This window comes from Bufo gargarizans, chromosome 6 (genome assembly GCF_014858855.1).
Source record: "Bufo gargarizans isolate SCDJY-AF-19 chromosome 6, ASM1485885v1, whole genome shotgun sequence".
NCBI lineage: Eukaryota > Metazoa > Chordata > Amphibia > Anura > Bufonidae > Bufo > Bufo gargarizans.
In genome coordinates, this window is record NC_058085.1 from 62,764,005 (window position 1) to 62,908,183 (window position 144,179).

Sequence of the window (144,179 nt, forward strand, 5' to 3'; positions counted from 1 at the left end):
ACCTTTATTTCCCCTTAATTCTAACTTTATTTTTAGTCCCCCTCCAAATGACCGCTCAGATGTCATAGGCACAATTGATCATGGCATCTCATGGGGTTAAATGTCCGTGATTGTAGTTGTCTCTGATCACAGACACTCCTGGTGGATGCCTGCTGTCTAAAACAACAAGCACCCGCCAGCTATGGCACCCGCTCAACTCCTAAATGGACGCAACCTTTAAAGCCCCAACATCCGCCGTTAATGTGTGGCGGACGTTACCAAGGACTTAAAGGGAACCTGTCGTGTGGATATTTGATTATAATCTAACTAATTATATACAATTATTAACTACTAAAAAGTGCCTTAGATGTATTCACTTACTGGTGTGACAGATGGTTACCTCATAATATACACACAAAGATGCCGCATGCCGCAGGCTAATGAGCTGATTTGTGTCCAGCGTGATGTCATTGAGTCCAGCGTATATTTAATTAACAGCTACAGACACTCCCCTGCCCATCTGCTGCTAATTTATATGGAAAATAACTGTCAATCAGCGGCGGGTAGGTGGGGAGAGTCAGGAGCTCATGAATATTCAGGACTCATCATTATGAGCTGGAGCTTTTCAATACAAGATGTTGGCAGATTGACTGGGTCAATTAAAGAAAGTGACCCAGCATTTTGCTAAGAGAATCAGTCACTTATTTATGTTGCCCTTAGTTAGGACACCATAAAACGGGTGACAGGTTCCCTTTAAGCCACTGACACTACATTTCTAAAAATGCCCACTGATCTTTCCTGGGTAGAATTTTCTATTAATATGGTTGCATACTGCTTGAGTGGCATTTATTGTCCCAGGCTGGTGTAGAAATGCAGTTTGACAATTTTGTGAATTAATGTGAAAATTCAAAAATGACTTCTCAGATACAAACCTGCAGTGATTATGTTCTCATTCTTATAAGACATAGTCACTAGAGAGAGGTTTTCTCAAGAAAATACGTACCACAGAGGCAGTCTATGTAGCTACTAGGAGGCTACCCTCAGGTTGGCATTTTACTTGTTCCTATAGGTTTGTGAACCTGCTCTGAACCTTCTCTGCAATCATGGGAATCAAACATGTGAAGGAGAAATGTCCAGAGGTTCCTGCTGCCCTTTTCTACTGGAGGATAACAGGGGGCAGGGAAATGTGACAAATGAAAGTCCCTTCTGTGTCAGATTGGTGGTGTGATGATATGAGCCAGCAGGGGGCACATCTACCCTGTGTACTCCCCTGGCTGTAGAAAGATTTACCATAAGAACATATGGAATATTAGCATGCATTGCTCATATCCCAACAAGACTGTATTATCTCACTTGTCAGTTCAAAATGTGCAGCACAATGTAGGTTGGAAAAACAAAAGCAGCCAAAATGATGTACTCAAATTCAGTCTTTTGTCATTTGTGCTACTGACAGATGCAGCAGGACCAGACTGAGGGTACAGCCACAAGTGGCGAGTCCCAGCCAAAAAATACACAAATATCTGCCAAAATACCATACACCAAATTGTGCATTTTGTTGCGTAATTCATTGCAGGATTTCTGCAAGTTTGTCACAGATTATACCCTCTGTATTTGCAGTGACCCGCTCATTCACTGCTAAAGGGTTAAAAGGGTTTTATGAGATTTTACTACTGATGACCTATCCTCTGGATAGGTCATCAGTATCTGATTGGTAGGGATCCGACACCCGGGACCGCCACCGATTAGCTGTTTGAGAAGACCTGGCACTCCTGTGAGAGCCACGGACTTCTCTCAGCTCACCAAGCACAGCGCCGTACATTGTATAGCGGCTATGCATGGTATCGCACTCAGCCCCATTCACTTTAATAGGTATGAGCTGCGCCTAGACCACGTGACCGATTAAAGTTTCGTCACTGGCCTGGGAAAAGTTTTGAGAAGGCTGCGGCGCTACTACAAGTGCCGGTTCCTTCTCGAACAGCTGATTAGTGGAGGTCCCGGGTGTTGGACCCCCACCGATCAGATACTGATGACCTATCCTGAGAATAGGTCGTCAGTAGTAAAATCTTAGAAACCCCTTTTATGTTGTGGTTAATTTCTAAAGGGTTAATATTCGGGCAAGCTAAAGTGCAGACCTGTTTGGTGTTTGCTCTTGCCAGGGGTGGGATTGGGAGAATCCTACTACTAGTAGGGAGTAGGGGGATGCTGCTTCTACTGAGAGGGAGTTTCATAGGTTCCTCTGTGGTGCCTTTCTAGCCTCCAGACTCCCGCCGTAGGAGAACACTGGGTGCAGAACCTGTACACTTGTGGATGTGACCAAAATGTCAGCGTAAGTCATTCACCTCTTCTAGCTGATAATGCAGGTAGGCAAGCATGATTAACTCTTGAGTGTCTGGAGGCACATAAGGTTTAAAAGTCAAGTAATGTAAAGTAGCAATTGAAAGTGTTGCATTTTCAGAGATGTTGCAATTTTAAGAGGTTCTGTGTGATTCTTTGTGTGTGTTTTCCGGGGATTAGGGTTGTTGGGATGGTGGACATTGGGTTCTGAGGTCCTGTGGTGGTGGACCACTTCTAGTTACATGCCTCGCAAGTCTCCGCCCCTTCCTGCCTTTTCTTTTTAGCAGTACTTTATTAACAACATAACACTGTGTCTGGAAACAGACAATCACTTAAAGGGGTTCTCTGGGAATTAAGAAAATAAAAATACTTAAATATTACGTTATTATAAATATATTTCCAAACACTTTTCATTAGTTATATTGGCTTGTTTTGTCTAGGGAGCAATCATTAGGAGAAATAAAATGGCTGCCATCCTATTAGTACACACAAAACCTGTCCTAATCACACAGCAGGACAAGTTACTTCAGAACAATGAGCTATAGAGCTGCCTCATCCTCCTCTCTGCTTGTCAGGGATTATGATCCTGAATACAGTTGATAAGATCTTCAGCTGAAACTTTGTAGAAATGGAGTTCATGAAGAGACATGAAGTACAGAGAACATGGACAGTACAGACTGTGGCGATGTGTTGCTGTGGTAATGGAGACTGCATACAAGTGCTGCTGCTCATCATCCTCACCTTTTTTCTGTACTTCATGTCTCCTCATGAACTCCATTCCTACAGAAATTCAGCTGAAAATCTTATCATCTCTATTCAGGATCATAATCCCTGACAAGCAGAGCAGAGAGGAAGATGAGGCAGCTATATATATAGCTCACTGTTCTAAAGTAACTTGTCCTGCTGTGTGATTAGGACAGGTTTTGTGTGTACTAATAGGATGGCATCCATTTTATTTCTCCTAATGACTGCTCCCCTCACAAAACAAGCCATTATAACTAATGAAAGGTATTTGGGAATATATTTATGAAAAAGTAATATTTAAGTATTTTGATTTTCTTAATTCCCAGAGAACCCCTTTAATGTAGTTGTTGCAATGCACAGAATAATAAGCATTATTCCAACAATTTTCCACAGCCGCCACTAGGAGGAGCTCTGTGCATTGAGATTTTTACAGTTTTCACTAAGTTCACGGTAACTACAAATTCCTATGTGCAACCTGCGTCGCCCCCCAGGGCCCTCTTTTGCGTCCTAGGTTTAGTAGAAAATGCTGAGTGGTGTAGTGTGGCCTAAATCTCTCTTTATGTGTGTCACGGTGCTTCTACCTGGATACTGCTGGGCCCCAGGCTTTGGTTCCGAAGCAATAAAAAGGGGGGGGGGGGGATAATTGAGCGATAAAAGAAAGATTGAATCCAGACCTTGTATGTAGTCGAACAGCAGCTTTACTTGAATAAACGTTAATCAAAAACAATCTTCAAGCTTTGTCTTGCTCCCAGCAGGCTTTGGCATAAACTGGCAGACTTTCTCAATAACTCTGCTTGTTTTTCTTTCTCTGCTGTACTGACAGGCTTGCTTAATACTTTGCTTTGTTTCTTTATGCTGCGCTAAACTCTGCTTTAGTATGGTTTCTGTACTTTAGGACTATCCTGGTTTCTTTGGGTGGGGTGCCGTCGACTTTTATTCCCCTCCTGACACTCAGTAAAACGTATCTTTAGCCAATGAACTATTCCTCTGGCCCCTATGGCTTCCAGACATATTTCTTCATGGCCAGCATTGGTTAGCGTGCCCCTGCTCACCCTCCTCTCTTGACTAGAACTAGACTCCAACTCCAACTCCTGGACACTTCTGTCCCACCCTTACGGCAGGAAGCAGGACTGGCCCACTTCTGCCCAAAGGGGGGGGGGGGGGGGGAATGGAATGGTAAGTTCCATTCTCTCTAACTATAGCTCTGCCATATACGCTGCCACCTGCTGGTGAACCAGGCAAATTACATGTAATAAACAGTTACATAGAAAGATTATGAATGCACAATGTAGGGGACCTGGACAGAAATACATAGATGGCATTCAGGTTAGCCCATTAGAGATAGTAGCAGGGTGTAGGAGTGGTAACACCACTCTGGGGTGTTACATATGCACTGAGTTCGGTCTAGTGGTGGCTGCAGGCATCCAGTTTTATTGTATAATTAATGTATGAAGGGAATCGGTGCATTTAGAGCGATAGGAAAGGAGATTTATCAGTGCATTTATGACAGTTACAAACAAGAAAAAGAAAGTGTATAATCAGCTCACCGCTCCAGGAGGTATACAAGCTCAGAATATAAAACTGCCACACACGTCACTTCCAGGTGCAGGCATGCAATCAAAGCAATTAACCCTGATAGAGCCAGAAGGGATCTACCACATCTAGGGAGGAATTTACATGTCTAAGGCCGCATGCACACGGCTGTATTTTGTTTCTGCAGCTGTAACACCCCAGAGTTGTGTTACTACACTCCTCTACCCCGCTACTATCTTCTAGGAGCCGTTACATTTGTCATCTGATATGATTTTGCTCATGTCTTCACAACTGTGCATCTAAACACTGTATTAAATACAAATATTGTTACAGTTTTCCATGTTCACTAGCAGGTGGCAGCAATGCATTGGTAAGGTATTAGTTTCAGTTGAGTGTATCTAGGATGGAATGGATTATTCCAGCTTAGCTCCCCCTCTGTGGAGGTGTGGACTGTTCCCATATCCTTCAGCTTGGGTGGAGCAGGAAGTTAGGTGAGTGTGCCAGCCATCCCTGTTGGGGAAGGCTGTGTGATAGAGTTCAGGAGTCCCCCTGTATAGGGAAGAAATCCAGGATCTTGTCTCGGCTGAGACATTGATCATATTCCCAGACTGAGCCCTGCAGCCTCAGCTGGATGACCAGAAAGCAGACAACCTCCAGAGTTCCAGGACGAAAGCATTCCCTGAGAGCCTATCTGAGAGTCAAGTCCAGAGACCTAGGAGAAGCCATTCCTCCTCAGCTAGTCTGTCCCCACAAAGCAGAAGATATAGAGAAGTGCAGAAGATAAATTCCTGCCACAGTTACAGAGCTACTAAGCAGACGTCTTATCCGGCAAGCTTCAGATTTATAGTGCAGAAGATTTATTCCTGCTAACCATTGCCAAAACCTGTCGGGACCAAAGACCAAAGCTGTATTCTGTTTGGATTCAAGTTACCTTCAGTAAAGAAAAGTTTGAACTTCATCTAAAGGTCTGGACATCATTTCTGCTGCAAAATTCCTCTATTACTCCTGTTATCACTACACTCAAATTTATTGCAAGTGAGCCAGGAGCCGTACCCAGGTAGCAGACACCGTTGACACAATTATCACCACCTATAGAGACATTATAGGCCATTACACCACTCTGGCATTCCTAACCTGGGACGTGCGTTCTAACACCTTGGAAGGGCCCTGTGATAGTACCCTGCGCACGCTGCAATTGGCGTCGCAAACAAACTTTAGACTATCATCTACACCTGACCCAGTCATTGCATAATTTGGCGTCAGGGACGGTATACCCGTATCCTGCTCATTGCACATCCGATCCATATTTTTTGCAGATTGGATTGTGGACCCATTCATTTCAATGGGGCTGCAAAATATGTGGACATCACATCCATATGTCTGTTCCGCTGGACAAGTAGCCAGGACGGCGTACAATACAGGTCCTTCTCAAAAAATTAGCATATTGTGATAAAGTTCATTATTTTTCTGTAATGTACTGATAAACATTAGACTTTCATATATTTTAGATTCATTACACACCAACTGAAGTAGTTCAAGCCTTTTATTGTTTTAATATTGATGATTTTGGCAAACAGCTCATGAAAACCCAAATTTCCTATCTCAAAAAATTAGCATATTTCATCCGACCAATAAAAGAAAAGTGTTTTTAATACAAAAAAAGTCAACCTTCAAATAATTATGTTCAGTTATGCACTCAATACTTGGTCGGGAATCCTTTTGCAGAAATAACTGCTTCAATGCGGCGTGGCATGGAGGCAATCAGCCTGTGGCACTGCTGAGGTGTTATGGAGGCCCAGGATGCTTCGATAGCAGCCTTAAGCTCATCCAGAGTGTTGGGTCTTGCGTCTCTCAACTTTCTCTTCCCAATATCCCACAGATTCTCTATGGGGTTCAGGTCAGGAGAGTTGGCAGGCCAATTGAGCCCAGTAATACCATGGTCAGTAAACCATTTACCAGTGGTGTTGGCGCTGTGAGCAGGTGCCAGGTCGTGCTGAAAAATGACATCTTCATCTCCATAAAGCTTTTCAGCAGATGGAAGCATGAAGTGCTCCAAAATCTCCTGGTGGCTAGCTGCATTGACCCTGCCCTTGATAAAACACAGTGGACCAACACCAGCAGCTGACATGGCACCCCAGACCATCACTGACTGTGGGTACTTGACACTGGACTTCAGGCATTTTGGCATTTCCCTCTCCCCAGTCTTCCTCCAGACTCTGGCACCTTGATTTCCGAATGACATGCAACAGTCCAGTGCTGTTTCTCTGTAGCCCAGGTCAGGCACTTCTGCCGCTGTTTCTGGTTCAAAAGTGGCTTGACCTGGGGAATGCGGCACCTGTAGCCAATTTCCTGCACAATGCCTGTACACGGTGGCTCTGGATGTTTCTACTCCAGACTCAGTCCACTGCTTCCGCAGGTCCCCCAAGGTCTGGAATCGGTCCTTCTCCACAATCTTCCTCAGGGTCCGGTCACCTCTTCTCGTTGTGCAGCGTTTTCTGCCACACTTTTTCCTTCCCACAGACTTCCCACTGAGGTGCCTTGATACAGCACTCTGGGAACAGCCTATTAGTTCAGAAATTTCTTTCTTTGTCTTACCCTCTTGCTTGAGGGTGTCAATGATGGCCTTCTGGACAGCATTCAGGTCGGCAGTCTTACCCATGATTGCGGTTTTGAGTAATTAACTAGGCTGGGAGTTTTTAAAAGCCTCAGGAATCTTTTGCAGGTATTTAGAGTTAATTAGTTGATTCAGATGATTAGGTTAATAGCTCGTTTAGAGAACCTTTTCATGATATGCTAATTTTTTGAGATAGGAAATTTGGGTTTTCATGAGCTGTATGCCAAAATCATCAATATTAAAACAATAAAAGGCTTGAACTACTTCAGTTGGTGTGTAATGAATCTAAAATATATGAAAGTCTAATGTTTATCAGTACATTACAGAAAATAATGAACTTTATCACAATATGCTAATTTTTTGAGAAGGACCTGTATATTGTTGTACAGATGTTTAAAAATTCCTGAAAAAACGGTCTTGCAACTATTGTTACATCAAGAACTAGCATAAAAATGTTTGTAAATGATCTCCAATAGTATTCAGAAAGAACGCCATATTTATGATGCACCTGTTCGACTTTCTCCAACATAGGAGTCGGGTGCGAGGCAGAGAATAACAAAAAAATTGTAGGTTGTCATACAAACTATTTGGGGAGAGTATTCTGTTTTGCCATGGGGCCCTATGAGATCTGCCCGCCACAAGCCCATCTATTCTAAACACAGCCCAGGAAGCTTCAGATATGCTGCCCCCTGCAGTCAGGGAAGACTCACTGTACCAGTATGGCTGCTGAGGGTGAGCAGATAGGAAGCCTGGGCTGATTTTGGAGGTGGAGAACTTGAGTCCCGCCTTTCAGGTGCCTTCCTTATATTCCGGCCTTGTTTAGCAGAAAATATGGGGTCAAGAAGCTGAGTCTAGGGGTTAGCTCAAGTTTAACCCCTAGAACTTTTATATGTTTTTTTTTTTTTTTGCATAAGATGTGATATGGCTGCATTACGGTCAGTCAACAAGGTGGTTGGGGTCCATTTTTGACTGTACTATGGAGTCCATTTGAATTGTTGTTACACTCCAGCCTGAAAGCCTGAAACCCCAGCATAAAGTTCCTTATGAGTAGAACGTATCTAAATCAGCTCTTAACAAGCTCTGCCTCTGATACCACCAGACGTAAAGCAGCTATCTTATAAGTACATTTTTTACATTTTTAAACAGGCCTTGAGACATGACTTGGATAATATTTAAGTCAGCATCTCATCTGCAGACGGCTGTTTCGGGGGTGATTGCTCCTCATCAGTGCAGAGTATAGAGAGAACCGACTTAACTGGAGGAGAGTCCTAGGTCAGGATTCAGGGGATACTATATTTTCTTATTAATGCCCCTTAAACTTATGAGAAGAACGTAATGTTCTTTAAGGGGTATTCCAGTTGTTAGAAGTTATCCACTATCCACAAGATAGGGGATTACTTTCAGATCGGTGGGGATTCCTACTGCTGGGACCCCCACAGATCTAATAGTAAAACTCCCAGTAGGACCCCCACCGATCTGAGTTAAGTACCCCTTTAATTTTCCCTTAAAGGGATATTCCGGTAGGTAGGGACAACTATCAGATTGGTGGGGATCCTACCTCTGGGATCCCCACCGATTATAAGAACAGGGGCCCCATACCCCCTGCAGGTCCCTTGTTGCTCCACTAAAATGACTGAAACAGCCAGTTGCGCATGCGGGCGGCCACTCCATTAATTTATATGGGAGTTTCGGAAATAGCCGAGTACTGTACTTACCGGAATACCCCTTTAAATATCAAAATACCCCAATGACAACATAAGGATCAAGAGTAGGGCTTAGATACATGAACACATTAGGGTTTTCCTCCCTTTATGGGGATATGTTCCCAATTTTAAATATAAAAGAGGGAGGCAGACACTTAAAGGGGGTCATCTTTATACCAGCTTTTAGCATAAAAATAGTCGCAAGACAATTTTTTAGAATACCTTTGTGAAATATTTTGTTGCACAGGCGTTTCTCGCCGTCCTCACCACTTTGGAGAGGCAAGGGGGCAGCATGGGCCAGGTCGGGGCCAGGACTTTGGCCCTGACATGTTTACTATCTTTTACGCCTGGAAAGAGGAGTAAAATCTACTCCAGTCAGGGGTTGGAATAGTGTTTACTCCAGGCACATGGACAGCTGGTCTGAGCCTCATCCTAAGGGTCCATTCACACGACTGTATTTCTCGGTCTACATCCGTTCCGCTATTTTGTACAACGGATGTGGACCAATTCATTTTAATAGGTCTGCAAAAGATGCGGACAGCACACCGCGTGCTGTCCGTATCCGTAGTTCCCTTCCGCGGCCCCGCAAAAAAGATAGAGCATGTCCTATTCTTGTCTGCAGTCGGGGACAAGAATAGGCATTGCTATCATAGGGCTGGCCATGTGCGGTCCGCAAAACACCTACGGTCGCGTGAATGCATCCTAAGTTAGAAGCTTTCTTCGCCAGTACAGCAGGGAAACAAATATTTGTAAATGGCCCCCAATATGCTTTCCCATCACAAGAATAGCGGGAACACAAGATTGAACTGAATTCTACACTGACACCTGAGCATTAGCCCGTGGACAGAAAGAGGTCTACATTGCATCGAGTTGAGCAGCCGAGCGAGGAGGGGAGGGGGAGATGTGCAGACTGTCAGGGAAAGAGAGGAACATTTAATGTGTCTTTTGTGCCCCGGGCAGAAGATGTCCACATGAGGGATAAAAAGAAGAGGCAGAAATGGTAGAGACAGAACACGCTCTGTGTATACACATCACACACTTCATTATACGGCCATTTACCGAAGGCTGGGACACCCGCGCTCTGGAACGAGCCTCCCGTCACACCGATTTCGAAGGAAAGGCTTTATAGATTAGGAGGCTAGCCTTCTTCTCAGCTATTATACAACACCATTTCTCACAATACTAGAAAGGAGTTAGTGTTTCTCACATTCTGTCCTCAATGAACCCCAAAGAGGTTGTTTCTGAGTTTCTCGTTATGTATTTGACTTCATTACATCACTAATTACAACATAGAAATCATCTAAACCTGACCTGGAGTTGGGGTTCCTTGAGATAAGGATTGTGGAACATTGGTCTAGTACCTGGGTTCTCAATCAGTGGCATGCACTCCACATGAGTTTCACACCATGGGTGGAATTTATCATTAATTTATCATTATTAGGGCAGTTTATGGTGTCCCCTGCACTGACGGAGGAGGCACCTTATTTATGGTGAGGCACAGGCCATAAGTTCAAAAAAAGCATAAAACTCTAAAACTTAACCTTTAATATATCAATGCATAAAAATACCCCTAAATATGGAAAGTACCATTAGACAAAAAAAAGAAAAACAAAAAATGTAATACACTCAATAAATAATCTGTTTATGCAGGTGTAGCAGAGGTAGAGTTAGCGGTCAGGGGGGAACTAGCCCTAATATACCCTGACTACCCCAAGGCACAAAAGAAACATCCTTATGGTGGATTACCCTCGCTGGAACCTACCCCTGATGCACCCTAGTACACCCTTTACCATCCCAAGGGGTCATCCACCATCAGGATGTTCCCCTGTGTCTAGGGGTAGTCAGGGTATATTAGGGCTAGTTCCCCCTGACCGCTACACCTGTGTAAACAGTTTATTTATTGGGTGTATTAAATTTTGGGGTATTTTTTTATTTTGCTCTTATGGTTCTTTTCATATTTATGGATATTTTTATGGATTAATATATTAAAGGTTAAGTTTAGAAGTTTCATGCTTTTTTTTTAGCTTAGGTTTTTTTTTTTGTTAAGAAAGATCCTGGCTATTATACTGGTTTTGGCTTTGTGTATTTTGTTTTCTTGAGTGAGGCACAGGCCTCGTCATAACTTGGGCACATCCTCTGGCAGTCCGTGCTCTAGACTAAAAGCTAGATGTAAGTCTTCTTTTACAGCAGAAAACTGGCATAAAAGACGATAAATGTGCCGAGCCCACTGGAATTTACTTCAATAAATGCTACAGCTTTCTCCCTATTACAGCTCAGTGGGTGTGTCCTTTCTTAGTGGAGCATGTCCTTGCTCCTGCAGCTCTCTCCCTGTAACTGTCATAGCTTCTAACAGATAGGGCTGATGGCAGTTGAAGGATGGAACTGAGCATGTGCGACCACCTCAGTAGGTAGCTGTGCATATGACTATACAGATAAAACACCAGGGGGCACCATTATAATGAAGTAAAGAGAATATCTCACAAAGATATGTTATAGAAATATTTGTAATCAGCTCGCATCAAAGTTTGTGTAAGGAAAATGGCAAATCCCTTTTCCCTCAGCTGCAGTCAGAGACAGACCCAGGTGCTACCATCTTGATTGAATTCTGAGCAACTCCTCCCCGCCCTGCTGAACCTGTTCCTTTTATTTACTCACAAAAGGTGTAAAAGGGGCTGGCCCAAGACAAGGATACAGGAAGTGATAACATACAGGAAGTGATGACATGTCAAAGGACAGGGAGGGGCAATCAATGTGGCTGGGCAGACAATGCACACACCCCATCCCTGTATAAGGAAGGATGAGTCATGTCCATTGTCCGATAAGCCAGGTGGCCGCCCACACCCCATTACTATCAGCATGGACCTCATTCAATACTGCTCAAAACTGATCAGTATCTAATAAAGATCATTCTACTGGTTCTTATAGGTTTGAGATTATCTGCGAGACATTGCTACGGCTATTGTCAGTATACGGTACGAGTATACCGACAAGGCAGATATGCATGTCTTAAAAGCAGATATGTATCCAGAAAGGGATAGCGAAGCCGCAGCAGAGGTATAATATGTATCTCTCGTTATGCAGACTTCACTTCTCTAATGTGTATAGACATTTGAAGGGGAGAAGCCCAGTGCTTGCACTTAGTGCTCACAAACCAGCAAACGCCCCCCTACACACTGAGAACACGTCTCCAAGCCCATGAGAAGGTTTTCATACTGACGGTTTTACCACTGGTCCAGATTCAGCCAAAGTACCCTCTGCTAGAGTGCTCTTTGGCTAAATCCGAAACAGGGAGACAGATGACAATCTATAAAAACACACACACATCCTAAAATAAAATGTCCGCATAATAAAATTTCCACAACAGAGAGCATTTTTGTAACAGAAAGTAAATGACAAACGTAACTAGCTTTTCATGCTGAATTATATTAAAATTAAAGGGGTTATCCAGGAATTTGATATTGGAGGCCTATCCTCAGGATAGGTTATCAATCTCAGATTGAAAGGGGTGCAGATCAGCTGTTTGAAGAGGTGGCTGTGGTCTGTTGACAGCTCACCAAGCACAGCACCGTACATTGTATAATGGTTCTGCTTGGTATTGCAACTTGGCCTCATTCGCTTGAATGGCACTTAGTTGCACCTAGGCTTTGTGACCAATGTACAGTGATTTCACTGGCCTTGGAAGAAGCCTTGACGCTTACAGAGAGCCTGGCCTCTTCTAACAGCTAATCACAGGGGAGGGGAGTCCTTGGTGTTGGACCCCTACTGATCTGATATTAATGACCTATCCAGAGTATAGACCATCAGTATCAAATTCCTGTATAACCCTTTAATGTTAATATACTGTATATACTGTATTTTTCGCCCTATAAGACGCACCCATAAGGTGCACCTGGGTTTTAGAGAAGGACAATAAGAAAAAATATTTTTCATTACATCTCAGGTCAGACCACCAATCAGACCCCCAATGTTAATCAGACCTTAGCTGACAGCCCCAATCAGACCCCCAATGTTAATAAGACCCCAATAAGACCTCAGATCAGACCCCCAATCAGACCTCAGCTCAGACCCCAATGTAAATGACCCCCAATAAGACCTCAGATAAGAGCCCCATGCCCCTCATCAGCCTCCATGCCTCTTCTCAGCACGCATATCATCCCTTATGCCTCTTATCAGCCCCCATTATCAGCCCTTATCCCTCTCATCAGCCCCATTATCAACCATTATGCCTCTCTTCACCCCCATTGCCTCAGATCAGCCACCAGCAGCCGCTCTTCACCGCCCATGATCTTCTTTCTCCTGCTTATAAAAAATAAAATGGCTACACACCATTATACATACAAACAATAGAGATAAGAAATGGGGGTCATTCTAAATAAAAGTGGTACAATACCGACTATAAATGAGTTAATGGACGCATCTTAGCGCACATATTTGATCAAACGTGTGTCGGGCTCATCTACCAGGCATCAAGGTGACTTCCGCTTTCTCCTGCTATCGGCTGTGCTGTGAACTGGCGCGCACAGCGTGAGGTCGTAGAGCGCCCTTCACAGCCAACAGCCGAGGACCAGGAAGAGGTGAGTACAGAGCCTTCACCACTTCCTGTTCCTCCGGTACTAATGAGCGCTTCCATAATGGAAGCGCTCATTAGTATTCGCCCAATAAGACACAGGGGGTATTTTTTCCCCACTAATGGGAGAGGAAAAAAAGCGTCTTATGGGCAAAAAATATGGTAATTCATCTTAAAGAAAACTAGATACTTTTGTAGTTTACCTGGTTACAAAAATGCTCCAGTTTTGAGATATTCTCTTTACTTAATTATAATGGTGCCCCCTGGTGTTTAATATTTATCATAATGTGCACATCCACCTACTGAGGTGGTCGCACATGCTCAGTTACTATATGCTGTGGAAAAGCTTACTGATGTGACAATGTGCTCAAGCTGCTATTTTTCATACTTGCCCTGCTACACTGGTTTGTATGTTCTTTTTTTTAAAAAGAGAGGAATATTTATGACCTGATTGGTGGGGGTTCGACTCCTGGCACCCTCGGTGATCAGCTGTTTAAAGAGGCCACAGCTCCATTGAGCAGTGCGGCACCTTCCTAGTCCAGTGACATCACGTTCATCGGTCACATGGCCTAGGAGCAGCTCAGTCCCATTGGGTTGCAATACCAAGCACCGCCACAATACAATATACGGTGCTGTGCTTGGTATGCTGTGAGGAGGCAGTAGTGCGGTGGTGGTGCTAGGAGTCAGATCCACACGATTAGATATTGATGATCATCAATATTTTACTCCTGGAAAATCCCTTTAAATAACAAGTCTTCAATAAAAAATAAAAATATATATTACATATTATGTAGAGCATCGAGTTCAGCCATCTTATATCTCACCTTTGTAGCGGTACATTAGACGTTGCACTGCACAGATATAATGCATTCAATATTTGCAATGAACGATCAGTAATGGACACTAAAAATAGAAGTCGCAATTGTCTGGGAATGAATGCATGTCACTATGGTTAATATATCATATGTACAAGACTTCTAATGAGAACGGAGTGGGCTGCAGATCTCAGGTTACCCATCATACCGCATCGCCAACCAATATGTCTTTAGAGGTATACTATGGCGTTATTAATAGGTCGGTGATAATGACAGATAATAGGAGGTGCATGTGCTGTTCAATAAATGTTACAGGATGAAATAGAAAATCAATATCTCCGGCACAGTGGTTGAGCTGGAGCTACTCAATGGTTACTTATTGGAAGCGGATTAAATTGAACTGGCCCAGAAGACAAGAAATAATTTTATTTTAAGACACGGAGGCTCCTTTTGCTATATCTTCCTTTACTGTCCACCACATAGCAGCAAAGAAAAAAGAACAAAGACATTAGAATAAACCATGACAACCGGCCCCTCCCATGCCTAGGTCGTCTATATATAGTCCTTATCCCCCAAAATCCTCCTCTTTCTTTGCTGCTGCCACCAGATAAGTATCGTGTCCATATTAGGATTTGTCTCTTATTGTTCATTCGGATATATATATTCCTTCATTCAGATTGTTTTAGATTAGATTTTCTGGTTCTGGTTCTATTTTTTCTTCCCTTTATCCCTTTTGAAGGGTTTATTTTCCCCTCTTCTTTTTACCCTGTGTCCTTGACTCTTGCCACATATATTTTTCATCCTAGCCCTCCTCCCCACGCTAGTCCCTTGCTTGGGCTGGCGTGGATCATTCCAAGCCCCCCCCCCCCTTTTTCTTCTTACCGTTCGCTCCCTCCTTCATCTTCTTGCCCGGCTCCCCGCACTTACCGCGTCTCGGTCACTTTTCTTCTTGTTGGTGCGTGGCCGAAGTATCGCGAGACTTCGGCCGCCATCTTGCTTTCCCCTCTCTCACTGTTTCTTCTGCGCCCGAAGTATCGCGTTACTTCGGACGCCATTTTACATTTCTCCGTTTTCCTTCTGTTCGACCTCTTCTCTTTCCCTGTAGTCACGCCCCTTCTATGACGCGGGCGTTCTCGCTCTTTAGTTCGCCGCCATTTTCTACACACCGTGTCTTCTAGCGTGGCGACTCATAACACCTCAGGATACTAGTGTAGGTACTTTTGTCTGCCCCATCCCTCCCTTTAGCTAGTGGGATGTGATTTACTCCCTCTAGTATACAGAAGCATATAGGTCAGTCAGGATCCTCAGGGGCATGAGGATTAAGGGGGGACCCTTGCTGAGACATAGTGGAAGATAGAGTATAAAACACCAAGGATTAAGGGGGAACCCTTGCTGAGACATAGTGGAAGATAGGGTATAAAACAGCAAGGGTCCCCCCTTAATCCTTGGTGTTTTATACCCTATCTCCCACTATGTCTCAGCAAGGGTCCCCCCTTAATCCTCATGCCCCTGAGGATCCTAATATTAAAAACCTAGCTCATCCTCTAGGTAGGACCTCCCTTTGTTAGATGAGTCCCAGGCAGCGGCCATTTAGCGTTCGGTTTCGAACGCTATTATAGCGGCCAAGGGATCCATGTTTTATACTCTCACTAGGTCCATCTCAGAGGCCTTTCGATCCCAGCCAACCTTCTTCCAAGAAGGGTCAGAACCACCCCAGTGCTTGCGTATCTCAACCGCAACCACCGGACCTTCCTGCCTCCAGAAACACTGTGAATGGTGTTACTTTTACCACCCAAGATAACGCGCCCATGGTGCACAAAAGAGCCTATCCACGCCAGGCAGAAAAAGTGCAGAATTGGAAATGTGCCAGAGCACAGCCTGATATTTATTCTGACTCGGAGGTGGGATCCGATGAGGAGGCTAGCGCAGATGCCTTGTACGACTTTGAAGATGAGTTTTCAGGTATGACGGGGGACCGAGCTATCCCAGCCCCTTCCTTTATAGCCGGTAGCACCGCCTTATCTGAGGCCACTACTGACGCCTCTGTCTCCTTGGTGGAGCTATTGGGAGAACCACTTTTCGATCCGGACGTCCTCCATCATCCGAGATCGGCAGAGTGGCTCCCGGTGGACCATGTGGCCAAATATTTTGAGACCCGGGTGCGTTGCCCTCTCAGTAAGGAGGCACGCAATAAGCTTAGGGCGGAATGCCCTAGACCGCTAGTGCCCAACAAAGTCTGCAATACCCTGGTTGTAGACCCTAAGATGGCGCAGTTCCTGGAGTCGGCTCTTAAAGCCTGTCAAGATAAACTTCTGGATATTTTTAGCCCCCTAGCCATAATTTTCGAATTGGCTGAATCCGCTAGAGCGGATGATAGAAAGGTGGACCTGGAAGAACTTCGGGGTTGGATCCAAAGGGCTATTCGCATTACCGGCCAAGTCAACAAGTCACTCTCTATTGAGAGACGCAAGGTCATCCTATTCAAGATTGAGCCTAAATTGGCCAATCTTGCCCTCACTGAGGCAGGCATGGATGCTCAGGGCTTACTTTTTGGAGATTCCTTCATTAAAGATTTGAACTGATTTGTGGACGCTTTTACAGCTCTCGACAAAGCCCAGTCCTCTATGAAGAGGGTCGTTCATGGTCGGGTTTCCACAAGGGCCGGCAGTTTCAGGGGCCGTCTGCCCGGATGTTCTTCATATCAGACCCGAGGTTCGGGTCGAGGCTCTTACATAGATCAGCCTTTCCACAAAGATCCTCTTACCAGGATGCCAGACAACTGTCGGGATTCTTCCCTACCAGAGGCGGTCCAGGACGCAATAGAGGTTACAGAGGATCCACGAGCACAAGACGACCTTACGGTAAGCATTCTACCTCTATGTTTTTTGAATGTTTGCGTAGGGGGCAGGCTCCGTCATTTTTCTCACGCCTGGTCACGCATCACCTCGGACCAGTAGGTCCTTTCCACAGTCCGAGGTTTCCAGATAGAGCTGGTGGAGTCCCCGCATCATAATCCTCAGAGACTTACTTCTTCAAGGGGATTGGATGGTGAAACTCGATCTCAAGGACGCATACCTAACTGTCCCGATCATAGACTCCTCCAGAGATCTCCTTCGCTTTCTATTGAAAGGGGAGGTCTGGCGTTTTACCTGTCTTCCGTTCGGTCTCTCATCCGCCCCTTGGTGTTTCACCAAGCTAATGCGTCCAGCTATGGCGTGGCTGCGCAGTCGAGGTGTAAGCCTAATGATTTACCTGGACGATATTCCCATCTTAGCGCAGGATCATTCCGTTCTTCTCAAACATCTCAATTGGACTATGAACCTCCTCTCTCGTTAAGCTTCCTTCTCAATCCAGAGAAATCGGTTCTAACCCCATCTCAGACCATGGAATTCCTAGGCTTTACAGTGAATTCACTTATGGAAACTTTAAGCCTCCCTCCGGCAAAGGTCAGAGCTATCCGCAGGGAATTGAGCAGGGCGTTGACTATGTGGCAAATCTCTCTTCGTCGCTTGGCCCGAATTATCAGCCTCCTTTCCTCTTCTATCCAAGCGGTCTTCCCGGCCCCACTCCATTACCGGGCCCTTCGACGTCTGAAGACTGCTCATCTCCATGCCGGAGCTTCGTATGCAGACCTAATATCTTTGGAGTCGGAGACCAGGGACGAACTGACCTGGTGGATACACAATCTTTCTGCCTGGAATAGCAAGGCGATTTGCGGTCCGCAGACAGACTTTACGGTTGATTCGGACGCCAGTCTTCTAGGTTGGGGCGCGTATTGCGATGGGGTAACCACAGGGGGACCCTGGTCGGCAGACAAATCCAGACTTCACATCAATGCTCTGGAGCTTATGGCGGGCTCCTTTGCTATTCAGAGTTTCTCGAACGGCATGGCCAGGGCTTGCATCAGGCTGCGCATGGACAACATCTCAGCGGTCCGTTATGTCAACTCCATGGGAGGCACACACTCGGCAATGCTTACTAATCTTTCTGGATTTCTGGTCTTATTGTCTTTCCAGGGACATTATGGTGTTAACTGAATACCTTCCAGGCCTGCACAACACCCAGGTGGATTGGAGTTCTCGTGATCTCTTCGACGGCAGCGATTGGATGGACGAGGAGGTGTTCTTTGCTATCTTGTCTCTTTGGGGTCCTTTCTCTATAGACCTCTTCGCCTCCCGTCTGAATACGCAGCTTCCCCATTTCTTCAGTTGGTGATTTCAGGAGCCGCAGGACGTGGTGCAGGGGCAGATGCGGACTGGGCCGGGGCCTCAGGGAGCGCGGCAGCTCCTACCTGTTGTCGCGGCCGGGCGGCCGGTTCCGGTGCCTCCTGGTAGTCGTCACGGGGTCCCATCTCAGTCCGCGGTGCAGGCTGGTCAGATGCTTGCGCAGCAACGTCAGCGGCGTCCTTCGCGGGAGCAGGTTCAGCGTCGGCGCCCATCTCGGTGCCCATCTTGTCTGACGACTCGCCTTCCGCACTTGCAGTTGACGAAGCGGAGGGATCTACAGCCTCCGGGGACTTGACCAGGGTCTTGTCTTCTTCCGCGGGGACCGGGATAGTAACAACGGCCTTCTCTGGTACGTCAGGAACGCTGGTCAGGGTAAGTGGTGCGGAGTCCTTGGCCGCGGAAGGATCCACTGCCTCCGGGCTTGTAAGAAAGACGGAGGGTCCACTCTTGTTCACAAGTTGCGAGACTTGGATCTCCGGCGGGTACTCTTCGTACACTGGCTCTCCACCAATAGCCAACTGATTCCACTTGTGGGAGCGCCATCTTCACTGCCTCCTTGATCATGAGGGAGGAGTCTGTACTCCCTTGGATCGCAATACAAAGTTCACGGTGGGCAGTCTTTAGTTTTCCCACTTCTAGGGGGGCGTATTCGACATCTTCGCGCTCTTGAGGGGGCGTTACTAAGTTTTCCCGCCTCTGGGGGGCATATTCGATAATTTTGCCCTATTGAGAGGGCATTCTGGTCTCTTCCCATCTCTGGGGGGCGGTTACGATAACTTTGCGCTCTTGCAGGGGTGTTTTAACACAGAATTGGATCCTTGGTAGCCACACAATTCAATCAGTATCCTGTTCCAGTGACGCCATTTTATGCAGTTACACTGGCGCACTAAGATGCACTGACTGGGTCAGGTGTAGGTAATAGTTAATAGTTTTTGTTCATGACGCCAATTGCAGCGTGCGCAGGGTACTAATACAGGGCCCTTTAAGGTGTTGCAACTCACGTACCAGGTTAGGAATGCCAGAGAGGTATAATGTCTCTGTGTAGTAGTAGGCATAGTGTCAACAGTGTCTCCTACCTTGGTACTGCTGGACTCCTGGGTCCTGTCTCACTTGCAACAAAATGAGTGTTTCTAGTAGGAGTAATTGAGGAACTTGGTAGTAATGAATGAGATCCAGACTTGAAATATAATTCAACTTGTCTTTACTGGAGGCAGCATTAATCCACATGAGATACAGCAATAGTCTTGGGTCCCAGCAGGTATTGGCAATATGTGGCAGGGATCTGTCTTCTGCTTCTTATAGTCCAGTCGCCAGCACCACTCTGGTGCGGTGGGTTAAATGGATCATGACCTTGGCAGGGGTGGATACTTCCATTTTTACAGCCGACTCCGCTAGAGGAGCTTCGGCTACCTCTATGATGATCTCGGGGGCCGCCTGAAAGATATCACGAAACTAGCGGATTCCACATTTAAGGAGTTCTATTTTCACCGTCCTCAACATGCCTTTTCTTCGGTCATGGAGCAGCTTTAAACCAGCAATAGGAGCCTCCGTGTCTTAAAATAAAATTACATGATTTTCCTATTTTATGACGTAAAGTCATGATTTTATGAAAGACACGGAGGCGAGCATTGCCCTCCCTTCTACCCATCCTCTTATGTCTTGAGTCCACAAGATTTTGGTTTTGCCAATGGTATTATTGGTAGTGACTATTTATTGTATGATTTTTTATTACCACGTCTCCCATGAGGAGAGTAATGTCCTTTTATGTGTCTTCTGTCTTTGCAGGATAAAGGCTTGATGACGTGCGCAACTCGAAGAAAAAATCTGCAGTTTCCGGATTTAATGTACCTCTGTTACGGTTCTCCAGTTCCTGTTTTGGAAGTTATCCGAAATTTATACAGTTCGGCTGGGTGGCATCCCGCCAAGAAAGAGGAGGATTTTGGGGGATAAGGACTATATATAGACGACCTAGGCATGGGAGGGGCCGGTTGTCATGGTTTATTCTAATGTCTTTGTTCTTTTTTCTTTGCTGCTATGTGGTGGACAGTAAAGGAAGATATAGCAATAGGAGCCTCCGTGTCTTTCATAAAATCATGACTTTACGTCATAAAATATGAAAATCATGTAATTCACAGACTTGTGTAATGAAGTGTTAGTAGGAAGCAAATCGACTATTTTAAAAGGCCTATCTAATCTATCTACCTGATGAAGGAGGGATGCTGCTTATTGGAAATTGGGGGTTTTATATCTATCTCTATATTCCGTCCCTTCTATTCTATTCCTAGACTGTTGCCCTTGTTTCCTATATAACCCGATTACTTTGTGTATTATTACACCTCTTCCAGTCTTTCATATACCCCAGGAGTAACATACAACCCTCGCAGATACTTATATAGAAAAATAGTTTACTGATAACAGAGATGACAAAGTAATGGACATTATACATAGAGATACAGATAACACAATACATAGAGGACACCACCACACACAGCCGCCTCCGTTCCTGCCCTCCCTGGATGCTAAGCAAATGTGTCTAATAATGTGTATATATATATATATATATATATATATATATACACAGTATATACAGATTCCTCCAATGTACCGTCTACTGGATCCACACTTCTAACCAACTCATATCCAGTACCTGACCATTAGTACCAGTTCATATAGAGACTGCTGCATAAACAGCATATATAATCTACTGGTAATACAATTGCAGACTACAAATATATCTATATGCACACATATAAAGTCTACTGGGGGAGGGGAGAGACAGCGACACACTATGTGGCCTACTCAAAGAAGGCACCGCTCTTCACTCTAGTCTTTCATTTTGGTACTCGTTTCTTATGTCAGTAGACAAAGAATACAAAAAAACTTTTATTACTAAGTGGGAGGCTGAGATGGGAAAATAATTTACCCTAGACTCCTGGTCAGACGCTATGTACTGGTCCATGAAATGCTCAAAATGTATAAATCGAGCAGAACAGGAAGATTCAACTAAGGTGGTACCTAACACCAAACAGATTATCCCATACTATCCCGAACTATTCTCCACTATGTTGGAGGGGATGTGGTCAAATGGGCACCCCTTTCCATATGTGGTGGTTGTGCCCTTCACTCACACATTTCTGGAATTCAGTATCCAGAGTCCTAAAAGAGGTGACAGGGATAAAGGGAATATTAAGCCCAGAACTAGCCGTTCTAAGCATTGGGCTGGCGGAAATTCCTCACAGCGTCAGGGGCATTGTAGCCCACATCCTTTCCGCCAGTGAATCAATCAATGTAGTACTCAGTGAAGTACTCAAGTTGGTAACCTACTATATGCAGTGTGAGTTCATTTTTGCCTACTCGTTGAAACTTAGGATAGCAATGCATAACTCATGGCTATTATGGCTGTCCAGCTCGTATGCTGAACCACTTCCTTATTATCTCCTATAACTGGAAAATCTGGGGGAATATACCTGTCTGTAACTGGATATCGCACAGGATTACTGTATACTGCACATGACTACTGTATATTGCACATGATCACTGCAAAAACCTTCAATATATCACAGTAACGTGTATTTTGCATGGAACCTTTCTTTATTTGTTTATAATTGCATAATTATTCAACTTGCAAAACCATCTTTCAATAAAAACTTTATTGATGAAAAAAAATACTGGGATATTATACCTATATACATACACACATAAGCTTACATATAACTTAGCTTTCTCCTGAAATGATGTTGGTCCAGGGGGGTCCAGGAAGAGAGAGAGAGACTCCCAGGTTTCATGTCACCTATATGTTTCTGTGTCCCAGCCCCCACCATGGACTCCACCTTGTGACCACCCAAATATCTGTTGGCCTAGAGAATGTTGTCCAACTGCTTTTACAATGTCCCCTTCCTGCCTTTGATATGCTAACAAGGGACACAATGACCAAATGGCTACTGGCCATACTGATATCACTGAATGGGTGAATACCACTGGATATCAATATACACTATATCCAATTATTAGGCATATTTGTATGATCATCAGGCTGAGGTTCTGTCTGAGAGCCATATTTTCCTGTAACACTATCTATCTCCTATCTATCCCAAATCTATCCATCTATCTATCTATCATCTCCTATCTATTGCAATAGCCGTGTATGGGGTGGCCCCAACCCTATGCTGGGTTCCCAGGACACCGTTGAGATGTCACCACATGTTGCTGCTCTCTGGAAGGGATGGTAAGGCGTGGTGCACCCAATGGGAAATAAGTCCAGAGAGGGTCTGCAGTGAACCAGTGTGCTTCTTTACTGTAAGAAATCAGGAGCAAAATAGTACAGGTGAGGCATAGGGCTGGCTTCTCCTGGCAGAAGAAGGGTTTGATGCTGAGGAAAGGCCTGAGCTAGCTGTCCCTCTCTCCCTCAGAAGACTGGTACCCTGGACAAAGGTTGGAGGCCCGGGGTATGTGGCTCAGTCATCCAGTTGGCTTCTCGACCACATGGCTGGTGACCCAGAGTCTGTGGCAGAGTATGCCTGTCTCATTGTCTTCTTCTGGTCACTCATGCACACTGGCAGTCTCTTCTATTAAGCAGTGATCCCTATCTGCAGACATCTAGGTGCTTTGACTGTTTTCCTTTTTGAGAGGCACAGCCTAAACAGAAACAATGTTTTTCCCGACAAAAACAATACAGCTAAGACTTCGTTCACATCACCATTCAGCCATTCCGTTCCGAAAATGGAAAGGACAGATGCGGCACATAACTGAGCCGAACTGACCCTAAGTACCGTATAGACTATAATGGGATCCATTACCTTTCCGCTCAGAAGAAGATTTTGGAGTGGAGACAAAAGTAGTGCATGCAGGACTTTTGTCTCCGCTTACAAAATCTTCTTGTGAGCGGAAACCTAACAGACCCCATTATAGTCTATGGGGTTCTTAGGTTCTGTTCGGCTCAGTTATGTGCCGCATCCGTCCTTTCCATTTTCCTGCTCCTAAACGGAGCAGGAGAACGGAATGGCTGAAAGGTGATGTGAACTCAGCCTAAACCAGATAGTCAGAAGGTCAGTGTGTCTGTTTTATTTTCCCTCCAAAACTTTGCACAGTCCCTTATAGTAACTGTGGAAGATAAATGTTTCTCCAAACAGTTTCAGGTTTTGTCTTGGTTCCAGCAGGCTTTAGCATTAAACTGGCAGGCAAACTCAATTCTATATTTCTCAATGCTATATCTTTCACTCACTCTGCAGTACTGAAGAGCTAACTTGGTGTATTTGTTTCCTCTTTATGCTGCACTTCACTCTTGTAGTCGGACTTATTTTTAGCCAAAAAGTAGGTTAGAATCCTGGCAGCTCCAACATGGAGTCTCAACCAAAACTAACCAGAACTGCACCTCCGTCTAGTAGCAAGCAGGACTGGCCCACTTCTGACCAAAGGGGGGGGGGATGAAATGGTGAGTTCCATTCTGTCTAACTATAGCTAGCTCTGCCGTGTTTGCTGCCACCTGCTGGTGAACCAGCCACATTACATGGCCAGTTACATAATATTATTATAAATGCACAGTTTTGAGGGGCCTGGAAATAAATATATAGGTAACATACAGGTTGGACCATAAAAGATAGTAGCAAGGTGCAGAAGGGGTAACACCACTCTGGGGTATTACATATCTATCTCTCTATCTATTTATTATCTATCCATCTATCTACCCTCTAGATATCACTCATATCTAGCTCTCTCATATCTGTCTATCTAAAACTATCTAGAAATGTATCTATCTATTTATCTATCAATCGATTGACCGATCAATCTATCTTATATCTATCATCTATCCATCTATCTACCCATCTACATCTTTCATATCTAGCTCTCTCATATCTATCTGTCTGTCTATCTAAATCTATCTAATACTATCCATCTATCTATCTCATATCTATCTATCTATCTATCTATCTATCTATCTAGTTTCAGTATATACAGTGGAGGAAATAATTATTTGACCCCTCACTGATTTTGTAAGTTTGTCCAATGACAAAGAAATGAAAAGTCTCAGAACAGTATCATTTCAATGGTAGGTTTATTGTAACAGTGGCAGATAGCACATCAAAAGGAAAATCGAAAAAATAACTTTAAATAAAAGATAGCAACTGATTTGCATTTCATTGAGTGAAATAAGTATTTGAACCCCTACCAACCATTAAGAGTTCTGGCTCCCACAGAGTGGTTAGACACTTCTACTCAATTAGTCACCCTCATTAAGGACACCTGTCTTAACTAGTCACCTGTATAAAAGACACCTGTCCACAGAATCAATCAATCAAGCAGACTCCAAACTCTCCAACATGGGAAAGACCAAAGAGCTGTCCAAGGATGTCAGAGACAAAATTGTAGACCTGCACAAGGCTGGAATGGGCTACAAAACCATTAGCAAGAAGCTGGGAGAGAAGGTGACAACTGTTGGTGCGATTGTTCGAAAATGGAAGGAGCACAAAATGACCATCAATCGACCTCGCTCTGGGGCTCCACGCAAGATCTCACCTCGTGGGGTGTCAATGGTTCTGAGAAAGGTGAAAAAGCATCCTAGAACTACACGGGAGGAGTTAGTTAATGACCTCAAATTAGCAGGGACCACAGTCACCAAGAAAACCATTGGAAACACATTACACCGCAATGGATTAAAATCCTGCAGGGCTCGCAAGGTCCCCCTGCTCAGGAAGGCACATGTGCAGGCCCGTCTGAAGTTTGCCAATGAACACCTGAATGATTCAGAGAGTGACTGGGAGAAGGTGCTGTGGTCTGATGAGACCAAAATAGAGCTCTTTGGCATTAACTCAACTCGCTGTGTTTGGAGGAAGAAAAATGCTGCCTATGACCCCCAAAACACCGTCCCCACCGTCAAGCATGGGGGTGGAAACATTTTGCTTTGGGGGTGTTTTTCTGCTAAGGGCACAGGACAACTTATTTGCATAAACGGGAAAATGGACGGAGCCATGTATCGTGAAATCCTGAGCGACAACCTCCTTCCCTCTGCCAGGAAACTGAAAATGGGTCGTGGATGGGTGTTCCAGCACGACAATGACCCAAAACATACAGCAAAGGCAACAAAGGAGTGGCTCAAGAAGAAGCACATTAAGGTCATGGAGTGGCCTAGTCAGTCTCCGGACCTTAATCCAATCGAAAACCTATGGAGGGAGCTCAAGCTCAGAGTTGCACAGAGACAGCCTCGAAACCTTAGGGATTTAGAGATGATCTGCAAAGAGGAGTGGACCAACATTCCTCCTAAAATGTGCGCAAACTTGGTCATCAATTACAAGAAACGTTTGACCTCTGTGCTTGCAAACAAGGGTTTTTCCACCAAGTATTAAGTCTTTTTTGTTAGAGGGTTCAAATACTTATTTCACTCAATGAAATGCAAATCAGTTGCTATCTTTTATTTAAAGTTATTTTTTCGATTTTCCTTTTGATGTGCTATCTGCCACTGTTACAATAAACCTACCATTGAAATGATACTGTTCTGAGACTTTTCATTTCTTTGTCATTGGACAAACTTACAAAATCAGTGAGGGGTCAAATAATTATTTCCTCCACTGTATATGGTCTCAGTGCATAAGGCATCCTTCATATAATAGGAAGAGATCCAGGTAAGACATGAGAGCAGCATCCCAGTGCCTAAACAGTCAGGACATGGAGCATGAAGACTATTGTTAATCCTCCGCTGATTGCTCCGTCCTTTGATAATATTAACACAAGGAGAAGTGATTAAAAAATAAATGAAACATTCATGATATTAATACTCCAATAGCCCAAGGCTACACATTTCCCAGGGTGATGCCCTTCAATGTGGCTCACAGACAGATAATATTCAATGTGTAAGTATAGCAACTGGCAAATAAATGACCGTGATGATATCAGTTACGTGTCCAGAAGGTCACAATACACACTTATTATGCACAAAAATATGAAAAAATTATGGAGATTTCAGTTTTCCAGTTGCGATCAAGATAAATGTGTACTTGTAAATGATGTGCTACAAGCAGCAGTGTGAATATAATGAGTCAACCAAACGCAGCTGTTTTAGGTGAAAATACTTAAGGGCAATGAGTTAGTCTTGGAAGAACAAAGCCTTAAGCCTCATGCACACGACAGTATTTTTTCACTGTCCGCAAAAACGGGGTCCGTAGGTCCGTGATCGTGACCTTTTTTTTTATCCGTGGGTCTTCCTTGATTTTTGGAGGATCCACGGACATGAAAAAAAAGTCGTTTAGGTGTCCGCCTGGCCGTGCGGAGCCAAACGGATCTGTCCTGAATTACAATGCAAGTCAATGGGGACGGATCCGTTTGACGTTGACACAATATGGTGCCATTTCAAACGGATCCGTCCCCATTGACTTTCAATGTAAAGCCTGGAGTTCTTTTATACCATCGGATTGGAGTTTTCTCCAATCCGATGGTATATTTTAACTTGAAGCGTCCCCATCACCATGGGAACGCCTCTATGTTAGAATATACTGTCGGATATGAGCTACATCTTGAAACTCAGATCCGACAGTATATTTTAACACAGAGGCGTTCCCATGGTGATGGGGATGCTTCAGGTTAGAATATACAGAAAAACTGTGTACATGACTGCCCCCTGCTGCCTGGCAGGTGCTGCCAGGCAGCAGGGGGCAGACCCCCCCCCCTGTTTTTAACTCATTGGTGGCCAGTGGGCCCCCCTCCCTCCCCTGTAGTTAACTCATTGGTGGCCAGTGCGGCCGCCCCCCCTCCCTCCCCTGTAGTTAACTCATTGGTGGCCAGTGCGGCCGCCCCCCCCCCCTTTCTCCCCTGTAGTTAACTCATTGGTGTCCAGTGGGCCCCCCCTCCCTCCCCTGTAGTTAACTCATTGGTGTCCAGTGGGCCCCCCTCCCTCCCCTGTAGTTAACTCATTGGTGTCCAGTGGGCCCCCCCTCCCTTCCCTGTAGTTAACTCATTGGTGTCCAGTGGGCCCCCCCTCCCTCCCCTGTAGTTAACTCGTTGGTGGCCAGTGGGCCCTCTCCCCTCCCTCCCCCTCCTAATTAAAATCTCCCCCCCTATCATTGGTGGCAGTGGAGAGTACCGATCGGAGTCCCAGTGTAATCGCTGGGGCTCCGATCGGTAACCATGGCAACCGGGACGCTACTGCAGTCCCGGTTGCCATGGTTGCTTAGCAATTTGTAGAAGCTTCATACTTACCTTAGAGCTGCGATGTCTGTGACCGGCCGGGAGCTCCTCCTACTGGTAAGTGACAGGTCTGTGCGGCGCATTGCCTAATGATCTGTCACTTACCAGTAGGAGGAGCTCCCGGCCGGTCACAGACATCGCAGCTCTTCAGGTAAGTATGAAGCTTCTACAAATTGCTAAGCTACCATGGCAACCGATACTGCAGTAGCGTCCCGGTTGCCATGGTTACCGATCGGAGCCCCAGCGATTACACTGGGACTCCGATCGGTACTCACCACTGCCACCAATGATAGGGGGGGGCGATTTTAATTAGGAGGGGGAGGGAGGGGAGAGGGCCCACTGGCCACCAACGAGTTATCTACAGCGGAGGGAGGGGGGGCCCACTGGACACCAATGAGTTAACTACAGGGGGCAGTCATGTACACAGTTTTTCAGTATATTCTAACCTGAAGCGTCCCCATCACCATGGGAACACCTCTGTGTTATAATATACTGTCGGATCTGAGTTTTAACGAAGTGAAAACTCACCTCTGAAAAAGCTTTTATGCAGACTGATCTTCGGATCCGTCTGTATGAAAGCAACCTACGGCCGCGGATCACGGACACGGATGCCAATCTTGTGTGCATCCGTGTTCTTTAACGGACCCATTGACTTGAATGGGTCCGTGAACCGTTGTCCGTCAAAAAAATAGGACAGGTCATATTTTTTTGACGGACAGGAAACACGGATCACGGTCTCGGCTGCAAAACGGTGCATTTTCCGATTTTTCCACTGACCCATTAAAAGTCAATGGGTCCGCGAAAAAAAAACGAAAACGGCACAACGGCCACGGATGCACACAACGGTCGTGTGCATGAGGCCTAACCGTGATGTAAGAGTATCAACTAGTAGTAGTAGCTTCAGATCCATCTCATATTTCTTAAAGGGAATATATCACCTATATTTTATTAACTAATTAAAAGTGCAGTACCCCAGAAGGCTTACTGAAAAGGGTTAATTACTGTAATATCAAATTCTGCACTTGAATATTGTGATTTTTTTTATGTTTGTGTACTTAATCTTAACCTTAGTTCACCATGTCAGGTTTCCGGGGTGATGGACCTGGATCTTCCCCTTGATTAGTGAGTCGTCTTAGTCTACCTGAAGAACAGTAAAGACTTACATGTGCAAGCTCCTCAGAGCTAGGACCTAGTTCAGATAATCTCCGTCTCTGGGGCTTCAACAGCAAAGAAAGCAACTTTCCTACCAGAGTACCAGAGGGAGAAGGAGATTTGCAGGTCTAGAACTCACAAGACTATGCATAGGAGTCAGACAGCAGGGTATTGTGAACGTTTATGGCAGAAAGACCTTACTGCAGTGGAAGGGAATATTGCTAAAGCATCCTCCACACTTTGAGATGGATTGGTCACCCATATCTAAAGTTTCTGCACCCATAAGGCCAGGAACCGTAGAAGGACTCTTTGCATGCCTGTGGCTCTACTGAGAGACTTTAAAGAACCAGAGAAGGAGTAGGGAGTACTACTAAATATTGTGCTGTGATATACTTTGTTACTGTGCCTTGCTGCTACTTTTACTACAATCCCAATCATCAGCTTCAGTGAATAGACTTTATTTATTGCAAGCAATAGGCCTGGTTATTGGCTCCACCATGCCTTGCACCCTGCCAAACACATACCACCAAGGGCAACCCAACTACCATCAGGCAGAAGTCCCAACTCCAGGGAGTGTCCTAGGGAAGAAAGGGTGCACCCCCCACTGTGAACTATGAGTACTATGACCACCCTTGGAGCCATAACTACCACTCTATCCCTTTCTCTTCCACACACCCCCATGGGTCACTGCAAAAGTGACACATATTCATTTTTTTTAATGTTATTATGTTATAATGTACTATTTCTTTCTTATATTTTGTGTACAAGATTACGGAGGCGGCCATCTTTCTAGGTTCAGAAATATGCTTTATAGCATATGGACTATAGGAACCTGTAGACTAGAGATTTTCATTGACTTCTGTGGTGGGGTGTTGTGGGCATGCTTTGTGACCCTTGCAGAGGTCACTGTGCTGGGAGGGGAAGGATGTGACCTGCGTACATTACCTATAGTGAATGGTGGATCTTGTGTTAGCTAAACAAAGGTGTTAGTTTTCCTTGTCATCCTGCCTGTGATGATAATGTGATGATTGCTGAGAAGGAATCTCCACGGAACAGAAGTGTCAGACTATTATGAGGCTCAGAGGTCAGTGAAAATTGCAGGATTTCAGGATTTAAAAAATATATAAATAGCATCACTAAACAGAAAAACTTCTTTAAAAATATCTTTAACATAAAAACATTGGTTTCAACAGCTTTTTGCAAAAAAAAATTAAAAATGTAATGTATTGTGACGAGTTTTAAGGTGTTTTTGTGTGTATTATTTTAGCTCACAAATTCTGCAGCCAGCTGTAGTGAAATAGATAATGCATTACAAGCAAATGAATACAATTTTTTACGTACTGTATCTGTCGCAGATTCGGTCACAAAGGGGATTTTCGGCTGAATCTGCGACTTCTTCCCCATCCAGCTACGTAAGCCAGTTCTAAAAAAGCGGCAATGGCTTGGGTGGGGCAGGGGGTGGGCCGGCCGGTCCTCATTTATCATTTTCTATACGTGTTTTAGGCATAGAAAATGATTTAAATAGACTCTAGCTCCCTTTGTAGGCTGGCGATGGATGCGCCTAAGTTATGTAGAGGACGGCGTCTCTACATAACTAAGGCGCATCAAGCGCAAGGGTATTAAGACCGGCGTCTAAAACTGTAATCTTAATAAATGACCCCCACAAGTGTTTAGGCCTGTGTTTTTTGTTTTTTTTTGGGGGGGGGGTTAGATTTTTTTCAAAATGCAGCATGATCTGGGTATGAGATTTTCTTCAGGATTTTTTACATGTAGGCTTTTCTATAAGAATTGAAATGTGCCAGCAAAAATAACCATAGAACATCACATAAAATGAAAAACAACCCCCAAAAATATTAGTAAAAATACCATAAAAACACGTTACATTTTTAAAATCTTTTTTTTTTTATGCATTTTAAAATGGTGGAAAACAACACTGTATGAAAGAACCCTAAAAGGATTTCCCCATCCCACATCACTTACATATTTTTCATCACTTTACGGGAACCTTTTATGGCTAGGTTCACATCATTTTGACATGTTTTTGGGGGTTTTTTTCACATGATTTTTTAAACTTGTGTGTATACACAGCATTTTGATTTTCCCTGTATGTGAAGCATTTTGGAGGTCAGTGGCATTTTATTTTTTATAGACTAAAGACTTCTCAAAACTTGTGCAAACCATTCATAGCATAGCAACCAATCAGATTCCACCTCTCATTTTCCAAAGGAGTGTGGAAAAATGAAAGGTGGAATCTGATTGGTTGCTATGGGCAACTATGCCAGTTTTCCTTTGTACCAGTTTTGATAAATCTCCCCCATTATGTTTTCACAAGTTTTGAAACGCTGAAAAAGTGTGCGCTTCTGTCCCTTACTTATTCTTAACATACTCTTATTGCAAGATCAGATAACAAAGACTTTGTTTGTAATCTGTTACCATGGAGACACACAGCTCTGCATAGAAGCTGTAAGACATTTTTAATCAACATTATTTGTGAAGTACCCCAGACCTGGGGGTACAACTATTGTAACTGCAATGGTTTGTAATGTGAATGCAGTGTTAGGCTAGTTTCACACTTGCGGCAGGACGGCTCCGACAGGCTGTTCACCATGTCGGATCCGTCCTGCGGCTATTTCGCTGTGCCCGCGGACCGCCGCTCCGTCCCCATTGACTATAATGGGGACAGGGGCGGAGCTCCGGCGCAGCACGGCGGTACACGGAGAAAGCCGCCGGACTAAAAAGCCTGACATGCAGTAATTTTAGTCCGGCGGCCTTTCTCCGTGCACCGTCATGCTATACACCTTGTTCTCCAGCAGATGGGGTACACTTGGCAGTGTTTGGCAACAGAAATCATCCCATTCCTCCTCTATTGGTAGGAGTCGGCTGGTCCAACTTCTTGCTAAGGGAATGGCTGAGCGAGTTAGGTTCAGTTTAGAGAGGAAAGTTTTGGAGCATGCAATCCATCTCCTGCATACGCTAGCGATATGCCCCCATGGTCTGAGATGGGAATACCCCTTTAAGGCGGTCAAGTGAGGCGCAAAAATGATAATAAAACACATAATAAATGTGGTGCAAATCATGTACAGCCGTTATTTGGTAAAGAACACAGTTAGGCTACATTCACACGACCGTATGTAATCCGTTCCGTTTTGCGGATCCGCAAATAACGGATCCGCATGTCGGCAAAAAACGGAAGAGTGGCTTACGTATGTCATCCACAAAAAACGGTCCGCAAAAAACGGATGAGTATAAAAAAAGTATAAAAAAAAACCCTGAGGGCAGAGCCTTCATTAAAATATTGAAATAAAAAAACGGAAACGGATCCGCAAAAATCGGATGACATACGGAAACCATTCCGTATGTTATCCGATATTTGCGGATCCATTAACTTCTATGGGGGAGCGGAGCGATTTCTACGGACAATAATAGGACATGCTTCATATTTTTGCGGTGGATAAAATCGGAAACACGGTGGCGGACAACATACTGAATGTTGTCTGCTAATTTAATTCACCCATAGGAATGAATGGGGCCGATTTTATTCTGCAAAATACGGAACGGATGCGGAATCGGACACGGAAACAAATAATACGGTCGTGTGAATGGACCCTTATCCACATTTAGATTAGTCAATCTTCCCCTCTATATACACTATACATTCTCCACTCCATATACTGCGTCAATCCTTGTAGGAATTGCGAAATTGAAATGCAGACTAGAAAAAATTGATGTAATAGTCATTTCATTTATTGATATCCCCTTGTAAAGCTCAGGGCGCATACTAATAAGTCTAAGGACCTGCGCTGGATAATATCACCTGTAAATATCTGTCCTTGTGTTGTCCTCTCCTCCAGTCGATATTACGTCTACATTGCAGTGCATTTGTTCTGCTTCTTTTCCTCTCGGTGTTTCGCACATAATAACTAATATGGCCACCGTCACAGCTGCTGTCAGCGCTGACATCCAGCTTTCTCAGACTACCAAAGGGTCCGATCGGCCTGGTTTTGCAGCGATATGACTCCTGTTCTTAAAACGAAAAGGACAGATTTCGCCATGATTTAAAGGGATTCTGCCGACAGCTTCACTGAGGTCTCCTTGAGTATTTTAGAAATATACCTGTGTCTGACATGAATGCTGTGGTTCTGCCTTAAAAAACTATCTTTATATTCACTCTAATTACCTGTGAAAATAGCCCAAGGGGCTGTCCTAATGGTTAGTGCAGCCCCACCACATCCATTCTGAATGATCCCCACATCTCCCTTCATCCTGAAGTCCCCTCCCAGCGCCTCCAACATCAAGCAGACCCTCCACTGTAATCTCGTTCAAGCGCCACAAGATGGAATCCCTCTGGCGGCTTCATCTTTTTTTAACCTACTGCGCATGCGCTAGCTGTATGCGCAGTTCTCCTGAACCAGAAGTGACTGTACTAATACTTACTCGGTATCATGCGCAGTCTGTCCCCCGATGCCCTCTTCTCTGGCATGCCACTCCCAGGTTTTAACGCCAAGTCGCTCTTCACTTCTAGTTCAGGAGAACTGTGCATACAGATGGCGCCTGTGCAGTAATTTAAACGAAGCCGACAGAGGGATTCTCTGTATTCTCCATAAGTAATGCAACAGAAAAAACCTCCATATTAAATTGGAAGTACCGTAAAGGGCATATACTTCTATGGGTGCTCTATCACGGCTCCGTATAAGGCCTCATGCACACAACCGTTTAAGTCAAGTTTGACGTTTAAGTCAAGTTTGCCATTGAAATGATATGAAAAAACAGATCACGGACGCGGATGACAATCTTGTGTGCATCCGTGTTTTTTCACGGACCCATTGACTTGAATGGGTCCGTGAACCGTTGGCAGTGAAAAAAATAGGACAGGTCTTATTTTTTTCACGGCCAGGAAAAACGGATCACGGATGCGGCTGCCAAACGGTGCATTTTCCGATTTTTCCACGGACCCATCGAAAGTCAATGGGTCCGCGAAAAAAAACGGAAAACGGCACAACGACCACAGATGCACACAACGGTCGTGTGCATGAGGCCTTAAACAAAGCTGTTAGGCCTCATGCACACGACCGTTGTTCTGGTCCGCATCCGAGCCGCAGTTTTTGCGGCTCGGGTGCGGACCAATTCACTCCAATGGGGCCGCAAAAGATGCGGACAGCACTCTGTGTGCTGTCCGTATCCGTTGCTCCGTTACGCAGCCCCGCAAAAAAAATATTACATGTCCGTTTTGTGGACGAGAATAGGCATTTCTACAATGGGCCGCCTGTTCCGTCCGCAAATTGCGGAAGGCACGCGGGCGGCTTCTATGTTTTGATGATCCGCAATTTGCGGACCGCAAAAAAAGGAACGGTCGTGTGCATAAGGCCTAATTCAGCAGTGTGCACTGATACCTTAGGCCAGATTCACACGTCCGTGGTCCAGCCATGTTATCTGTATGCGTTTCTTGTGCATGTCAGGGCCCGACCATGGATTTAACTGACCCGGTCGGGCCATGACACATGCAAGAAATACGGACAGATAATATGAGCAGAACATGGACACATGAATCTGCAGTAACCAGGGCCGTCTTTAATATTGATTGGACCCTGGGCAAGAATTTACTTGGGCCCCATTGGACAGTGGCGCCACGGCCCCCCCTACATCATGCTCGCCCCCCCCATGTGCCCCCCCAACTAAAATGCGCCCCCCCCCCCCCCAAAGTGAGCCGCCGCCGCCGGGCACAGGGAGATGAGCGCTTCCATTGCGCTCATCTCCTTACTACTGCCTGTGCCGGCGGCGGTGCAGGGGAGGGAGAGGCGTGTCCCTTCCCCTTGCTCTGATAGGCTGCCGGCACTAGGCCGGCAGCCTATCAGAGGCCGGCGCAGGCGGCGCGATGACGTCATCGCGCTGCCTGAGCCATACAGCGTGGGACACAGACCAGAAGAGGCCTGCATCGCATCGGTGCCACTGAGGTAAGTATAAGTGTTCTTTTTTTTTTTTTTTTCTTACAATAGTGATACTGAAGGGGTGGGGGACTTAATAATGCCACATGATGGGGGGGGACTTAATAATGCCACATGATGGGGGGGGGCTTAATAATGCCACATGATGGGGGGGACTTAATAATGCCACATGATGGGGGGGACTAATTAATTGACTTAATAATGCACATGATGGGGGGGGACTTAATAATGCCACATGATGGGGGGGGACTTAATAATGCCACATGATGGGGGGGACTTAATAATGCACATGATGGGGGGGGACTTAATAATGCCACATGATGGGGGGGACTTAATAATGCACATGATGGGGGGACTTAATAATGCCACATGATGGGGGGGACTTAATAATGGCACATGATCGGGGGGGACTTAATAATGGCACATGACGGGGGGGGACTTAATAATGGCACATGACGGGGGGGACTTAATAATGGCACATGATCGGAGGGGGGACTTAATAATGGCACATGATCGGGGGGGACTTAATAATGGCACATGACGGGGGGGGGACTTAATAATGGCACATGACCGGGGGGGACTTAATAATGGCACATGATGGGGGGGGACTTAATAATGGCACATGATGGGGGGGGACTTAATAATGGCACATGATGGGGGGGACTTAATAATGGCACATGATGGGGGGGGACTTAATAATGGCACATGATGGGGGGGGACTTAATAATGGCACATGATGGGGGGGGACTTAATAATGGCACATGATGGGGGGGGGCTTAATAATGGCACATGATGGGGGGGGACTTAATAATGGCACATGATGGGGGGGGACTTAATAATGGCACATGATGGGGGGGACTTAATAATGGCACATGATTACTGGCACGTAATGGGGGGCTTATTACTGACGTAATGGGGGCGACTTAATAATGGCACATGATTACTGGCACGTAATGGGGGGCTTATTACTGACACGTAATGGGGGGCGACTTAATAATGGCACATGATTACTGGCACGTAATGGGGGGCTTATTACTGACACGTAATGGGGGGCTTATTACTGGCACATGATGGGGGGGCTTATTACTGGCACATGATGGGGGGCTTATTACTGGCACGTAATGGGGGGCTTATTACTGGCACGTAATGGGGGGCTTATTACTGGCACGTAATGGGGGGCTTATTACTGGCACATTATTGGTGGGCACTATAGGGGCATCTACTGAGGCAACACAAAGAAGGGGAGTTTTATATGGGGGCTCTGTACAGTAGCATTTTATACTGGGACACATTATGGTGGGTACTATGGGGAAGGGGGGAGAGGAGTACTATGGAGTCATCTACGGGGGCACTAAGAAGGGGTAATTTATACTTGCAAAATTATGGGGGACACTGAGGGCATCTACTGGGGCATTTTATACTGGTACATTATGGGGGCACTAGGAGGAAGGGGGAGAGGAGCACTATGGGGGCATTTACTGGGGGCACTATATAGGGGTATTTTATACTGGCACATTATGGGGGACATTAGCTCAACTGGGGGCATAAGGGGGTATTTTTTGCATTGTCACATTATAAGGAGAATTATTTCTACTGGGGGGCATAATGGTGGGCTTTATTACTCCCCCATGGTATGACCCCCTAGTAGCAGCACCAGCCTCTCCCTGCTCTGCTATCCCTCTGCCCCTTCTCCAAATCCTTAGTAACTGTAAGTGTTCATGTGAAATATGTTTATGTTATACACATATAGCCTACACTGTGCCACACAATATACAGTATACCTCTACACTGTGCCACACAATATACAGTATACCTCTACACTGTGCCACACAATATACAGTATGCCTCTACACTGTGCCCCACAATATACACCTCTACACTGTGCCACACAATATACAGTATACCTCTACACTGTGCCACACAGTATACCTCTACACTGTGCCACACAGTATACCTCTACACTGTGCCACACAGTATACCTCTACACTGTGCCACACAGTATACCTCTACACTGTGCCACACAGTATACCTCTACACTGTGCCACACAGTATACCTCTACACTGTGCCACACAGTATACCTCTACACTGTGCCACACAGTATACCGTATACCTCTACACTGTGCCCCACGATATACAGTATACCTCTACACTGTGCCCCACGATATACAGTATACCTCTACACTGTGCCACACAATATACAGTATACCGCTACACTGTGCCACACAATATACAGTATACCTCTACACCTTGCCACACAATATACAGTATACCTCTACACTGTGCCGCACAATGTACAGTATACCTCTACACTGTGCCAGACAATATACAGTATACCTCTACACTGTGCCACACAATATACAGTATACCTCTACACTGTGCCACACAATATACAGTATACCTCTACACTGTGCCCCACGATATACAATATACCGCTACACTGTGCCACACAGTATACAGTATACCGCTACACTGTGGAGTCTGTTCTATAAGCACCCTTGTTCTGTGGCGGCGGACAGAAAATAATCTGGAAGTGCCCCTCCCGAGACCAGGCTCTGGATCCGCCACTGGTCTGGACCGCTCACAGGAGTGTACATTTCTTCTAAACTGTAATCCGTATCCTCTGACCTGCAGAAATGAGCGCTCGCTCGATAACAACTAACAGGCAGTACCTGTAGGCTGTAGCCTTGCCCTGTTACCGAAGCTAGCCGAGTGGTGTAAGGTTAAGGTACTAGTAGAGATGAGCGGCTGCTGAATCCTGATTTAAAGTTAAAGTTACTGCAGGATATGGATTACGGTTTAGAAATGTCAAATGTACACTCCTGTGAGAGGCGGGGAGGGGGATCTGTGGATGACACTGTTATGGGGTGGATCTGTGGATGACACTGTTATGGGGTGGATCTGTGGATGACACTGTTATGGAGGGGGAAATGGGGATGACACGGTCATGGGGTGGATCTGTGGATGACACATATAGCATAAGATGCTATACCCGGTATGTGGCATCCACAGATCCCCCCCATAGCAGTGTCATCCACAGATCCCCCTCTCTATAAAAGTGTCATCCACAGACAGCTGGACTTTTCTTCCCTGTTGCAGTTTTAGGTATCGCAGCATTTCGAAGCGTACTTGTGTAAATGTATCGTTGTTATAGCTGCCCCCCCCTACTTTTGTCCTGGCCCCCAGTGTGCCCCCCCAAATTTTGAAAGCTAGAGACGCCACTGCCCTTGGATCCCGCCTTCCCACCCCCTAGCATGCAGTCACGCCCTCCACCACAACTTACACACAAAAAATGTGCTGTGTGTGAGTATATCATAGCCAACCCACTGCTTTCCCATAGGGAAGCATTGGGAGGCTATTGCACATGCGCAGCTTCATAGAGATACTTTGAATCAATGCATTTCTATGAGGAGTGTTTAGCGTGAATGCCAGTGTTGCACGTTGTGCAACACTGGACTGAGAAGCACCTCTAGTGGCCGTCTGATGAGTGGCCGTCTGATGAGTGGCCGTCTGATGAGTGGCCCCTAGAGGTGTTCCTTGGCAGTAATGTAAATACTGCCTTTTTTTTCTGAAAAGGCAGTGTTTACAGTAAAAAGCTTGCAGAGACATGCTATAGACACCAGAACTACTACGTTTAGCTGTTGTGGTTCTGGTGACTTATAGTGTCCCTTAATATAGAGGGGGAAAAATAATCTGCACAAAAATATCAAATAAAATGGCTATATCATTATTCCAAAAATTTAAAAAAGCACAACTTTTGTCAATGTACTATTAACCCCTCCATCCACCTCTTCACAGTAGACCAAGCACAGCGCTGTACATTGTATAGTGGCTGTGCTTGGTATTGCAGCTTAGCCCCATTCACTTGAATGGAGCTGAGCTGCAAATAAGCCATGCGACCAATGAACATGACATCACTGGCCTAGGCTGTGGCCGTTCAAAACAGCTGATCGGCATGGGTGCTGGAAGTCAGATCCTCACTGGTCAGATCTTGATGACCTATCCTTAGGATAGGTCCTCATATTGTACTCCCGGAAAAAAATCCCTTTAATTTCTACATTAGTATGTCAAAAATGTTAGTTGTTGAGATATCAAGAATGTCATCAGGTGCAACGAAAGTGTCATTAAAAGTAATATTTCGTAATAGCTCCTCCGGCAAATAGAGGCAAAGTGTCATGGTTTCCCTCACTCAGCTTCTTCAAATTTCCCTAAGGCTCTGTAAAGGAATGATTAAGAGGCGACGGTTCCTAGAAATTGGCCTCTACAAAAATTTTTGCACAAAAAAGTGGCATTTGCATGGTTAGAAATCACAGAGAGCTAGGGATAATAGACTGTCATCAGTGCGGGAAGCCATGTAAACATACTAAACAGCGACGCCACGTGATAGGACTACAAGCCTTTAAGAGCTATTACAAAAATTGTGATAAGTGAAGTGAGCCCAGGAATACGCAGCAGCTGCCATCTGGGGGGGGTATCCAGCTTGCTAGTTCACTGACATTGCCTGTATGTTCAAATCTGGACGGATGGTATAAAAATACCGAAAAACCATACAGAAATAGAGCGCGCCATCTGTCATCTGCCTGTTGTTTTTCTGTAAAATGTAAAAATACAATGCAAAATCAGAAAGTGTCAGTAAAACACACGAAAGCGACAGACTGTTATGGACAATAATAGAAGATAGCGGGGCAGATTTATTAGGCTAAATGCGGGGAAATGTATCATGTGTATTAGACACTGTTTATGCCTGATAAACCAGGAGGGCATGGCTTAAAATGCGCTAAATGTAAGCCAAACGATAGGTGGTGTAAAAGGTGGTGTACAATTAGGCAAAAGTGTTTAAAGGGGTATTCCCATCGAAACATTTATGGCATATCGCTAGTATATTCCACAAATGTCAGATAGCTGCAGGTCCCACCTCTGGGAACCTGCTGCTATCTGGAGAACAGGGCCTCTGGAGAGAAGAGAGTGCAGCTGCGCATGCGCGACCACCCTCCATTCACCGCTAAGGGAGGTTCAAAAATTGGCAGTCCCATACCGGGAATGAAGTGGTGGTCGCGCAGCTTGCTCTTCATTCCCTGAGCACTAAGCTACTTTCAGAAGTTTTATAGCAGGAGGTATTACCATTGAATACAGTTTTGTATTTTGTATTGTATATTATATTACGTATTGCGATGTATTTTTAAGTTTTCGGATGTTTGTTCTAGTAAGGAGTAGATGGCAATGGTTGGCAAAGAACAGGGTAGGAGTGGGCTGGTCCCACAGAGAGGAGGAAGGAAGCAAACTGCAGAGCTCCTGCTCCTGGACAAGGTTTTCCAGAGATATCAGCTATATCAAGTGCTCAAGTGAAGACAGACAGCAGAGTGAACAGCTACATCCAGCATTTAAAGACACTGTGGTGAGGTGAGGGACTACAGCTAAGACACCCATCACTCAGAATACTACTAGGTCAGTACAATACTAGTGCTAACCTGCAGCAATTCAACCTGCCTCAACATTCTTTACTGAGGCCAGACGTTTGCACTTCTATTAAATGTATTTGAAGTTCTACGTTGCACCCAATAAATTAGACCTTTATATGTTTAATTCTGGCCTTATTCTTCAATGCTACATTTCCACTGCCCCAATCTCTAGGGAGCAACGACCTGAGGGAGTACACAGTTACACATTCATCAGGGACACTACCACTCCCATCCTCTGCACTGCCCCTTGCGGGGCTCGCTGCAAATGTGTGGCATGCCCTTCTTTATTTCAAGGGCCTTGTTCTTCCGATAGGAGGGGGTCCCAGAGGTGGGACCCGCAGCTATTTGACATTACTGGCTTATCTGAGGATAGGAAAACCCCTTCAAAGGAGTTGTACCAAGTTTAAAAGTAATTTCCTATCCTGGGACCTCCGGAGTCCTGTTCCGCCATGGATGAATGGGTCGCAGGTCGAGCATGTGCACTGAGTCTCCATTCTTTCTCTATGGAACTGCTGGAGATAGCCAAGTTCCAAGCTCTCAAATCTCCAGCACTCCCATGCTCGATCTGCTGCTCCATTTAGACTGGGGAATTGGACCTCTGGTCTTGGGATTGGTGGATTTCAGACTGTTCAGACCCCAAATAGTAAGACTGTTGCCCATAGCACACAATCAGACCCCATGTGTAATTTCTCAAATTACTCTGGAAAAATGAAAGCTAGCTCTCATTGCTGGCCATGAACAACAAAGACAGTCTTACTGTTAAAGTCTCTCATCGGCAGTGTACATTTACCGTATGTGCAGTGACCCATTGGCTCACTCCTAAAAGGGTTAATTCTGTGATTCCCTGTTGAAGGGTTAAAACTCAGGTTCATTACTGTTAAAGGGTTAATAGTCATGTTCACCACTTCAAAATGTTTAAAGTGATGATGATCTTTGCAGTGAGGCTCCTAAAAGGTGATATATAGGTAGGAAGTAGTAGTTAAAATGGCAGTTCTTTTAGTTGCCAGGACATAGGCTGGTCCTGCCCCCAATGGCTTATAGAGCAGAGTGTCAGCAGACCATTGAGTGAAGACCTTCTTTGGTGTGCTCTCCCAAGTAGGCCTAAGGCCTAGTGCATACCAGTGATTTGGTCAATGTTTGGTCAGTGATTTCGATCAGTCATTATGAGACAAAACCTGCTGTGGGTCAAAGAAAACAGAACAGGAGCAAATCATTCTATTAGGCCTCTTTCACACGGGCGTTGCGGGAAAATGTGCGGGTGCGTTGCGGTAACACTCGCGATTTTTCCGCGCGAGTTTAAAACATTGTAATGCGTTTTGCACACGCATGTTTGGTACCCAAACTTCTTCACAGAAGTTCGGGCTTGGGATCGGTGTTCTGTAGGTTGTATTATTTTCCCTTATAACATGGTTATAAGGGAAAATAATAGCATTCTGAATACAGAAGGGTTAAAAATAAATAAAAATAAATGTAACTCACCTTAGTCCACTTGATCGCAAAGCCAGCATCTCCTTCTGTCTTCATCTTAGCTGTGTGCAGTAACAGGACCTGTGGTGACGTCACTCCGGTCATCACATGGTCCATCACATGATCCATCACCATGGTAAAAGATCATGTGACGGACCATGTGATGACCGGAGTGACGTCACCACAGGTCCTTTGACTGCAATCAGCAAAGAAAGAGACAGGAGAGATTCCGGCTACGCGAGCAAGTGGATTAAGATTAAGAGTTAAATTTTTATTTTATTTTTTTTAACCCCTCCAGCGCTATTGTACTATGCATTCTGTATTCAGAATGCTATTATTTTCCCTTATAACCATGTTATAAGGGAAAATAATAATGATCGGGTCTCCATCCCGATCGTCTCCTAGCAACCGTGCGTGAAAATTGCACCGCATCCGCACTTGCTTGTGGATGCTTGCGATTTTCACACAACCCCATTCATTTCTATTGGGCCTGCGTTACGTGAAAAATGCACAAAATAGAGCATGCTGGGATTTTCACGCAATGTATAAGTAATGAGTGAAAATCACTGCTCATGTGAACAGCCCCATACAAATGAATGGGTCGGGATTCAGTGCGGGTGCAATGCGTTCAACTCACGCATCGCATCCGCGTGGAATACTCGCCCGTGTGAAAGGGGCCTTATACTTCATTTCTGTAGGCTCAACCCTTTTTTTGGCTCATAATTACTGATGAAAATTACTGACGTGCGAGCTGGACTTAAAGAAAAGCCTTATCCAGGAAAACAGCATTCCTGCTAGTGGAAAGCTGCCAGAAAGCAATGCTACTAAGAATTATTCCTATGAGCGAAAGAGAGCCTTGAATTTATACAGAAGGTTGAGAACCATTATAAAAAGACTGAGATTGGACTGAGACAGTAAGGTAAACCCACGTTTATTGCAATGGACTTTACTGCTTGTGGTAAGGGCTAATTGCTTCTGGCACCGCCACACTCCTAAGATGGTTCGGCCGTCCATTGAAGGACTGCACCCTGCAATTGGGAACTGCAGAAAGTATATTGAGAGTGACTGCATGACTGGTTATTTTGGGAAGATTGCATAGTGTATCTAGAGAGAGACTCAGGGAGGACTACTATCATCATTGTCACTTACTATATGAAGCCTTTGGGAAAAGCCTACACTGTGATATACCTCAGAACTGTGCCTATTTCTTGTAGTTGTACTACAACTTCCATCATCATTATAACCAGCCTGGCCATTGCCTCTACCTTCAGCTGGCCCCCCTGCACCAGTCCTCCTGTCTTGCACCCTGACAACCATCCACCATCAAGGGGACCCCAGCCACCAACAGGCGGAAGATCCTGAAATCCAGGGTGTTCCCCAGGGAGAAGAAGGGTAGTGCCCCTCCATTCACTGCCAGCACAGCCAGAATGATCAGCCATTCTGAGGACTATGACCACCCTCATTGCCTCAGCCACCACTCCTATCCTCTCTATCCCTACCTCTTCCCTCTGGGCCAGCATGCATCATATGCACTGGGAAAGGTCTTGGCGCATGGGATAAACAGACCCAGCAGCCCCTATTCAGTGTATAGAGACCCTTTTCGTCTAGTATATTTTTTGTTCAATGGAATAGCGTAGCAGATTACCCTGTTTTATCTGTACACGTGCTGTAAATGGAAACCAAAATAGCATACGTACTTGCTAACTTTTGTTAGGCCCCATTTACACAGCATATTTTGCAAAGGCTTCTGCGCGGATTTCCAGTTTCAATGACACTGACACATTGGTAATTTAAGCCCCGCTGAATGACGCTAAACCCCTTAACAGGCATCCCCCACAGCTTCCAAACAGGTGGTCACAAATTTTAAACCGCTGATAGCACGAATGGTGGCACTTTGCGGCACGGAATTAGCACTCAAAGGACAAAGTGTGAACAAGTCCTAAGGCTGCATTCACATAGCTTTTTAGCTTCCCATCAGGGGTATACACCTGATTACCCGAAAACCGTGTTCGGACGTATACCATGACTTTAATGCATTAAACGGACTTCTAAGGATTCATCTTTGGACTCTGTTCTGCCCGTGTTCCGTTCTTTTCCAGAGTTATTGCTGGACAGGATAGCGCAGTCTACTACACTTTTCCATAATACACTCCCAATTTCTGAATCACATCTTCTAGAAATGATTTGACTAAGGCCTCCTGCACATGAACGTCTGCGCCCCGTGGGGTCGTGCTGCGGCCCGCAATGCACGAACACCGTCCATGGGGCAGCCGTAGCGGATCGCGGACCCATTCACTTTAATGGGTCCACGATTAGGCCGTTCCGCAAAAAGATAGGACATGTTCTATCTTTTTGCGGAACGGAAGTACGGGACGAAACCCCACGGAAGCACTCCGTAGTGCTCCCATAGGGTTCCGTGCTTCCATTCCGCACCATTCCGCATCTCCGGATTTGCGGACGCATTGAAGTGAATGGGTCCACATCCGTGATGCGGAATGCCCACGGAACGGCACCCGTGTATTGCGGATCCGCAAATGCGGTCCGCAATACGGCAATGGGAAGCACACATTCGTGTGCAGGAGGCCTAATAGGGGAAAGATCAAATTTGCCATGGCTACTCTCCCAGGTGGCATCAACAGAACGTAAGCATCATTCAGAAGCAATTCTAGAATATTAGGCTATTGCTATGTAAATGATTCCCTAATATACAACACATTTTTGCTTGTTTTCAAGTTTTTTCTATATTATGACACATCTCTATGGTTAACGTGCATCAAAGCATCATGCTGACCTGTGCCAAACGACCAACTCAGCTCCAATATATGTAAAAAAAAAAAAAAAAAAGTTGCCACTACGCTGACCATAATTACACCTACTCATACAATGACTGCCTAAAAAACACATTGAAAAGTTTGAAAGGGGGGAGAGGAGCATAGAGTATTCGGAAGGCACCCGCCCTGAGAAGTGACCTGCCATGTTGCAGCCCCGATAAATAAAACATGATTTTGGCAGAACAAGAAGAAAATAGACAAAAAAATAACTGAAGGAATAGGTTGGTCAAAAAGCAATGAATATAAAAAAAATACTATAGAAAATAAGCCAGTGCGATTAATTCCAGGAAGAGACAGAGCACAGGGGTTTTGTAGAATCCCTGCCAGAAGAAGACCCCGGTGCCCCCATACATAATGCAAGAGGTGAAGAGCTCAATATGTCAAAAAGCCTTCCAAGAGCAGAAGGATGAGATGTTTGGATGCGCAGAGACTGCGAGTAGACAGGCTGTGACACCCAGCCAGGGACAGGCAGGGCTCATGTGAGTGATATAGAGCTCCCCTCTCTGGCTCTGTCCTTGATTCTGTCCTTTGCTTCATGCCTCTCTTCGTACTCTTGATACCTGTCTCTTTTCTCCTCCCTTCTGACTCTTTCCTTGCTCTACCATCTTACCTACCTCTCATATCTCTCCTGTTCTCCCCATCACGTATCCCACTCCTTTCACTCCTTCTCTCGTCCTTATTCCCCCTCCTCTCTCTCGTTCCTCACCCTGTCCCACCTCCTTTTCCCTCTCCCCATCCTCTCTCACTCTTTGCATTTTCCTTGTTGCTCTGATCCTTCTTTCTCCTGATAGTTTGTCTTTTCTGTAGTTCTGTGTTTGTCTCCTTCCCATTCCCCCTTCCCCGTGTTTAGATGTGTCTCCTGGGCTTCGTTCTCCTTGCAGTTGGCTCTGCGAGCTCCGCTCTGTGTAACATTCTTCTGGCATCATCCTGTGCGGCTCCTGGCTCAGGGCAGGTGAGGGATGAACGTTACCTGGCTGGGGCAGATGTGACTGATGATTGAGCTGTTGATGTCTTCCGTTGCCTCCTTTTTCCCCCGTTTCTTATCTTACCCACCCTTGTTGTTTCCTTACCCATGCACTCATTCTTTTCACCTTTATTCTATGGGACATACTGGCAGCAGGTTGCTTAGGGGAAAGAGTTAAAGCAGCTGTGAATTTGTGAATTCGACGAAGCAATATGCCATATTTCTGCTGTGCCCACTGCATTATGCCAAGCCCCTAAGCCAGTGCATGGCACTTTGCCACATTCCTGCAGAATCAACATCGTTTTTACCACATTCCAGTGGAGTCCATATAATTGAGCTGTGCGTCTGAGGCACCCAGATCATTATGCCAGGCTCCAAAGTAGCTTGAAGCTCTGTGCCACCTGCAGAGAAGCTGACATTGTGCATTAGTCCTCTGAATATAGTTTGCTGGTAGATGCCATGCTATGGTGAACCATTCTTGGATTGGACTTGGTGCTCAATCATTTTTTACTTTGTACTTGGCTCTGGTATCCCTTGGTGCCTGCTTCAAGTTCATGTGTCGTAAGGTATTATGGACCGAGGGTGTAGGCCTAGTTCAGGGTCATGATATTTCTGGATCCTTCAGAAAGTTCCGTTTATCCATCTTCTGCCTAGATAGACCATCATTACTCCATCATTCACAACTCTCGACTTGTAGGTCAGAGGTAACTTCATATAGACAATTCCAGGTAAGATTTCTGGTGCAGAATCCAGGTGGAAATTGAGCATTAAAAAGCATGTAGTCATCTTCCAGACTCCTCAAGAAAAGTTCCTATAGGGTGTCCAGTATGTGCAGTTCAGGTTTTGCCTCAGTTCTGGCTGTATTTGAGTTTAAGATATGGTTCTGGTTTTGTGGCATGATCTCAATATGACGTCTGCTTCTCAGACAGGAGTCACAGGATCAGCTGCCACATCCACCCATGAATAATTCATAGGATAACTAAAAATACATCATAGTTCTTTCTGTGTGTCCCATTGTCCTCCCTCGTCCTGTCTTACAGCATGCACCCTCCCTCATTAGACTGCATTCCTACAACCTTCTCTCAAGTACCCATCTGGCCCAAGGCCCCCTTCTACATGATGTCACCTTGCTTTGTGTAGTGTTACTCCACATGTAGCACATTAAACCATGCTACTCCACAGTTGGACTGAATCAGATTATGTTGACATTTTACACTCTTCATTTATCCTATATTATACTGAGCCCATAGGGCTATCTTCTAGCAAACCCTTACAAGACCATAGGGTCTTCAGTTTTAGTACTTCAAGTAGACGGTTCATTAGTCAATCATGAAATGTATGACTGACTTCATTTATGTCTTCTTGCCTACAGGTTCCACCTTTGTGATGTCCATGGCCCGGTCGCTGGGATGGCTTTTTCTTGGTGCTCTTGGTTGTGGGGCTGTAGTAATGGAAACGTTGCTTCCCCGAGCTGAAGGGCCTGTGGTGAATGTTGCTTTAGTATTTGGTGGGTCATTTCCACAGATGGAAGTGATAGGACCACTGATTCCAGATGGATCTTTACGTCTACCTCTTGACATTCACACAGTCACTATGCTTGTGAACGATAGCGGCCCAGGACCACTCTTGCGCCAACTGTGCCTGGCTTTAAAAGAAGCACATGCGGTGGTGTTTCAGGACAATATTGGAACAGAGGCTGTGGCCCAAATACTAGATTTTATTTCTTCTCAGACTCTAGTACCAATTATTAGCATTAGCGGAGGATCTGCTGTGGTATTGACTCCAAAGGTAAGCTCATATGATAATGCAAATGATTGTTGATTACTGCATGTAATTAGTGCCCGCAAGAACTTTCTTATAAAAATATTTCCAACATGACATATGTTGCATATAGATGTAGCAGGGCTCAGTGTGTTCTGTAGTTCAACTCATTGTGATATCTTGGTGTAGTATCTGTGGTTTTACATAGAACTGCAGATCTATCTATCTATCTATCTATCTATCATCTATCTATCTATCTATCTATATTATCTATCTATCTATCTATCTATCATCCATATATCTATCTCATATTTATCTATCTATCTATCTCATATCTATTATCTATCTATCTATCTATCTATCATCTATTTATCTATCTATCTATCTATCTCATATCTATCTCATGTATAGTTATCTATCTATCTATCATCCATTTATCTATATCTATCTCATGTCTATCTATCTATCTATCTTACTATTTATATCTATCTATCTATCATCCATTTATCTATATCTATCTCATGTCTATCTATCTATCTATCTTACTATTTATATCTATCTATCGTATGGTAGGACAACCTTTTGTCCAACCTTGACATTTGCAGCAGGCTGTGCTGCCCTGTGGACATTGTGTCATGTTCACATCTCATTCAGTTAATGGATGCAATACAATGCCATTGTCTGAATTTGGACAGACTTAATTGATCATCTAGGCTAAAGTCATAGCCCAGTCCTGGAAAATAGCAGAAATGATAATGTTTGGGCATTTTTGTGATGTGCCACTATTTGACCACATGTGCAATGGCCAAAAACAATAGCATTCTCACTGCAAACACAAAGATGAGTGTAGTATAGGTTACGTTTTTCTGATTAAAGCCACCTCGAGAAGCAAAATGTTACTCTTTAAAGGGAGCCTGTCACCTCCATATGGCCATATACAGTGCTTACATGGCTCTGTAGCACACCTATACAGGATTGTAACGGTACCTTTGTTCTTTTCTTTAGACTTGCACCAGCAGGAAAAACAAAGTTTAATTATTATGCAAATGAGCACTCGCAAGTGCCTAGGGGGCGCGTTCAGTGTGTAGGTGCCCAGGCTGCTCCGCCTTCTTTTCACTTTACTCCTCCCCAGTCTCTGCCTTTGCCCGCCCTCGGTCCAGACCTATCGATGAGGCAAGAGACTTGGAGGGCGGGCAAAGGCAGAGACTGGGGAGGAGTAAAGTGAAAAGAAGGCGGAGCAGCCTGGGCACTTACACACTGAACGCCGCCCCTGGGCACTTGCGAGTGCTCATTTGCATATTAATTAAACTTCGTTTTTCCTGCTGGTGCAAGTCTAAAGAAGAGAACAAAGGTACCGTTACAATCCTGTATAGGTGTGCTACAGAGCCATGTAAGCACTGTATATGGCCAGATGGAGGTGACAGACTCCCTTTAAAATGAAAGGGTACCTCCAATGACATCGGAAGATGGGGCCAAGGTAGGCTTCCATGGCCAGTACCATCATTGGAGGTACCCTTTAATCTAGTGATTTTCTCCCGATAATGTGAAAAATGCACACAATATCATTATAATGAGATAAATCATGTGGGCTTAAAAACTAGTATGAAAGGGTGTAAATACCATAGAGAGAGACACTTGGCTACTATGGAGCCCTTGGAAAGAGGGGGCCCAGTCTTGGTTGGTCCATTTCTTTTGCCCTTAAAGGGGTTTTGCCATTAAAACACAGTCTATATTTTCCAAACCAGCACCTGGATCTGAATACTTTTGTAATTGCATGTAATTAACCATGTAGTATAGTCACTGACCTATTCAATAAAATGTATCTGTATAGCGCCACCTGCTGTTTGTGGTGTTTTCCTTATTTCTTGTCCACCTCATTGTGGTGGTCACACACGCTCAGTTTAAATCTTCAACTGTCACCAGCCATATCTTCTGTTAGAAGCTGTGTCACGGCATAACCGCTTTAAGTATAGGAGCTATACAGGACTCTCCAGAGGAACAGTGTAGTTAGGAGGTGGGACATTGTCCAAAGGTCGTGGAAAGAGGGTTGCGGGTAAACAAACACCGGGCCCTTCTGTCCTGGTTGGCAAAACCCACTACCATAAGTAGGACCCAGCTTGATATTTGGTATGACCCCATTTCTGTACAGTCTACTGCTAGCATGGGCTTTGGCTGGTGGGCCTCCAATAAGACTTTATCTTCCATATGGAAGATCCCTCACTAGTTAACCATTCTATATATTCAGGCTCACTTATTATGATATACAGATAGATCTTTCCTCTTTTCTCTTCATATTGTGAGTGGAGGGGCAGAAGATGGCCAGCTTTGAAAAAAATAAATGAATTTGGATACCAAATGGGGAATTCTTTATGCTATATGTGTCTAGATGTTGCCACCCAGTAGTTGTGATGTGCACTGCAGCCCGTCCAAAGATTGTAGTGAATTTGCATCTTGAAAAAACTGGAGTCTCGGAATTAGCAGAAAGGAAAGAGTGGACGCATCCGTACAGCAGGCTGATACCTCCTATACTCCCCATTAAATAGCTTCCCATCCCCTATTTTACATGCAAGACGCAGAGAGCCTTAAGTCTCCTGAGTGCCATATTTATAGATCCCTTGCTGGAGCAGATGTCATTCTCCTTACTGCACTAGGCCATCGCTACCACTATTTTACCAGAGTTGAATAATGAATTTCTTGTCTTCGGACGCCTCATTAACCATCCTTTTACCTATGCGTCAGTGGCGAGTATGATGCTGAATTTAATCTCAGTTTGTTTTAATTAGTGAGTTTATTTCTGCATACGGCAGAGAGCAGCAGCTTTGGAGAAATCAAAGGAAACAAGTAGTTTCACAGCTGATGACGCATCTGCTTCTGTCTTGCACTTGTACGTTTCTCTGCAGATCACAGTATATGGAAATAAGGGTTACTTGGTGGGAAAAAAGTTATATAATTGCTGATTTTGGCTAACGTCTGCTAGATTTCTGTGTGTGGCAGGTTGAAAAAAGACACAGGTCAATCAAGTTCAACCTTTCTCAATCAACTACACACTTTAATTGTTAGATTAATTCTAACTATCAATGCCATTTGCAATTAGGCACATGCTGACATAGTATCTTCCATCACTACCTCTTGGATAGGACATTCCATAGTTTGACTGCTCTAACTGCAAGGAATCCTTTCCTGTACTGATGTCTGAATCGTCTTTCCTCCATATAAACTGACAAGTAAACTTTTAAACTTTTTATGTTCAGGCTCCATATCTCGCCATCCACTACAGCTTCCAAATTTAAATTTATATTAATTCGTTTTTTTGGTATTTTGTAAATCCACCTTTGGCTTTTAACACTGCCTGAATCCTTCCAGGCATGCTCTCAATCAGATTCAACCATGTCTCGACCAAAATCTGTTCCCTGGTCTCTTCTACATGTTCCCAATGTTGGTGCATACTCAGTGGCATAGCATGGGTTGCCAGCACCCGGGGCAAGCCGAGTATTGCGCCCCCCAACCTGTGGCCACGCCCCTTTTTTTACAGAATGTGGCAGGGTGGGCCAAATTCTATATCCACCCTCCCATCACTGCAGAACAAGCATGCTCAACCTGCGGCCCTCCAGCTGTTGCAAAACTACAACTCCCAGCATGCCCGAACAGACTACAGCTATCAGCCTACAGCAGGGCATTGTGGGAGTTGTAGTTTTACAACCGCTGGAGGGCCGCAGGTTGAGCATGCCTGCTGTAGAACATCCAGTGTAATATAGCGCACATACCTCTTACATCCAGTGATGTCACCTTTGATGTAGATCTTCTCTTTCCTCCTCTTCTCCTTTCAGACCTTCAGACCAGCCCACCATTTTTCAGCCATTTCTTGTCTCTGCAGTTTGACAAAAAAAATTCTTAGTTTACTACTTTTCCATCATCCTCCCATCTTCTGGACAAATCATCCTACCACCCCCCATACTGTGCCGCTGTGCTCTCCAATATTATACTGCAGAAACAGAAACCCGCTGATAATACTAGCACCACACAGATAATGCCCCCTTCACTAATTATTGGCACACAGTGCCCTAAAATAACTGCGCCCAGCAAATAGTGCCCCTGACACTAATAGTGTAAACATAACGTCCCCCCAAAATAACTGTGGTAAGCTAATACTGTGCCAAGGTGCCCCCACAGTAATATGGCCCCCAAATCATGTGCCACTAAGTGCCCCATAGATGCCCCCCAATCATGTGCCAGTAACAAGTGCCCCCACAGGGCTTCTCTCCTGTATTGTACCATATGAAAAAAATAAACACATATACTTACCTCCATCAGGCTGGCAGCGATGTGATGCAGGCCTCTTCCGGTCTGCGTCCTGCGCTGTACTGCTCAGGCGACGACGCCTGCAACGGCCTCTGATAGGCACTAGGCCTGCAGCCTATCAGAGGAACGGGGAAGGGAGATGCCTCTCCCCTGCCCCGCAGCATCCATCTGTATTGCTGTCTTGAGGACGACGATACAGATGACTATGGAGATGAGCGCTTCCACAATGGAAGCGCTCAACTCCCTGTGCCCTGCCGCTGCCCCCCACTTGTCACCAGGGCCGCTCCTCCTGAGGCGATCGCCTCACCTCGCCTAATTAGTGGTGTGGCCCTGCTGGTAACCACCCAGCCACACCACTGTGCATACTGGTCAACTAACTTGGGTACAAAAACTACTTTTTCTTCAACTTTACCCATAAGTGTTCAATTGGGTTGAGGTCTGGGGACTGCGGGGGCCAATCCAGCTCCTCTACTTCATTGTCATTGAACCATTTCTTTGCCAATCTCGATGTATGCTTCGGGTCTTTGTCCTGCTGGAACACTATGTCGTCCTTTTCATACCCATAGTACTGCAGTGTATGAAGTAACTCCTTTGAACCTAGTCAATTATCCAACACCTATGGCAGTGAAACAATCTTATATCATCAGGCTTCCTCCACCCAAAATGACAGTACCTTCAATTTCTCGATCTGTTAGCGCCCTTTTCCTTTGCTTCTTCCAGACCCAATTGCACCCATCAGAGCCCAGTCCATTGACTTTTGTCTCATTGCTCCAAATCACCCATTTCCAATCTTCTACTGTCCACTGGGCCACCATTCCAGACTTGTGTAATGTGCGTCACCCACCGCTTGCATGGACATCTGTGATCTCACTTTTATGAAGCATATGAGCCACCTCCACTGCCGTGTCTGTCACACCAGAACTGATAGGCCAACTTGTTGTCTCCAATATTTTGCCTGGACGGACTTCATTTCATGTCATGGCCTCACATGATGCAGTGTGGCAATTTTCTTGGCCGAGATACCGCTAGCGATGAGCTGGATGATGCTGTTTCTCTTTTCTTGGAAAATCTTCTTTATGGCTACTCCTCAATTCGAACCAGTGACCTTTAACTTGGGAATCAACCTAATAACACACTGAGCTATTAGGGAATGTGAGAACAGGTTGTGACTTGTAGTATACAAGAAGAAAAAGATTGTTCCACCACCAGGAGCAAAACAGTAACAATGCAGTTACTGTACATGACAAGAATCTACATAACTAATTATATGCTAAATAGTTACAAGTCCAATTTATGTATAAGATAGCCAATGTCACGAACCAGCAGGTGTAAACCCACTGTGCCACTTGTCCTACCTCCTCTAAGGGCATTGTCTAAGTGAACCCCTCGATCTTCACAGTACCCCTGATGGTGGGGATAGACTTTCCCGAGGGGAACACCAGGTCGCTACCTCTTGAGGAGGATAAATACACGAGGCGGCTGGTCCAGGCGGACCAGGAGGTACCTGAGAAAGGTACCAGAGGTACAGGCTGAGTCGTTACCAGGAGCAACAGTGCAGGACCAAAGGATGAGGCATAGGCAAAGTCAGACATGTACAGGTCAGGCAATCCGGGTTGGCAACAGGAGAGTCAAGGCAAGCAGGCAGGGATAAAACGGGTATCAGAATCCAGGAACACAAGTACAAGTCAGGAACACAGGAACACAAGCAGATATCAGGAACGTGATCAGGGCACAAGGACCTTGACACTGAGGCATCTGGGAAGGGGGCTGAGCCACTTATATATGTGCAGGAGGGTTAGGATTGGTTGGCGAGGTCACATGGTCCAACCCATAAAACACAGGAAGTGATGTGCGCCGGCCCTTAAGGAAATGCTGCAGGAAACAAGCAGCAAGCATGCTGTGGCCAGGGCTGAAAGGAAACACTGGCAGCAGATCACCACTGAACACGGTGCCCGGGACCGTGGTGGTAAGCAGGGTAACAGCGGTGCACAGCAGCCACTGTTACAGCCAAGATGATTGTCTATAAAATTATGGTAGTCTCACTTTGGAAGCTGTAGTGGACAGTGAGATATGGAGCCTGAAAGTCAAAAGTGCAAAACATTGTTACCCTTTTGCTCATCAGTGTATAATGAATGCCCCCTGTTCTTTTGTAAAGTCCTTGGGATAAATCTTATGTTAGTTCCTTGAACTGACCACATTATTATGTAAGTAAGATCACTTCCCTCCGCTGTTCAACTCACCTGCCGCTATCCCCTGGTAGCCAGCAGCATAGACCCGCCTCCCGCTTTACCCATCTTCCCGGTAGGAGGAGCTTGCACGCACGCGTCCTAATTGTCAATAGTCAATAGCTGTTCACCCAAAGGTACTTAAAAGGGTTCTATTGGAATGATTTAAAATGTCTGCAGGCAACCTGTACTAAAATGTGAGCAGGACTGGCTGCCTCCACTTGCAGAGCTGCCTAGGGGGGTGAAGGGGCAGGGCCTCGCTACAAACTACGCTTCAGGACTTGCATATACTATATATTGGTGAGTTTTCCTGTCAGGCTGCTCAACCATGAGTGCATATCGTAGGCAGGATCGCATCATTACCATCTATTGTAGAGCAGTGTAGTGAGTAGTGAGGCCTCACCTCCTCACCCTCCTAAACAGCTCTGCAAGTGGTGGCAACCAGCTCTGCTCATATTCTAGGACTGGTTGCTTGTAGCCATTTTGCATTTTTCCAAGAGAAACCCTTTAAGGCACCTTCTCTAGTGGGAAGGTGCCTGAGCAATAGGTTCATACCTTACTAAGTTCCTGCAAGGGTATGCTGTTTTGTTATCTGCCCATGTACCAATATTCTTCCAATTTACTGGTGTTGATCCTTCGCTGCCTGCCCTGACCTCAGCCTGTCCCTGACTACAATTCTGATTGACCACTTGGTGCTCTGCCCAGGTCTCTGACCTTCATGGGTCAGCACAGTTGTTAATCATGGAGAGACTACTCCAGGAGGTAATGTCCTGGTAGTTCCCCTGCAGCAAGAATAAATCCCTATACCGGGGTTAGAGGGTGAATACCAGAGGACTGCCAGGATAACCCCCTTAGGAGTAGCCCAAAGTCAAATCTGTTGGTTGACACAGTAGTTTCACACCCATTGCTGTAACATCACATCTAAGGTGTTTTACCAAGCTGATCAAGCCAAAATTGTCTAGCATCTCATGATAAATAAGACCTTCCATCCCAATTAATAATCTAATATTCTTTTTTTAAACCCTAAACTCTAACTTGCTTTTGCAGCTGCTGCCTGACCTTGAGTACTGATAACATTAAGTACTGAGTAACTTAGCTTACTAAGTTTTGCTTTTCTTTTTCATGGTTTTCCAGGACTTAAAGTGTATCTGTACTTTTAAAAAACATTTAATGTGTCATAGTCACATATCAAAGTTTTTGATTGGTGGGGGTCCAAGTGCTTAGTCCCGCTGATCACCAAAACAAGAGCTGAGGGCAGGTCCCTGGGAAAAGAGAACATGGTTAGCCTGACTATGTACTTTGAGGTCATCTCGCCTACCCAATGTATCTATAATCTATAATAATAAACTAGGTACTTTGTTAAATAGTCTACCCGGTTTTTCATATGAACATGGTTGAGATGCTTTACCATGCCTAGCTATATGCAGTGAGGTCAGTTTACTGTGCCAGGTATAAGTTGTGCAGGCAGTGGGGGACTTGGGGCCGACCTTGTTCAGGGGCCCACCGAGGGATTCACCTGTTCCCTGGTAGGCCAGTCCGAGCCTGAACACAGCCACGCAATGTATTGTGCTGTGATCAGTACTCTGTGAAGAGGCCGCAACACTCGTCCAAGCACTGTGACCCCTTGAAGCAGCTGATCGGCAGGGAATTGAACCCCTATCAATTACCTGTGAATAGGTTATCAAAATCACAGAAAACCCTTTAACCCATACGTAGTAAAACGGTTACTATGGCTTAGGTGCATTAATTTACATTTGTCAACATTAAATTTCATCTGCCATGTTCTAGCCCATTTTTATAGGTAAGCTGGCAGCATTGGCAAGCTTGTAACTTCTCAAAGTGTCCTTAAAATAACAGATGTTACAATCTGAGCACTTTTATTACTCCATTGTTTGCATTGATTGTCAAAATGTAGAAATGAAATGTGAAAAATATAAAAAAAAATGTCCCTATCTTTACAGGAGCCGAAATCTTCCTTCCTGCAGATGGCAGCCTCAGTGGAGCAGCAGCTCACTGTCATCTTCAAAGTGTTGGAGGAATACGAACTTGGTCCATTCTCTGTGATTACAAGTCATTATCCTGGTCACCGGGTATTCTTGAAGACAGTCAGAGCTTTGTGTGAAGCTATTCAACCAGGTTGGGGCCCTCAAGATGAACTGATAATAGAGCCAGGAACTGGTCCAAGGGGGGCCCAGAAAGTACTCCGACAAATTTCAGCTCCTGTGCTGCTACTATTTTGCTCCAGAGAGGAGGCTGAGGAGTTGTTCCCAATTGCTGGTGAAGCTGGACTACTTGGACCAGACCATATCTGGATTGTACCTAGTTTTACAATTGGTTCTCCAGAGCAGCCTGCTGAATTCTTCCCTGTTGGACTTGTTAGCGTGATGACTGATGGCTGGCGGAGGAGCCTACGACAAAAGGTTCAGGATGGAATAGCAGTAATTGCTGCAGCAGCTAGGAACTATTTGCAGAAACATGGTGAGCTGCCCAATCCTGGAGGAACCTGTTTGACACCAGGACAAATGCCAGGAAATGACACTTTGTATAGGTACATCTCAAAGAAACATAACAGTTCACAAGACAAGTTGAAGTCAACAGTGTTTTATTAGAGTTCTAGGAGGGCCTATTTTATTTTTTCTAGTTTTTTACATGCCCTGTATTGTCCTCAACAATTATATGTTTGATCTATCTGTTTTCCAATTGCTCCACTTCACATTTTTTCCATCTTTTAGGCATATGATGAATATAATGTGGCAGGAGAGGGACCTATCCTTCAATACCCAAGGGTTTCTACTAAATCCATCCATGCTGGTCATTACATTGACACCACAACGGGTATGGGAGGAGGTAAGCTTTCTACATTTCTCTTGGGTAGTGTTTGCAAGAAATGGGCACAGCTAAAGAAATCTATCCCCTCTCCTTTCTAGGTTGGCAGGTGGGAACATGGTATAATACGTATGAAGTACCCAGTATGGCCACGATATGGCAGTGGTCAACAACTTGTGTCAGATACTCATCACCTTACTGTGGCCACCTTAGAAGAGAGACCATTTGTTATTGTTGAGAACACAGATCCAGTCTCTGGAGACTGTGTACGGAACACGGTGCCTTGTCGCAAACAGAGCAACCTGACATTAAGGTAAAGGGGATCAGTCAACAGCAGACTATACAGAGGACGGGAAGAATAGTGACTAAGGAATAATTATTTATAAATGTCACCAACTCTATGCTTGACCTAATTGACATAGTTCTTACCTATTATATACCCCAGCAGTTCAGGCGAACCTTACTCCAAGCTATGCTGTAAAGGCTTCTGTATTGACATCCTGAAGAAGTTGGCTCGTACTGTTAAGTTCTCATATGATCTTTACCTAGTGACAAACGGCAAACATGGGAAACTTGTACGAGGAGTGTGGAATGGAATGATTGGCGAGGTAAGTAGGCCAGCATATTTACTACTTATGATCTCCTCAAGTACTATATCTAGAAAATATACTAATCAGTTGTAACATTACAACCTTCTTGTTCAGATCCCCTTTGTGCCACTAAAACAACTCTGACTCTTCAAGGCATGGACTCAATAAGACCTCTGAAGGTGTCCTGTGGCATCTGGCACCAGGACATTATGAGCAGATCCTTTAAGTTCTTTAAGTTATGATTTGCGGCCTCCATGGGGTGCAGCACATCCCATAGATGCTCGATCAGATTGGGATCTGGGGAATTTGGAGACCAAGTAATCACCTTAAACTTTTTGTTATGTTCCTCAAACCATTCCTGAACAATTTTGCAGTGGGGCAGGGCACCACTATTAGGAAATATTGCTGCCATGAAGGGGTGTAGTTCTCTGTACAATGTTTAGGTAGGTATTAGATGTCAAAGTAACATAAATATGAATACCATGATCCAAGGTTTCCCAGATCTTCTGCCAGCTTATCTCCTTCTCATAGCACATGCTGGTGCAATTTATTCCCTAGGTAAGTGACTCACACACATCTGGCCATCCACATGATAAAAGAGAAAACATCATTCATCAGACCCCAGTTCCTTCTTCCATTACAAATTCCTGATGCTCACATGCTTGTTGTGGCGCTTTCAGCAGTAGACAGGGAGGTCAGTATGTGCATTCCTCTAAATGGTCTGCTGCTACATAGCCCCAAACGCAAAAAGCTGAGATGTCCTGTGTGTTCTGACAACTTTCTATAATAGTCAGCAGTACATTTTTCAGGAATTTTTCCTACGGTATCTCTTCTGTGGGATCAGACCAGATGGGCTAGCCTTCTCTCCCAATGCACATCTATGAGTTTTTGGAACCCATGATCTTGTCGATAGTTCATTGGTTGTCTTTCCATGAACCCCCTTTTGTAGACACCAATTACTTCATACTGAGAACACCACACAAGACCTGCCAATTTGTAAATGCTCTGACCTAAGCCTTAACCATTACATTTTGGCCCTTGCCAATTTTTCATACTTATAGCACATCACTTTAAGAATTGACTGTTCACTTGCTGCCTAATATACCCCACCCCATGACAGGAACCATTAAAAAATGTTATTCGCTCTGGACAGGTTGTAATGTTACAGCTGAATAGTGTATAATATAGGATTTTCCATTCTTGACTACTTTAGTATCACTCTTCCTGACTGCTGACTTCACTCTTCTTGATTTTTTTCTCTTCTTCTCTCCGTGCATACTCAGGTATATTATCAACGTGCTCACATTGCTATTGGGTCTCTAACGATAAATGAAGAGCGTTCCGAGATTGTGGATTTCTCAGTTCCCTTTGTAGAGACTGGAATCAGTGTCCTAGTGTCACGTAGCAATGGAACAGTGTCCCCCTCAGCTTTCCTAGGTGAGATCTGTAGAGAATCGTTAGACCTCGGTTCACTTCAAAGCACACTAGAAAAAAAACATATCTTTAGTAGTCTTCTTCTAATAGTGGGGTCACTCAAAATATGTTGAGTATTTGGATATCCTATTATCTATGGTCAAAAGATATATTCCTATATTCATAATAATTGACCAATGGATTCTTGTGAAAGGAGCTCACATCCTCATGGAGATTGTATTCTCTTTTTGCGCTTGCATAGGTTCCTCTGGGTGCTCTGGAATATGTTGGTGCTAAACAGATAAATAAAGGAAATTAGGTGGGAAAATTAAAACTCAACAGATTTAAAGTGTAACTATCATGCTTTCATCAAAAATGCATAAAGCAAACTTTAGATTCTTCACATACCACAGTTTTCCTTGAGTGTTTCCCTTAGTTACCGCTGTTTTAACCTCTACAATATAAGGATCTTCTCATGATGGCTCCTCTGCCAGGTCTCTGATGCCAAAACTGCCTTCAGTCACTTCACATACACACTTGCTGTAGCCAGCAGCTTGCCAGCCAGCCAATCAGATTGGATTACTGAGAGACACGCCTCCTCACTCCGAAGCCTAATGCAGACATGCAGTGTGAAGGACCGCCCCTCTGTCTTCTGATTACACTAAAAGGAAGACAGACAAGCCCTAGCAATGGTCTTTTAAGGGACCAGCGGAAAGAGACAGGGGACATTAATGAAAGCTCTTATTATAAGGTAATTACAGATCTTTTGACAATCATTGACAGACTAACTCGGGTATACATGCCTAACTCTAATAAACTAGCAAATAAAAAATAATATGACAGTTACACTTTAAATTGCCTCTAATTTGCCCCTTTTACAACCCATTGGTTAATCTTTGTGTCTACATATTAAAAATATGTAATACTGGTCCTTATATTGACATTGGCTCACTAGGACCTCCTACATATATTGTTTTCGTTCTTTGGATGAGGTTTTAAGCTATTGTATCATGGAGTAACCGTGAAGTCCTTTTAATTCTCACCTTTACTTCTCTCTGCAGAACCATATAGCCCAGCGGTCTGGATGATGATGTTTGTCATGTGCCTATCTGTTGTAGCAGTGACCGTATTCATCTTTGAGTATTTCAGCCCAATGGGATATAATCAAGATCTAAGCAATGGAAAACGTGAGATAACTGTTTTCAAAAATCATTATTTAGGTGGAAAAAAATTACGTATCCATCACATTCAACCTTTCTTGATTAAATATACATCATTCATTGCTAGATTCATTATAACCTTCACCGCCATTTGCCTTTTAGATAAGCATCTAGCACTATTATAAATGCTGGTATAGCAGCTGCCACTGCCATTACTACCTCCTCTAATTTGACTGCTTTAACTGTAAAGAACCCTTTGATGTCTTAATCACATGTAAATGATTTCTCCTGGTCCTATGTAAAGTCCTTTCACTGTTAAAATGCTGATATAGCATCTACCATTATTACCTCTTGGGGTAGGGCATGCCATAGTGTGACTGCTCTAGCTGTAAAGAATCCTTTCCTGTATTAATATTTAAAGGGCATCTGTCAGCAGATTTGTACCTGTGAAACTGGCTGATCTGTTGCATGTGCATTTGGAAACTAAAAGGTACCCGTGTTGGTCCTGCATATGCCCGCATTGCTGAGAAAAATGATGTTTTAATATATGCAAATGAGCCTCTAGGAGCAACGGGGGTGTTGTCATTACACCTAGAGGCTTGCTTTCGCTAAAACTGCTGCGTCCTTTGCACTTTGATTGACAGGACCAGGCAGTAAAAACATCTTCACACCTGGCCCTGTCAATCAAAGTGGAAAGGACGCAACAGTTTCAGAGAGAGCAGAGTCTCTAGGAGTAAGGGCAACGCCCCGGTTACTCCTAGATGTACATTTGCATGTACTGAAAAAAAAACAATTCTCAGCAATGCGGGCACATGTGAACATGGGATCAACATAGATGCCCTCAGCTGCCAACAGGTCAGCCAGTTTCATAGGCACAAATCTGCTGACAGATGCCCTTTACATCACTTGTAAAGAATGTCCCCGGGTCCTATGTAATGTCCTTTGATAAATATTGACATGGTATTTGCCATTACTACCTCTTGGGTCAGGATATTCCATAGTTTGACTGCTCTAACGGTAAAGAACCCTTTTCTTATATTGTTGTCTAAATCAAATGTAAAGAATTTCTCCTGGTCCTATGTAAAGTCATTTTACTGTTAAAAGGCTGATATAGCATCTGCCATCACTACCTCTTGGGGTAGGGCATGCCATAGTTTGATCACTATAACTGTAAAGAATCCTTTCCTGTACTAATGTTTAACTTACATGTAAATAATGTCCCCTGGTCCTATGTAATGTCCTTTTATAATTATTGACATAGTGTCTGCCATTACTACCTCTTGGGGTAGGGCATGGCATCGTTTGAGCGCTCTAACTGTAAAAAGTTCTTTCCTGAATTGATGTTTAAATCACATGAAAGCAATGTCCCAGGTCCTATATAAAGTTCTTGGAAAGAAAAATTGGCTTTTATTAGATACAGCAAATGTATATGCAAAAATCGGTGTCGGAAGCATGGCTGGCAAGGGTCTGATGATGAGAAATGATTGTTTTGCATTACAGACAAGAAGACATGTTCTTATCTTCTCTAATGTGCTTGGCATTGCCTTTTATGTCCTAATTTAGCTCTCTAACCAAATCCGATGCCAGAGAGTTCAGGAACAGCATAATGGAACAAGACCTGATGTTAATTGAGTTCAAGAACTGTTTATGGAGGAGAAAGAGAGGAACCCTGTTAGAGGAACTGAACGGGCGTCTTAAATAGTCCAGTACATGACATTTATGTACATTCAGGAGAAATGGGTGGGAGTAAAAAGTAGGATAAATTCACATATGGCAGCTTAGTTGCAGAAATAACCGCGATTGTCCCATTCATGTAAATGGGGCTTGAAGAAATCCATAGGCCTAACTGCCTATATATCCCCATTGAGATGTATGGAACTGTTTAATCTGGCCCATGTGAATTGACCCTAAATGCACTACTGATAATTTCCAAAATAAGGCCATTTTCAGACATACGTTTGTTATGTTCTTGGCCTTCCATGTATAAATGAACTAATATGAATAGCTAGATTGAAATTTCCTGAAGGAAATACATAGAGAACAAATCCAAATGAAAATACATAGCGCACCTCTCATCACCGAGTGCTTCGAAGCGCAGTTGGAATGAAGTCTCTACGTTAAGCGTTTTAGGCTGTATTAATAGCAGAATTTTTCCATTTATTTCTTTGGGATTATTATATATTTTTTTTTAAGTTCCTACTGTATTTTTAGCCCTATAAGACACACCTGCCCATTAGACGCACTTAGGTTTTAGAGGAGGAGAATAAGAAAAAAAAAATCATTAGACCTCAGATCAGACCACTAATCAGACCCCAAATGTTAATCAGACCTCAACTCACAGCCTCAATTGGACCCCCAATGTTAATAAGACCTCAGATCAGAGCCTCAATATAAATAAGACCCCCATATAGACCTTAGATAAAACCCAGATACCTCAGATGAGACCCCCATGCCTCAGATCAGACCCCCATGCCTCAGATCATAACCCCATGCCTCATGGCAAATAAAATAAAAATCTATTCACCTCTCCTGCTCCGGACGTCGACGCTCCTAAGATCCAGCTCTCTTCTTCCTGCCGCGCACTGTACGCAGACGTCCTCACACTGTGTACAGTTACAGCACAGTGAGTGGCCGAGGACCAGGAAGCGGTGAGTACAGAGCCCAGGCAAGCACTGCATTCACTGCGTCCCACTCCTCCGGTACTAATGAGCGCTTTCATAATGGAAGCGCTCATTAGTATCCGTCCCATAAGATGCACTGACATTTTCCCCCCACTTTGGAGGGAAAAATATGCGTCTTATAGGGTGAAAAATACGGTATATTAACCCCTTAAGGACCTTTCTGTCCCGGCCATTTTTAGCAAATCTGACATGTGTCCCTTTATGTGGTAATAACTTTAAAATGCTTTTACTTAGCCAGGCCAATCTGGGATTGTTTTCTTGTCACATATTGTACTTCATGAAAGTGGTAAAATTGAGTCAAAAAATTTCATTTTTACTTATTAAAAAAATGCCAAATTATTAAGAATATTTCCAAACCCCAATTTTTTCAGGACCAGTTCAGTTATGAAGTCACTTTCTGGGGCTTACATATTAGAAAACACCCATAAATCACCACGTTTTAGAAACTATACCCCTCAAGCTATTCAAAACTGATTTTGCAAACTTTGTTAACCCTTTAGGTTCCCCACGAGAATTAAATGAAAATGGGAATGAAATTTCAAAATGTAACTTTTTTTAGCAGATTTTAAAGAGGCCCTTTCACTAGAATAAAAAATCTAAACTAACTATACAGACATGGAGAGCGGCGCCCAGGGATCTCCCTGCACTTACTGTTATACCTGGGCGCCGCTCAGCTCATAGCCTGAGAGGCTTTTTTTTCTCTCAGGCTATGAGCTGAGCGCTGCGATTGGCCAGCGCTATAGCATGGGAGAATGAGACACCGGCAGGTTCCCCTGGGTGGAGCCTAACATATGAAGATACCGGAGGCTATACCGGGAGAACGGAGCGGCGCCCAGGTATAACAGTAAGTGCAGGAAGATCCCTGGGCGCCGCTCTCCATGTCTGTACAGTTAGTGTAGATTTTTTATTCTAGTGAAAGGTCCTCTTTAAATTTCAATCAGTTTTTTCTGCAACACATCAAGGGTTAACAGCCAAACAAAACTCAAAATCTATTACCTTAAATCTGTAGTTTACAGAAAGACCCCATGTGTGCTCAAAAACCGATGTGAGCAGGCTTCAGAGTGGAAGGAGCACCATATGGCTTTTGGAGAGCGGATTTAGCTGGAATGGTAATTGGGAGCTATGTCGCACATGAAGACACCCTGAGGTGGCCCTACAGTGGGAACACCCAAAAAGTGACCCCATTCTGGAAACTACACCCCTCAAGGAATATTTAAAGGTGTGTAGTGAGCACTTTGACCCATTAGGCGTTACACAGAATTAGGAAACGCTTGGCTGTGAAAATTAAAAAAAAAATTTTTTTCTGAAAAAGTTGCTTTACACCCATATTTTTCACTTTTTCAAGGGGTAAGAGGACAAAATGCACCTCACGTAAAGTAGCGTGATAGGGCTTTTGGAGGACAGATTTTGCAGGATTGGCTTTTGGGAGCTATGTCGCATATGAAGAAACCCTGAGTTACCCCTAGAGTGGAAACCCCAAAAAAGTGACCTCATTCTGGAAACTACACCCCTCAAGGAATATTTCAAGATGTGAAGTGAGAACTTTATCCTCAAAGGTGATTCATGGAATTGGCTGTGAAAATTAAAAACATTTTTTTTCCAGTAAAATGGATTTTAGGCCCAAATTTTTCACTTTTACAAGAAATACATCCCCAAATGTATTGCCCATTTTCTCCTGATTACAGCAATACCCCACATGTGCTTGTACACTGCTAAATGGGCGTACCACAGGCATCAGAAGGAAAGGAGCACCAAATGGCTTCTGGAAGGCAGATTTCACAGGAATAATTGACAGGCGCCATGTTGCAATTGAACACACCCTGAGATACCCCTTGAGTGGAAACCCCCAAAAAGTGGATTGCTATACGCTGTGTACTCCCCTGGCTATGTGTCAAGCGGAGTGCTTGGAGGCCTCGGAAAGCACTAGGTGCATCCATCAACGGAGGTACCCAGTCGGGGTGCCAGGAGATCAGTTATATTGGTGACAGCGGTGGGATGGCTTCCTAGTGAGAGGAGAAGCAGCTGGGAGACACCGTACGTTGATTTAAAAAATTGAGGGCAACGCTAGTATCCGTACAGCGTTCCTGGATACAGCAGGATGGAATAAACTAGTCTTCGGACAGCGTTCCATGATGAGGAGGAGGAGGCAGCCGCGGACTACAGGGATGCAGACAGAAAGGAAGTCTGGTATGATGCCCTGGAAAATGCCCAGCAGCGGCAAGGTGAGAGTCTCCCCAGTTATGAGCAGCGGCTACAGAAGCGCGTGGCGATGCGGATGGGTCTCTTGGGAGAGCAGCCCCTGGATGAGTGGGTAACAGAGCTCCAGAGGCTGGTATGTAAGGAGCTTTGGCTATAGGACACTTAACGGGCCCTAAGGTGGCATGTCATTCAACATTCCCCCTGAACGGGCGAGCATGACTTACCTGAAGGGAAGGATTATAATGGACCTGGGTTACTATGGGAGGCCTTGGAGGAGGATATTGATCTCGGCAGCATGGAGGAGTCTAGGTTTTTGGACATCTACGACTACAGGATGGGCATACATGTTTATGCTGACGGATGGGAGGTGAGCAAAGACATGACCCACATGGTAACGAGGGAGTGGGAGCTGGAGCAGACCTACCAACACCTGCTCAGCTCCGTTCATCCCCAACCTACCCGACAAGCAGAGCCAGATCTGCCCCCCTACAACTGAGAAGACTTGGCGGCGATACCCCCTGCCACCCTACCAGCACCCAAAGTAGGGAACTTCATCGACTGGTTCTGGAAGGACCTCCCGACAGGAGGTAGAGATGGGGCCGAAGTCTCTCCACCGGCCCTACAGGGATGCTGGGCAGCCGGCCCAGATCCCCAACTACAGCCAGCGTTACCCGGAGTCCAGACAGTCGGTCTGACTCCCCATTCGCAGCTTATCTTACAGGGAGAGATGACAACCGGTCTCTCTCCCCAGCGGCAGACAGGATCACAGGGAGAGGAGATTATCGGTCCCTGCAGCAACCAGCATTACTAGGAGTGGAGATGGTTGCACCTACTACCCAGCACCAGGCAGCGTTACCGAGAGTCGAAACAGTCGGTCTGACTCCCCAGCAGCAGTGTGTTGTAAAGGGAGAAGAGACAACCGGTCTCTCTCCCCAACCACAAGGGGACAGCACCCCTAACTCCGATGGTGCAGGGGACCGCGGTCTCTGCACCAGACCTACAGGGATGCTGGACAGTCAGTACAGATCCCCCACCAACCCCACAGGAATGCCAGGAGGAGGATTTAAGCAATCCCTCCTCTCCACAGCCGATCCGCAACAAGGTCCTGGGGGTAGGATTGCCTAAATCCATTCCAGCGGAAGAGCTGGCATCTGGGCAGAGCGAAGTCGGCCTCTGGCCTCACCTATCCTCTTGTCCAGAGTCTGACTCCCCACAGACTAGCCTAGTTGATGCGCTGGCACCAGGGCAGAGTACCGCTGATCCCTGCCCACAAAGCAACCTCCACTCTAAGCCAGGGAGCAACACAGAGAGTGGGAGTACCAGTTACCAACATAACCTTGGTGGACTCACTGGACAGAGACAGGCTACCTAATTCAACAGGTCCAGTATTTGGTTGTGGGTGGACTGCCAGACTAACTCAGGTACCGACCGGCGTGAGGTCAGGTATCTGGTTAGTCTTCCCTGGGAGGGGGAGATGTGTGGCAAAAATAACCTCGCCACTGAGTTTTGGAGGGGCCTGTTTGCCAGCCTCTTGCCTCAGGATTATGGCCCATATGCTAACTTTGAAGGCCTAAATCTGTGGAACAGTTTTGGGCAGGAAAGCCATGCTTGCAGTTTGCCAAATGTGAATTCCATGGGCTATCCATGGATGTATAAATTATGGGGATATGTGGGGTTTTGAGGTGTTTTCTGTGTTTTGGGAAAAAATTTTGTTTTCTGCCTATGAGTGATGAAGTTACCCCATTATGTTTGGTAATTGTATCACAGGCAGAGCCTATTGTGTTTTGGTAATTGTATTTTGTTGATTGCGTCAAAGACAATGCCCATTGTATTTTGTTGATTGCGTTACAGACAGGGGGAAGGGGGTTTTGTGTACAATTGCTGGGAAGGTTATAATACTGGCTAATATATAAACTGTCACAGTCTTCTACAAGGGCCCCAGGGGGAGTGTCCCTTGCTAGGAGACCTGCATAAAAGGCTGAAAAATAACCCATTAAAGAGTTCCTGTTTTACATTCAACATAGAGCCTCGTATCATGTGTGTGGGGATTGTTATACGCTGATTACTCCCCTGGCTATAACTCCTAGCTCTTGTAAGAGCTGTTCCTGTTCCTTGTTCCTGTGGTGGTTATGGTGTCGATCTAAGTGCTTGGAGCCCTCAGGAAGCACTAGGAGCATCCATCAACGGAGGTACCCGGTCGGGGTGCCAGGAGATCCGTTACAGTAAGTTATCCGTATCCTCAGAAGCTGGGGCACATACGGCCGCCACTTCTTCCTCTCTCCCTTTGTACTCCTTGAGCATGTTGATGTGAAATGTGAGCTTCACATCCTCGTTCTCTCAACTGGTTACAGTGTAAGTAATGTCACATATCTTCCCAATAATCTGGTATGGTCCCTGCCAGGCAGCCTGTAGTTCGTCATACCGGACCGGTTTAAGTACCTTCTGTCCAATTTGAAAACTATGGTATCGGGCTTTCCGGTCATACCATGCCCGCTGGCGCCGCTGGGCCACCTGAAGTTTCTCGCGTACCTTTTGAGTCAATGCCTCCATATGGTCTCTCAACTCCAGCACATATGGTACCACTGGGGTCCCTGCTGACTCTGTGGCCCCCTCCCAGTGCTCCTTAATGAGATCGAGGGGTCCCCTCATTTGCCTCCCGTATAACAGCTCAAAGGGCGAGAAGCCCATCGATTCCTGCGGCACCTCCCTATTCTACTCTTGAGAATACCTTAACCAGGGCATCTGCTACTGTCTCAGCCTCAATATTGGGCACCTCTACTGCTTCGGGTTACCTAGTGGCATAATCCACTATGGTTAGGATATACAGTACAGACCAAAAGTTTGGACACACCTTCTCGTTCAAAGAGTTTTCTTTATTTTCATGATTATGAAAATTGTAGATTCACACTGAAGGCATCAAAACTATGAATTAACACATGTGGAATTATATACATAACAAAAAAGTGTGAAACAACTGACAATATGTCATATTCTAGGTTCTTCAAAGTAGCCACCTTTTGCTTTGATTACTGCTTTGCACACTCTTGGCATTCTCTAGATGAGCTTCAAGAGGTAGTCACCTGAAATGGTCTTCTAACAGTCTTAAAGGAGTTCCCAGAGATGCTTAGCACTTGTTGGCCCTTTTGCCTTCACTCTGCGGTCCAGCTCACCCCAAACCATCTCAATTGGGTTCAGGTCCGGTGACTGTGGAGGCCAGGTCATCTGGCGCAGCACCCCATCACTCTCCTTCATGGTCAAATAGCCCTTACACAGCCTGGAGGTGTGTTTGGGGTCATTGTCCTGTTGAAAAATAAATGATGGTCCAACTAAACGCAAACCGGATGGAATAGCATGCAGCTGCAATATGCTGTGGTAGCCATGCTGGTTCAGTATGCCTTCAATTTTGAATACATCCCCAACAGTGACACCAGCAAAGCACCCCCACACCATCACACCTCCTCCTCCATGCTTCACGGTGGGAACCAGACATGTAGAGTCTATCCGTTCACCTTTTCTGCGTCGCACAAAGACACGGTGGTTGGAACCAAAGATCTCAAATTTGGACTCATCAGACCAAAGCACAGATTTCCACTGATCTAATGTCCATTCCTTGTGTTCTTTAGCCCAAACAAGTCTCTTCTGCTTGTTGCCTGTCCTTAGCAGTGGTTTCCTAGCAGATATTCTACCATGAAGGCCTGATTCACACAGTCTCCTCTTAACAGTTGTTCTAGAGATGTGTCTGCTGCTAGAATTCTGTGTGGCATTGACCTGGTCTCTAATCTGAGCTGCTGTTAACCTGTGATTTCTGAGGCTGGTGACTCGGATGAACTTATCCTCCGCAGCAGAGGTGACTCTTGGTCTTCCTTTCCTGGGGCGGTCCGCATGTGAGCCAGTTTCTTTGTAGCGCTTGATGGTTTTTGTGACTGCACTTGGGGACACTTTTAAAGTTTTCCCAATTTTTCAGACTGACCGACCTTCATTTCTTAAAGTAATGATGGCCACTCGTTTTTCTTTACTTAGCTGCTTTTTTCTTGCCATAATCCAAATTCTAACAGTCTATTCAGTAGGACTATCAGCTGTGTATTCACCTGACTTCTCCACAACGCAACTGATGGTCCCAACCCCATTTATAAGGCAAGAAATCTCACTTATTAAAGGCACACCTGTGAAGTGAAAACCATTTCAGGTGACTACCTCTTGAAGCTCATCAAGAGAATGCCAAGAGTGTGCAAAGCAGTAATCAAAGCAAAAGGTGGCTACTTTGAAGAACCTAGAATATGACATATTTTCAGTTGTTTCACACTTTTTTGTTATGTATATAATTCCACATGTGTTAATTCATAGTTTTGATGCCTTCAGTGTGAATCTACAATTTTCATAGTCATGAAAATAAAGAAAACTCTTTGAATGAGAAGGTGTGTCCAAACTTTTGGTCTGTACTGTAGTTGTTCCTGCCAATAGCAGCGCTGGCAGGGGACCGAAAACACTGGTGTCCCCTACCTGACCTAGGAGGAGACAGGTGCTGACTTGTTCAGCATCGGTCACCTCCACATGACACCCCCACCCCCCTGCAGCTCCGTATCGCAGCCGGAGCTGCGATGCTCATGTTTAAGGAATCTGACCAATAGCAGCGATCGGAGCTGCAGGGGGGCAGTTCAGAAACATGCTGCCCTTACCTAGCATGGCTGCCTGCCAGTAAGAGCAGGCATGGTGCCACGATTCCCCCCGATTCTTCCCCAGAGCCCCGGGTGAAAGAAGCCTCAGACAGTTGCTGCAGATCACGCTCACACAGCACAATCCTGCTGTCTGAGCGTGAGCTACTGAAAGGGTGGAGATCCCTGTGTCAGTCCAGGCTCTGTGCCGGACGGAGGACAGGGAGCCTGAAAACCGGACGTCTGGCCACCCTATTTGAAGCACAGTTTGAACGGAGTCTTTACTTTAAGTGGTTCAGGCTGTATTAATTGCAGAAAACTGGAGAAGAATCCAATATAAGATGAGGAATAACAATATAGTGCCTTTTCAAGCACTATAATTATTCATATATTCATTTGAATAGAGTCAGTCTTATTTGTATAGACCGCAAACCTTGCTGAGGTATTTACTTGTACAGGCTCCAACGCTGTGGTTTCTGGCTTCGGCGCACAGGTGAGACGCACTGCCCCATGATGTGCTACATGGCCATGCCCCCCGGTGAAGCGGCAGCATCCTTAGCAACAGGATGCAATACTCTGTTTCTCCCTGCAGCGGGCCTGTGATGGAGGAGACTAGCAGTGGGCTCAGCAGCTCTACTCCTATGTGCTAGTGTTCTGACTAATGGAGCACCGAGTCATGACCTATTAGGTTCTGATCCAGGGACTCAGTGCTCTATTTAAACCCCTTCCTAGCCATACACCAGTACCAGTGACAGTATGTGACTCCCAGTGTGTGCTCCCAGTCCCAATCTGTCTGTGCATTTGGATTGCTCATATTATTGACCTCGGCTTGCTTTTGACCACTCTCTGCCTAGTGTTTTTTTTGTATTGTGTCTCCCCAGTGGCGTGTCTAGGGTGTTTGGAATCCCCCCCAATACTTTAAAAAAAATTGTACCACCTCACAGTAGTATTGCCTTAATTGTGCAACCTTCACAGTAGTTTTGTACAGATGTGTGCACCCTCACAGTAGTTATGCCCACATTGTGTCCTCTCACAGTAGTTATGCCCACATTGTGCCCCCTCACAGTAGTAATGCCCTTTCTGCACCCCTTTCACATACCTTCTTTGTGCCCCCTTCCAGTAATAATCCCCATTGTGCCCCTTCACAGTAATAATTCCCATTGTGCCCCCTTCACAGTAATAATTCCCATTGTGCCCCCTTCATAGTAATAATCCTCATTGTTTCCCCTTCATAGTAATAATCCCCATTGTGTCCCCTTCACAGTAATAATTCCCATTGTGCCCCCTTCACAGTAATAATCCCCATTGTGCCCCCTTCATAGTAATAATCCTCATTGTTTCCCCTTCATAGTAATAATCCCCATTGTGTCCCCTTCACAGTAATAATTCCCATTGTGCCCCCTTCACAGTAATAATTCCCATTGTGCCCCCTTCATAGTAATAATCCTCATTGTTTCCCCTTCATAGTAATAATCCCCATTGTGTCCCCTTCACAGTAATAATTCCCATTGTGCCCCCTTCACAGTAATAATCCCCATTGTGCCCCCTTCATAGTAATAATCCTCATTGTTTCCCCTTCATAGTAATAATCCCCATTGTGCCCCCTTTATAGTAATAATGCCCACTGTGCCCCCATAGTAATAATGCCCATTGTGCCCCCTTCACAGTAATAATGCCCATTGTTTCCCCTTAATAGTAATAATGCCCACTAGTAATGCCCTCTGTGCCCCCTCCATAGTAGAAATCCCCATTGTGCCTTCTTCACAGTAATAATGCCCACTGTGCCCCTTCACAGTTAATAATGCCACTGTGTCCCCTTCATTGTAGTAATGCCCTCAGGCTCTGTGTCCCCTCCATAGTAAAAATGCCCATTGTGCCCACTTCACATTAGTAATGCCCTATGTGCCCCCCTCCATAGTAGTAATGCCCTCTGTGCCCTCTCCATAGTAATAAAGTCCTCTGTGCCATCTCCATAGTAATAACGTCCTCTGTCTGTGCCCCCTCCATAGTAATAAAGCCCTCTGTGCCCCCTCCATAGTAAAAAAAAAACACACACTAACTACTCACCTTGTCCCGCTCCTGAAGCTCACAGTCCTCTCTTCCCTGCAGGCACAGATCGCTTTTTGCAGCACTTTGTGGGTGGAGCTTATGCAGATTTCCAGACTGCAGGCTCAACCCACACCGATTGGCAGCGCGATCTGTGTCTGCAGGCTGAATGGTGGAGCAGGGAGAAGTCTTCCTGCTTCACCATTCTGTGCGCCGCCAGCCTGAAGAAGTGGAGGAGCGCAAGGAGCTGAGCGGTGAGTGACAGGACCCAGCTCCCTGCACTCCAGCGATCAGCGCTTCGATCTGTATTGATGAAAGCGCTCATTGCTTTTGGCACCCCCCTGAGAGGGCCGCCCCCCACGCCCTCCCCCCCTTAGTACGCCACTGTGTCTACCGTCTGGTTCTGATCTCGGCTTGGCTATTTGACTACTCTCTGACTCTCGATTTGGTACTGTATCATCCTCCTGGTTCAGACTCATTCCTGTATGACTCTTCTTTTGTGTGGTTTTGTCTCTGTTTCGTATGTTCACCTTAGTAGGATGGGGAACGTCAACCAGTTGCGGACTTGCCGCCTAGGGCTTGCACTGCATATAGGCAGGGGAAGTGGGCGGGGTTCCCTTTAAGGCTCACTCTCTGTGTCTTCCCTACGGACAACAATTTCATGCAATTTTTCAAGCCTGGATATAAAATGTTAAATGATAACATTTATATGATCTATATATTTTTATTATATTGTTTTATTTCTTTTTGAGAATTGAAAACATTGAAGAGAAACATGACTGGTGTGAGTAATAATAGCTACAAAGATCAATTATTCTGCAGTGCAGCAAAGGACAGGAACTGATGTTAGAAAATGATAAGAGATGGACGGTTTTGAAAGGGAACGAGCGATAACATTTTTTTTGTTGTCTTTTCAGGTTTAGGAGGTCCAAGTTTCACCATCGGTAAATCCTTATGGCTGCTATGGGCATTGGTGTTTAATAATTCAGTTCCTATACAGAATCCCCGTGGTACTACCAGTAAGATCATGGTGCTAGTCTGGGCCTTCTTTGCAGTAATATTCTTGGCTAGCTACACAGCCAATCTAGCTGCCTTCATGATTCAGGAGCAGTATATAGACACTGTGTCTGGCTTGAGTGACAGGAAGGTGAGTGGGGTCTCAATCCCTGGTTGATTATTACCTTTCAAACTCTATATACTGGGTATTTTTCTTAATATAACCTAATCTACAATTCTGTCTATCACATAATAATCACAAGTCCATATAGTGGAAGGATGGGTTTCTGACTGCCTGCATTCACCACTAGGGGGAGCTCTCTAAATAAGTCCCCAAAAAAAAGCACTCTGGGAAAAATGTTTATCCTTTGCTCACTTTGTAAGGTTTATATCAGATGGATAGTAGTGCCATTCATTTTCTTACTGAGTACTTTATTCCTGATTTATCTGCCTGCATTTCCCCCGTTGAGCTACTGCAGGTGCACAGGATTTCTCAAGAACTAGATGTGCCAGATTGCACCCAAAATTTACCAATTTGCACCAATTTCTTTAAAAGGAACCTGTCATGATGAACATGGTGTCTTGTCTGCAGGCTGCCTGTTATAGAGCAAGAGGAGCTGAGCAGATTAATATATAGCTTTATGGGAAAATATTCAGTCTAAGGGCTCATGCACACCACCGTATGCCCTCTGAGACATACGGTCCGTGAGCAGGCCATATCTCCCGAAGCGGCATACATTGTGCGAACGGGAGCGCACAGAATCATAGGTTACTATGATACTGTGCGCATCTGGCCGCCTGCGGTACTATTGTCCTGCATATGATCATATGAGTGCAGGACAGTAGTCCCGCAGGTGGCCCGATGCGCACAGTATCATAGTAACCTATGATTTTGTGCGCTCCCGTGTGCACGATGTATGCCACTCCGGGACATATTGCCCGCTCACGGACCGTATGTCTCAGAGGGCATACGATGGTGTGCATGAGCCCTAAGTCGTATTTTATGCGTTTAGATCTCTGCTCTTTCTATGCTTAGGAGTCCAGTGGACGGGCCTACTCAGTGATTGACGGCCTTCCCTATATACAGAGCTGTCAATCACTGAGAAGACCACCCACTGGCAGGGATTTCAATGAATAAAATACAAGTTATACTGAATCTTTACCCACAAAACTATATATCAATCTGCACAGCTTCTCCTGCTCTAAAACAGGCAGCCTGGAGAAGCAACACAAAATATGGCTGCAAACACCCATCATTTTCTGATTTATCTCTATATCTGTGTGAAGAAAGGATATTTGGAGCTCTGTAAGATTTGTATGAAAGGCTTTAATACTGAAATATTACAGAAAGACCTTGATATGCTGGCAGCCTGCGCAGGTAAATGGCAGATAAAATTTAATGATGATGAATGTAAAGTAATCCACCAAGACCACAGTAATAATGTAGTAATACTGTGTAAATTGAATTCAATATCACAAAGAGGTATACCTGCAAAGAATATGCATGGAAAACAGAAGTTCAGCTGTAATACGGCCCTTCAGACCACTTCTTAACAGTCACGTTAAAATTGGAAAAACACTCCCAAAAATGTCACTTTTTTATTGTAGATTTTTAAAGTGTGTCTGCAGTAAATATTGTTGGCGCACAATTAAGGGGACACTATTGCATTTTTAACGCATAACGCATAATTTTAGCCTTAAGGACCAATAATATTTTCCCCCTTTACCCCTCTAGCAGTCATAACTTTTAAATTTTTTCTTCTGAATATTTTTAATTCTCCTTCAGACTGAAGGGGAGGGGGGCACCTGCTTTAGCTGCACATATCTCTGGTTTGGTACCAGCTAGAGATGGCATTCCAAACTTTCAAACAATACCAGAATGACAGCAATATCTTCAGTAGTAAGATATCACTGTAGTAAATAACTCAGCGGTTATACTAAATTTATAATTACAGTACATGCAATTGCAAAAGTATTCAGATTCAGGTGGTGGTTTGAAAGACATAGAATATTTTTATGGGACAACTCCTTTAAATATGGTGTACAGTTTTATGCTCGACAGCACACAATGGATATAGGAGTACATGGAGTGTTTTCCAAGGATCAAAATGTATCCCGTAGCCCCACAGGTTAGATGTCTGATCAGCGGAGGGCAAACCCCTGGGACCTCCACTGATATCAAGAATGTGGGCCCCATGTTTGAATGGGGTGGCAACACTATGAGATTGCTGGAGGTAGCCGAGAACTGTGGATATAGGAGTGCTAGGAAAATGCCTTTAGGCTGGGTTCACACACAGTTTATTTATGGTGTTTTGCTGACTTTTGCATTTTATTTTACATATTTTTTTGTGTGCTTTTTTGAGGTAAAAATGTTAACTCTAGATCAGGAATGGCCAACCTGCGGCTCTCCAGCTGTTGTAAAACTACAACTCCCACCATGCCAGCCTTTAGGCAGTCTGTGCATGCTGGGAGTTGTAGTTTTGCAACAGCTGGAGTGCCGCAGGTTGGCCATCCCTGCTCTAGATGTTCACTGAAGGTCAATGGGAATAAACTAGGGAACACAGTAAAGAGCTCTTTATGGTTAGAGAAGTCAAACTTTGAAATGCCCCACAAGGGTACAGCCACTGGACGTCCACCCGTGGAAATCAGTGACTACACAACTGTCAGTACGCTAAAAGGAAGTAATGAAAAAAATCTATGGAAAGATTTTAAAAATAAGTTCTAGGCCTCAGTCTAATCATCTAAAGAGGGCAAAATATTATAATACTATGGCCTCATGCACACGGCCGTTGTTTTGGTCCACATCCGAGCCGCCGTTTTGGCGGCTCGGATGCGGACCTATTCACTTCAATGGGGCCGCAAAAGATGCGGACAGCACTCTGTGTGGAAGAATAGGCATTTATATTAAAGGCTGTCCTTTCCGCAAATTGCGGAACGCGCACGGACGCCATCCGTGTTTTGCGGATCCGCGATTTGTGGACCGCAAAACACACCACGGTCGTGTGTATGAGGCCTTATTCTGAGGATAGACCATCAATTTTACAAAGCTGGAAAACTGGTATTATACACTCAAATAATACTATGCTTGCATTATCCACATAGCACCATACAGTGTCCAGGTAAATATTCCATAAATAGTTTAGGTAATCCATACATAGTCCAGATAGTGCTATACAGTGCCCAGATAAATAATGCACTCATGGTCCAGAAAGTGCTTAACATTGCACATGTGAATATTACAAACATTGTTCAGACAGTGCCATATAGTGCGGAGATAAATCATGCATTTGTTGTTGAGAGAGTGCCATACAGTGCTGAGGTAAATATCCCATACATTGTCCAAATAGTACAATATAGCGGTCAGATAGAAAATGAACTTATTGTCCAGAGAGTGCCTTAGAATGGCCAGGTAAAAAAGTAAATATGTTGTCCAAAGGGTGTCAGTGTCCAAATAAAATGTGCATACTTTATCCAGATAGTGCCTCACAGTGCCCAGATAAATGGTCCATACATTAGCCATGTATTGTATAGACCATTATCCAGTAACAGATGATGCCCAAATAAATAATGCACTCATTTTCCAGAGAGTGTCCAGGTAAATAGTCCATACAATGTCCAGAGAGTGCCATACAGGGCCTAGGTAAATAGTCCATACATTGTCCAGATAGTATTGTACAATGGTCAGATAAATAATACATACATTATCCAGATAGTACCATTCAGTGCTTGTAAAAAATAATGTCCACAGTATCATGCAGTGCCCAGGTAAATAGTACATGAATTGTCCATATAGCTTCTTACAGTGTCCATAATAATGCCCTCATTGTCCAGAGAGTAACATACAGTGCCCAGGTAAATAGTCCATACATTGTACAGATAGCGCCACACAGTGCCCAGATAAATAATACATACCTTATACAGATAGTGCCATTCAGTGCTCAGATAAATAATGTACTCATTGTCCACAATGTCATACAGTGCCCAGGTAAATAGTCCATACATTGTACAGATAGCGCCACACAGTGCCCAGATAAATAAAATTCATACATTAGCCAGATAGTGCCATTCAGTGCTCAGATAAATAATGTACTCATTGTCCACAATGTCATACAGTGCCAAGGTAAATAGTCCATACAGGGAGTGCAGAATTATTAGGCAAATGAGTATTTTGACCACATCATCCTCTTTATGCATGTTGTCTTACTCCAAGCTGTATAGGCTCGAAAGCCTACTACCAATTAAGCATATTAGGTGATGTGCATCTCTGTAATGAGAAGGGGTGTGGTCTAATGACATCAACACCCTATATCAGGTGTGCATAATTATTAGGCAACTTCCTTTCCTTTGGCAAAATGGGTCAAAAGAAGGACTTGACAGGCTCAGAAAAGTCAAAAATAGTGAGATATCTTGCAGAGGGATGCAGCACTTTTAAAATTGCAAAGCTTCTGAAGCGTGATCATCGAACAATCAAGCGTTTCATTCAAAATAGTCAACAGGGTCGCAAGAAGCGTGTGGAAAAACCAAGGCGCAAAATAACTGCCCATGAACTGAGAAAAGTCAAGCGTGCAGCTGCCAAGATGCCACTTGCCACCAGTTTGGCCATATTTCAGAGCTGCAACATCACTGGAGTGCCCAAAAGCACAAGGTGTGCAATACTCAGAGACATGGCCAAGGTAAGAAAGGCTGAAAGACGACCACCACTGAACAAGACACACAAGCTGAAACGTCAAGACTGGGCCAAGAAATATCTCAAGACTGATTTTTCTAAGGTTTTATGGACTGATGAAATGAGAGTGAGTCTTGATGGACCAGATGGATGGGCCAGATGGCTGGATTGGTAAAGGGCAGAGAGCTCCAGTCCGACTCAGACGCCAGCAAGGTGGAGGTGGAGTACTGGTTTGGGCTGGTATCATCAAAGATGAGCTTGTGGGGCCTTTTCGGGTTGAGGATGGAGTCAAGCTCAACTCCCAGTCCTACTGCCAGTTTCTGGAAGACACCTTCTTCAAGCAGTGGTACAGGAAGAAGTCTGCATCCTTCAAGAAAAACATGATTTTCATGCAGGACAATGCTCCATCACACGCGTCCAAGTACTCCACAGCGTGGCTGGCAAGAAAGGGTATAAAAGAAGAAAATCTAATGACATGGCTTCCTTGTTCACCTGATCTGAACCCCATTGAGAACCTGTGGTCCATCATCAAATGTGAGATTTACAAGGAGGGAAAACAGTACACCTCTCTGAACAGTGTCTGGGAGGCTGTGGTTGCTGCTGCACGCAATGTTGATGGTGAACAGATCAAAACACTGACAGAATCCATGGATGGCAGGCTTTTGAGTGTCCTTGCAAAGAAAGGTGGCTATATTGGTCACTGATTTGTTTTTGTTTTGTTTTTGAATGTCAGAAATGTATATTTGTGAATGTTGAGATGTTATATTGGTTTCACTGGTAAAAATAAATAATTGAAATGGGTATATATTTGTTTTTTGTTAAGTTGCCTAATAATTATGCACAGTAATAGTCACCCGCACACACAGATATCCCCCTAAAATAGCTGAAACTAAAAACAAACTAAAAACTACTTCCAAAAATATTCAGCTTTGATATTAATGAGTTTTTTGGGTTCATTGAGAACATGGTTGTTGTTCAATAATAAAATTAATCCTCAAAAATACAACTTGCCTAATAATTCTGCACTCCCTGTACATTGTCCACATAGCATCATACACTTATAATAATGCACTCATTGTCTAGATAGTTTCATACAGTGCCCAGGTAAATAGTACTTTCACTGCCCAGATAAGTAGTACTTTCACTGCCCAGATAAGTAGTACTTTTACTGCCCAGATTAGTACTTTCACTGCCCAGATAAATAGTACTTTCACTGCCCAGATAACTAGTACTTTCACTGCCCAGATAACTAGTACTTTCACTGCCCAGATAACTAGTACTTTCACTGCCCAGATAACTAGTACTTTCACTGCCCAGATAACTAGTACTTTCACTGCTCTGAGAGTGCTATACAGTTGCGAGATAAATAATGCACTCATTGCCCAGATAGCTCCATACAGTGCTCAGATAACTAGTGTGTACAGTGCCCAGATAGTGCCAAGGGGTGTTCAGGAAGTAGATTACATATTATACCAATATATCATACATTACCCAGGTTATGATATCCCCGAACAGTAACATTTGCCCCCTTTCAGCAATCCTCTATATAGATCTGACTTACATATTCCTGTTGCTTTTGCTTCATAGATAATGATGAATAAAGGCAAACATTGTTCATATCTGAACTAAAAATAGGTGGTTTATTTGGAGCAGTGGGGGTCAATAGGATACACAGAACAGAATGCACATTGGATCAACATAGGTACAAAACAGATATAGACATACCGCAGAAAGCCTAAATGAAGGAGACAGAGGGAAACATTAGCAGGATGGAAAGAAAAGGCAGGTTACAATGTTCCTAGGAGGGTGAAAAAGCCAGACATTCCTCATTATGTTCGTGATTAAGCTCTCATTAACACATGTTGTTAATTGTCAGACTGCTATCATCCCGCCTGCTGCTGCAGGATGCTGAGCATTGATGTAGCGGTGTGCAGATTGTGGATGGGAAATTACAAATGCAGTACAGGTTTCATGTCTAGTTACTAAAGAGGCTTCAATGGGTAAATGATCCTAAAGATGTCTTCAAGTGCGGCAAATTTTCTTACAGAAATTTTCTGCGACTGAAAATCAGTTCTATTCACCTGAATGGGTCTTGCCGAAATCCAGGTGCTTGCCACCAACACGGCCCCATTCAGATGAACGGAATGGATATTCAGTCGCAGTCCACTGCACCCCAACGGAGCAAAACTGTTCCATTTTCTACATTCTAAACATATGACATAGTAAAGCTACTTTCACACTCGCGTTTTGTGCGGATCAGTCATGGACATGGATAATACAACCGTCTGCATCCGTTCAGAGCGGATCCGTTTGTATTATCTGTAACATAGCCAAGACGGATCCGTCTTGAACACCATTGAAAGTCAATGGAGGACGGATCCGTTTCCTATTGTGCCAGATTGTGTCAGTGAAAACGGATCCGTTCTCCATTGACTTACATTGTGTGCCAGGACGGATCCGTTTGGCTCAGTTTCATCAGACGGACACCAAAACGCTGCAAGCAGTGTTTTGGTGTCCGTCTCCAAAGCGGAATGGAGACTGAACGGAGGCAAACTGAGGCATTCTGAGCGGATCCTTTTCCATTCAGAATGCATTAGAATGCAAACTGATCCGTTTTGGACCGCTTGTGAGAGCCCTGAGCCAAAACGCCAGTGTGAAAGTAGACTAAGATGGTATTACATATAGGGAATGTGTCATTAAAAAATTACCTATTATTTAATTCAAGTTTTTATGTTAAAATATATATTAATTTTTTGGGTGTTTTTTTTAAAAACATTTCTATATCACTCTCTATGGCTAAAATCCTGCAATTTTCACGCTGGCCACTAAGACTAGTAATATGTTACAACATATATTTATAGATATGTTTTACAGCAGCAACATGGGTGGGTCATAGACACAATAGACTGCCGCTGACCTTATTGATTTCTCGGGGAGGGTATGTGCAGAGGTCATTGTGCAGGGCGGGGGAGTGGGTAAGTTGTGATGTCACGCCAGGGGCGTACATACAGGGGTCGCAGGGGTCGCAGTTGCGACCGGGCCCGGCACTCCAGGGGGCCCGGCCGCCTGTGGACCCCTCACCCTGGCCCCGCCCTGCAGTAGTGCTGTGCCTGCCTGTTTAACCCAGGCAGCCGACCCGGGGCCCGCCGCCCAGTGTTATGTTTCTGCGCTGCATAGTCAGTGCCAGGCCAGCCCTACCCTCCTTGAGTCTCCACCCCCTGATTCTCCTCCCTGTGCGGCCGCATCAGACATGACGCCGAGACACAGCAGGGAGAAGGCGCTTTCTGGAGAGCGCGAAGAAGCCGATGCCGGTCCTGAAGTTAAGATAAGATAAGATTAGAAAAAAGTGAGTGAGTTCAGAGTAGGCTCTGCTGGGGGCTGGCAGGGGCTGGCTTTATAACTAGCGCTCCTACATTTCTGTAGCCTGCAACCTCCAACTGCCCAGTTGGGCTGAAACTACTACACCCAACATGTTTTGGCAGTAATAGTAAATGGATATTGGTGCAATTCTGAGCTATTAGTCTAAATAATACATATGTAGGCTACATATGTATTATATAGACTAATAGCTCAGAATTGCACCAATATCCATTTACTATTACTGCCAAAACATGTTGGGTGTAGTAGTTTCAGCCCAACTGGGCAGTTGGAGGTTGCAGGCTACAGAAATATAGCAGAGTTAGGCTACTTTCACACTTGCGTTCGGAGCGGATCCATCTGGTGTCTGCACAGACGGATCCGCACCTATAATGCAAACGCTTGTATCCGTTCACGGAGAAACTGGCGTTTCTGGGTCTGCTTGTGAGATCTGTTTCAGGGCTCTCACAAACAGTGCAAAACGGATCAGTTCGGCCCCAATGCATTCTGAATGGATAAGGATCCGTTCAGAATGCATCAGTTTGCCTCCGTTCAGCCTCCATTCCGCTCTGGAGGCGGACATCAAAACGCTGCTTGCAGACAAACGGATCCGTTCTGAACAGATACAAGCATTTGCATTATAGGTGCGGATCCGTCTGTGCAGATTCATTTTGGTGTCCGCCTGGCGATGCAGAGCCAAACGGATCCGTCCTGACTTACAATGTAAGTCAATGGGGACGGATCCGTTTTCACTGACACAATATGGTGCAATTGAAAACGGATCTGCCTCCCATTGACTTTTAGTGTAAGTCAAAACGGATCCGTTTGCATTATCTTTTTTTTTTTTTTTTCCGTGGTAATGCAAACGGATCCGTTCAGAACGGATACAAGCGTTTGTATTATAGGTGCGGATCCGTCTGTGCAGATGCCAGATGGATCCGCACCTAACGCAGGTGTGAAAGTAGCCTAACTCTGCTGCTGGTGGAGGGAGGTTGGGGGGGCGGCGACGGGGAGGGGGGCCCCATGATTCAGCTTTGCACCGGGGCCCCATGGATTGTGTGTACGCCACTGATGTCACCTATAGTGAATGGTGGGTCTGTCTATCTATCTATCTATCTATCTATCTATCTACAGCTATCTATCTATATATCTATCTATATCTATATATTTATCTATCTATCATCTATCTACAGGTATCTATCTATCTATCTATCTATCTATCTATCTATCTACAGGTATCTATCTATCTATCTATCTATCTATCTACAGGTATCTAGCTATCTTTCTATCTATCTACAGCTATCTATATCTATCTATCTATCTATCATCTATCTACAGGTATCTATCTATCTATATCTATCTGTCTATCTACAGGTATCTATCTATCTATTTATCCAGTCCCATATCTATATATGTGTATGCGTTACCTTTCATTGTAATCATATTAATAGAGGAAAGAACAGAACACTTACCTGGTGACCTCCTGGTCATGTTTTCAGCTGCAGATCGGTCAGTTTCCAGGCTCCTCTTCTGTCATCCAAGATGGCCACAACACCTCTCAGACCACCTGATGGACACCGGGCATTGGTAGTCCAAGACACTTCCTGCTTGTTCAGCCCTCCCTGCTCTTGGATGGGCCAGCACTGTTCACACAACCAGTGCTGACCAGTCTGAGGGCAGCAGGTAATGAAGCGACCCGGAGTGGAGGTGCAGGGCAGAGAGGATGGGAGTGGTAGTTGTTGCTCTGAGGGTGGTAGTAGTACCCACAGTTCACAGTGGCAGTTCTCCCTAGGCTGGCACACCCTGGTATTGGGGCTCCTGCTTGATTGTAGTCAGGTGGACTTGTTGGTAGATGTTTGGCTGGGTGGAAGGCAGGAGTGTGGAGGTAGAAGCCAATGGATGGTGGAGACAATAACCAGGCCTGCTGATTGCAATACATACCGCTTCTCTTTACTGAAGTTAATGAGAGAAGTAGTAGTATAAATACCTGTAGCATCGAAGGCACAGTTCCAATGAATATCACAGCAACAATGTGTAGGCATCAACAATGATGTTGGTTGTAGTACTTCTTTGCTGTCTCTCTAAAGGCCACTTTGCAGTCTCTCCTTCTGCAGTTCTCGGACTGAGGGGAGCAGAACTTAGATACAGGCGGCCCAGCCATCTAAAAGTGTGCTTTAGCAGTATTTCCTCCACAGCAGTAACATCTTACTGCCATAAACGTGCACAATAACTTGCTGTCTGAGTTCAATGCATGGCCTTGTGAGTCTTGGGCCTTCCAGGATGTCTGATCTCTTTTCCTTCACGATTACTCTGATAGTAAAGTAGCTTTTCCAGCAGCTGTAGGCTCAGAGACAAGGATGCTCTGAGCTTGGGCATAGCTTCTGCAGGAACTCTCCACATACACGTCTTTTCTGTAGCTTTCCTCAGAGTAGACTCCCTATTCTCACTAACCAGGTGGCGGACCTAGTCCATCCCCTGGTAATAGAAACAGTCTGCCAAACGTTAACTGATAGGTTGCTGATACAGTGTAAAAAAAGATTGCATTGTGTCAGTTGGTATCAGTTGCTCCTTTGCAATATTCCTACTGGGGTACTGCAAATGCACAGTATGTGTCACGTAGTCTGGGAAGTGGTGTGACCAACTTGGAAGACAGAAGAAAAGCCCAGGAATTAGCAGATCTGCAACTGAAAAGGAGGGCACCAGGTAAGTGTTCTGTGCGTTCCCGAGGGTCACTTTAACACACATTTCACTATTTACCGTATTATTGGCAGGCCTGTAAATTGTGGGGATTTATAGTCCTTGCTATTACTCTCTATGTCCGTGGCTACATTGAAGAAGCCGACTCTCTCAACATGTCTAATCATATCTCTTCCTGGGCTGGTCCTCCTTATGACAGCCTCAAGGTCCCAGAGGAACAAGGACTTGGTGATCAAGGCCATTCCCACAATACATCCCAGAATACCAGTAAATCTTAGCATGTTACCTGCCAGATGTTTTATTTTAGCAGGCTTATGATCTTTTCTGTGTCTGCAGTTCCAGAAGCCGCAAGAGCATTACCCGCCTTTTAGATTTGGAACTGTCCCAAATGGCAGCACTGAGCGTAACATCCGCACCAATTATCCTGACATGCACAGTTACATGGTGAGATACAACCAGCGATCAGTGGAAGATGCTCTTGCCAGCTTGAAGTCTGGGTGAGGACTATTTTACAGATTACAATTCCCATGTGAATATAAGGGTAGATAATATGTTGGCACTTATGTAGTTACATAGTGAAGCTAGATTCATACTTCATTTGTAGTGTGCCATACACGCCAGAGAAGCTCTTGATGAATCCATAAGCCCCCATTTAGCCAATGGCCAAAAGAGTGTCCCGTTGTCCTCTGTTGGGCTGATATACGTCAATATACCTTTTTCATGTAGAATGGTGCACTATTCCATACAGGCAAAAACATACACCACCCAGTGCACATGCCGATTAGGTTGAACCTTGACATATATGATTATTTGGTTGCTTTATATCCTACTCACTCTAACCTAACCCTAACCACCCAAAAAGGGCATGCCTTTATTATCTCAATCAGTTATGTGCTACCAAGCCTGAAATAGTTTTACATTAATTGTAATAAATGTTTCTATACCAGTGGTCCTCAAACAGTATCTTAGGAGCCACTTGTAGCTCTTGACCCTACCTGTGTGGCTTGCTATTTGTACGGATGTACTGGTTACAATACAAATTTTATGCTAAAATATTTGAAAATGTTTGCTATTTTTTGCAAAGTGGCTGTGGATCCCCTGTGTCACTTGAACAGATTTGGCTTGGGGTCACTTTTAAGGGTGTTATCTATGTGGCCTCCCTGGTATTCACCCTTTAACCCTTATACAGGGATCTGGACTTTGCTGCAGGGGAACCATCAGACCTCTTGGTGAAGTCTCTGTTCAATTGAAAGCTGACACATGAGGGTCAACAGACACGAGTCTGGAGCACCAAGGGATCAGGCAAAACCGTAGTGAGGGAGAGACCGTAGTCAGGGAGAGGCCGAGGGCAGGCAGAGGTTGTGAGTCCTGACCACCACTTGAAGTTAAACATGGCTCACAATGTAGAAAAAGGTTAGTTAACCTCTGCTCTATACTATACCCTGTACTCTGGATAACACTTTATATCTTCTTCTATAGTATTGCCAGGTGATATCTTAGGCCTTGTGTTTTCCCACAGAAAGTTGGACGCCTTCATTTATGATGCAGCAGTGCTGAATTACATGGCAGGCAAGGATGAAGGGTGTAAGCTGGTGACAATTGGAAGTGGGAAGGTCTTTGCTACAACAGGGTATGGTATTGCTCTACAGAAGAACTCGCGGTGGAAGCGACCCATTGACCTGGCATTACTACAGTTTCTAGGAGATGGTAGGTGTCAACCTCTATAACATCACTTTTTGGTGTTTCTTGTATAATACTTCCATGAAAAAGTTAAAGGGGTTGTCTCATCACAGACAATGGGTACATATCACTAGGATATTCCCCCATTGTCTTCTACATGCAGGTCCCACCGCTGGGATCCACACCTATATCGGGAACGGAGCCCCGCAAAGTGGTGGCTGGAGGACTCTGGTCTGTCCATCACCAAGCGAGCTCCCCAAAGAAGTAAATGGGAGCGCACCACACATGACTGGCCACCCCTCCAATTCACTTCGATGGGCCCGACGGAAATAGCCGAGCCAGCGCCCTCCGCCACCTTCCCCGCTCCGTTCTCGGTGAAGTTGCGGGTCCCTGTGGTGGGACCCGCACCTACCAGACATTGGTGGCATATCCTAGCAGTATGCCCCCATTGTCTGAGATAAGACAACCCCTTTAAGTCATGAACACAGTAAAAATGTAAAAGTTCCACTTGACATTGAAGCAAAGACATTTTTTTACAAGTTATTTGTATTCGATCCCTGGAGAAGGGACATTGATCTAGAGATTTATTTTGATTGCCAGATCTGGATTTAAAAAGGGTCTTTTGCCCTGAGGTGATGAGAATTGTCTCTTGTCTCATGAAGATGTTTACCTTTTTGTGAATCAACGTTGCAAGACAGAAGGTTGAACCATAGGTTGACATTTATTAAAGCTTTTATGGCACTATTTTGGCGTAAAAGTCTCAAATTATGGTGCACACCATAATTTGAGCCTTTTTGAGCTTCTCACCACATTTCAGATGTGGTGGGAAAAGGAGTTGGGCTTAGCTGAGGGCCGGAGTCTATAACGGCATGATGGATGTACTATAACTTGCACCAGAAACTGGCATAAACTATAGCTCACGTCTATGCCAGCCCCTGCATTGGCGTAGGCTTGAGTTTCTGGTGCATGAAGTGCCAAAGAGGCGTCTAATTTATTAAGAGGCATCTGTCTCTTAATAAACTAGTCACATCTTACTCCAACGCACAGAAATCATGAGTGGCATATGGAAACGCCAGTCTTGATGAATGTCCCCCTATGTCTAAATCCGACAGTAATAACTATATCATTAGGATGACTGATTGTATTTCTTTTAATCCTGCACAAAAATAGCTTTATTCTGAGATGAAGCTAAATAATTGAGTAAGATGTTTTTTTGAATCTCTGTGTCAAGCATCATTCCTTTAAAGGGGTTGTGCCACTAATATAAATGTCCAAGAGATATCGCTGTTCAATCACTTCCCCCAAATACCACCATTCATCAAAACTGCTTTATTCTACAGTTATTAGTCTACCATTGTGACCTGTGGGAAATCAGTTTAGATGTTCAGTTGCTGTTGGGTGCGTCCTGCATTGGAGCCTTGTAATGTAGAACTTAGCAAGTGTCACGGGTAAGAACGAGGGACATGACTAGTGTCACAATCTGCTGATGTCTCAGGACACATCTCGCTGCCCTAAGGCATGATGGGACAGCAGAAACATGAGAAACCAGGAAGTAGGATTCAAGCATGGGGGATAAGAGAAAATGGTAAAAGAGGTAAATTTGAAAAAAATATATTTTTTTTAAAGAGGAATGAGAGCTAGAGTAACTGATGAAAATATACTTTAAAGTGAAAAGTCGTTTATGAGACAACTCCTTTAAAGAGGTTGTCTCATCTCAGACAATGGGGGCATATCGCTAGGATATGACCCCATTGTCTAATAGATGGGGGGCCCACCGCTGGGACCCACACCTATATCGAGAACGGAGCTCGAAAGTGGTGGAGGGTGCACTGCGCATGCGCAGCCACACTCCATTCATTTTCTATGGCTCAGCTATTTACACTGACCAAAAATAATAACGCAACACTTTCTGTTTTGCTACCATTTTGCATGAGCTGAACTGAAAGATCTGAACGATTTTCTACATACACAAAAGAATCATTACTCTCAAATATTGTTCACAAATCTGTCTAAATCTGTGTTAGTGAGCACTTCTCCTTTGCCGAGACAATCCATCCCACTTCTCAGGTGTGGCAGATCAAGGTGCTAATTAAACAGCATGAATATTGCACAGGTGTGCCTTAGACTGCCCACAATGAAAGACCACTCTGAAATGTGCACAGTTTTGCCTTACTGGGGGGGAGTCAGAAAACCAGTCAGTATCTGGTGTGGCCACCATTTGCCTCACGCAGTGCAACACATCTCCGTTGCATACAGTAGATCAGGTTGTTAATTGTGGCCTGTGGAATGTTGGTCCACTCCTCTTCAATAGCTGTGCGAAGTTGCAGAATATTGTCAGGAACTGGAACACGCTGTCGTATACGCCGATCCAGAGCATCCCAAACATGCTCAATGTGTGACATGTCCGGTGAGTATGCTGGCCATGCAAGAACTGGGATGTTTTCAGCTTCCAGAAATTGTGTACAGATCCTTGCAATATGGGTCTGTGCATTATCATGCTGCAACATCAGGTGATGGTGGTGGGTGAATGGCACAACAATGGGCCTCAGGATCTCGTCACGGTATCTCTGTGCATTCAAAATGCCATCAATAAAATACACCTGTGTTAGTTGTTCATAACATACGACTGCCCATACCATAACCCCACCGCCACCATGGGCTACTCGATCCACAACGTTGACATCAGCAAACCGCTCACCCGCACGACGCCACACACGCTGTCTGCCATCTGCCTTGAACAGTGAAAACCGGGACTCATCCGTGAACAGAACGCCTCTCCTACGTGCCAGACACCATCGAATGTGAGCATTTGCCCGCTCAAGTCGGTTACGACGACGAACTGCAGTCAGGTCCAGACCCCGATGAGGACGACGAGCATGCAGATGAGATTACCTGAGACGGTTTTTGACAGTTTGTGCAGAAATTCTTTGGTTATGCAAACCGATTGTTGCTGCAGCTGTCTGGGTGGCTGGTCTCAGACGATCATGGAGGTGAACATGCTGGATGTGGAGGTCCTGGGCTGGTGTGGTTACACGAGGTCTGCGGTTGTGAGGCCGGTTGGATGTACTGCCAAATTTTCTGAAACGCCTTTGGAGATGGCTTATGGTAGAGAAATGAACATTCATTGCACGGGCAACAGCTCTGGTAGACATTCCTGCAGTCAGCATGCCAATTCCATGCTCCCTCAAATGTTGCGACATCTGTGGCATTGTGCTGTGTGATCAAACTGCACATTTCAGAGTGATCTTTTATTGTGGGCAGTCTAAGGCACACCTGTGCTATATTCATGCTGTCTAATCAGCACTTTGATATGCCACATCTGTGAGGTGGGATGTATTATCTCGGCAAAGGAGAAGTGCTCACTAGCACAGATTTAGACAGATTTGTGAACAATATTTGAGCGTAATGGGTCTTTTATGTATGTAGAAAATGTTTCAGATCTTTGAGTTCAGCTCATGCAAAATGGGAGCAAAACCGAAAGTGTTGCGTTTATATTTTTGGTCAGTGTACAGTGTACATCGGGCCCATAGAAGTGAATAGGAGCGGTGGCTGGTCATGCATGGTGCACTCCTATTCACTTCTATGAGGAGAGCACTTGGTGATGGCCGGACCAGAGTCCTCCAGCCACCACTTTTAGGGCTCCGTTCCTGATATAGATGTGGGTCCCAGCGGTGTGACCCGCACCTATAAGACAATGGGGACATATCCTAGCGATATGCCCCCATTGTCTGGGACGAGACTTTAAGTCTTGTATTAGGCATAATACAGTGCATATGTTTTACACAGAGTGATCCTTTACAACACAGTTCAACAAAGTCTCTGAGACTTTACTCTGTGCTAAAGAGGATTTCCACTACTTTTACATTGATGGCCTATACTCTATTTATTAGTTGGACTACTACTTTAAGTGCAATGCATCACTATATGTTATATTAGATACTGTATGTTTAGGCCAAAAAAAAGACATTTGTCCATCCAGTTCGGCCTGTTATCCTGCAAGTTGATCCAGAGGAAGGCAAAAAAAAAAAATGTGAGGTAGAAGCCAATTTTCCCCACTTAAGGGGAATAAAAAATTCCTTCCCGACTCCAATCAGGCAATCACAATAACTCCCTGGATCAACGACCCCTCTCTAGTAGCTATAGCCTGTAATATTATTAATAATATAACAATAGCAAAGACAGGTGCACTCTGCGGTCTTACTAAACCCTCAAACTGATTTTAAAATTGAGAGATTAGCCAAAATGTCCTACGGTGTAGGACATGTCTGAGCCCGAGCACCGCGCCAAGGTTTCTCAAGTAGCTCGGTACCTAACACTTACCTACCTGTGCCGTATGGGCAATACCAGGGGCCAGTGGGCCATAGGACATGTTGGCTAATCTCCTAATTTTAAAATCATTTTGAGGGTTTAGTAAGACCGCAGAGTGCACCTGTCTTTGCTATTGTTATATTGTTATATTGATTATCACATCCACATAATTGCTATCTTGTGTAGGATGTCTGATGTGGTACTTGTGGTTCACTGCGGGCATCCTCCACTGTATGCATTTTTGCTGGGGATCGTCATTAGCAACGGGTCACAAGTGCAGGATTTGCTCCACTGTATATATATGCACAACTGCATGTGGGTTTCAGCACCTCCCAAAATACATCCAGGCCCCTCTTGAACTCTTTTAGTGAACTCACCATCACCACCTCCTCAGGCAGAGAGTTCCATAGTCTCACTGCTCTTACCGTAAAGAATCCTCTTTTATGTTTGTGTACAAACCTTCTTTCCTCCAGATGCAGAGGATGTCCCCTCGTCACAGTCACAGTCCTGGAGATAAATAGATGATGGGAGAGATCTCTGTACTGACCCCTGATATATTTATACATAGTAATTAGATCTCCCCTCAGTCGTCTTTTTTCTAAAGTGATTAACCTTAATTTTGATAATCTTTCAGGGTACTGTAGTCCCCCCATTCCAGTTATTACTTTAGTTGCCCTCCTCTGAACCCTCTCCAGCTCTGCTATGTCTGCCTTGTTCACAGGAGCCCAGAACTGTACACAGTACTCCATGTGTGGTCTGACTAGTGATTTGTATAATGGTAGGACTATGTTCCCATTGCGGGCACCTATGCCCCTTTTGATGCAACCCATTATCTTATTGGCCTTGGCAGCAGCTGCCTGACACTGATTTTTACAGATTAGGTTGCTGTTCACTAAAATTCCTAGGTCCCTTTCCGTGTCAGTGTTACCCAGTGTTTTACCATTTAGTATGTACGGGTGACTTGCATTATTCCTTCCCATGTGTATAACCTTACATTTGTCAGTGTTAAACCTCATCTGCCACTTATCTGCCCAAGCCTCCATTCTATCCAGATCAATGTGTAGTAGTATACTGTCCTCTTCCTTGTCAATTACATCACAGTTTAGTGTCATCTGCAAAAAATGTATTTTACTGTACAAGATCATTAATAAATATATTGAAGAGAATAGGGCCCAATACTGACCCCTGAGGTACTCCACTAGTGACAGTGACCCAATCCGAGTGTGTACTGTTAATAACCACCCTCTGTTTTATATCCCTCAGCCAGTTACTTACCCACATACAGACATTTTCTCCCATTTCAAGCATTCTCATTTTATACAGTATACTAACCTTTTATGTGGTACAGTGTCAAATGCTTTGGAGAAGTCCAGATATACGACATCCATTGATTAAACGCTGCCAAGTCTAGAACTTACCTCCTCATAGAAACTGATTAAATTAGTTTGACATGACCGATCCCTCATGAAGCCATGCTGATATAGCATTATTTGCTTATTTTCCTTGAGGTACTCCAAGATAGCATCGCTTAGAAAACTTTCAAACTGTTTACCCACGACAGATGCTAAACTTACCGGCCTATAGTTACCGGGCTCTGTTTTTTTTAATTTTGGCAATACATTTGCTATGCGCCAATCCTGTCAGTATAGAGTCAGCAAATATCAGAAATAAGCGTCTGGCTATGACATTACTTATGACATTCCCTTAGAATACGGGGGTGTATGCCATCTGGTCCTGGCGATTTGTCTATTTTAATCTTTTTAAGTAGCCGCTGTACTTCTTCCTGGGTCAGACAGGTCACGTTTAATGGGGAATTAATTTTTACATCTGCATTTCATCTGACAGTTTATTTTCTTCAGTGAATAGAGTGGAGAAAAAAATATTTAATAGCTTTGCTTTCTCCTCATCGCTCTCTGCAACTCCCCCCTCATTACTCTGTAGAGGGCCGACACCTTCAGATTTATACTTTTTACCATTTATATATATATATATATATATATATATATCGGTCTCTAGTTTGGCTGCTTCTATTAGTTTTTTCCCTTATAGTTTTTCAGTGCTTCCTCGCTACACTCCTGTTTTAGTGATTGAAATGCTTTTTTTTGTCATTTATTGCTTTCTTTACAATTCTATTTATCCACATAGTTTTTTTGATGTTCCCTAACCTTTTATTCCCATATGGTATGTACCTTTCACAATTAGATTTTAGGATGCTTTTAAAAATATCCCAATATCCTCATGTGGCTGTATTTTTATTTTTGAGGACTTTGTCCCAGTTAGTTACGCCTATGGCCCCTCTTAGTTGGCTAAATTTAGCTTTTTTGAAGATTGTTATTTTTGTTCCTCCCCGAAGAAACACTCTTTTGAATGATAATTGGAAGGTTATTACTTTATGGTCACTATTTCCCAGGTGTCCCCCGACCTGCACGTCTGTTGTTCTGTCAGGCTTATTGGTTAATACTAAGTCCAGTATGGCCGTCCCTCTAGTCGGGTCCTGAACCAGTTGGGAAAGGTAATTGTCTTTGGTTATTGCCAAGAACCTGTTTCCTTTATGAGATATACAAGTTTCAGTTTCCCAGTCTATATCTGAGTAGTTGAAGTCCCCCATAATCACCACCTCATTATGATTTGCCGCCTTGTCTATCTCGTTTACTAGCAGATTTTCTGTGGACTCTGGTATATTAGGTGGTTTATTGTAAACTCCTATTAGTAATTTATTATTGTTTTTAGCTCCATGTATCTCTACCCACAGAGACTTCACATGTTCATGTCCCTCACTTATATCTTCCCAGAGTGTGGGCTTTAGACAGGACTTTACATAAAGGCAGACCCCTCCCGCTCTCCAGTTTTGTGCTCTCCCTGAACTGACATCCCCCTCATCTGCCAACCGTACAAACGTGTTGGGGTGTGTCCGATCCGGGCTAGCCTCCCTGGCACTCTTCCCTCTACCCTGATTTCTAACTTTTACCCAGCTAGCTACCTCACTTTCCTCAGCCTCCTCGCTAATAGCACCACCCTCCATCTGCCCCATAGAGTGCTTGCTCAGTGAGCAGCAAACTTTTTTCCAAATTGTCAACGCTTCTCAGTGTGGAAATTTGCCCATTTAGATACTCGATGTGCGATTCCAAATGGGCAATTTGCTCACATTTTGAACAAAGATATGCACCCTCAAAAGGGCTGTTCCAGGACTGCGTACATTAGATGTGCGCTAGACTGCGCTTTCAGTAAAGGAACACATACTAAATGGGGATTACGCAAGAAAAGAGAAAAATACAATATAGTGCAGTGATAAGAATCTAACTTACTGTAGTCCCCTCCTAAAGTCTCTGAATCTCAAATCACGTAATCTAATGTCTCACACTTAATACAAACACACACTTGAACTCAAACACTCGAATGCTCACAAACTCATGTTATTTGATCTGCTTGTATAAATGCAGCTCTCAAACCAGACTGCTTTTTTTCCTCTGGAAGTGGCATTTATTATGTAGAGGACGTTAACACACCACACTTACTAATATATTGTGATTGTCCGTATTGCTTCCTTTGCTGGCTGGATTCGTTTTTCCATCACATTATACACTGCTCATTTTCATGGTTACGACCACCCTGCAATCCAGCAGCGGTGGCCGTGCTTGCACACTATAGGAAAAGGTGCCAACCTCTCTGGTGGCCAGGACTGTGGGAGCACATATAGACTAGTGCTTTTTCCTACGGAATGCAAGCACAACCACTGCTGCTGAATTGCAGGGTGGTCGTAACCATGTGAACAAAAAAAAGTTATAGGTCCTGGAAGGCAGGGAGTGAAAAACAAAATGAAAAAATGACTGTGTCAGGAAGGGGTTAAGCACTTATACTGTATGTTTTTTTTTTTATCTCCGTCTTGCTCCATGATAATACTCACACAGTGCTGTAGAATATTAGTAACCCTGCAGGCACAGTCACCCGAATACAGGTGCTGTGTACCACCACCATCTGTCACTCAAACAGGTTGCCGAGATGTGTGGGCAGGCAATTGTATTTAAACAAATATTTCTTCCAGCCGGATAATTAGAAATGTTTCTGCTTGCAAAAAATTACCGTATATCAGGAAATTGCCCATAAGGGTAGGGACACTCATTGTGGCATCTGCATAAGATAAAAACTCCACCCACACGCGGTGAGCAATGGCTTCATGATCTTGGGGGTAAAATTGAGGTAGTACTGCAGTGTGTTGGCGGATGACTGCATAAGGGGTTAATGCAACTTTACTGTGCACTTGTTATGCCAAAAGCTGTACATGGGGTAGAGGAGGTTAACTAGCCAACCCCATGACTCAGTTGCTATGTAGTTGCTGGTCTCACCTTTTTATGTTGTGTACGGAGCTAACAAAGTTAGAGTGTGTCTGCGTGTGAGAGGAAATAGCAGCAAATGGAGATACTCCAGCCCTGTGAAACATGAACATGAGGCAGCAGGGAGAGAGAAGGTCCATTACAAAGGGACAGTTCCTGGACAGAAAACCAGTGAAGGTAACACGAGTATTTACTCTGGACTTCACTGCAATTTGGTAGGAATAGGAGTTTCAGGCTCCCTACCATACTTAAGAGACAAGCTGGCCTTCTGTTAAAGGGGCTGCACCCCTCAGCTGGATATTGTAGTACCATATTGGTGAGCAGGGAGAAACAAAATTATTGAGAGAACTTGCACTTTTTGGCCAAATTAGGAAGATTGTATAGCTTGTCTGGAAAGGTACTTAGAGGGAACCCACTGCCTATGCCCTATGTGCAGCCTTCGGAATGCTGATTTATGCAACGTGTAAGAACTGTGCCTTTTCTAGCAAGAGCATGTTTGTAACTGCAGTGGACTTGTAAGTTCAGTGGACTTGGTTCCACCATAAAGGGAATCTCTCACCCTGATTGTGGACTATAATCTGCTGTAATACATGATATGGAGGCCAGATCACAATTTTTTTTCCTACTTCAATACCCCCCCCCCCCCTCCCCCCCTTGCCTCATTGTTAGCCCTCAGAGCTGTTTTAAAATACATTGTCAGGACTGCTGCGCATACACCTATGAGTCCTCTCCATTATGTTAGAACAGGAACAGCACAGCAGTCCAGGCTATGTATTTTACTGCAGCTTTGAGTGCTGACAGCGGGGAACCTGAGACAGTAGGAAAAAAAAAAAAGGTTGATCTGGACTCTTTATCTGCAGTACAATGCATGTATGACTGCAGACATTTGTCCAAAATTGGGGTGACAGATTCCCTTTAACCTAACCCTATCATTGCATTGTACCACTACCTGCATTGCCACAGCATTGTATTGCACCACATCTTACCCTGCCTTGCACCTCAAAACCCACTGGAGGCCACCACCAGGCAGGAGACCCCCCAACCATACCCAGGGTTATCCCCAATGAAAGCAAGGGAGGTACCCCTCCACTGCACAGCCCAGGGTGCACCAGAGTGAGGACTGCCACCATGAGTACTACAACCACTATCAGTGTCACTTCTGCCTCTCCTGTACTCTACCCTACTCCCTTCCTGGATCACAGGGAGGCATATCAAGTGCCTTCATAGATGCACCATAGGGAGGCGCATCAAGTGCCTTCATAGATTCACCATAAGAAGGCACTTCAAGTGCCCACGGTTAATAATGCGGAATCATAGGACTTTGCTGTGCCACCATACAGGGTCAGTAAATGTTTCGGCGTCTCTAATCCTGACGTATTGCCATGTAGTTTGTTTAGCATAATTGAGAGCACCGTGCTGTTGTTTCTATTTCGATGCATATAAATTATCCAGGATTAAATTTAATAAAAAATAGGGCGACACTGTATTTGCTGTACAGTTTGAATTCCTTTTACATCATGCATATAGATTGTGAAGCCCTGGCTATCAATCACAGCTTCAGACTAGAATTCATTTGTATAGTAGACAGCACATGGAACTTTCTTTCAGTAGAGCCATTTTTTTAAGAGTCTCTTGACAAACTGCATCCAAATCAATCTGGTACGGATAGATCGATTCTTCAAACCTGCAAACTGAAGGGGCTTGTAATTCAGTGTCATTCCTATAGAAGTCGAAGATATTTGTCACTTTTATTGGCACCGTCTGACTGCTCGGAGGCATATTTCTATTGTTATGGAATTACAGTTCATTGGTATTTACAGTAGACTTTCCAAGAAATAATAGTGACCTATCATCACCTGTCCATGGTGGCCTGTGGTACACTGTGCATTGTATGGTGATCAGTTAACCCTTGTGTCCATCCACTGCAAAGCCTTGTGCAGGAGGCTGTATGGTGGCACTCAGAGTACCCTGTATCAATGCCAGGAGGGGGTTAGAAAGCAGTAGCTGCAATTGATTGTAATGACTTACATTGTTTGTGGTGGGTTCTATAATTTGCATATAGCCATGTCTCTCATATCTTGGGAAGGGAGACATACTGTTTTATCTGTTCTGTCCAGGGGTGGGATTCAAATTTTTAACAACAGGTTCCCTACTCAACAGCGGGCACGTGGCGTCACGACACATGTTTACATATACAAACTGGATTCCCAAAAAGTTGGGACACTATATAAATCGTAAATAAAAACTGAATGCAATGATATGGAGGTGCCAACTTCTAATATTTTATTCAGAATAGAACATAAATCACGGAACAAAAAGTTTAAACTGAGAAAATGTACCATTTTAAGGGAAAAATATGTTGAATCAGAATTTCATGGTGTCAACAAATCCCCAAAAAGTTGGGACAAGGCCATTTTCACCACTGTGTGGCATCTCCCCTTCTTCTTACAACACTCAACAGACGTCTGGGGACCGAGGAGACCAGTTTCTCAAGTTTAGAAATAGGAATGCTCTCCCATTCTTGTTTAATACAGGCCTCTAACTGTTCCATCGTCTTGGGCCTTCTTTGTTGCACCTTCCTCTTTATGATGCGCCAAATGTTCTCTATAGGTGAAAGATCTGGACTGCAGACTGGCCATTTCAGTACCCGGATCCTTCTCCTACGCAGCCATGATGTTGCGATTGATGCAGAATGTGGTCTGGCATTATCTTGTTGAAAAATGCAGGGTTTTCCCTGAAAGAGATGACATCTGGATGGGAGCATATGTTGTTCTAGAACCTGAATATATTTTTCTGCATTGATGGTGCCTTTCCAGACATGCAAGCTGCCCATGCCACACGCACTCATGCAACCCCATACCATCAGAGATGCAGGCTTCTGAACTGAGCGTTGATAACAACTTAGGTTGTCCTTGTCCTCTTTGGTCCGGATGACATGGCGTCCCAGATTTCCAAAAAGAACTTCGAATCGTGACTCGTCTGACCACAGAACAGTCTTCCATTTTGCCACACTCCATTTTAAATGATCCCTGATCCAGTGAAAATGCCTGAGCTTGTGGATCTTGAAATGGCTTCTTCTTTGCACTGTAGAGTTTCAGCTGGCAACGGCGGATGGCACGGTGGATTGTGTTCACTGACAATGGTTTCTGGAAGTATTCCTGAGCCCATTCTGTGATTTCCTTTACAGTAGCATTCCTGTTTGTGGTGCAGTGTCGTTTAAGGGCCCGGAGATCACGGGCATCCAGTATGGTTTTACGGCCTTGACCCTTACGCACAGAGATTGTTCTCTGAATCTTCGGATGATGTTATGCACAGTTGATGATGATAGATGCAAAGTCTTTGCAATTTTTCGCTGTGTAACACCTTTCTGATATTGCTCCACTATCTTTCTGCGCAACATTGTGGGAATTGGTGATCCTCTACCCATCTTGGCTTCTGACAGACACTGCCACTCTGAGAAGCTCTTTTTATACCGAACCATGTTGCCAATTGATCTAATTAGTGTTAATTGGTCTTCCAGCTCTTCGTTATGCTCAAATTTACTTTTTCCAGCCTCTTATTGCTACTTGTCCCAACTTTTTTGGGATTTGTTGACACCGTGAAAATTTGAATCAACGTATTTTTCCTTTAAAATGGTACATTTACTCGGATTAAACGTTTGATCTGTCATCTACGTTCTATTACAAATAAAATATTGACATTTGCCATCTCCACATCATTGCATTCAGTTTTTATTCACAATTTGTTTAGTGTCCCAACTTTTTGGGAATCCGGTTTGTACATACACTATATATATATATATATATATATATATATATATATATATACAGTACAGACCAAAAGTTTGGATACACCTTCTCATTCAAAGAGTTTTCTTCATTTTCATGACTATGAAAATTGTAGATTCACACTGAAGGCATCAAAACTATGAATTAACACATGTGGAATTATATACTTAACAAAAAAAGTGTGAAATAACTGAAAATATGTCATATTCTAGGTTCTTCAAAGTAGCCACCTTTTGCTTTGATTACTGCTTTGCACACTTTTGCCATTCTCTTGATGAGCTTCAAGAGGTAGTCACCTGAAATGGTTTTCACTTCACAGGTGTGCCCTGTCAGGTTTAATAAGTGGGATTTCTTGCCTTATAAATGGGGTTGGTACCATCAGTTGCATTGTGGAGAAGTCAGGTGGATACACAGCTGATAGTCCTACTGAATAGACTGTTAGAATTTGTATTATGGCAAGAAAAAAGCAGCAAGTAAAGAAAAACGAGTGGCCATCATTACTTTAAGAAATAAAGGTCAGTCAGGCCGAAAAATTGGGAAAACATTGAAAGTGTCCCCAAGTGCAGTCACAAAAACCATCAAGCGCTACAAAGAAACTGGCTCACATGTGGACCGCCCCAGGAAAGGAAGACCAAGAGTCACCTCTGCTGCGGAGGATAAGTTCATCCGAGTCACCAGCCTCAGAAATTGCAGGTTAACAGCAGCTCAGATTAGAGACCAGGTCAATGCCACACAGAGTTCTAGCAGCAGACACATTTCTAGAACAACTGTTAAGAGGAGACTGTGTGAATCAGGCCTTCATGGTAGAATATCTGCTAGGAAACCACTGCTAAGGACAGGCAACAAGCAGAAGAGACTTGTTTGGGCTAAAGAACACAAGGAATGGACATTAGACCAGTGGAAATCTGTGCTTTGGTCTGATGAGTCCAAATTTGAGATCTTTGGTTCCAACCACCGTGTCTTTGTGCGACGCAGAAAAGGTGAACGGATGGATTCTACATACCTGGTTCCCACCGTGAAGCATGGAGGAAGAGGTGTGATGGTGTTGGGGTGCTTTGCTGGTGACACTGTTGGGGATTTATTAAAAATTGAAGGCATACTGAACCAGCATGGCTACCGCAGCATCTTGCAGCGGCATGCTATTCCATCCGGTTTGCGTTTAGTTGGACCATCATTTATTTTTCAACAGGACAATGACCCCAAACACACCTCCAGGCTGTGGAAGGGCTATTTGACCATGAAGGAGAGTGATGGGGTGCTGCGCCAGATGACCCGGCCTCCACAGTCATCGGACCTGAACCCAATTAAGATGGTTTAGGGTGAGCTGGACCGCAGAGTGAAGGCAAAAGGGCCAACAAGTGCTAAGCATCTCTGGGAACTCCTTCAAGACTGTTGGAAGACCATTTCAGGTGACTACCTCTTGAAGCTCATCAAGAGAATTCCAAGAGTGTGCAAAGCAGTAATCAGAGCAAAAGGTGGCTACTTTGAAGAACCTAGAATATGACATATTTTCAGTTGTTTCACACTTTTTTGTTATATAGTTCCACATGTGTTAATTAATAGTTTTGATGCCTTCAGTGTGAATCTACAATTTTCATAGTCATGAAAATGAAGAAAACTCTTTGAATGAGAAGGTGTGTCCAAACTTTTGGTCTGTACTGTATATGCAACATACATACACATAAATACACCATATATACATGGTACACATACATAAATACCCCATATATACTCTACACACATACTGTACCACCCAACTTTTAAAAAACCTAATGAGGGTAAGAGGGTTCAATGGAGGATCGTGGATGATAGATATGTGTCACATAGCGAAGTAGACAGGTTGAAATGACCCATCCAGTGTTGATCCAATCCTTCACACGTAGTTTTGTCCCTGACAGGATTATTTTTGGCCTCAAAAACGCCTGACTTGATCAACAATTTTTGTAGCATTTTTACGTTTTCTTTTTTTCCATATAGTGTGTTTCAGCACCTGGTGTTCTGTAAGAGTGCTGGATGCTTAGTGTCTTTTTTAGAGGAAAATATGTGGCCCCATGTGATGTCGCATTCTCTAGAGAGCTGTATAGGAAAAAAAGATTTTGTTAAAACAAAACAAATACCATGCAAAAACTCCATGCAATGCACAAGTGTTTTTTTTGTTGTTGTTGTTGTTTTTGAGGTAGCATACGAAAACAATGGAGGTCTGTGGGAGGAAACACCAGATAATGAGAGAGAGAAAAATATGCCAGACCCAAGAGCATTCTGCAACTAGAAAAAACACTACAAGAAAATGTCTGTTTGGCTGCTGAGAGAGGGGCCCCCTTGAGGAGGGATAATAAAAGTGTCACTTTACTGATGCATTATGTGTGTGTGCGCGGCGGCGTAGTGTGAAAGAGCTCCCTGTCCTGCCCCCTTTCCTATAGAGCTCTCTCTTTCGTCCCTTAGAGCTCTGCACCGGCCCCCTCTCTGTGTTCTCCTCACCCCCTTCCCTGTGTTCTCCTCATCTCCTCCCCCCCTTTGTCCTTCTTACTCCCCCCTCCCCCTCCATGTTTCTTTCTTATTCCCCCACCCATGTCCTTCTTACTCCCCCTTCCCCTGTCCTCTTACTCCCCCTCCCTGTGTCCTTCTTATTCCCCTCCCCGTGTGCTTCTTATTCCCCCCTCCCTTCTTATTCCACTACCCCATGTCCTTCTTAGCCCCCCCTCCCCCTCCCTGTGTCCTTCTCTACCTCCTCTACCGAGCTCTCCTCCTCTACCTCCTGGCTGTCATTCAGTCCGGCCGGGAACCACGTGGTACAGGTCAGGAGATTCAGTTTCCTGTTCCCGGCCGCGGCCGGACTGAAAGGAGGTGAGCACTCACTCAGTGTACACTTCCTGTCAGTCCGGCCGGGAACAGGAAACTGAATCCCCTGTTCCTGTACCGCGCGGTACCCGGCCGGACTGAGTGACAGCCAGGAGGTAGAGGAGGAGAGCTCGGCCACGCTACAGAGCAGCAGTCAGCACAGCAGAGGAGGAACTCGGGAGGTAACCAGGAGTGCTGCAGCCTCCTGAGGCTCTCTATAGAGCGCTCAGGCGGCTGCAGCCTTAAAGGAAGCAAAACAAGCACCGGATCTGCTTGGGGCCCCGGGCCAGCTCGGGGCCACAAGCAATTGCTTGTTTTGCCTGTCTGTTAGCGACGGCCCTGATAATACCTATGCATCAACCCACTTATGGGTTTTATTTAAAATAAAAAGCCACAGTTTTAATGCATTTTTTTTTTATCTAATCAAAAGAAAAAACATTTCAATCCTGCCTTTCACAGTAGAAGCTCTGAAGCTAACACTGTGTGGGATTTATTATCCATTTTTTAATCCACATAATTTGTTCCTTTTTTGCATCTTTATTTTCAAACATAATTTTTATTATTTATTATTAAAATTACTATATTATTTACTTGCACCTTCCTTCCTTATGTAACCTGTCTAGTCACTTTTGTTTTTTGGTGAACAAAATGGGCATAGCTTGGTATGAAGTATGCCAAATTTAACATTAGTGACTGTGAAGAAAAATTTCAGATTTTTGTGCAATAGTACTCCCCCCACTAGTAAAGCAGTCAAATTAGATATGCCTCATTACTGCCCCCACCACTACCACCACCTCTTCAAGCTACAGCTGGTGTCTGTAGTACCCTCTATGCATCCTGATGCATTGTCCGGAGACCTAGGCTGCTTTAGCTCATACGTCCAGGGATGCTTTTGTGAAGTTAAAGGGTATGTACACCTTTGGGCATTATACATTTTTTTTGCATTGTACTCATTTAGAGCTAAACATTTTTTTTTTATTGGTCTTTATTACAAACATGGAGCCCTTTTCTCTGTACAGGGCTGAGATGCTCTAATAGAGGGATCTGAATAATCTCTCTGGCCCGTCAGCCAGCTGGCTGGGGACTAAATAAGTGTTTATGACCTCTTAGTAAGTTAGAGATAAGGGTTTTTGGCACAAAGTGTAAGTAAAGAGTACATTCACAAAGTTAGACAGACAATTAACCCTTTGTTACTGAACGACTTAATATTTTTAATAAAGACCAATGGAAAAAATGATTTTTAGGCCAAAATGAGTAAAATACAGTCATAAAGAAAATTTTACTCCGAAAGTGTACATAGCCTTTAATGTGAGTATGTGGACAGTTAACCTAAATTGGTCAGTAACATCAGTTTAGATTCTCCAGGCAGAGTAAAGTAACCGGGGTCCCCAGACAAAGCTTTAGCATTCAGAGAAAAAACAGGGCACTCCAACTTTGGCAGGAAAGTGTTGGCACTAAATGCCATGCATCAGTTGCAATTTCTATTAGAACACATCAGAATGACTAGCCTAAAAAATGCCCAAAAAAACGCTCTCATGATAATTCCTCCCTACTACAATCATGAAATACAGATTAAGCAGCTTTATACTAAGTACAGAACATGTCAGTGAGGGAAACTAATCTAGATTACCCCAACTATAGCGCCTTACTGTAATTTCTAAACAGGTTTACAAGATTATAACACAGCTCACCAAGTCGTACTTAGTTGCTAGCTAGTCTAAATTGAAATGGTGGGTGCTCAATCATTTTTTTATCCATAGTAATTCCATATTTTTCTTCTAGGTGACACACAGAGACTGGAGACAGTGTGGTTATCAGGCATTTGTCAAAATGAGAAGAATGAGGCGGTGAGCAGTAAACTGGACATCGACAACATGGCCGGAGTCTTCTATATGCTACTGGTGGCTATGGGGTTGAGTCTTCTGGTCTTCTCTTGGGAACATCTTGTCTACTGGAGGATGAGACACTGTTTGCCCAGCTCTTGTGTGGAACAGAGTCTGCTGGGAATCAGTCGGGTAAGCAAGAAGTAGTAAGCAAATAGAACTTCAAAGAAAGTAACTTGCTCCCTTGGAGAAGAATCACATCTGACTTTGTATCAGATCTTTTTGACAATACTTATTTTCATGTGCACAAGGTGACACGTTTCAGAGCAGAACCTGCTAAGTGCTCTAGTTGACGAAGGAGCAGGTTCTGCTTCACAACACGTTGCCTTGAGTACGTGAACAAGAAGAAGATATTGTCAAAAAGATCTACAGTAAGATGCATCAGATGGTGTCAAGTGTACCAAATCTGTCACAAAATATAAAAACGTGCCACTAGAAATGACTAATTTTTGTCACTTGCCAAATTTGATGAGAAACGTGGGTGTGTTCTCCAAGAAGACTTAGGAGCACTTTTATTAGGACCTGTGTTTTAGACACCGGTCTTAATAAAGGCCCATGTCTGGCGGTGATTCCGGCAAAGTTTTAAAGTGGCACAGGTTACATTTAGACCATTTTCTACGCCTAAACCAGGCATAGAAAATGATAAATGAGACAGGTCTGCCGACCCTTTCCTGCCTAAGCCACACCCACATAATTTTAGACCCATCATTTGCGCCTGAAATGCGCCTAATTTAGGTGCATTTCAGAATAGTAAATTACTACCTTAGTTTTAGACATATTTATTAAGTATTTTTCACAGTTCTAATAGATAAAGACATCAGATGTCAGGTAGTCACTAGTGTAACTTAATTATAATGTAATCACAGAGTACCTTCACCAGTATAAAACATAACCTTTACTGATGATTATTAAAAATCACCCAATTTGTGCCCTTAAAAAGCAATTAACAATGAGGCTCGGTGTCACGGATGGTGTAACAGAAAACAAGAAGTTACAAATAAGGATCCGACTGGCTTGATCCAAAACTAAGGAACAAAAGGGTGACCCCTATTTAAGCCCTGAAACTCTCCCTGTCTTCTCAGCCCATGCAAAGATCTCTATGATAGAAAATTGCATGCCCTCGTGCCTCGACTGTATGACACCTGAACACCCTATAATAGTGAGGGGACACGACCACCGGCTCCCTACACTTAATACGGAGGGAGTCAGGGTCACCTAGGATCAAGGCAACAAGAAAACACAAATAAATGAACAGACTTATCTGTAGAAGCATCAGTTGCAGTTTGCAGCATGAGCACACTCCAGGAAGTTGTATAAACCGCAAGGTGAGGTAGTATGGGGAGGAGATATATAGGGAGGCAATCACTGCTAATAGATGACAGCTGGGAGAGGGAGGAGAGATGTCAAAACGAAAGCAAAACAAAAGAAGATCATGCAGGTGGTACTGAAGAGCGTCTATCAGAACTTCTCAAAGATCTGGTGGTGACACCCGGCTGGACTAGGAAAGGAAAATTGACTCACCCTCACAATCAAGCTATGACTTACAATCAAGCTATGATCCCTGCCTAGCAAAACGGAATGGCAGGCCCAATAAGGGCGATCCCGTGTTAGGAAACTCTTAATAGGCCCTTTATGTCCCTGACAAGGGATAGATACAGCCACCCGAGAAGAGACCTAATATGACCACAGTCCAATAGTAATGTCATAAGTCAATGCATGTATCAGAAAAAAATAAATAGAGATGAGCGAATCGAATCCCACGAAGTGGAATTCGATCCGAATTTCAGGATAAATTCGATTCGCCTCAAAGTCGAATTTCCTCGTGCTTCGTGTAAGCAAATCGATTTAACCTTAAATAGTGTAAAAAATAAAAAGATTCATACTTACCTCCTCCAGTTGCTTGCGATGGGTCGCCAGTCGCCATCTTGGTTGAAGATCTCTTGGGTGTGATGACGTAATATCGCACAGAGTAAGATTTTGCGCCAGATCTTCAAGCAAAATGGCGGCGGCCGGCCCATTGCAAGCAAATGGAGGCGGTAAGTTTGATTTAAAAAATGTTATTCGTCACAAAGCTATTATTTTTTTTTTTTAATCGTCAAATCAGCCGAATTGAACTTTTGAAAAATTCGCTCATCTCTAATAATAAAGTTACAACAAAAATAATCACACATAATACATATATGCTCCTAAATAAACCAGTGGTGTCCAGGTTTTGATCACCAGTGGAAAAGAAACGAGCACATAACATATGTCCCAGGAATGTAAATTTTGTCCTGACATATTTCTCTGAACCGTTCTTTGGGGTCAGTTCATCAGGGGACCACATATAACAAAAATAAAAACTCCAAAAAACAATAATATCTGTGCGAATCAGATTATATTCTTGCAGTAATACCCAAATGATAATAATAAATCTCATGGCAATAAAGAAAGACAATTCCTATCATATTTGGGACCAAATATGATGCATCTGCATCACATACCAAATGTCCACAGTGCTGCTACTACTGAGACCCTTTTAAAAATCTACCACACACCATTTAAATACTGATAATGAAAGTATGGCTATTCAATAAAATCGAAATAACAGCAGGATAGTCCAATAAACATAACAATCGCTATGACAGAAAAGGGAGGATATGACTATACTTCCCATAATCCCAAATGAGATGGCAAGCCTGGAGAGGGTACGATAAGGGATCAGTCTGGGTCAGCACAGGAGCATTGGTGGTGCAGTGGTGGCCATCTTGATGGAAAGTCTAGTCTCTGTCCACTGGTGATCAAAACCTGGACGCCACCGGTTTTTTTGGGAGCATATATGTATTATGTGCGATTATTTTTGTTGTAACTTTATTTTTTTCTGATACATGCATTGAATTATGACATTACTATTGGACTGTAGTCATATTACTCTTCTCAGGTGGCGGAATCTATCCCTTGTCAGGGACATATAGGGCCTACCAGGAGGTGCCTGACACGGGATCGCCCCTATTGGGCCGGCCATTCCTATTTTGCTAGGCAGGGCCTATAGCTTGATAGGGCAAGCGTGAGAGTGAGTCAATTTTCCTTTCCTTGTCCTGTCCAGCCTCATTGTTAATTGCTTTTTAAGGGCACAAATTGGGTGATTTTTTATGATCATCAGTTTTACACTGGTGAAGGTACTCTGTGATTACATTTATTAAGTAGAAAGCCAGAATATGGCACTGCTTAATGTATTTGGCACAAATCACTCAATGACTGGCATAACATATTAAAAAAGGGAATAAGTACCACAGAGGCAAAATTTACAGGTGCTATAGCTCCTTTGGAGAGATAGGTTTATCCCTGATTGGTCACAACCCATTTGCTGTTGGGACTGGATGGAAAGAACCTGTGCAGGACTTCCCTTTCTTGAGGAACTTGGTGAGGAGTTAGCTCAAGGGTCTTGGAAAGGGTATGGAGGACAAAGTAAACGCGAGACCCTTCTGTTCTGCATGGCAAAACCTGGCACCATAATGAGAGGTCCATTTTGAATTTGTAATAGTAATACTTTTTCTGTGGTTAGTGGAGATGTACATTTGATTTTCATAGATGCGGTAAGGCTCAGGTTATATGGAAACTTAGAACGCAACACTGCCAAAGATCGCAGAACTATTTACTGTACATGACAACGTGAATGGGGTTGCATTGTGACTTGCAAGATGTATCCTGAGAGTTGCAAAAAATACAACTGTCATGTCGCAACACAACCTCATTTACTTTCATTATTTTGTGATGAACTTTTTCCGTGCGTGTTTGTCACAGCCAGAGTTGCCGTGTAGCCCCAGCCCAAGAGACACATAACTACAGGACTTTCTGTGCAGCTGTAGATTTGAGATCTCAGGCTATTCATGAAATATGTTTGCGAAATTACAATTATAAAAATAATTGTTTAGTATATCAGTTTTCTCATGTCTGTTCTTAAATCTATAGGGGATTTACAGTTGTTTTCGTGGTGTCCAAAGTCCATCCCGTGGAACTGCTTGCCCTAACCCAGATGTGACAGGGACTCCCGTACCAGCCAATGTTTTGAGGGTACTCCAAACAGCAAGGGATCTGGTTTCTTCCTCTGGAGTTGGAGGTTCCCTGGAGACTGCATCTCATGCTCTACGTACATGGAGACAGCGGAGTGCGAGTCTTCAAGTTGCTTTCTCTGTGCAAGGATCACAGCAGCCAACTCAAACCATTTCTTCCCCTCAGTGTGGTGTCATCACCAAACCAGTGGCAACTGTAAACCATGCTCCAATTGGACCTCTTCTTTCTCCTGCATTAAGGTCTTCTCATGCTTCTGCTTGCTTTTCACCAGAGGAGATAGATCCCTCATCAATAACACATACATTCCTGCGTCAGGAGAATGTCCCGCAAGTGTCCCTCATTTCACAGAATGGAAGCCTACAAGACAAAAAACTAGGCATTGGCAGCAGCCCTTGTGATATTTCCCACCTGACAGTAAGCAAAAGACTGGAGCCGATGCACAAACCACCGACCACTTCCAAAGTAGGCTCTCCGCACTGCAGAGCTTGGTGCCCATCCCCTATTCCAAGGCGAGTATCAAGAAGACCTTACCTGCTGTGCGATTCCCTCCAAAGGGAAGACTGGAGGCTACAACAACGTTGTGGTGGACCTTTTTACTGTTCTCTTCCTCATACCTCTCATGTGTGCCCTTTCTGCAGCAACAGCAATAGCTATCCTATGAGAAATAGAGGCGGTAAATTGTGTAATCCTGTTCCCTATAAGTCTTCCCAAAATGAAGCATGTTTTCAGGAGACAACCTCCACACATGTCATGCCATCCACCTTAACCAACAGAGACATGCACACTGTTTTTAGCATGGCTACTCTAGGAAGGACTGCATGTTACTCCCACATGGGAAATAATAGGAATCCTTCCTCTTCATCTTTAGGAACATTTCCAGGTGGCAGTGCAGGAACCCACCACCCTACTGAAACATGGAGGAGAATTAGCTGGGAGTCAGAAGTGTGACATTTATGAAAATACCTGTGTATACTATCACAATAGGAACTCTGACAGATTATAAAGATCACATTTGACTGCTGACTCTCAGGTGCAGGACATGTAGAGGGAGGTCTGTGGAATTCTTTATACCTATCCATAAAAAGTATTTTGTGGTGTAATCAATGGAATGGATTAGGTATGAATTGGAACTATCATATTGTCACTTTACATTAAAGGGTACGTCCACATTTGATCACATTTTAAAGCTGGTATATAGGTAGAGTCAAACTAAAGAGTTAAGTAACTTGGGTCATATTCTGTTTATGTTATACGGATCCTGAGTTAGTATGGCTAGAGCTGCATTCATAGTTCTGCTGGTTGCCATTGGAAACAGTCAATAAGCTCGTCGTCAGATCCCTTTAAGCTTAGATGAGCTCCAGTAATGTAGTAGTAGAGGTTTTTTTTGCCCCTACACTTTCCAAAATGCAAATTACCAGAGCAAGCAAGGATTGTTGTGGGGTTTCAGCTCTGAAGGCTCCAGGACTTTGATAGGGTTGAGGGGGGAAATACTTTAGAAAGAGCTTGAAGTGAGTTAAAAATAAAAGATGGCATACTCACCCTCACTGATTCCTAGCCACCCCCGTTCCAATGTTTACAGGGTCCTCGCTGGTCTCTTCTACCTGGTCCCGACTCAATATTCAGGAAATGCTGAGGTTGTGGCTTAGTCGGATCACCATTAAGGCCAGAGACTGGATAAGAAGGTAGCTCCAGGAATTTCATGGGTGTCAAAAGGAAGTATAATCCAGGAACCTAGTAAATTGGGAGCGGCAGGGGGTCGGCTGAGTGTGATTCAAAATCAGGATAAATAATACAAAGGATTTACAATTACTTACCTGGTTCTATATGTAAACTGGAAAATGGTCTTCAAAGATGTCCACCATTTTTGTGCAATCATAAAGGGCAGCAATATAACCTTATGAGTATACTCACTCCTACAGGACCAAAAGTGAGATGTTATACAGTAGGTACATCTGCTTCATCTGCCATCTTAATCCGAAAAAATTAGTTCCTATTATTGTAATCTTGCCAGGGATTTCTGTCTCTTTATTTGGAAGTTTAGTTAAAGTGCCATTATATTGAATGATTACAGGATTATATCGCAAAAGAATAAAAAACGCCATTTATGTATATTAGTATCTGTGCCAGGTGAAATGTAATTCTGCTTGGAGGAATATAAATGGGATTCTGGGATTTCCAAAAAGTTGGCAAAGAGCAGTAAATGTAATAAAATATACAAAAACATAATTTACCTGTTCAATCCCCCACTGCTCCCACGCAGCCACTCCAGTGGTCCCTGTTATTGTATTTACTTGTGCTGCATTGATGACTTGCAGTACATGTGCATTTGATCGCTGCAGCCAGTCACTGGCTTAAGCAGTCTCATATCATCTATGCAACACCACTGCTGAAGCCAATAATTGGCTGCAACAGTCCAGTGCACATGTACAGCAGGTCATAGCTGCAGGGCAGGTAAACAGTGATTGGCAGGGACCATGAGAGCAGTGGTGCTGGAGTGGATTGAACAGGTGAGAATAGATTTTCACCTGATCACACTCCCTGCTTTTTGCCATTTTTTAAATCCTGGACAAACTCTTTAACATACCTATTTTAAATATATTTTTATTGAGATATTAACATATTTTTATTAACAAGGATCAGTGCTAAGTGTAGTCTTGTGGAAGCTGTTCCACTAAAGGTCTATGTCCACCTTCGCAACAATTTGTTTTATTGCTCCAATGAATCTAAAATTAAGCAACTTTGTAAACAGTTTTAATTTGGCACATCTGGGACCCCAAGCAAAGTTATGTCTTGGGGTCCCCTTGGCACCATTAAGCTCTGCCCCATCAGCCTGTCTGTGGCAGAGCTCCATAGGAACATAGTAAAATGCTCATAGACTCCAATGCTAATGCATTAGGGTCTACAGTATGAGAGAAGCAATCTAATGAATGTAAAAAAAAAAAGAAGAAAAAGCATTAAAAAAAATACAGAAAATTAAAATCACCTCCTTTCCCCAAAATTTTAATAAAAAAAAAAAAAATCATAGGCACCTTATGCAAAAATGCCCATTGTTTTAAAATATAAAAATATTTATCACATACGGCGATTGGTGTAATGGGATAAAAAAAACATCAAAATCAAGTGTGCATTCCCATTTTCCATTGCTTCAACTACATGAAAATAAAAAAGTTATGGGGGTTTCAATATGGTGATGCAAAGAAAAGTTTTTATTTTTCACAGTATTAAAATGCAAGAAAAACTACTTAAATGTGGTATCGTTATAATCGTACTGACCCAGAGAATGAGGGTAATAGGTCAGTTTTACTGCATAGGAAATCCTGTAAAAACAAAACCCATAAATTTTTTATTTATTTTTTTTATAATTCAACCTCATTTGAAATAGTTTTTCCAGCTTCCCACTACATTGCATGCAACCATAAGAAAGTCCTACAAAAAACAAGCCCTCCTACAGCAACGTGAACTGAAAAATAAAATAAAAGTTATGGCTATGGTAAGGCTGTTATTAAAAAACGGAAAATGGCCCCTTCCTAGAGGGGTTAATATGTGTGGTGGTAAAATCCACCCTGAATACACTTTAGTCCATACTAATTTTTGGTGGGACTGGCTGACAATTGAATGTGTATGGGGAGATCCTGACTCTCTCCTATGAAATGTTATTGGGTAGAAGAGAAGGATCGGGTCCGTTGAATTATACCACTCAATCCTTTGGTTCTCCCAGGAGATAAACTGCTGATGGAGATGTCTGGCAGCAGCTTTCTACTCTCTGCATATAGGAAACATATACACTTGGCTGAACAAAGTGTCCATGTCTATGAGAGAGATAGCTGTTGGTGGTCAGCTATTGAAGGTTTATGGGCACTTTGATTGTCTTCAGCTCCCAGGCAGAACTATGTGTCTCCATGGTTAAAAACTACAAGCTCTGTTTAGTCCTGCAGGCAAGTCATACTTTACTCTGTCGAAGTAAAAAATATCTTTATACTGTGTTAACCAGTAAATAGAAAGTATAAAATCAGATTCCTTCGTGGTTGATACCTTTTAATGGCTAACCGAAAAGATGATGACAAAATTGCAAGCTTTTGAGGCTACTCGGGTCTCTTCTTCAGGCGTGTTATAATAGTAATTGAAGATTCACATATTTATACATAAAAATACAGGAGAATAGTCAGATAGATGAGATAACTGATGTAGAGCAGATCAATGCGGGTGGAAGGGGAAACAAACATTTGTAGCAGTAAATTGTTTTAGCAGTTAGAGATAAGAGTGAGAAAGTTTTATTGTCCCCTAATATATATATATATATATATATATATATATATCCCCAAGGGTATATCTTACTTAATCAAATGGTATTTATCATGTACAGAAAGTTAATACAGGGTACTTACTAATGTACTGTGATTGTCCATATTGCTTCCTTTGCTGACTGGATTCATTTTTCCATCATTTTACACTGATCCTTTCCATGGTTATGACCGCCCTGCAATCCAGCAGCAGTGGTCGTGCTTGCACACTCTAGAAAAATGCACCTGCCTATGTGCAGTCCCACAGTCCAGGCCACCAGAGAGGCCGGCATTTTTTCCAATAGAGTGCAAGCAGGACCACCACTGATGGATTGCAGGGTGGTCATAACCATGGAAACGAGCAGTGTATAATATGATGGAAAAATGAATCCAGACAGCAAAGGAAACAATATGGGTAATAACAATACATTAGAAAGTGGCTTGTGTTAACTTCTTCTACATGATGAATGGTATTTGCCTTTCCAACAACAGGAATATTTCTGTGCAACCAGACAAAATGTAAGACCTGTCCATTCATAAAGACCAGTAGACCACTGACAAGGTATAGATTTCCAGGAGGACTACAAGGTCTCAGGTATCTTCACCTGCACCAAACCAAATGTGGTCTACCTGATTATATGTACCAAATATCCTCATATTGATCTGTTTTACATCAGTTCTCTCATCTACCTCACTATTCTCCTGTATTTTTGTGTGTAAATATGTGAATCTTCAGATACGGTGTTAATTCTGAGGAAGAGACCTGAGTTGTCTTGAAGGCTTGCAATTTTGTCATCATCTTTTCATTTAGCAACTAAAACATATCAACCACTAAGGAATCTCATTTTTCTATCTTTAAAGGAGTTCTACAGTTATTTTAAACTGATGATCTGTCCTCTGGATAGATCATCAGCATCTGATCGTCGGGGGTTCGACACCCGGGACCCCCGCCGATCAGCTGTTTGAGAAGGCAGCGGCGCTGGCAGTAGCGCCGTGGTCTTCTCGCTGTTTACCGCTGGCCCAGTGACGTCACGACTAGTATCACTGGCCTGGGCGGGACTAAGCTCTGTTCACTTGAATGGAACTTAGCCCCGCCCAGGTATACAGCGAAAAGGCCACGGCGCTACTGCCAGCGCCGCTACCTTCTCAAACAGCTGATCGGCGGGGTTCCCGGGTGTCTGACCCCCGACGATCAGATGCTGATGATCTATCCAGAAAATAGATCATCAGTTTAAAATAACTGCCGAAACCCCTTCATGTCTGTTGTACGCTTACTGCTAATGCATTGAATATATATTGTCAAGAGGTAGAGGAAGAAGAAGGAAAGTAGGATCAGACTATGGAGGCACTCTGTATACATAAGGCCTCATGTACACAAACGCATTTTCATTCCGTGTCCTCTCCATTTTTTTTGCGGACCGTATACGGAACCATTTATTTCAATGGGTCCACAAAAAAAAACGGAAAAAAACTCTGTGTGCATTCCGTTTCCGTAGGTCTGTATTTCCGTTCTTTAAAAAAATAGAACATGTCCTATTATTGTCCGCATTACGGACATGGGTAGGACTGTTCTATTAGGGGCCCGCTGTTCCGTTCTGCAAAATATGGAATGCACACGGATGTCATCAATTTTTTTATCCGGATCCGTTTTTTGAGGGTGGATAAATACATACGGTTGTGTGCATGAGGCATAAGTCTGCATAGGAGCTGTGTACACAAAAGGATAGATTTTCAATTAAGAATATTTGCAAACTTGCTTTGTTTTGCTGTTTTAGATACATGGAGCAAAACACATTGTACCAAGCCCTAAAGTAAGATATTCAGATTTCTCAGAACTAGGGACGAGCAAATAGATTTGTTCAGCTGAACAAATATACACTTTTGAGAGAGTGTCCCCACCGGTCTGGACGCTCCCTCCTCTGGCAGATTAACAAGGCCACACAACTCGAGAAAACTTGCACAAATGCTGATTCAGTTTACTAGGCAGATCCTTTGTGCATTCACCCATACTCGCAGTAACGGCACATGTGCGAGATGATCATGGCCACGTGAGATGTGCAGCCATGTTAATTTGCCGGCACATTAGAGAATGATCTGTTGTAGATGGAGGTTCCCTCACAGATGCAAAAACTTGTTCAGATTAACAAATCAATTTTCTCATCCCAACTCAGAAACCATTTTGAAGAGGGACCCGATCAAGCACTGAACTATGCTATATGCATTAGCTGAGGTGGGGGTTTTTATTTTTCTTCTAGTCAAACAAATGCATTTATCCACCAGCTAGTTAAAGGGGTTGTCGGGGTTCAGAGCTGAATCCAGACATACCTCCATTTTCACCCAGGCAGCCCCCCTGACTTGAGCATCGGAGCAGTTCATGCTTCGGTGCTCTCCTTTGCCCTGCGCTAAATCGCGCAGAAAAAAGGCATTTTCAAGAGTTCCGGTGACGTAGCGGGGATCTCCATGGGGCTGCCAGGAAGCCCGGTGGCGTCAGCGGCACTGATGGGCGGGCTTTAGCACTGCCCTAGCCAGTAAAACAGCTAGGGCAGCGCTAAAGCACGCCCATTTGAGCCGGTGACGTCACAGAACACACTTCCGCCCGGCAGTGTGTTGTTGTAAACAAAAGAGCCTTTGCCGCAATGTAGCGCAGGGCAAGGGAGCACATCGGAGCATTAAATGCTCTGATGCCAACATCAGGGGTGATGCCTGGGTGAAAATAAGGGTATGTCCGGGTTCAGCTCTGAACCCGGACAACCCCTTTAAGGTGCCTTTTATGGTCCAGACTGACTGAGATACCCTTATCTTATAGGTCTTCCAATCTTCTTCCATAGAAACCTTCTATTTCTTTATGCCAAAGTAAAAAATCTGCCATCTAGTCAAGTAGCAATATCAACCAACTGAAGTCTATCTACAGTTAACGCTCAGTCACCTATATATAGATACTTATTTTTATACCTGCAGTTAATTTAGCCATTTTTTAATGTCAAGATGAAATATCAATGCTGTTTCAGTATTTGACTGTAGACCGAAAGTATCACACGCAATAAAAAGGTAATAATCATTTCCATAGATGGGTAATTGCCTCAAGCGTTATGGAAAGGGTGTAATGGGAGATATATTTTGATTGCTGCTCTGGGCTCTATCTTTTCTCTGTACACCACTAGGTTCTTCCAGTTATGATTGGCACAGGCCATAATCAGTCCCACAAGGAGTCTGAAAAAAAAAACATTGATAACCATAAGGGTAATAATGTTTTGAACTTTTGACTTTCAGGCTCCATATCTTACCATTCACTACAGCTTCGAACATGAGACTACCATCATTTTATAGACAATCATCTTGGCTATCTTATACATAAATTGGACTTACAACTATTTAGCATATGATTAGTTATGCAGATTCTTGTCATGTAACTGCATTGTTACTGTTTTCCTCCTAAGATTCTAAGATTTTAATTTTTATTAGTATTTTGTAAATCCACCCTTGGCTTTCAACACTGCCTGAATTCTTCTGGGCATGCTCTCAATCAACCATGTCTCAACTGAAATCTGTTACCAGGTCTCTTCTACACGTTCCCAATGTTGGTGCGTACTGCTCAACTCACTTGGGTACGAAAATAGCTTTTTCTTCAACTCTACCCACAAGTATTTGATTGGGTTGAGGTCTGAGGACTGTGGGGGCCAATCCAGCACCTCTACTTTATGGTCATTGAACCATTTATTTGCCAATCTCAACGTATGCTTCGGGTCGTTGTCCTGCTGGAACACTATGTCGTCCTTTTCATAACCATAGTACTCAAGTGTACGAAGTAACTCGTCTTGCAGGATACTCACACTTAGCTTAGCATTGAGACCACCATCCATCCTGGTCAAGTATCCAACACCTTTGGCTGTGAAACAACCCCATATCATCAGACTTCCTCCAATGAACTTGACAGTTTCTTCAATTTCTCGATCCATTACCCCCTTTTCCCTTGTTCCTTCCAGACCCATTTGCACCCATCAGAGCCCAGTCTATTGACTTTAGTCTCATCACTCCAAATCACCCATTTCCAATCTTCTACTGTTCGTACTTTCTTGCAAACTCAAGCCCGACTCTTCTTATGACAATATTGAAGCCAAGGCTTCTTCACCTTTTTTTGGGGCCACCATTCCAGACTTGTGTAATGCATGTTGCTTGCATCAACGTCTGTGATCTCACTATTATGAAGCCTCCTCCACTGCCGTGTTTGTCGCTCCAGAACTGATAGACCTTGTGATGAGCCGACTTGTTGACTCCGATATTATGCCTGGACGTCCACCTCTTGGCTTTGGAATGAATGGACTTCATTTTGTATTCTTCCAGTTGTCATGGCCTCACATGATGAGGTGGCTGAGATACCACTATCGATGAGTTGGATGATGCGGTTTCTCTTTTCTTGGGAAATCTTCTTCATGGCTATTCGAACCAGTGAACTTTCATTTGGGAATCAACCTAATAAGACACTGAGCTATTAGGGAATGTGAGAACAGGTTGTAATTTGTAGTATTCAAGAAGAAAAAGATTGTTCCACCACCAGGAGCAAAACAGTAACTATTTATAACTGTTTCCAATCTAATATTTTTTTTATTTCAATGCACATTATTAGTAGTGTATTTTAATTGTTGCCCTGTGAACTCAGTGTATCAGAAGCAATACATAAAGCAATACTTCCTATTACTCAGAAGTTCTCGGCTCCTTCGGCGGTTTCTTAAGTAACTGAATAACTGACTGAGCACATGAATATACACCCACCATAAATTTACCATCACTAATTGGCCAATAATTATAATTAATGCAAGGTCATAAAAATTTATGTGCCATTTATATCACCCAGCAACCTAGGAGAGAACCATAAATTTTATCCATAGAGGCTCTTACATTGTACAATTTCTTCTTATTTGCCTTTTAAAATAGAGAATTTTATATTTGTTGCTAATATCAAGGGCATATCTGAGTAAGAGAAGGAAGCCATGTGCCATAGCCTATATAGCAATAGTTAAAGGCTATGGACACCTTTGGTGAAAGTTTGCATTTTACCAGTTTTGGGCTATAAAGAATTTTTTTTAGTCTTTGCTAGAAAAAAAATCAACAGTTTTTCCTTTCCAGGACTTCAGAGATAAGGGCAACAGATTAAAGGCTATGGACACCTTTGGGGCAATTTTTTTTATTATTATTATTGCATTGTACTTATTTTGAGCTAAAAATCATTTTTTAAATTTGTCTTGATTGAAAATATGGAATCCTTTTTTATGTACGTAGCTAAGATGCTCTAGCAGCAGCCTGTGGATTTTTTCTCTTTTCCATCAGTTGGGGAGCTGACGGGCTCCTTATCTCTGACATTATAAAGACTCATTATAGCTCAGTTCTAATCTTACTGATAAGAATGTGGCTTAAATAAGTGTTTATGACCTTTTAGTAGTTTAGAGATAAGGTTTATTAAATGATTGACACAAAGTGAAAGTACCAGTCACACAGCTAGAAAAACAGTTAACCCTTTGTAAAAGAACAGCTCAATATTTTTTTTAAAAGGACAATTTTAAAATATGATTTTTAGCCAAAAATAAGTAAAATGCAATCATAAACAAAAAGTGCCTCCATAGGTGTACAAACCCTTTAAGCGATCAGAGCAGCTCCATGACAGATTCCCTGTAATGCAGAATGCAATAGTCGGCAAATGAATGAATCTGAAAGCTGTAGAGGAACAGTTGATTATAATGTATACTAGTTTATAGATAGGTTAGAGTATAAACAGTTTCTAAATCGGGCTGAGCTGCGATACCAAGCACGGCCGCTCTCAAATGGACGGCGCTGTGCTTAGTAAGCTGCAAGAAGGTCATGGCATTCATGGAAGCTCCGGTGAGCTTCCTCAAACATCTATTTGGGGGATGCCGGGAATCGAACCCTCACAATCTCATATTGATGGTTCTGAGGATAGGCTATCAATATGAAAATCCCAGAAAATCCTTTTGACTACCTGGAGCAGAGATTGGCTTCAGAGAATGTCTCACTTTCTGTGAGACCTAGCACATTCATGCATTAGCATTGACATTGCATGATGGCACCTTGCAGTGCTTCCTTTTTCCTGTGGGGACGCTGCACGGATATTAAACACCTGTAGCCAGGTTCCTCTGTAGATTTACAGCTGATTGTCGTGTTCAACTTATATTTGGGGGACCTTTCAAACAAAAGGGATTGAACAAACAGACAACCCCTCTAATAATGTTAGTAACGGGGGATGTATAATGTTTAGACAGCAGCGTCATGTTGGAGTAGAGCAGGATTATCTCCCAGCAGTAGCAGCAACAATACAGGGTAGACTGATGAACTACATGTATATGTATGCATGTTAGTCTAGGGCAGGCATGCGGCCCTCCAGCTGTTGCAAAACTACAACCCCCAGCATGCCCTAGTAGCGGTAGGCTGTCCAGGCATGCTGGGAGTTGTAGTTTTGCAACAGCTGGAGCGCCGCAGGTTGGGCATCCCTGATCTAGGGGATTCATATGTATTACTTTATGAGGGTGGAAAACCTCATGGAATTTTTGGTGTAAGAAAGCCTATCTTCTCCACTGGACATCAACCTAAAAGCCGTCTTTAGGCACAAAAAAATGAATGTGAGGCTTAGAGTGATTTATGATACAGCAGAAAACTGCATATTACTATGTCTGACGGCTGAAGAAGCCGTTATCTGACGCCTAAACAGATCAGCTATTTGTCATGGAGGCGATTACTTACCAGAACTGTTAGGTTCATGGCTAATAATGACAAAGATGTTTCATTCATACTATATGATAAATGGAAATCTGATAGCAGTAGTAAATATTTTACCTAGTATGCGAAGGCAAAAATCTGTGTGTGTAGAAAGTCAAGTCTGGGTAAAAATGCGCAAATACAGTATAGTCACATGAAAAATGATTAAAACAGTCTACAGCACCATTGTGGGCAAAAATATAAAGCCATAAAACCCAACTCATGAGCAACTGAACACCGCTGCTTCTTCAAACAGCTGATCGGTGGGGCTGCCGGAAGCTGGACCCCCACCAATCAGATATTGATGACCTATCCTGAGGATAGGCTATCAATATTGAACTCCCTGAAAACACCTGTAAAGAGTTTTTTTCTGACCACTCGGACCCAGTATCTGATCGGTGAGGGTCTAACACCTGGCAGATTAGCCGTTTGAGAAGGCAGGGGCGCTTGCAGCAGCGCCACAGCCTCCTCAAGCTTTGCCTAGGCCGTGTGATGTCATGTTCATCAGTCACATGGCCTAGGCACAGCTCAGCCCCATAGAAGTGAATGGGGCTGGGGTGCAATACCATTCACAGCCACTAAACATTGTACGGCGCTGTGCTTGGTGAGCTGAGAGAAGACCGCGGCGAGCGCCGCTGCCTTCTCAAACAGCAGATCAGCAGGGATCATGGGTGTCGGACCCCCGCCGATCAGATACTGATGATAAGTAAAAAAAAAACTCTCTGAAAGAGATTAAGCTTGTGGATGTGTCCTAGAGCTAGGACCCCCAGCGATCGTGAAAAAAGATCTCGCAGAGACCCCTATGAGAATAGGGTGTACATTCACAACTGCTGTTCGATACACTTCTATGAGCATGCTGGAGATAGCACCGAGCATAGAAGTGAAAGGAGTGGGAATCATGCATGCCACGGCCAACGGACAAGGGAGGCGCTGTACCTACAATGCCTTTCAGTCTGGTTTCTAGAAGGTAAATGGATCTTTGTGAAATTTATATATTCTCTACTGTAGGGAGCAAGAAGACAAATTGTTCTAGATCTGTAGTCTTTCTGCTGTACCATTCATATGTATTAAATGCCATAGTGTTAGATTCTATCCGTTATTCTGTCAAATTCACACATGATGCACAAGAGTCTATACTTTGCCCATACTGTAAAGAACCATTTCGACCACCCATATCTTTGCCATTGGTGTGATATAGCTGTAATTATTGGTCTTCTATAATAATATCTGAATAAGGGCTTCCAGGAATTCAGCTATCCATGGAAATGGATGAAACATCTCAATAACCTGGACATTGGTCAGAAAGTGGCAGCTTTTGCCTCCTTGTGTAAGATTCCAATCTGATTAATTATACATGAAACCTACTATACAGAACCCTTGTACTGTATGAGCAGCTTCTATTCTGGAGGAAACGACTGACGACCTTGAGTTCACAAATTGTGGGATCCCATTTCTGGTCTTAAATGTACTTGAATAAAGTGATCATTACCCCTCGACTCATTGATTAATACTTCTTTTCACTGTCTGTGAGCTGCGGTTCTTCTTATGCTATTTTCTCATGAACTGCGTTAGTTCACTTCTGAATCTGTTCCATGATTCACACAAAATAATGGTAATTATCTAGATGAGACATTTTAATAATGTGATAGTTCCAAATAATAGAATTCTAGCAGCCTGAATCTACCACTAGGGGGAGCTTTGTGCATAGAGATTTATACAGCTCCTATTCAACTCAATGAGAGCAATATGAATCATCATACAGAGAGCTCCCTGTAGTGAAAGCTGTCAGAATTATTTTTTTTCCTTGTACTGCCATGTCAGGGGCCCTTTTGCTATATATGTACACTGTATGAACTCAAGCATTGGGACTCCTAGACATTACACCAACAAGAGCTTTTTTTGACACCCCATTTTAAGTCCATAGGGATTAATATAAAGTGGGTCCTTCCTTTGCTCCTCTGTAAAGGCTTTCTACAAGATTTTGGAGTGTGTCCGTGGGAAATTTTGCCCATTCATGTAGAGGTGGTTGTAGTTGGTACTCGTTCTGCCACTTCTCTGGGGCATGCAATGATTGGAAAAGAACACCTTTCTTCCCTTTGGGGCACACCCTGGTCCTGGGGTTTCTCCTGCCTGATGGTGATTCCAGGTGTCCTTGATGGTGATAAATAGGGAGATGTAAGGCAGGGTCCCCTGCACTGTTGGAGACTACAAAGATGAGGCCGTTTTGCAGTAGAAGAGTTCTTTAATGAAGAATGAAGTTCAGCTACAATAGTTAAAGTTCTCAACATGCATGGACTGGCAGATGATACACAAAAGTTCACTTTCGACAGATCTTACAAGTTACATGGCTGCAAATGTAGTTAATAGACCAAGATGACTCTTTAAAATGATTCTCCTTACACTGCTCTTCTCTACCTCACTTTTTCATAAGCATCTAGAAATAGGAGTGTTCCACTTTCTCTTGTACAATGCAACCACAGGGCAGACCCCAATGTAAGACTATGCTCTGCACCTTTAGCACAGATTGCCATAATCACAGTTAAAAGGGTTTTCCAAGACTTACATACTGAGAACATATCCTCTGGATAGGTTATCAGTATCTGATTGGTAGTGGTCCGACACCCAGGTTAGAGAAGGCAGCAGTGCTCACAGTAGCACGGTGGCCTTCTCCCTGCTCACCAAACACAGCACTGTACAGTGGTGTAGCTATCAGGGAAATAGAGAAAACAGCTGCTTCGTAATCTGAAGCTGGTTGAAAGTCCTATATGTGCACTGTCATCACAGTCCACACATTGCTCAGTCTGCAGCCCTGACTAATACTGTCTGCCTCAAGTCCACTTTCAGCCTCCAGGTGGGTAAATTCCTGCCTGTTGTTGATCACTGTATTCAGCTGTTTCTTCACCCTGCTTTTTGGGGATGAAAAGCCCTGTAGAGGGATAAAAAGGGTTTTAACTCCTTCAGGAGCTCCGCTATACATGATGTCACGTTCGGGTGTGGGAGGAAAACACCACACCGAACATAAGAGGGAAAGGGGTAAGGGAATAAGGCCTGGAAACTAGGGAAAGGAGATGGACACCTCCTAGTAAAACCCTAATCAAAGTCCTGACTAACTACCAGTATGAACAGACCCCAGAGGTAAGTGAGTTCATACACCGGAATACCTAGTATCCTAACTCACCCTATAGGACCCTGGTAATAATGTCAGGACTGAGACAACCTGTTCCTCCATAAGAAGGACAAACAGGAATGACAGGAAATTGCAACACACAAAATAACCCAAATAAAATACAGAAGGGAAAGAAAACACTTAACTTTAAGTGGCTATGGCAGCACCAGGAACTCAGCCGAGATCCACGCACCAGCTATTTACAACTCAAACAGAAGCTATAAACTGCATAGCATAGTAGGAGAAACACCAATAAATAGAGAAGATTAAATGACCCTAATAGCCACATCTGGGGATAGAAGGTGAGGCCAGCACCAGAAACAACACAGACGTCATTTGATCCAAACGGAAAACATGTCAGATCAAACCACGTGTTGCCAGTCTCACCGACCTCCTGCCACCTTTCACGGGAACTTCCGTAACACATGAACAGCGGTAGTCAGGGGTTTAAACACTGCACCTGCTCAGAAGCTGAGCAAGTGTTGTAGCTGCCAGATATCTCCTTTTTCAGAACAGACACCCAGAGGAAATGTCCATACATTTAACTCCTGAGATGTTGTGGTCAACTTTCCTTAAAGGGAATCTGTCACCTGCTTTTACCATTTTAAGCTGTCACCATTGCCATGTTCACTAAAGTACCTTATTTTCTGCAGTCTTCTTCTTACTTTATTTTGTTTTGTCATTTTGATTAAAAAAAAGCTATTTTTCTGATATGCTAATGAAGCTCCAAGCTCCGAGGGGCGTTTTTTTCCTCTCTGGTGCCCAGTGATGCCCCCCTGCAGAGCCCAGCCCGCCTTAATTTGAAGACCAAGAACGCCTCCTGATCCTGAAATAACCTCTCACAGCCCCGGAAAATGGTTCCGCCCCCTCCCCACGTCATCTTCTACCTTCAAGAAATGCCCTGTTCTTCTTCCTGTCAGCGGCCAGAAATCTTGCGCAGGCGCAGTACCGCCTGCACGATCATCAAGCTCCTGAGGTCAACAGCGCTCAGATTACGTCACTGGGCTTGGCGCATGCCCAGTGAGACTTTTGAGGCTGTTGCCCTCAGGAGCTTGATAATCGCGCAGGCGGTACTGCGCCTGCGCGAGATTTCTGGCCGCTGACAGGAAGAAGAACGGGGCATTTCTTGAAGGTAAAAGATGACGTGGGGAGGGGGCGGAACCGTTTGCCAGGGCTGTGGGAGGTTATTTCAGGATCAGGAGGCGTTCTTGGGCTTCAAATTAAGGCGGGCTGGGCACTGCAGGGGGGCGTCACTGGGCTCCAGAGAGGGAAAAAAAACGCCCCTCTGGGCACCTTGGAGCTTCATTAGCATATCAGAAAAAGAGCTTTTTTTTATCAAAATGACAAAATGAAATAAAGTAAAAAGACCACTGCAGGAAATAAGGTACTTGGGTGAACATGGCAATGGAGACATCTTAAAATGCTAAAAGCAGGTGACAGATTCCCTTTAAAGTATATGTGGCAAGGACAGAAGTGGGTGTGGCCAGCCACCCCAACAAATTTATCTTCGTTTATACCAGTTTTCAAATGAAGCCAGAAATCTACTGCAGCTCTGAACTTTCGTAGATTTCTTTTTACGAGCATTAACTGCTGGAGGATGCACCTAAATTATGATAAGGCGCCACTTCTGGAAGCACAGGGGACATTAATACTGGCACAGAAAGTGCTGGTTTTGATAAATTTCCCCCAAAGATTTGCAATTTGTCTGGGCCTGGTCTGAGAGAGAGATCTTGACTTGGATAGAAGATGAGGGTTGCGAGAAAGTTATGGGGGTGGAATGCTTTTCAAGAATATGCAGTTCTTTTCTGGCCTTGCTCTGGTTGATGCCTAATCCAGGGTTAATTGTACTCTCAGCCCTAACACAAGCATGTGCTCTGTCTGGTCTTTTCACTCACTCTCTTTCTCAGACTGGGTAAGGATGAGTTCACATCACCATTATTTTTCCATTCTTCTGATCCGTCAGAAGAAAAAAAAGAAAAAAACGGATCCTGTAAAAAAAGTTTTTTTTTTTTTTTTTTTACAGGATCCTTTTTTTATTTTATTTTTCTGTTCTTCTGACAGATCAGAAGAACGGAAAAATAACGGCGATGTGAACTCTCCCTAACTGTTGCTCTCAATATAGAGAGTAATAAAAGCCCAAACTAGTGGTGAATGTAAATACAGCTTATTAACGCCTTGCATGCAGTCAATACAGTAAATGCATATACCACATAAAAAGTGCTATTTTGAACCTCTTTGCAGTGTACCGCTGAATTGAGTCAGCAGAGTATTGGTGACTTTTATGCATTATGCGCCTCAGCACTTCGCCGACCCCTCTCTGTGTGGTCTCCACTTTGTGGCTGAGTTGCAGTGATTCCTAAGCACTTCCACTTTACAAGAATACCGCTCACAGATAATGGCGGAATACCTAGGAGGAAAGAAATTTCTAAAACTGACAGCGGTGACATCCTATTACAGGACCACTCTGGAATTCAGTGAGCTTTTTAGAATGAATCATTCTTTCACAAATGTTTGTAAAGGCAGACTGCATGGATTTTATACTCCTGTGGCAATGGAACTGAAGTAAACACCGAAATTCAATAAATAAGATGTGTGTCCCAATAAGTTTCTCCATATAGTGTGCAGTACGCAGACCTGCAGGGTGTTGCGATGTGAGGTCACAGTTAATGGGCAAACGAGGGTTACTCACAGTTTGTAGGGAGACCCTGGGCAGGCGTACAGCAGTGATGGAGAGGCTGACACAGGGGTCCTCTGGGGCACTCTCTGTATTTAGGGACCAGGCCTGATGGTGGATGAGGTGCCCTGGATGTTGCAGGTGTTTAATGTGCCTGGGGCAAGGTGCCTTTAAGGTTCGTGATCGTGACGCCAATGCCTGTAACGGTGGCACACCGGTTTATAGTAATAAGAAGTGAGGAACACGGTGTTGTGGTGAACCAAACTTTCTTTACTGGAAACAGTTCAACTTTATACAGTTTGAGTTCAGTTCCACTTTGCAGCAGCAATCAATAGCAGGCTTTTACATCAATGGCAGGTAATGTTCTTTGCAAGATACTCAGAGGGTAAAAACAGATCAGGCTGCACTATTCCTCAGAACTCCTGGCTGTCTCAATCCCAAGGCCCGTATGCCCCAATGCTGGCATTATACTTGGTAACAAACTTCCTCAGGTATATATCCCTTGCTTTAGGTTAATAATCCTTCTGCCCTTCAGCTTACTTGTCTAGCTGGAATACTCTTCTGCTCTGCTCTTTGCTCTGTGGGAACTGCAGGTTTTCTCCCAGGAGGCAAACCCTTCTCCTGGGGTAAATCTTCTGAGCTAACTCAGGCTCAATATCCTCAGGCAGGCTGGTCTGCATCCACTAGCCTCCTGGAGGCAACTAGAAGCCTGGGCTGTCTAGCTGCATGTCAGGAGGAGGCCCTCAGCTTGTCTCTGGCTGGTGCCCTCTCACTTCTGTCTCTCCACAGACTCCTGACTACATAGACTCCCTCCTCCCTGTCTGGGCCTGAATATATATACTAGGGGCTCCCTATCTCCCTCTAGTGTCTAGGATGATGAAATATACCCTAATAGGCCTGCTGCACAGCTAACAGGGGAGAATACACATAAAAGCATATGGAAATACATGAAAAATGGACTGTTAAATACACTGCCACTGTTCCTCAGGAGTAGGAGTACCACGTGGCCCAATTGACCCTTGTGTAGTGCCCACATTCACCTAGTGGGACACTACAGTGTACTTTTTATCCATAAATGCCTTATTTATTTCAATGAGTCATTCTTTTACAAATGTTTGTAAGGCGGACTGCATGGCTAGGAGCTGGATTTTATACATCTTTGGCAATGGAACTGAAGTAAACACAAAAATCTATGATTAAGATGTGTGTCTCAATAAGTTTCTCGATATAGTGTTTCTTTTATATACATAAATGCCTTATTTAGGCCTCATGCATCCAGCCATGTCTAGAAAATTCAGATACCGGCCGTGTACACTCCTCACTTTCCGCAAGCCCCATTGTCAAAATGTCTGTTCTATCAGCAAAACGGACAAGAATAGGACATACTCTATAATTTGCAGCATGCCCTACAGAAATTAATGGGTTCACTTGCATCCTCAAAAAATGCGGATCTGATGTGGACCGAAAATACGGTAGTGTGCATAAGGCAGTAAGCTATGGAACAAACTACAAAGCTGCAAAAAATACTAGGGTAAAATCAAATAATTTGCACTAAATTATGCAATCTGTATGATTGCTAAGAACGAGTGTTATGTTGGAAGAGAATGACACGTAAATGTCAGACATGTGATAACTAGTTCTCCTTTATAAAATGGGAGAGCGGTAGATTTGCCCAAGACCGAGAGGCATAGGGAGCTCTCAGAAATATCCAGCTGACAGCTCCCGGCAGTCTGACTGTCCGACAGTGTGTGAAGAGAATCCATCTGTTTTCTATCACGTAGCATACAGAACAGCACAGGCGGGAACCTACAGCCAGCTCACTGAGCCTGCGGCTTCCATGCCTCACTTTTTGGTTTCTTTTTTTTTTTTTATAGTGACAGCTGTCACCCCCTTAGCAATTGGTGATGCATTGGAGGTGAATGGGGTATAACTTGTTATATGTACTGTACTACATTGTAACTTACATGGGCATAGGCTGCTCAGTGGTACTGAGACTATTACAGCTCGTCTCATCTATGTGGATATGCTTGCTATGGGAGCTCAGTCGTATTATACATTTCTGTGTTAGGATTTGTCTTTTTGTACCATTGCTGTCTTGATATAACTATTTGCACCATAGTTTTTGAGTCAGCAGCATAGCTATAGGCGCATCTTGTAACAATGGTCTATCGGAGATGTGAACCCACCGAGTCACTAATGGATGTGGCACAGGACTAAACCAGGGACCAGAGTACAGCCACACGGGGCAGATTTTTCCATTGCATATCAGTCCCGTGTGGACATGCCCTAAGGCTACACGCACACAGGAATATATATGATCTGATGCCTATTTTCCATGCAGATTTGCATGTGATTTCTCTACCTTTCCGCAACCTACCCGTGGCATATTCTGCCTGTGTTACATGCGGATTTTGATGCTAATTTGATGCATTACAAAGGGTGAAATCTGCAGTGAAAATCCACTGAAAGTTTTGACATGCAGAGGACATGCACCACAGATCTACTTATAAGCAGAAAATGTCTGCACCGTGTAGAGGAGATTCTTAGAATCTCACCTAAGCTGGTATTGCATTGCCCTGCAGATTTTCCACATGCAAATCTATGTGGCACGTAATAGGCAACGTGTACATGTGGCCTAAGAGGTTGTGAACTTTTCACCCTAAACCCTGGCAAGGAGGACTTTCCCATAGGTAGTCCCCAGGTAAAAACCCCTTGAGTAGTTTCTGTTAGGCATTCATAAGAATTGGCACCAAGGTCGAAGACTGGGATTGTAAGTAGAGAGTGCACAGGTCAAGGCAGAGAGAATTTGGACATAGATGGTAGTCAGGCGCAGGTCAGGGCATGTAGCAGATAGGTAGATGAGGCCAAATATACAAATGAAGCTGAAAACAAGAGAATCAGGATAAACACAATAGCAGGTAACAGGAACTATATGGACCTTATTACTCAAGCAAGTAGAAACCTGGGCATTGGCTGAAGTCAGGACCAATTTGTAAATGCTGGCGCTTCAAGAGACCGAGAGTTGGCAGATGTGTTAAAACCACGGCGAGGGCGAAAAAGCAGACCAGTGGCTGGCAGCGGGATGCTGAATACACCAGCACAGGTGATCAAGGGTTAATGTTACAGATTTTGCACCATCCAAGATGCTTCAAGCTATACTATATCATATCATGTGCATATGAATTTGCAGTGACCAGGAACTTGTTCGCTGACACCACTTTAAGTGCAGTGGCGGGGTCAGGTGGATAATATATGCTGTATTTGTCGTCATGCCAATTGCAGCATGCATAGGGTACTATCCCAGGGCCCTTCCAAGACGTTATAACGCACATCCCAGATTAGGAATGCCAAAGTGGTGTAATGACCTATAATGTCTCTGTAGTTTGGTGGTAGTTGTGTCACGGTGTTTCCTACCTGGTACGGCCAGACTCCTGGCTCACCAGCAGGTTTTGGCAATAATTGGCAGGAATGAGTACTTCTGCTTTAAATGTGGAGCTTGCAGGATAAAATGTCTGCTTGGTAGCTCTGTAACTATGAAAGGATTAGCTTTTACACTTATCTGGTACCTTCTGCTGTATGGGGACAGACTAGCTGAGGAGGAATAGGCTTCTCCTAGGCACTGGACTTATCTCACAGATGGATTCTCAAGGGATGCTTTCTTTCTGGTACTCTGGAGTTGTCTGTAGTTTCTGCTTTCCTCATCCAGCAGAGCTGAAGGTGCTCAGACTGGGAATATGGCGAAGTCTCAGCCGAGACTAGGTCCTTGCTGTCTTCCCTATGCAGGGGAATTCCACACACACACGCCTTACCCCTAGCAGGGGGTGGGCTACACTCCTCTCTAACTTCCTTCTCCACCCCTGCTGCAGTATGTTGGACCAGCCCACCTCTCCACAGATGGGGAGCTAAGCTGGAATAATCAATTTCAGCTCAGATACACTAAACTGTAGCTTGTACTTTCCAATGAGTGGCTGCCACCTACTGGTAACCAGGCAAATTACATGAACAATTGCATTTAACATAGTTCTGCATGCACAGTTGTGAAGACATGAGCAAAATCACATCAGTTGACAGTATAAAGGCTCCTATGAGATAATAGCGGGGAAGCGGAGTGTAATAACACAACTCAACAAATTGTCATGTGCATAATAGCTATAGCTATGAGGGTGAAACATGACTGTGTTGACAAATGGTCATAAAGTAAATGAGTATAGTCATTTTGCATTAAAAACTTTTGGGAGATTTCTGTAAACTGTCTGACAGGAGAACTGTCTTTGTTGTCCATAGCAACTCATGACAACACAGCTTTTATTTTCTTAACATGCTCTGGAAAATGAAAGCTGTGCTGTAACTGGTTCCTATGGGCAGCAAAGACAGTTCTTCTGTCAGACAGCTTTTATAGACCTCCCAACAATTAGTCAACAGGACTGTATAACAGAAACAAACTGAACCGTTATGTGCCTCCATAGACATACATTAGGATGGGGCAAAATGGAATGCCTCTTAAAGTTTTACTTTTGGAATTCCGTCCTAGAATTCCGTTTTATTCCGTTATAACTCTGTTATGACGGAACCTATAACGGAATTCTATAACGCTGATATGAACCCGGCCTAACTTGGATGAACAGAGTGACAGACTGGTACAGAGGAGGAGACTGCCTATGAGGGTGATAGAGCACATCCCATCTTTTGTATCAAGGTCACTTACTACACATCCCTTTGTATCAAGGTTACTTCGGGGCAGGTAATTCCAGTTAATAGGATTTGTATAACAGTTTATGGTGCCAAAACTCTGGAAAGTCAGCAGGTTTCTTATACCTCGCCAGGAGGATCCATCAAGGAACAGTAAAATCAGAAATACCACGTGGTGAGTGACCCCTAGTGTTACTAAGTCTTTTCAGTCTTCACTGGTAGTCCATGATGGGTATGTAAAGGTGTACAGGGCTTTCTGCGGAAGAACCTCTGTCAGTGTATTTGTATTAGGGTTCATTTACGCGTCCGCAACTGTTTTGCGGTCCACAAATTGTGGATCCACAAAACACGGAAACCGGCCATGTGCGTTCTGCACATGGCCGGCCCTGTAATAGAAATGCCTTTTCTTGTCCATGGCTGCGAACAAAATTGCGGAACGGATGCAGACCCATTTTGCGGACATGTGAATGGACCCTTATTGTTATTATTTGTTTGTTGCATTCAGTTATTGTCACTAACTCGAGTGTGGCGTTGACACAGTCTCTACACGTGGGGGTCCACGTGTTTCAGGACTCTGTTTTGGTAACTGCCGCTGGGTGTTCCTGGAGTGTCAACAAGCACAGTAGTCACAACAGCAACTAAGTACATATATGAGTAAGACTGCCAATGTAGTGTGACCTATAGAAAGAGAACTACTGCATTGTTAATGTCTTCCATCATGACCTTGCAGTGCCCTGAGTCCAGTTCACACGTTCCAGTGTCACTAAAAGTAATCCTTTGTATATTGATCCTAAGAAAGCTAAAAAAAAATACTTATCTACATCTGTCCCCTAGGTCATTCCTACCCAGTGTTGCGTGAAGAGCAAGAAGGTTACTGTGAATAAGCAGGTTACATTGGAGAGCAGAAGCATTGGTTATTTGGCATTGCTTTAAGATAAGTGAAGAACAGAACAAAGACACCTGGTGTGGAGACAGCCTTGAAGCTCTCTCACTCACTGTGATTTATGTTGATACTGGGAGGAGAGATGCACTTTTCAGCACCCTACGGTTGAGACATAACCAAGAGTTCTGCGGTTAACTCTAAATGTGGCATCCAGAAAAGATAATACAGTTAACTCCAAGTTGGCAGCCAGACCAAGGTGCTATGGTCAACCCTAAGTTGACAGTGCAGTTGTGGACACCGGACTAGTGTCTATGTTCCAGCATGTCAGTCGGTAGAAAGAATGAAAGGGAAAACAGTAGTGGAAGGTTGTGAAAAGTAAAAGAAAAGTAGGTGAATATGCCGTGATGAAGTAAGAGATGAAACTAAGACTTAAAATGTTGGTCAGGAATTTTCTTTTTTTTTTGTTTAATACAGATTGTGGAGTAGAAGAAGAAATATAGTGAAGATTAATCAGTAATTTTTATTTGCCTTTTATTTCACAGCCACAAGCACCTTTCATATACTGTTCTTATATATGTGCATTACCATTGTGTGTATATATATATATATATATATATATATATATATATATCATTAAGTCCACATGGCATTTTATTCATTTTGTTATTTTTTATATATGTTTTTTTTTCTGTTTGCATAACTTTCTAGGAAAAACTTTATTATTTGTAGGAGAGAAAATATGAAGATGTTGATATTGAGTCAGTGATCCGTAACTTCAAGGGAGTAATGTGTGCTATGATTTTACAGAACTGGTTTGCCCCAGGCTTTCAGAATGCGGCTACAAATTTGTACAGAGATGCTTTATGTGTGCAAGACATAACACTGGTATGCCTACCCAAGTACCTTGAGACCAGATTACTGGTTCCAAAGAATGCAGGTGGACTACATACAGCTACCTAAGGTGGATACCTACGTGTATGTCCTGGACTTGTTCTCATTAGGCATCAAGCCTAACTGGTGGCCAACACAACTGGTAAAACCACAGTCAAAAAATTTATAAGTTAAGTGGTCTGTAGATATGGGATCCTAGAGCCAATAGAAAGTGATAGGGGTGTATACCCCTATCACTTTCTATTGGCTCTAGGATCCCATATCTACAGACCACTTAACTTATAAAATTTAACTTATAAAATTTCACAGGTGAACTCATGAAAGATATTATGGTAACCCTAGGGACAGAACAGGCCTTCTGTGTGCCCTAGCACCCACAAATTAGTGACAGGGTGGAATGCTTAAACGGCACCCTGAAATTAAAAGTTTAGAAGTTTATGGAGGTTGCGCTGGGTGGGGTGTCTACCTACTGCTTTGTACTCAGTCCAAGTCACCCCTAGAGGAAAGGAGAACCTATCTCCATATAAAATACTTTTTGGTAGTGTCCCAAAGACCAATCTGTACTTTCCCCAGCAGCTGCAAGCTGCTCATGGTTCATTGTCTCAGTATGTACAGGGACTATATAAGCATCTAACTGAAACTCATGTTCTTTCTTCCATCCCAGATGCTATTTGCATGCAGAGAACACACAATTTGAATCCAGGATATTGGGTGGTGACAAACATATCAGGGGGACCTTGGAGGGGTGGGCTCTATTATGGGAATACTGCAGCTTGTATTTCAGGTCTTATACGGTAGCTTTTTGAAGTATATTAGGGATGAGCAAAGCGAGCTTTGGATCCTAGATCCAAAGTTGCGTCGCTCAAAACTTCGGTTTAATGCTGTACAGAGATCTGTCTCCTTACAGCATTAAAATGTACGGCCTCCAACGACGCGGAGTCAGTTTTTACCCAAAGTCTTGCGAGACTTCGGTGAATAACTTCTGTATTTGATTTTTAAACTGAAAAAATTATTTTAAAACTTGTATCTGAACTCGGCTTCAGTACCGAGGTACCAGTTTGACTTCGCCTCGTAACCGACTTCGCCTTGTTGGAGGCCATACATTTTGGCGCTGTATGGAGACGGATCTCCATACAGGATTAAACCAAAGTTTTGAGCGAAGCTACTTCAGATCTAGGATCCGAAGCTCGCTTTGTTCATCACTAATATATACATAAATATATACATATATATATAGTTTTGGCTTGCAAAAAAGGCTAAGTATGTAGTACAATCCAAGTACGCAGAATGAGAAGCGACTGATACTACTCCTCCTCCCATGTATAATGCTCTTTCCATACAGGATACAGTTTGATAAATGGGTGAAGATTCGACCAAGTTCCTCTATTGCCCTTAGGGTAATGGAAAGTACTCGACTGTAAATGTGTGTGAATGAGAAAAAGGGGGGAATTGATAGAGCAGTAAACATTTCTTGTATTCACAGCACATCTTTTTGTATCAAGGTCACTCACAAGACATCTCTTTGCATCAAGGTTACTTCAGAGCGTTGTCTGAGCTCAGGAAAGTAGCAGCTACAGGAATACACTAGTATATACCAGATACCTAGGGGGGATTAAGGTGGGCTGCTGTGCACCTCTATATGTCCAGTTTCTGCTACCTGGATGCTTTCTACGCACACTAACTGTTTAATCATTGATTGGAACATATCGTTTTACATTGGCACTCCCAATGTCAGATTTCAATGACCATAGTCCACAGGAATGTTTTTATTCATAAACCCAGTTTTTCCATGTGTTGATTCTTTATTTAAATTACCATGATTCATTGCATGCGAATTAACCAAGCATGACTGTCTTCGCTCATGTACAATGTGCAACTGCACTTGTAATTGGGACACGAGTTTGTAAAATTCAGATTAAAATCTTTGTCTTGAACATTTTTTTGTTCTATCCCTCCCCCAATTAGCATATAAATTACATATGCAAATAGAATGTTGTCACCCCACCCCCATAACGTCTGTCTCCAGTCCCCCTCCTTCTTACAGGACCAAGGACAAACCGTAGTGAGCGGAGAGGTGAGAGACTGCTGCATGCAGTGCCAGAATTATTTCTGTGCCTCAGTTACACAAAACTGTTGGTCAATCTACTGCATTAAAAAAATCTTAGGAAAATTAAAAAGCCAGTATTTTCTTACCCTAAGCAGTCCCCTTTCAACCAGCTAATTGTGGGGTTATCCACACTCCACTTCTGCATTACAATGCTCCCATAGAAGTCTGCAATGGACCTTTTCATGTAGTTTTGCCACAGTTCAGGTGGTTGCAGCAGAGCTAGGAAAGATCCAGTGGCCATGTTTGAGGTGGCCCCAATGCTACACGGGGTCCTCCAGACATCATCGAGGTGTCACCATGTGTTGCTGTTCTCCAGAGAGAATGGTAAGGCGTAGTAAACCCAATGAGAAATAAGTCCAGAAAGTCAGGGTTGGCAGTAAACCAGTGTACTTCTTTATTGGAGGAACTCAAGTGCAAAGTAACAAAAGCAAGGCACTGAGCTGGCTTCTCCAGTCTCCTCCCTGTCAGAAGAAGGTTTTCTGCTGAGGGAAGGCCTGCGCTAGCTGTACCTCTCTCTCCCTCTTAGAAAGTTGGGACCCTGGCCAAAGGGCTGCTGGTCCCTATCTGCAGACAGCTAGGTGCACTGACTGCTCTCTTTTTTATACATTTTCTAACTAAACTAGAACCTTCTAGTTGGAGGGTGAAGCTGGATAAACACAGACTAACAGAAACAATGTTGCAATTTCAGTCTGCCATAGACTTGTATTGAGCCTCAATATAAGACAATAGGCATGATAAAGCAGTTTTCAGACATAAACAACCATCTAAACAGAGCTTAACCAGACAGTCAAAACGTAACTCTTAATATTCTCTTATAGTAACTATGAAAAATGACTAGCTTCTCAGTGCATAGATAAAAAGTCCTAAAGTCTCTCAGTATTAGCTAGCTGCGCAATAACCTTTCCACAGAGCAGTACAAATACAGTGCAATAACAGTGCAAATGAACAGTATACAGTTGCAAGAAAAAGTATGTGAAACCTTTGGAATGATATGGATTTCTGCACAAATTGGTCATAAAATGTGATCTGATCTTCATCTGTCACAACAATAGACAATCACAGTCTGCCTAAACTAATAACACACAAAGAATTAAATGTTACCATGTTTTTATTGAACACATCATATAAACATTCACAGTGCAGGTGGAAAAAGTATGTGAACCCTTGGATTTAATAACTGGTTGAACCTCCTTTGGCAGCAAGAACTTCAATAAAACGTTTCCTGTAGCTGCAGATAAGACGTGCACAACGGTCAGGAGTAATTCTTGACCATTCCTCTTTACTGAACTGTTTCAGTTCAGCAATATTCTTAGGATGTCTGGTGTGAATCGCTTTCTTGAGGTCATGCCACAGCATCTCAATCAGGTAGAGGTCAGGGCTCTGACTGGGCCACTCCAGAAGGCGTATTTTCTTCTGTTTAAGCCATTCTGTTGTTGATTTACTTCTATGCTTTGGGTCGTTGTCCTGTTGCAACACCCATCTTCTGTTGAGCTTCAGCTGGTGGACAGATGGCCTTAAGTTCTCCTGCAAAATGACTTGATAAACTTGGGAATTCATTTTTCCTTCGATGATAGCAATCCGTCCAGGCCCTGACGCAGAAAAGCAGCCCCAAACCATGATGCCCCCACCACCATACTTCACAGTTGGGATGAGGTTTTGATGTTGGTGTGCTGTGCCTCTTTTTCTCCACACATTAGTGTTGTGTGTTTCTTCCAAACAACTCAACTTTGGTTTCATCTGTCCACAGAATATTTTGCCAGTACTGCTGTGGAACATCCAGGTGCTCTTGTGCAAACTGTAAACAGTGGCCTCCTCTGTGGTATCCTCCCATGAAATCTCTTCTTGTTTAGTATTTTACGTATCTTAGATTCGCTAACAGGGGTGTTAACATATGCCAGAGACTTTTGTAAGTCTTTAGCTGACTGTAAGATCCTCACCTGCTTTGCACTCCAGGGGAACCAAGAGGGGTCCTCGTGGAGTTGCGGGACAGGTTATGCGTGTCTCTGATGCACCAGCGCTGACCCCTTTGCGAGCCAGTGCGGAGATGCGTTCGCGTGGACATCGGAGGGGAGGACCGTCGGAGTCCCGGGGACAGAGTGGCCAGGCGAGTGACAAGACGCCGCGGCCAGGGTTGTCTCCGGTGTCTCCTGCGACTTCCGTTTCCGCATCTGGGTCCACGCGCTCGCATACTCGCGCTGAGTCAATCATGCGTCCGTGCGTACGCACGAGGGCAGGTTCGCAAAGGGATACACGGTCGCGAGTACGCGCTTCTTATGCACTTCGTCGACCAGTGGCGCATATTATACTGACTCACAAGAGCAAAGTGGATTAGGGAGCCAGCCATGGGTTAATCAACTTGTGATTGCCTTAGGCCTTGTCCTCAGGTGCAGGGCAATTTGTTCACCTATGGTAGTGGACACTTGGCACCCTGGGATTGGTCAGCAGGCATTTAAAAGGAGGTTTCTCAGGGTGATCAGTGCCCACTGTTATTTTCCCTCAACCAGGTATAGGTCACAACTCCTAGTGACTGAAGACTGCCAGGAACTTTGTCCTTACAGCGGACCCAAGATCTGGAGTGACTCGACTGCCAAGTGCACAGCATCATTCAGCACTGGTTGGGACTATTCCTGGAATCTACTTGCCTGTTTTTTTGTTATTATTCCTTGTTACCAGCAAGTGTCCTGGACGTTTATGTTTCTGGTGAATAAACACCTTTTTGCTTTCATCACTGGTCTGTTTGTTGGTGCCTTGCATTACACTGACACTCTAGGATTCTTCTTTACCTCATTGAGCAGTCTGTGCTGTGCTCTTGCAGTCATCTTTACAGGAAGGCCACTCCTAGGGAGAGTAGCAGCAGTGCTGAACTTTTTCAATTTATAGACAATTTGTCTTACCGTGGACTGATGAACAGCAAGGCTTTTGGAGATACTTTTATAACCCTTTCCAGCTTTATGCAAGTCAACAATTCTTAATCGTAGGTCTTCTGAGAGCTCTTTTGTGCGAGGCATCATCCACATCAGGCAATGGTTCTTGCGAAAAGCAAACCCAGAACTGGTGTGTTTTTTTATAGGGCAGGGCAGCTTTAACAAACACATCCAGTCTCATCTCATTGATTGGACTCCAGTTGGCTGATACCTCACTCCAATTAGCTCTTGGAGATGTCATTAGTCTAGGGGTTCACATACTTTTTCCACCTGCACTGTGAATGTTTACATGGTGTGTTCAATAAGAACATAGTAACATTTAATTCTTTGTGTGTTATTAGTTTAAGCAGACTGTGATTGTCTATTGTTGTGACTTAGATGAAGACCAGATCACATTTTATGACCAATTTGTGCAGAAATCCATATCATTCCAAAGGGTTCACATACTTTTTCTTGCAACTGTATATTACAATGAACATATAAAATGCAGTTCAACCATATAAAACATTATAAGTATAAACAACAACATAAATCACAAGTTAACCCTTCAAAGTGCAATAAAGTAGGGATTTGATCGCTCTGCATAGTAGCAATAGGGTGAATGTCCATAGCCCAAATACCCTTACTTCATGGCATTACGAAGGCATTTTGGTGCCCTAAGCAGATTGGAAAAATCGTCCCCTTCCATCTAAAAAAATATTAAATAATTTGAAATTAAAGTGGCTAGGTCATTGGTAGAGATGAAGTTATTGGAACTGGAAGACTATCTCAGTGAATGGGTTATTGGGCACATTTTTAAGTCAAGTACCTGTTGTGCAGTGCTTTGTTCACCTCCCGAGGCACCAGTGCTGTTTGGTGTCCCAACTAGATCTGTGAGAAGGCTTTTGGGCAGAAGTGGGCTAGTCCTGCTTCCTACCAAGGTACGGGTTGCAGGAAGCTAGGGAGTTGAGTTTTAGTCCAAAGGGACTAGACATGGCACCACAGCTCCAGGCAGTTCATAGACTGAGTATTATGAGGGGGTCTACAGCCAAAGGCACCCCACTAAAAGGTACCAGAACTGCTAGAAAGTCCAGTAACCAGACTGAAGCCAGAGATTAGCACAGCAGAGAAAGAGGAAGCAAGGCATTCAAGTCCACCTGCCAATTTACCCTTAGCCTGCAGGAGCCAAGAGAAAGAACAAGCATTGTTTGGATGACACAAGGTTATCGCAAGTTTAATCAAGTAAAACCATTGAACTTCACCAAGTCTGGACTCTACTTATTCCACCAACTACAACTACTTTGTTGCTGCTGAGCCTAACCCCGGGAGGCGACAGTCTCCAGGTAGGAACATCGTGACACAAAACTATCAGGCCACAACACCGGCTTTCCTTAACACTGGGACACGATCGGCCCTGGGGGATGGCATGCCGCAATTATTCTTAACCAGTTCCAATCAGAAGTGGTACATATAACTTTCATTACACCCTTAAATTAATAAAAACCTTAGGCTAAATACAGAATAACCTCAGAATGCACCCCAAAACACAGATCCAGAGAGCAAAACTTCTAAATAAATACAGGCGGACCAGACTTTAAAACATACACAGGCACCAGACCAGACTTGTAAATAACTGTACACTCCATAATAAATATATTCCTCATATTAGACCTAAGAAGTCAGACCCCAAAAATAACTATAGAGCTTCATACCAGACATCTTAAATAAATACAAACCCTAGAATAAATATCTCTGATTAGACCACAGAATACAACCCCAATACCCCAAAATAAAAAGACCACAAAATAAATACAGACCCTAGACCAGACCCTAGAAACAATCAGACAGCAGCTCACACTCTAGTCCTCCATGAAGGGCAAAGCCTAAGTAGCATTTAGGAAAGTGCTGTATTGTGTTAGGTTTAGCGTAAGGGCTATTGGGGTAGTGGACAAGGGTTCAGAGGATCAGTTGTGGGCATGTCTGGAGCCCAAATATTCTAGGCACAGCTCCATCTAATGGCTTGAGAACCTGCACAGAATTGGTCATGTGACCTTATCTGTGTAGATGCTTCAACATTTGCATGTCCTGCACACATTTTGCACCATTGAACGTTATAGTTCCATAATGTCTTTTGCTGCAATTTGCTGCAAAAATGTGACAAAAAATGTAATATGTATTGGTGCTGTAGGTGGTCACTAACCCGTGCGTACCCCTCATCCAAGCCCTGGGTAGTAGTGCAAGTCTTTGTCAATTTATTTGGCACTGTGTGAATACAACCCTATGGCTAGAATTACACGTCTTTTTTTTGTGGCAGTTTTTCATGCAGTTTTTGAGCCAAAGCTAGACGTGGATTGAAAAGGAATGGAAAAAACAAAGGAAAGACTTCTCTTTCCCTCTGGATTCACTTCCAACATTGGCAACAAAAACTATACCTTAGACTGCAGCAAAGATAGCATGTTTGTTTCCAGCCTAAGGGTATAACCCCATGCAGCCAAGCCATGTCCTCCCATGGCAACCAATGACAATACGAATTTTCATGTGGCAACTGGTTGCTGCAGGAGTGCGTGGCTTGACTGTATGGGGCCAGCTGCACTGTTGGTCTGTACCATAACACTGAATCCACACCTGCAGCTGTCGATTACATTTTTTGTTTGACTTAAACCAAGAATGAATCAAATAAGAGAGAAACGTACCAGACCAAGTTCAGAAAGGTTTCTTTTGTTAATTTTTAAAATATTTTAAAAAAAACACACTGAGGATCATAAGAACCACTTCTAAGCGGCCTTTACACAATATTTTGTAGAATATATATTGTGGAGTGAAAGAATATTGCCAAAAGTTTGCAAAACTATGCCAGAAGTGTGGATAGGACTGGAGCCAAACATACTGTAGGAGTGGATATAAAGTATCAGTTTACATCATCCTTTTATTTACTGTTGTATCCACTCCAGACTAAAAAAAAACTAACTACATCAAAGCTCCATCAAAAGCTGTGACTCCACCCTAATAAAACCATATAGCTCATAAATCCAGTGGATGCAATCCTCTCCATGGTCATGTGATGGACTAAGGTGCTCATTACAAGAGAGAGCTCTTATAACGGTGGCCATACGGAATGCAGCCTTGGGGTGGTACTATGCCGTTGTCACGGATGGTGTTGCAGAAAACAAGAAGTAACAAATAAAGATCCGACTGACTTGATCCCAAACTAAGGAACAAAAGGGTGAGCCCTATTAAAGCCCTAGAGCTCTCCCTGACTGCTCAGCCCATGCAAAGATCTCTGTGATAGAAAGTTGCATGTCCACGTACCTAGATTGAGTGACACCTGAAAACCTTATAATAGTGAGGGGACACGACCACCGGCTCTCTGCACTTAATATGGAGGGAGTCAGGGTCACCTAGAATCAAGCCAACAGGAAAACACAAATAAAGGGATAGACTTATCTGAGGAAGCAGCAGTAGCAAACTTCTAGCAGTGAGCACAATCCAGGAAGTAGTATAAACTGCAAAGTGAGGCAGTATGGGAGGGGATATAAAGGGAGGCAATCACTGCTAATAGATGACAGCTGGGAGAGGGAGAAGAGATGTCAAAGCGAAACCAAAACAAAAGAACACCATGCAGGAGGTACTGAAGAACGTCTGTCAGAATATCTCAGAGATCTGGCGGAGACAGCCGTGCGCCTGAGAACTGTGCAACCGATGCAGTCATGTGCTTTACCTATACTACTTACCATGAAACCGTGGGAATCCGTGGAAAGCCACTATATTTATGGTCACCCTGTCATATGATAATAAATAAGTTGTCCCAAGATTATAGGGGTTGTCCGGATTCAGAGCTCAACCCCGACATATCCCCTTCTTCACCCAGGCAGTCCCCCTGAGATGAGCATCAGAGTATTTCATGCTCCAATGCTCTCCGTTCCCCTGCTGAATCGCACAGGGCAAGGTTTTTTTCTGGAGATCCGGTGACGTACAGAGCTCTCTCCATGGGTAACCTAGGCGAAGGATTCCGCCTAGCAGTGTTTCCGGTGACGTCACCAATACTAATGGGTGGGCTTTAGTGCTACCCAACCCTGTAAAACAGCTAGGGCAGCACTAAAGCCTGCCCATTAGTGCCGATGACATCACCGGGAACACTCCTAGGTGGAAGCCTCCGCCTAGTAGTGTAAGTATGTAAACAAAAAAGCCCTTGCCGTGGGCGATATAGCGTAGGTGCAGAAGGGGATATGTCTGTGGTAAGCTCTGAACCCAGACAACCCTTTTAAGGCTACATGACAATGTGCCACACAACAACACATCCCAGAAAAGTAGCACAAGCAAAACCATTTGTGCTTCTTGTCTGCAATGTGCTGCCGCACAACTATGTTTATGCTGTGATTTGCCTTCAAAAAAAGTTGGCAGCAAGTCGCACACAACCTGCATTGTGGTCTATAATGGCAAAACTGTGTGCAACTTGCGACCAAAAACGGATTTTTTTTTTGGCTCGCGCCATGTTGAGTGTCACATCGGGACCCCGCTGACAATCATTAGATGCGATGTCGCAATGCATCATCATGTGACATTGCAAACTTTACGTCGCCTAAGACTGGGGGACTACATGGCGTTCTTGGCTGTCGCACAACCAAAGATCGTTGCGTAGTAGTGTAGCCATTGAACGGAATGGGGATGCAGTGTAAGTCATGGATGGGAAGGGCTCCCCAGTATACAGCAAGGCCACACGGGTTAGTAAGGAAACTTTGTACTTTTATTCCTAACAAATCAAACCTAGGAAACACCAGCATGCCAATATACAGTCATGGACGTAAATGTTGGCACCCCTGAAATTTTTTAAGAAAATGAAGTATTTTTCACAGAAAACACATGTTTTGCTATACGCATGTTTAAGACCTCATACAGCTATGTGAACGGGAAAATTAAAAAAAACCTCTGGTTAAGGCCTCATGCGCACGACCGTATGTATTGTCCGGTCCTCAAAAAATACGGATGAAGTCTGTGTGCATTTCGTATTTTGCCGAACGGAACAGCTGGCCCCTAATAGAACAGTACGATCGTTGTCCGTAATGCGGACAATAATAGGACATGTTCTATTTTTTTGGTGGAACGGAAATACGGATATACGGAAACGGGATGCACACGGAGTAACTTCCGTTTTTTTGCGGACCCATTGAAATGAATGGTTCCGTATACGGTCTGCCAAAAAAACGCAACGGACAAGGAAAGAAAATACGTTTGTGTGCATGAGGCCTAATAAAGTTGTATAGCTTTCAAATTACAATTGTTGGGCAGCAGTATTGTGCCCCATTTACAAATTTTGGTATTCTGCAACTGAATGCATTGCCTTTACCAGTACTGTTGGGCAATATGCTCATTATGAAGTCTGAAGTCAATGTTTATCCTTGATACAAAAAAAGAATTGCTAATTTTTTAATAAATGCACATTTTGGGATAAATAAGGTGTACATATGACCCTGTCCATAAAACAATATACTGTTACAATACGATGTTTCTATAGTATAGTATCTTCTACAACAGATGTCAACCCACCATTACGAGAAGAGTAGATGAATGATATCACAGCAGGACTTTCTAAGGAGAAATATTTTTTTTCCAGCCTTAGAATGTAATATAAGGATACGATCGACATTTTATACTACCGTAGCTGTTACAGAAAAGTGTGGCAGTATGTTACTTGGCAGTAAAAAGTCCCCTGATAAAGGAAGTGAAGGCAGATTATCATTGCTGGTGGCAGATATCGATGGTTGCGCTCATCCTGTTGTGAAAGTATCATTCTCTTTATCACTGGGAAGGTCACCTCGTATGAATCTGTCAGAATTAGGCACCAGGCCATATGGAGTCTCTGCAAGACTGTCTGCTCCTTCTGCAGTAGTATTACATACACGTGCACTGCAGACAGCCGGAGACAAACACGGTACCTCCCTGTGTATATACTTATTAGATTAAATTAGCCTAATTCCTGCCCTTGTAACACACTGACGAGGAGGAGGCACTCATATGGCAGAAGGAGAACCATCTTAGCAGCTACCTCTACAGCTGGCGGGCTGAGGAACCTTGTGGTGTGCGTTAGACAGATCAAGACATTTATGGGTATTTCAGGGAAGCCCCTCAGACAGTGTGAGACCCTGAGATATGGATGAGGATGTGTACAGAAGTTTGGGCGCATACGAGGAGACGGCTCAATAAAATACAATCTGAATGATTTCTTAACAGAAGAAAACCCTTAGGGCTCACGCACACGAACGTATTTTCTTTCCGTGTTCGTTCCATGTTTTTTGCAGGCCGTATGTGGAACAATTCATTTAAAAAAGTGGAAGTTACTCTGTGCGCATTCCGTTTCCATATGTCCATTCCGCCAAAAAATAGAACATGTCCTATTAGGCCTCATGCACACGGCCGTTACATGCATTGGGGACTACAATTTGCAGTCCCGAATGCATGGGCGCCATTTGTGCGGCTGTCGCGACAGATCCAGACCCATGTAACTTGAATGGGTTCTTGATCCGTCCACACCTCAAAAAAATATAACATCCGTTATACACCGCACCTTCCGGATTGGGGACCCATTCAAGTGAATAGGTCCGCATTCGTGATGCGGTGAGCACCCGGCCAGTGCCCATATATTGCCGACCTGCTGTTTGCAGGCCGCAATAGGGCCACGCCAGTGTGCATGAGGCCTAATTTTCCGCATAATGGACAAGGATAGTACTGTTCTATTAGAAGCCAGCTGTTCCCCAAAATACGCATTGCACACAGACATCATCTGTATTTTTAGTGGATTCTGTGTTTTGCAGACCGCAAAACACATGCAGTCGTGTGCATGAGCCATTAAAGGGAGTTTGTCGCCTCTATGTAGCATATATAGCTGCTATGGTCCACATCAGTCAAATCACACCTTTGGTAATTTCATTGCCAATTGCAATCCCCAGACAAAGAATTTTGATGGATAAGAAAATGAGACACCAAGTGTCCATCTGGGCATTTTCAAACTTTCAAGGAGCCTAAGCCAACTTCTTCTCTCAATCCAAGCTTCTCCCCATTTCGCTACCCGGTCCTTCCCTTCTGCCTGTGGCATCACTGGCCACCCTTCTGTAACACCTGTGGAGATTTGCTCTGGTAGACAGACTTGTGGACGCAGTACAGAGGCAATGACAACGTCTTTAACTTAAACAGTGCAGTGTTTTATTCACACATACGTAAAGTGACAACAAAAAAGGCAGTTTCAGGGAAAACCAGTCACCTTGAGTCTGGTGTTTGTTCACACCAGGCTGCAGCACATAAGTCATTGGGTGAAGCAGAAGTCCACAAGCTTTTTCCTAAACAATATAGCAGGCCTTAGTCCCGGCCCAAACTCTCAGGCTCCAACACCCAGACTGACAAAGCTCCACTATCACACTCCGACCCTGGCTGTATGAATGTAGTCTGCCTGATGTTTCTTCTGGGTCCAATATCATCTCTGACCAATTGATCCCGTAGACTCTTAGATCTATGGTAAGAAAATAATGCGGGATATCTAAAGAATATGCCAATGTCGTCTAATGATGTTACTAATGGCAATACTTGCTTCCATATAAGTGGAAATAAACGGAAGCCTAGTCGACCTAGATATACTTCTCTGATCAATAAGTGCTTCTCTGTGTTCATCTAAAAGTCTACGTGGATATCCCCGTTGTACAAATTTATTCACCATTGTGTTCAATGTGGTCTCAAATCTACTGGGCTCTAATTCTACACGTCTACCCCCTAACATTTGTGAGTACGGGAGGTGTCTGATCATCTTCCTAGGATGGCAACTGCTATAAGTAAGAATCGTATTTTTATCAGTGGGTTTTGTGTACAGTTCAGTGTGTAATATACCATCTAAAAATTTTAATTCCGTGGTGGAATAAACCAAAGTAAACTGTAGGGCATTATCAACACTGTTCAAAGCTTTATGAAAATCAAATAATTGACTCTCATTTCCAATCCAAATGAGGAAGATGTCGTCTATATATCTCCACCACCTCAAAACATGCTTGAAGTGGTGAGACTGATAGACGACGTTCTCCTCAAAAGCTCTCATGTATAGATTAGCGTAAGTTGGGGCCATATTAGACCCCATGGCCGCACCCCTTTTTTTTTGTGTAGAACGTATCCTGAAACAAAAAGTAATTGTATTTCAAAATTATATTCCAAAGAGCCACAATGAAATCACAGGCTGGACTGGAGAGAGAAGACAAATGTTAAATTTGTGTCACCGCAGAAATGCCTTTGTCATGATCAATAGATGTATATAACGAAGTCAATCAAATGATGCCAAAATCAACATTTTTATATGTGATACCTCAAGATCCCCTAACTTTGTCAAAAAATATGAGGTGTCACGTATATAAGAAATCCCCCCAATTGCATAACTGCACAATATTTTATCCCAAAAAGTGACTAAATATAGAGTCTGAACCCGAAAAAATGGGGCGTTCAGGAGGATCAATAAGGAGAAGTTGGGGAATGTGTTTTGGGGTGTCATTTTACATATACCCATGCTGGGTGAGAGAAATATCTTGGCAAAAGACAACTTTTCCCATTTTTTTATAAAAAGTTGACATTTGACCAAGATATTTATCTCACCCAGCATGGGTATATGTAAAATGACACCCCAAAACACATTCCCCAATTTCTCCCAAGTACGGCGATACCACATGTGTGACACTTTTTTGCAGCCTAGGTGGGCAAAGGGGCCCACATTCCAAAGAGCACCTTTAGGATTTCACCGGCCATTTTTTACAGATTTTGATTTAAAACTACTTTGCACACATTAGGGCCCCTAAAATGCCAGGGCAGTATAAGTACCCCACAAGTGACCCCATTTTGGAAAGAAGACACCCCAAGGTATTCCGTGAGGGGCATGGCGAGTTCCTAGAATTTTTTATTTTTTGTCACAAATTAGTGGAATATGAGACTTTGTAAGAAAAAACAAAACAAAAAAAAAACATAATTTTCCGCTAACTTGTGACAAATAATAAAAAATTCTAGGAACTCGTCATGCCCCTCACGGAATACCTTGGGGTGTCTTCTTTCCAAAATGGGGTCACTTGTGGGGTAGTTATACTTCCCTAGCATTCTAGGGGCCCTAATGTGTGGTAAGTAGTTTGAAATCAAAATGTGTAAAAAATGACCTGTGAAATCCTAAAGGTGCTCTTTGGAATGTGTGCCCCTTTGCCCACCTAGGCGGCAAAAAAGTGTCACACATGCGGTATCGCCGTACTCAGGAGAAGTTGGGGAATGTGTTTTGGGGTGTCATTTTACATATACCCATGCTGGGTGAGAGAAATATCTTGGCAAAAGACAACTTTTCCCTTTTTTTTATACAAAGTTGGCATTTGACCAAGATATTTCTCTCACCCAGCATGGGTATATGTAAAATGACACCCCAAAACACATTCCCCAACTTCTCCTGAGTACGGCAATACCACATGTGTGACACTTTTTTGCAGCCTAGATGCGCAAAGCGGCCCAAATTCCTTTTAGGAGGGCATTTTTAGAAATTTGGATCCCAGACTTCGTCTCACGCTTTCGGGCACCTAAAAAGCCAGGGCAGTATAAATACCCCACATGTGACCCCATTTTGGAAAGAAGACACCCCAAGGTATTTAATGAGGGGCATGGCGAGTTCATAGAATATTTTTTTTGGGCACAAGTTAGCGGAAATTGATTTTTTTTTTTTCTCACAAAGTCTCCCTTTCCGCTAACTTGGGACAAAAATTTAAATCTTTCATGGACTCAATATGCCCCTCACGGAATACCTTGGGGTGTCTTCTTTCCGAAATGGGGTCACATGTGTGGTATTTATACTGCCCTGGCATTTTAGGGGCCCTA

At 43.9% G+C, this 144,179-nt stretch overlaps 1 protein-coding gene across 1 annotated transcript; it reads left to right on the plus strand.

Annotated features, from left to right (window-relative positions):
- Nucleotides 1-17,057: 17,057 nt before the first annotated feature.
- GRIN2C (glutamate ionotropic receptor NMDA type subunit 2C) lies at nt 17,058-106,958 on the plus strand. The gene is made up of 15 exons (XM_044299463.1): nt 17,058-17,150; nt 17,247-17,911; nt 18,306-18,496; nt 46,875-47,290; nt 55,749-56,335; nt 56,520-56,634; nt 56,715-56,926; nt 57,059-57,221; nt 58,487-58,640; nt 59,678-59,803; nt 72,272-72,501; nt 83,407-83,567; nt 84,590-84,777; nt 101,798-102,030; nt 105,850-106,958. Exons 1-15 carry the CDS (start codon nt 17,058-17,060, stop codon nt 106,897-106,899), a joined length of 4,584 nt encoding a protein of 1,527 aa, XP_044155398.1. The 3' UTR covers nt 106,900-106,958.
- The last annotated feature ends 37,221 nt before the right edge of the window (nt 106,959-144,179 follow it).

Bases quoted from the DNA above. Each gene is read 5' to 3' on its own strand.
- GRIN2C (XM_044299463.1), top strand. From the start codon at position 17,058: ATGCCAGACAACTGTCGGGATTCTTCCCTACCAGAGGCGGTCCAGGAC. The intron at 47,291-55,748 runs GTAAGCTCATAT...CTATCTTTACAG, and splicing joins CTGTGGTATTGACTCCAAAG to GAGCCGAAATCTTCCTTCCT. The intron at 102,031-105,849 runs GTAAGCAAGAAG...TTAAATCTATAG, and splicing joins GTCTGCTGGGAATCAGTCGG to GGGATTTACAGTTGTTTTCG.